The 144,179-nt window shown below is 38.2% G+C and overlaps 1 protein-coding gene across 6 annotated transcripts; it reads left to right on the top strand.

Moving 5' to 3' along the window:
• Positions 1–32,159: 32,159 nt before the first annotated feature.
• Positions 32,160–141,518, top strand: UACA (uveal autoantigen with coiled-coil domains and ankyrin repeats). Of its 6 annotated transcripts, none has more exons than XM_053594497.1 (21): positions 32,160–32,278; positions 37,023–37,148; positions 48,717–48,786; positions 94,426–94,556; positions 102,295–102,383; positions 105,601–105,665; positions 106,454–106,511; positions 111,841–111,911; positions 112,015–112,121; positions 115,010–115,191; positions 116,657–116,694; positions 119,881–119,949; positions 121,389–121,496; positions 125,552–125,584; positions 126,101–126,199; positions 129,639–129,675; positions 130,184–130,236; positions 132,349–135,087; positions 136,615–136,767; positions 138,895–138,960; positions 141,326–141,518. In XM_053594497.1, exons 2-21 carry the CDS (start codon positions 37,066–37,068, stop codon positions 141,395–141,397), a joined length of 4,323 nt encoding a protein of 1,440 aa, XP_053450472.1. In that variant the 5' UTR covers positions 32,160–32,278; positions 37,023–37,065; the 3' UTR covers positions 141,398–141,518. The 6 variants fall into 6 exon arrangements, with proteins under 6 accessions (XP_053450472.1, XP_053450471.1, XP_053450476.1 ...); XM_053594496.1 differs by having other exon boundaries at positions 94,423–94,556; XM_053594501.1 differs by lacking the exons at positions 32,160–32,278; positions 37,023–37,148; positions 48,717–48,786 and adding exons at positions 49,187–49,446; positions 50,228–50,322 and having other exon boundaries at positions 94,423–94,556.
• Positions 141,519–144,179: the final 2,661 nt, after the last annotated feature.

Below are 144,179 nucleotides of genomic sequence, written 5' to 3'. Positions count from 1 at the left end.
GTTGCTCTGTTTAGGAAGACTGAAGATGGAGCCCCAATCCCTTCTGGCTTGAAAAGTCCCAGTTGAGAAGTCTGCAGTTATCCCAGTGACTTTTCCTTTGTAAGTTACCCGATGTTTCTGCCTTGGGGCTTGCAGGAGTTCCTCCTTCATTTTGACTTTGGCCAATCTGATGATTATGTACCGTGTGATTACCCCTCAATAAATCTTCTGGTTGTTCATGGAGCTCTTGTACCTGGATGTCTAAATCTCTAGCAAGACCAAGGAAGTTTTCCTCAACTATTCCCTGAAGTAAGTTTTCTAGTCCTTATGCATTTTCTTCTTCACCCTCAGGGGTGCCTATGATTCTAAACAGCCATTACACATAATCCCGTATTTCTTCTAGGCCTTATTCATTTCTCTTAATTCCTTACTCCTTACTTTTGATTTAGTTAATTCAAAAAAAGTTGTTTTCAAGCTCTGAGATTCTTACTTCTGCTTGGTTTTGTCTATTCTTAAAACTTTCCACTGTGTTTTATATTTCCTTAGACAGATTTTTCATTTCCAGAAGTTCTTTTTTTAAATGTTGATCTCTGTAGTGAATTTTTGATTAATTTCTTGAATTGCTTTTCTGGTTTCTTTATATTGGTTTTCTATTTTCTCTTAGATTTCATGGAGGTTCATTATAATTCATATTTGGAATTCTTTACCTGTCATTTCAATATTTTCATTTTTGTTAGTACTCATTGCTAGAGTGCTGGTGTTCCCTTATAGGGGTGTTCTTTCACTCTGATTTTTCATACTTCTAAAGTTCTTTCAATAATTCCTTCTCCTCTGGAGCAGCCATCATATCTTATTTTAGGGTTTTCTTTGGTTTGAATGGGGCTCCCCCCACAACACACACATTTGTAATGGTTTGTCTGAAGTATAAAATATAACCCAAAGATTGGGTAAGAACCCTTGGCTTTGCTTGTAGGGGCTTTGATGGTGATCTAGGTTCTGGATGGTGCCTTGTTTATAGATATTCTCAGTGTAGTGGTTTTCTCAGTTGCTAGTTGTTTGTAGGCTATAGCAGTAGTGAGCTATAGCCCTGTCCTTAATGTTCCACACCAGACCAATGGCTTTTACCACCACATGGAGATGCTGGTGGTGTCTAACCCGGCATTTCTTGTGCATATGCTCTCCTTGGTCTCTTCCTATAGTGACAACTCCCTACTAGAACGCCCCACAGGGATGATCTCAATCATAACAAATTGTACATTTCTAAAAGTATTCTGTGTGTCTTCCTTCTGTGTCTCTTATCTTTGTAGGAGGTGCCACCTGGACACTGAACTAGGCACCTGAGTCACCCCACCCACCCCTGCCACTTACTAGGTGCATTGCTTTGGACAAGTCATTTGTCTTTCTGTGCCTCCATTTCTTCACTGATATATGAACATATGACAGGGCCTACCTCACTGGAAAGTGAGAATTAAATGAATCCATGCTTATACAGTGCTTAGAACAGTGCCTGGAACACTGAAAATGCTCAATAAATACCAACTAATAGTAATGATGATGATAACACTAATAAATACTTAGCTTACATTCGTTTTTATCATCACAATTGCCTCTTCCCTCATTGCCTACCCAAAAGTCAGACACTAAATCTATTATCTATCTTTAATGTTTCTACTTCCCTGATATCAACCCTTTCTTACCTCAGAGTATCCTTGATTATTCCCTGGTATAGTATAAGACTGGTCTTTCACCTAGATTGTCTGTTTATTTACCTTTGAGACTCCTTGGAGGCAAGACTATGTATTACTCCTTTTTGTATCTCCCAGCACCAACCGAGTACATATTAGATATTTATTGAATAAACAAGGAAACAGAACAAATGGCTAAAAGGATGGATAGAGGGACAAAGAAAATCAGTTCATTATGTGGATATCTTCAAAGGGGTAAGGTGTCTTATAAACCAAGGTGGCAATGGATAGTCAGGGACTTTTGAAAACAAAATTCAAATTATGTTGGAATCTCCAAAAGTTGTTTCTGAACGGAAAAGTTGCAATTGCTTGATCAATTATATTAATGTGTCTGAGGAAGCATGTTTCCCAGAAAGAACAGCATCTGCAGAGATGTTAGAAAAGGAGCTAATGCCTGCAAGTGGTCAGTGTGCCTCCACTTATGCTCAAGGGAGAGAGGCACTGGACCTAAGGTCAGGGGTTCTCCCGCTGCTGCAGAGAGGGTGCTGTCATGGGACGGAGATGTTCTATCTGGCCTCCCTGACTCATGTGAAACATTTTCTCTGAATCTTCCCACTGTCTTTTTTCTCTTTCCATCCTTTTCATAGAATTGATCCTTTTGATGACTAATTTATTCTAGGGAGCAGATAAAAATTATATCCCTGAAAAGTCTTCACATTTTGTTTTACAGTCATTTTCTCATGAACATGGTTCTTGTGGATCTGTTCCCAAGACTCCAATCAGCTCTGGATGCCCCCAAAACACTGGACCAGATCTATGACCATGGTAAACCTACTTGCATGCTGCCCTACTCAGCCTAGGTAGCCAACCAAAGTCCCAAATTGTGGGTTTCGTCCTTATATAATTGTGTTCTCTGGTAACATAAATAATGCGTGGTTGATTCACTTGAAGGATTCTGCCTTCACTATCACTGTTCCTGGAGAATGTTACCTAACTCATCGGAAGAATTTCTTACCAGTTGGCCCATCTAACATTTAATTTTAGTAATTCTGATTTCTTTTTTCATTGGCCTCTGATTGATAGTATGAAACAAGAATGGAAAATCCCATATTTTTCTTTGTATAAAGCACATTTTCTTGCCCAAATTTTTGAGGAAAAATTAAGGATGTATATTATACATGAGTAATATGGCTCAGGAGCGGGGGAATGCAGTGGGCTCCTGGGGCCAGGGCTGCTGCATCCTCCTGCCTGGGCTGCTGGGTGCACGGTGTTCCAGTGTGGGAAGATCCAGAATCCAGTGGGAGTAGGCTGGAATGGCCTCTGCTGAGCACCACAATCAGGGAGGGGGTCGTAGCAGGGCTGCGAGGTGGACTGTTGCTAAAGGGGCGAAGGCTGAGGCCCAAGGTCTGGCTGCCTGGAGGCGACCAGGAGCCCTACATAGGCCTAAGGGACCTACCTGGCTGCCCATGGGCCAAGCAGACTCAGAAGCACCAGCTGGGCTGGCCATGCATGTGGCCATCTTGGCTGCAACCCCCAACATGGCAAGGAGGGAAGGATTCCTGGGAGAGAGGGAAAGAGCAGCCTTCACAGAATGGGTGGCCGCAGAAAGGCAGTGTGATCTGCACATTTACCAGGGAAGCATTAGCCTCCCCAGATGTGTCTCTCCCAGCCAAGAGAGAGCCACTCTCTTGAGGGGCATTTTCCTGAATGTTTGGGAAAAGAAATGAGTGTACATTATACACGGGGGTGCATTTTTCACAGCATAATACAGTATATTGCATACACATTGCCACTACTTCTGTCTATATGTTCTTTGCACGCTCATTAATGAATTCTGGCTTTCTTTTCCATTAGTTTAACCTTAAAATTCTTCTTGTGACAGTCCTCTAAGAAAACACTACCTATCAATTAATGTTGACAGATGGAGTGTAATACCATTTCTGATGTAAAGATTTCTATTAATTTTTTTAAAGAAGTGTCCTCTCAGTTATTTGTTACTGTATAACATATCAAAATTTAGTGGTTTAAAACTATAGCTTTATTTGCTCATGATTCTAAGGGTTAGCAATTTAGGCTGAGCTCAGCTGGGCAATTCTACTGACTTTGCTTGGCCGCAGTCATCTGGTATCTTGATGGGGACTGGAAAGTCTGAAATGGTTTCATTCACATAACTAGTCATTAGAGCTGGCTGTTGACTAGGTCAGGTATCTCCAGAAGGCTAGCATACATGTTTCAAGGTCATTATGAAAGTTTTGAGATACACAGAAATTAAGAAATGTAACATCTGCACAGATGGAAACAAATAAAGCCCTCCCAGCAATGGTGATAAGCACATTGAAATTTACACAGGTGAATCAGAAAAGACACTGTCAACTATTTCTTAGAAGTGAAATAATAGACCATAACACAGTCTGTCGCAAAACTTTCATAGTGACCCACATAAGTGCTTTTTAAGTCTCTGCTTGTATGACATTTTCTAAGGTCCCATTGTTTGAAGCAAATTAAGTGATTGAACCCAGTAAAGGTGAAGGGACTATATAAAGACATGATTTAGAGAGACATGATTCACTGGGAGCCATCTGATAGACCCCAGATAGGGTGGTTGTTCATTCATCAGTACTGAGTGCCTACCATGAGACAGAAACCATGCTTGGCACTGAGTAAACAAAGACAAAGCAATGGGGAAGAACTTTGAAGACGGGAAAAGCTCTGAATTGGTGGAAAGGGGGAAAGAAGGACATATCAAACACTCTGAAAGCACTCTCTGAATCACTGTGTTGCGATAATACTTCTGCACATGTATTTGTATAGGCCAGGAAGAAGAGGAGTGTTGAATTATTTAGATAATTTCTTCTGTTCTCCATTTCATGTAGATTGGTGCAGCCAAAGTTGAATGAGTAATTCTGCTGTTCTCCACTGTGATAAGTGTGCCTCTTAATGCTTTCCTTCAGACTCTAAAACAATGAAAACAATTACATAAGTGTATTCTTTATGACCACAAAGAGCTACTTGAGATTTTTCTTCCCCTAGAAACTTGGCCCACTCTGAGACTGAGGCCCATGCTTGCTAGCTCTGATATTTCTTCCCTCCCTGCATTCCTGCCACCCACAGCTGCTCCAGTCCAGAATGAAAGTTCAGGGGCCAAGTACTTACAATCCAAACAGCCTTTCCAGCAGTGATGGCAAAGAGACAAGTTCACTTGTGAAAACAAATAATCATCCCTTCCATTAAATAGCTCTTGTAGCTTCCCTTCAGAACATATTTATATTTTTTCTCCCATCAGATCATCCCCCAAACCCTTTGAGGTGGGCAGGGCACGTAACAGGTGGGGAAACTGGGGCCCACTAAAGGGAATTGACTTCCTCAGTGAGTGACCGGCCTGAAGGAAGAGTTCTGGATTCCTGGTTCCAGGCCTTGGCTTGCCCTGTAGACCACACTGCCATGGTCAGGGAACGCATGCTATGCCCTCAAGGGAGCCTGCTTTTCAAATCCTGCTGCCTTCCTTACAGTTCCACAGATAATCACTTTAAACTTGCTTTACTTTGCACTGACATAGAAAGAGTGAGGAGAGCATGTCAGACACTTCCCTGGGTGCTGGCTTCTAAATCTTTTTTTTCCAGGAGAAGATAATGGATTCTCTTTGAAGTCCCAACTTGTAGCCTATATATGATCCAGCCAGGTTCCTCCAGCTGGAAAACAGAGGCTCAAAGCCAACTTCACACTGCGAGTTCTCAACCTTACCTATTTAAAATAAAATGTGATACAGGAGCAAAGTTAAAACCAACAGCCAGAAAAGTCTTGGAGAGGATAAGCTACCACCTGTGAGTCAAATGCAGTTTGAGAAAGTCAGGTGTACAGGTGAGAGGAGACACCTTGCCTCCATACTGCTAGAAGGCTTGTGGTGAGAGGCAGGCTGGTGTTTACAGTACTGGTCACCTCTTTCTGCCTTCATCTTCTCTAGGAGGGCCGATTCTCTATACCCCCACCCTGGGACGGAATCCACTGGAAATCCCGGACCTGAGCAAATTTACTGATTCTCATAAACTAGGTCAGGGAGAGTGAGAAATAGCAGTGATGACACCTCCTTGCCACATGCCTTGCTTCTGGCCAATGCAGCAAGCAATCTTTACAGTTGAGGACAGAAGTGGCCTCAGAGTGCTTTTCAGTGTGACTGTTGAGGCAGCCACTTATGTAGGCTGGCATGCTCTGTGAAATCTCTCTGCCAACTCTGTAGTTTCTGGAGGCCCAAAGGCCTTGAAGAAAGACGGTAGAACTGGGGATTCTCCAGATGTGCATGAGGTAGACATTCCTAGCTTCCAGAGGGCTCCTCAAGTTTTAAAAACAAAGAGATTGCTAGGTGTGGTAGGGTGTGCCTATAGCTCCTCAGGAAGATGAGGTGAGGATTGCTTGAGCCCAGGAATTCAAGTTTAGCTTGGGTAACATAGTAAGCCTCATCCCTAACAACAAACAAAACCAAAAAGCAAGGAGGCATGGTTACTTGGTGCTTGTTGCTAAACAGGTGCTTATTGCTACAGGATTGGCTTTTGGAAACCGGAGATCTTTGACAGTAGCAAAATGAAAGCTTGATTTGGTATTTCTCCATGGCATTAACACCTGGGTCACTTACTAGAAGCTCATCTATAAGATTCAGAAAACACAAAAGACTGTCAAAAGTCACCAAAGAATGCTCTACCAGGGGTGTCTAACATGTGGCTTCTCTGAGCCACATTGGAAGAAGAAGAGTTGCGTTGGGCCACACATTAAATACACAAACACTAACAGAAGCTGATGAGCAAATCAAAAGGCCCGTGCATAATGTTCATGATATCTGCCACCACAGGTCAGGGGCAGTGGTTTTTTATTTTTTGGTTTCTTTGGTAAGAAAAAGCAATAGAAGAAAGTTTATTTTGAAAAAAATGAGGCTGGACTATGATCACTGAAGTTCAATCATGCTCAAGAAGTCTGGAAAGAAAAAATTCTTCCTCCAGACAGTGGTGGGCTGGGAGGAGAGCAGAAGGCCACGCCCTGCCAGGAGAGCTGGAGAAGGAATCGTGTCCTTCCTACATTGGCCCATGAGCTCAACATAAATATCCTCTCCACCCAGCTTATCCTCTGCCCTGCAGTTACTCAGTGCTGCCTTTCTGGCCCGATTTTGACTCACTCCTCAGACATCACTTCAAAGGAATTTCTGTTTAACCACAGCACCCACATGAAGAATCCTACTAAAACTCCATTTTAACTAAATTCCAGACTTAAATTAGATTCCTGGGCCTTGGAGAAAGCCTCCACATCCCCAACACCGAGAGCAGTTGCTGCTGGTGGACAAACCCCATCTTCTACTCTCACCTCCTCCCAGCCCTACACTCGCAAACCCCAACGGGCCATGATTGTGTGTTCCTTTCTCTGCTTGTGTTTCCCTCGTGGACTGGTTGCTGTGCATCACCCTGACATGCCTTTGACTCCACTCAAGTGGTTAAGAGTAGGAACACTTGTAGATTAAACCACAGAGAGGTTCAGGATGACCAAGGGCTGTGGATGGAGTCTTATATCTCGTGTGACTGCCCACCCTGGGTATTCAGGGATAACTTGACTCTCTCATCCTCTCCTCTGAATGCTGATTTTCCTTTCTGTTTATCTTTCTCCTTAGTCACCCTGCAGGGAAACTCTCCCACCCTTCTCAATGCTTAGAGAAGTTTGCGTGGGCTTCAGCATTCCCTTGGCTGGCTCCCGGGGGATGCCTTGGTGTGCTCTGATTTTTCCTTTTATGTTTAAGGTCCCCTGGGGCCCTCTTGATCCTTGAGGGCTGGTCACGCTTGGCTCAAGCCTAGACTCCATCTCTGTGTGGGCCTAGAGACAAAATAGGAGTGGTGGGAATTGGGGGCAGAGAGGTTTTCCACATTTTTAAAGATAATATAATAACATCCCAGTTAAGGCTAAGATGGAAATATGTTAAAGGAAGCAAGACTGTGAGACAGATGGAAAGAAGAAGCTCCCACTACTGTGTCAATGGTGGAAATCCTGGTCCCCCCATCTCTGCCGTTAGGCACCCCTTCCCAAGACTGAATAATGCCTAACTGAGGATCGGATTGACAATTTGTGCCTGCCTACCAGGAGGAAATCCAGAAAAAAAGCCTATACTGGCAGAAGGAGATTCCTTCTTAGATGAGTGGTATAGAAGTGTGGGAGATACACTATCCCATGTGTCTTTTTCCTAGGGGAAAAAGCCACTGTGAACTTTCCCCAGGGACCAGCTAAAGAGGACCTACCCTATCCTACTTCTTGTCATTCACCCACCACCATTCATCATTGATTGTATGTTAGGTCCCAATGGGGAAACTGAGGCACTGATCAAGCAGCTCATCCAAGGTACCCTAGATAGTTAATTGAAGATCTAGAGGACAAATGTGACTGTCACTGCAGGGCCCTCACTCTTCCCTCCATGCCAGATGCTTGACATGAAGGGGAGATCTTCCAGGTGTTTCCTGGGCTTTGTCCAGATTGCCTGCAACATCAGCCTGTTGGATCTGGCTTCCCAGCAGCTGTGGCTGACCAGCCCTTGGACCAAGCACAGTGCACCCAAGTTTTCTAGTTGGGTCAGTTGGCTCCTGTTCTCAACAGACTCCTGCTGGTGGAGTACTGGCTGGTCATTTGTGGGGACAAGTGAGTCTTCACCTCCAGGCCTCAGGACAAACAGCTGGCTGACATGTTTGGAAGGGATGTTTCCACTCAACAGTACAACCCAGATTCGGGTTTCTGGCACTTTCTAAGCAGCCGCCCCCCTGGGATCTTTAATCCTTCCTCCTGTGTCCTTCCTGCCACCTGTAGTCTAAATTTAGTGACAAGCACTGTAGAGCCCCTTCCGCCTGAGCCACTTTGGCAGGTCATCAAGCTGCTAACCAGTATGTGCAAACAAGCTCCATCTCCCCAGGGTCACGTGGGGGTGGGGGCTGGAGGGCTCCCTGTGACAATCCCCCTACTAGGGGCTCCTGCACTATGGGCTTTCTTGGCTTTTTTCCTTTGACTATATAGATAACGTACCTGTATAATCGGGAAAATGCAGAAAAATATGAAGAAGAAAATAATTGATCTTATATTCCTTTCACTAAGAGTTTCCATTAGGAATGCTTTCATCCAGGCTTGTTTTTCTATATTTGAGTAGTATTTTTATTCTCATAATAAAAAATTAGGTGAATATGAGCAAGACAGAATCTCTGTATCCAGAAATATCACTGTTAACATTTTAGTGTATTTATTTTCAAATTTTTTTCTATCTATTAGGCTTGTTTACAAAGTTGAAATCACAGGATACAATCAATTTTGTATCTCACTTTCTTCCTTACAGTTTTTTAAAATAAATGGTCTCCAAGTTTGTATTTCTAATTATGTAACACTATTTGTGAACACACTATTCCATTGTTTCAACATACTCTGACTTTCTTAACAATTCTTTTGCTCAGGATGCTTAGGTTGCTTCCAATTTTTTGTATTTACACAACTCGATGAGCCTTCTTAAGACTAAATCTGTAACTACATTTCCAATTACTTCCTTAAGATCGATTTCTGGAAGTAAGATGATAAGATAAAAGTCTATTAATATTTGTAAGCATTGTGATGCTTAAAAAAACCAGAATATTTTCCAAAAGAGCTGGATCATCTTATGCAATGTCCTCTAGGCAATGCAGGGAGTGAATAGGCAGCATTTTTGATAGGAATGAAACCAAGTTCAAAAATAGAAAGAAAGAAATTGTGTTCGCTGGGAAATTTTAGCCTAAAGGGAAAGGTCAGATGAGGAGAGAGTGAAGCTTCACCTTTTGCCGAGAAATGACTTTTGTGAAAGAGTTGTAGGAATGACAACCTATCGAGACTTATTCCAGATCAAATCGGGGAGGCCATCTCTTCCTCTGCTCTCCTCCCTGGGCAACTTCTCTTGGGACTCAGGGCTGCAGCAGTGGCAGCAGCCAGCTCCTTGGCAACAGATGGCTCTGTGCACCACAGTGACCATTAGAAGTCAGAAACATGCTAGTGGGAAGAGACTTTGAAGATCGTTAGGTCACCCCTCACTTAATCTGATCAAAGCCTAGAAAAATGAAGTGAGTTGTCCAAGAAATGATGCACAGCTAGCTGATGGCATATCTGGAATTAGTACCCATATCTCCCTTCACATTTGATGACAAATAAGATGATTGAACTTGATTTGAAGGTACAGTCCTTTTATATGTGACTCCGTGCATTTATGTTTCCCTTATTCAGTTTTGAGGGTGTGACAGATGTGCACTTGTCCAGAGCATTTAGAAGACATTTTCAAACACTTGTTATAGTAGGTTTTGAGTTTTCCGACTGATGAGCATGAGTTACACAGGTGAATGGTTTCTCATGTCTTTGCTAATTTTCTGGATGCTCTTAAAGGACATTAATTAACCTGAGGTCTCCATTCACCCATGCTCCATTTCACCTTGTACCTTCTGATCTTGAAGTAACATGACCTGTCAGGGAGAGAACTAAAGCTTGTAGGTAGGGAGTTTGTGAGTCTTTCTCCTTTTGTATACAATGGGGCACCTGAAATGGATTGAACCTCAGACATTCCCTGTCTATTAAAAAACAACAACAGGCTCAGCACCTGTAGCTCAGCGGTTAGGGCACTGGCTACATACACTGGGGCTGGCAGGTTCGAATCCGGCCAATTGCAACAACAACAAAAATAGCCAGGCGTTGTGGTGGGTACCTGTAGTCCCAGCTACTTGGGAGGCTGAGGCAAGAGATTTGCTTAAGCCCAAGAATTTGGAGTTGCCGTGAGCTGTGACGCTACGGCACTCCACCGAGGGTGACAGTGAGACTCTGTCCCAGAAAAAGCAAACAAACAACAACAGCAACAACAACAAAAAAATTTAATCATATTCAAAGCTGAGTTCAAATCCCATCTGTTTTAGGTAAAGAAAAATCTTGGGCCCACATAGGCTAAAGTGTCCACTTTCTTTTCTAAATTCTGGCTGTTTATGCCAGTGATTTAAACAAAACTCATTTGAACATGATAGTTTTTATTTTAAAAAGTGCTGATAAAACCTGCAGAATAATTATTCTTTTAGCATCTATTTTAAAAATACATGATGAACAAAAGATAACATGAGCTTTTAAGAGGGTATATAATTGCTAATCATAATATACATCTGAAAAATAAGTATGGTAGTCCCCTCCCTATCTAAGGGAGACATGTTCCAAGATACCCAGTGGTTGTCTAAACTACCCCGTTTCCCTGAAAATAAGACATCCTCCGAAAATAAGACCTAGTGCATCTTTGGGAGCACACCTTAAAATAAGACACTGTCTTATTTTCGGGGAAACACGGTAGCATAGGATAGGATACTATCAAACTCACTTGCCATCAACTGAATCCTGTTTCTGCTCATACCTTCCACCCACCAGTTTAATATCTTGTCCATTTTAACTAAGCACTTCTCACACGCTGTGGCTCTAAGTTTTGCAGTTTGAAGTGTGACAGCAAAACTAGCACAAATTTCTTTTAACTTCTTCACAATTTCACAGATAGAAGATTTATTCTTAACATCTTAGCAACCTCAGCATTACAATTTTTTTCTTTCCTTATTGAGCCAAGAAGTTTTACTGTTTCATTTAAAGCAAGCACTGAATTTCCAGCATCATTACTCGTATGCTTTGGAGCCATTATTAAGTACAGTAGGTTGTCACTTAATGTCATTGGTAGGTTCTTAGAAACTGTGACTTTAAGCAAACAATGTGTAAGAAACCAGTTTTCTAAGTTTTTCCTTAGGTAAATTGACATGAACAAGAATTAAGTTCCAATGGCATATTTCTGGTGGCAAAAAAAAATTGCCGGACTTCTAAATAAAGATCAAAACACTTCTAGTATTAATCAATGAAATAAATGTGAGCTATGCATCCATTTAAGAAAGATGAATAAAAACAAGTGAGAACATTATGTACCCACCTGTTTCAGGCCCAGGGTCTCTGGTGGCTGCAGCCTGTCCCGGCAGCTCAGGTGGGAATCACTTGTGGGCAGGACCAATTGCATCCTGGGACTTTGCAGACACACCAGTTCCCCTCCTGTGCATCTCTTTGGGATGTGGGAGGAAGCCATGCAGACGTGGGGAGAACATGCCAACTCCACACAATTTTTTCTTCTTATCAACATTATAATGAAATAAGATTGAATTAAATGATGTTATTTGAGGACTGGCTCTACTGTAACATAAGGGTTACTTGATCACAAGCCCTGTAATACCTCAACGGTTGATCTGATGACAGAGACAGCTGCTAAGCTGCTAAAGGGCAGGGAATGTCTAGAGCACAGATTCATTTCCAAGGTTGGATTGAGCACATGGCTCCATTGAAGACTTATGAATTGTATATTTCTGGAATTTTCCATTTCATATTTCCAAACCACTGTTGACTGGATAACAAACTGAAAATCAAAACCACGGATAAAGGGGGACTACTGCATATGAACTTCCTGAGATGTGTCTGAGTCATCTGACATATATAAATAGGGTTTGTGATATGTATTATAACCCATGACAAGACGGTTCAGGGTCCAAAGGTTGGGAACCACTGACCAATTGCATTTATTTACAATGAAACATAGGCCTAGGAATGTCACTTGTAACTGTCACTTAATTCTATCTATTGGACTATCTCCCTCAATTACATCAAATTCTTCCTGAAGATAGGAAGGTTCACTTACGTGCTTTTGTACTTTGTACAGCCACATTGCTAAAGGACCAATCAGTTAAGGACCTTTAATCAAGCACTAGTTATAGAGATACGGCAAATGCCTTGGAGAAATAAAGTAGGAACTCACTGTCTAACCTCTATAGTGGGAGAGAGGTTGCAGGATTAATTAGGAAATGAGTCAAACATACACTAATTGCTAGGAGTACAGAAAGGGAGTTAAAGTTTGGTGCTGAGCGGAAAATTTTGTACAGGAGAGGTTTAAATGTGAGCCTGAAAAATGGGTAGCATTTGGCCACTTTTTTCTGCCCCTTGAAGGTACTCAGAGAAGAACTGAATGAATGAATGCGTAATGCAAGCATTTTGGGTCATTTGCACCTGGATAGGTACAAAGTTAAACCCTCACTTTTTTTTTCTTCTTCTTCTTTTTTTTTTCCTTTGAGAGATTCTCACGCTGTTGCCCAGACTACAGTACCACGGTCTCATCATAGCCCACAGCATGCTCAAACTTGTGGGCTCAAGTGATCCTTTTGCCTCAGCCTCTTGAGTAGCTGGGACTACAAGAATGCCGTGATTTGGGGGTAGTTTTTTTTTTTTTCCTATTTTTAGTAGAGATCAGGGTCTTGCTGTTGCTCAGGTTGGTCTCCAACTTCTGAGCTCAAACAATCCACCTGCCTCAGCTCCTGGAGTGCTAAGATTACAGGTGTGAGTCACTGCATCCCCCACCCTCAAAATCTTCACTCTTAAAGAATAAAAAAATAACATTTACTCTGGCAGAGACAGCTGCTAAGCAGAGTCTTAGACACATAGGAGTCTTTTTTTTTTTTTTGAGATGGGGGTCTTGCTATATTACCCAGGCTGGTCTTACACTCCTGAGCTCAAGAGATCCTCTTGCTTCGTCTCCTGAGTAGCTGGCAATCCAAGTGTGTGCCACCTTGGCCAGCTAGGAATCAGTTTATTTTCTTTTTTTGTTAAATCATAGCTTGTACATTAATGCAATCATGGGATACAATGTGCTGGTTTTATATACAATTTGAAATATTTTCATCAAACTGATTAACATAGCCTTCATGGCATTTTCTTAGTTATTGTGCTAAGACATTTATATTCTTTTTTTTTTTTTGTAGAGACAGAGTTTCACTTTAATGCCCTTGGTAGAGTGCCGTGGCATCACACAGCTCATAGCAACCTCCAACTCCTGGGCTTAAGTGATTCTCTTGCCTCAGCCTCCCGAGTAGCTGGGACTACAGGCGCCTGCCACAACGCCCGACTATTTTTTTGTTGCAATTTGGCGGGGCTGGGTTTGAACCCGCCACCCTCGGTATATGGGGCCGGCGCCCTGCTCACTGAGCCACAGGCGCCGCCCAAGACATTTATATTCTACATTTAGTAAATTTCACATGTAACCTTGTAAGATGCACTGTAGGTGTGTCCCACCAATTACCCTCCCTCCACCCATCCTCCTCCTTCCCCTCCCCTTTCCCCATATTCTTTGGCTATAATTGGTTTATGATTTTCATATGAAAGCTATAAATTGGTTTCATAGTAGGGCTGAGTACATTGGATACTTTTTCTTCCATTCTTGAGATACTTTGCTAAGAAGAATATGTTCCAGCTCCATCATGTAAACATGAAAGAGGTAAAGTCTCCATCTTTCTTTAAGGCTGCATAATATTTCATGGTATACATACACTACAATTATTAATCCATTTATGGGTTGATGGGGGCACTTGGGCTTCTTCCATGACTTAGCAATTATGAATTGGGCTGCAATAAACATTCTGGTGCAAATATCTTTGTTATAATATGATTTTTGGTCTTCTGGGTATATACCTACCCTGTTTTCCCGAAAATAAGACATCCTCCGAAAATGAGACCTACTTACAGGAAAGATAAGACATCCCCTGAAAATAAGACCTAGCGCATCTTTGGGAGCACACTTAAAATAAGACACTGTCTTATTTTCGGGGAAATGGGGTAGTAGAGAAATTGTAAGATCAAATGGCAGGTCTATTTTTAGATTTCCAAGTGTTCTCCAAACATCTTTCCAAAAGAAATGTATTAGTTTGCATTCCCACTAGCAGTGTAGAAGTGTGCCCTTTTCTCCACATCCACGCCAACATGTCTGGTTTTGGGATTTTTTGATGTGGACTAATCTTACTGGAGTTAGATGATATCTCAAAGTAGTTTTGATTTGCATTTCTCTGATGATTAAGGATGATGAGCATTTTTTTCATATGTCCATAGGCCATGTGCCTGTCTTCTTCAGAGAAGATTCTCTTCAAGATGCTTGCAGCCTGAGATGGGATCACTTGTTCTTTTCTTGCTTGAGTTCTCTGTGGATTCTGGTTATTAAACCTTTGTTCAGAGACATAACCTGCAAATATCTTTTCCCATTCTGAGGGCTGTCTGTTTACTTTACTTACTGTGTTCTTGGCTGTACAGAAGCTTTTTAGTTTGATCAGGTCCCAGTAGTGTATTTTTGGTGTTGCCTCAATTGCCCAGGGAGTCCTCCTCATAAAATATTCACCCAGGCCGATTTCTTCAAGAGTTTTCTCTGCACTTGCTTCTAGTATTTTTATAGTTTCATGTCTTAAGTTTAAATCTTTAATCCAGTGAGAGTCTATCTTAGTTAATGGTGAAAGGCATGGGTCCAGTTTCAGTCTTCTACAGGTGGCCAGCCAGTTCATCCAGCACCATTTGTTAAATAGGGAATCTTTTCCCCATTGAATGTTTTTAATTGACTTGTCAAAGATCAAATAAGGGTAAGTAGCTGGGTTCATCTCTTGGTTCTCTATTCTGTTCCATACATCTACCTCTCTGCTTTTGTGCCAGTACCATGCTGTTTTGATCACTATTGATTTATAGTATAGTCTGAGGTCTGGTAGTATGATTCCTCCTGCTTTGTTTTTATTTCTGAGTAATGTCTTGGCTATTCAAGTTTTTTTCTGATTCCATATAAAACAAAGTATTATTTTTTTGAGACCTTTTAAGTTTGACAGTGGAACTTTAATAGGGATTACATTAAAATTGTATATTGCTTTGGGTGGTATGGACATTTTAACAATGTTGATTCTTCCCAGCCATGAGCATGGTATGTTTTTCCATCTGTTAACATCTTCAGCTATTTCTTTTCTTAGAGTTTCATAATTCTCTTTATAGAGATTTTTCACATCCTTTGTTAGGTAAACTCCCAAATATTTCATCTTCTTTGGAACTACTGTGAATGGAATAGTTTCTTAAAGGTAGCAGTAGATGAAGAGGAAAGGTACTTCCAGGAACCCCTAAATACCATTATTTCTTAGGGTGTTACTGTTGGGATCCAAAAACTTGTTTTATTTTATTTTATTTTTTATACAGAGTCTCACTTTGTTGCTTTTGGTAGAGTGCCATGGCATCACAACTCACAGCAACCTCAAATTCTTGGGCTTAAGTTCCTCTTGCCTCAGCCTCCTGAGTAGTTGGGACTACAGGTGCCCGCCACAACACCTGGCTATTTTTAGAGATGGGGTCTCACTCTTGCTCAGGCTGGTCTCATCCCTGTGAGGTTAGGTAATCTACCCACCTTGGCCTCTCAGAGTGCTAGGATTACAGGTGGGAGCCACTACACCCGACTGGGATCCAAAAAATTGTGTATGTCAGACTTTAATAGGCAAGGGTTTTGAGGCTCCAAAGCGAAGTAACTTCCCAGGATCACACAATCATTTAGTAGAAAGGCTGGCACTTGACCTATAGGATGTAGAATTCAAAGCTACTGTTGCTTCCACTTGCTCTGTTTTCCTCTAGAACTCCCTCCATTGTATTGAACTTGTCAAAACAACTTGTCTAAAATAAATTTGTCTGTGCCTAATCCATCCCACTACCTTCTTGTTCTAATCAAAATGCCAGACTGGCCTTGCTTCTCTTGCTATACAAACATGCCTTAATTATCAGAGAAATTAGAAGCAACTCCTGGGCCCTGGCTGGTGCTTCAAAGAGTTTGTGTTTTGCCACCCACAATGCTGAAACCATTCCTGTTAAAGTCAAACTGCTAATTACAAGATCCAAACAATTGCTTTTTGGGTTGTGAGACCTCAAGATTGTGGGCAGGAGAGGGGTCAACGTGGGGTGGGGGTTGGGGGCCCTTTTTATTAACATTAGTTTCCAGCCATAACTGAGAGCTTCCTCTAGGGTACCACAAAGCAATTAAGGTTGGGAACACTTCCAGGGAAGTTGTCACCATCTGGTGAATATTTGGGTAGCCAAGTGATTTGAAAAGTTAGGGAATGGGGTACTGGGATGCACAGACATGTTTTCTGGCCAGAGATGCTCAAGGCTCAGAAGGCTGGGTGCCCATGAAGAAATTCCCTCAAGTGCCCTTAAGAAACCACCCCCAAATCCCTTAGTGGGCTGAAGTCAGGCTATTTGCTGGGAGAATGGGGACTGAAGACCCCATTCTTGGCAAGGGAAAGCACCCCCCGAAAAAGAGAAAAAATTAAAAAGTAAGCTGAGTGAATAAAAGAAAAGTCAGCTAGTTTACATTTAAGCTAGGCTTTGCTAGAAAGCTTCCTGCCTTTTCTGAAATTCTAGCCTGTTGGGGATATAGCTTACAAACACCCTTGCTGGGTCTGTGAGCACTCTTAGGAAAAATGGCCATAGAAGAAACTATGGCAAAGACCTAGAAAGATATATTAACTGAGTCATTTCCTGCCTAGTACAGGCAAAGCAGATACTCATTGTAGAGATTTGCATTTGCCTGGAGCAGAAATCAAGGGAGTAGCTCCAGCCCTGAGATAAGGGCAGAAGAACTTATATCCCTTATAGCAGAGGAAGATCCTCTGTGGTGGTGATGGGAGGAAAAATCTTCCCTCCCACTAATTCCTCAGAGGAGATTAATGCCAGTAGTGTTTTACTCCACAGGGAACTAGTGGAGTTTAACACCTTCCTAGAAATCTGTGTGTGTGTGTGTGATCTCAAGTGGGAGGCAGTCCCAATACAAGGCTCAGATTTCAGATTTCTTTTTTTTTTTAAGTTTTTTTTTTTTTGTTTGTTTGTTTTTTGTAGAGACAGAGTCTCACTTTATGGCCCTCGGTAAAGTGCCCTGGCATCACAGCTCACAGCAACCTCCAACTCCTGGGCTTAAGCGATTCTCTTGCCTCAGCCTCCCTAGTAGCTGGGACTACAGGCGCCTGCCACAATGCCTGGCTATTTTTTAGTTGCAGTTCAGCCGGGGCTGAGTTTGAACCCGCCACCCTCGGTATATGGGGCTGGCGCCTTACCGATTGAGCCACAGGCGCCACCTGGTTTCAGATTTCTTAAAGCTACTCAAACCCTTAAATAATAACAATAGGAGCTGATACGCTCCCTCAGAAACTGCTGGCCTCTTTGTTCCTTCCCTCATCTTACCCTCTGGGCAAATAGACTCCAATAAAAGCAGAGCGAGCAAACACTCAATGCCATTGCTAGAATCCCACAAAGGGGCAGTGGATGCCTGAGTTCCCACCTTTAATTCTATTCTGTGTCTCATGTCTCTTTCTTTATCATCGTTTCTAACTCTACATTTCTTCAGTCAGTCACGGCCAATTCCACAGGTCTTAGTGGACCCCGCTCCCAGGCTGGGACCCCAACACTATTGGATAAGACTGTTCCACTGTGAAGTGACTGACAAAGTCCTAAGAGATCTTGGTCTCGTTTAACTAAGTACTTTTATTTTTTATCTCTCTGATAACTTCCTTCATCATTATCAAATACTCTAGGCCTTCATGCTTTCTCCTTCCTGAACTTCCTGTCAGAGTCTAAATTCATTATTTTTTTCACTCGACATATTCCCATATGGAATACCTCATATATTGCAGACACTGAGCCAGGTTAATATAGTGCAGTCAATACTTAAATTGACCACTAGCTGACGTTGCTTCTGCCTCTAGTTCTGCCTCCTACTGTGTGAGTTGGGCAAGGCATTTGCTTTTCTGGCCCCTCTTCTGGATCCTCTGGTTCAATCCCCTTACCTGTGAAGTGTGGGAGTGGCATGCAATGATCCCTTTGATTCCATTTGTATCATTCAGGGCCCAGTTAGGAGACAGAAACCATACAGTATTTGGAACAATGGAAGTTTAATACAAAGAATTATTAACTAAAACAAGGGATTATGGTAACTATTCAAGGACAAAGTAAACTCTGAAGAATATAAGAGTAGCAGACAGAGGGAGCAGCTTAGGGCCGAGTCTAAGGCTGAAACCAAGTCTTTAAGAAAGGGACATATCTGGAGTCCCCAGCCCCAAGGCTGAGATAAAGACCTTACTGGGGAAGGTGTGGCTGTAACCCACAGAATAGCAGAGGAGTTCACTGAGGTATTAAAGATTTCGACTGGAAGACAAGGAAGTACCCACTGTGGTGAGTGCTGCTAGTCTTACTGGGAGGCCAGCAAGGGCTCATGGAACTTGCCAGAACTGGCCGGTGAATCTTTGAGGGAATGGTCCTCACTCCCATCCCCATCCCAGAGGAGCCACAGGAGTAAGAAGAAAAGAAAGCATGCCAGAACCAGAGAGAGAGAAGTGCCTTTCTCCTGCAGCATCCCTCAGAACCTTCTTCTGACAAAGCTTAACATACATGGGTCACTTGGAAAGTTTTGAGACAGAGTGTGTTATGGTCCATTATTTCACTTTCAAGAAACACAGTTGACAGCATCCTTTCTGATGTGCAAGTTTCAACATGCTTGGCTCTTAGGTGTTGCTGGGAGGGCTTTGTTCCCATCTGTGCAGATTTTACATTTCTTGATTTTTGTGTATCTCAGAACTTTCGTAATGACCCATGTATGCCATTAGGCAAAGTGAAATGTTTACGGGCTTCAGCTCCAGAATGACATGCAAGGAAGGGTAGATTTGGAGATGAGAAGCAGTAAATTCATCCTAGTACGCTGTTCTACTTTAATACATTGTTCTTTGGTTCAATTTCAACATTAATGCATGAAATAGGTGAATCAGTTGGATTGCACATGCTAGACATGACCTTAACTTCTTCTTCCCCTACCTTCCTCATCTCTGTTCCTCAATAATTCATGAATTGCTTCAGAATGAAACCAGTCTTGACTACTGTGAACTTTCACTTTTAAACTTGAAACATGCCATGATCATGTTTATGTATGGTTATAAAATATGTCTTATTGTATATATAATTATGTAATTAGTTACAAGATAACTAAACATCTATACCAAGGACAAAGGTGGGTCTAACATCCCAGGGAAATGAATAAAAGACATCAAGGCCTTCAGTATACTTCCTGATGACAGCAAATAACTCAGAGGGGAAGTAAGATACAGAGTAAAGTCAGTCACAAACCAAGTATTACCAAGAACCAGGTGAATGACAGAGAAAATGTGATAAAAGTTCATACAAAGAAAAAAGGTTCATAGGCTGAAATGGTGAAGGAAAGGGACTCTGTCACCCAGGCTGCAATGCAGTGTACTATCATAGCTCACCACAACCTCTGTCACCCAGGCTGGAATGCAGAGTACTATCATAGCTCACCACAACCTCTAACTCCTGGGCTCAAACAATCTCCACACCTCAGTCTCATGAGTACCTGGGACTCAGGCATGTGCCACCAAACTTGGCTGAGTTTATTTATTTATTTATTTTTTATTCCTTTTTTTTATATAGTTGGGGATTCATTGAGGGTACAATAAGCCAGGTTACACTGATTGCAATTGTTAGGTAAAGTCCCTCTTGCAATCATGTCTTGCCCCAATAAAGTGTGGCATACACCAAGGCCCCACCACCCTCCCTCCTTCCCTCTTTCTGTTTCCCCCCCATAACCATAATTGTCATTAATTGTCCTCATATCAAAATTGAGTACATAGGATTCATGCTTCTCCATTCTTGTGATGCTTTACTAAGAATAATGTCTTCCACTTCCATCCAGGTTAATACAAAGGATGTAAAGTCTCCATTTTTTTTTAATAGCTGAATAGTATTCCATGGTATACATATACCACAGCTTGTTAATCCATTCCTGGGTTGGTGGGCATTTAGGCTGTTTCCACATTTTGGCGATTGTAAATTGAGCTGCAATAAACAGTCTAGTACAAGTGTCCTTATGATCAAAGGATTTCTTTCCTTCTGGGTAGATGCCCAGTAATGGGATTGCAGGATCAAATGGGAGGTCTAGCTTGAGTGCTTTGAGGTTTCTCCATACTTCCTTCCAGAAAGGTTGTACTAGTTTGCAGTCCCACCAGCAGTGTAAAAGTGTTCCCTTCTCTCCACGTCCACGCCAGCATCTGCAGTTTTGAGATTTTGAGATGTGGGCCATTCTCACTGGGGTTAGATGATATCTCAGGGTTGTTTTGATTTGCATTTCTCTAATATATAGAGATGATGAACATTTTTTCATGTTCGTTAGCCATTCGTCTGTCATCTTTAGAGAAGGTTCTCTTCACGTCTCTTGCCCATTGATATATGGGATTGCTGGATTAATTTGAGTTCTCTATAGACCCTAGTTATCAAGCTTTTGTCTGATTGAAAATATGCAAATATCCTTTCCCATTGTATAGGTTGTCTCTTTGTTTTGGTTATTGTCTCCTTAGCTGTATAGAAACATTTCAGTTTAATGAGGTCCCATTTGTTTATTTTTTTTGTTGTTGCAATTGCCATGGCAGTCTTCTTCATGAAGTCTTTCCCCAGGCCAATATCTTCCAATGTTTTTCCTATGCTTTCTTGGAGGATTTTTATTGTTTCATGTCTTAAATTTAAGTCCTTTATCCATCTTGAATCAATTTTTGTGAGTGGGGAAAGGTGTGGGTCCAGTTTCAGTCTTTAACATGTAGACATCCAGTTCTCCCAACACCATTTATTGAATAGGGAGTCTTTCCCCCAAGGTATGTTCTTGTTTGGTTTATCGAAGATTAGGTGGTTGTAAGATGTTAGTTTCATTTCTTGGTTTTCAATTCAATTCCAAGTGTCTATGTCTCTGTTTTTGTGCCAGGACCATGCTGTCTTGACCACTATGGCTTTGTAGTACAGACTAAAATCTGGTATGCTGATGCCCCCAGCTTTATTTTTATTACTAAGAACTGCCTTAGCTGTATGGTTTTTTTTTCCGGTTCCATACAAAACACAGAATCATTTTCTCCAAACCTTGAAAGTACGATGTTGGTATTTTGATAGGAATGGCATTGAATAGGTAGATTGCTTTGGGAAGTATAGACATTTTAACAATGTTGATTCTTCCCATCGATGAGCATGGTATGTTCTTCCGTTTGTTAATATCCTCTGCTATTTCCTTTCTGAGGATTTCATAATTTTCTTTATAGAGGTCTTTCACCTCCTTCGTTAGGTATATACCTAGGTATTTCATTTTCTTTGAAACTGTGGTGAAGGGAGTTGTGTCCTTAATTAGCTTCTCATCTTGACTTTATTGTTGTATACAAAGGCTACTGACTTGTGGACATTGATTTTATATCCTGAAACATTACTGTATTGTTTGATGACTTCTAGGAGTCTTGTGGTTGAGTCTTTGGGGTTCTCTAAGTATAAGATCATGTCGTCAGCAAAGAGGGAGAGTTTGACCTCCTCTGCTCCTATTTGGATTCCCTTTATTTCCTTGTCTTGCCTAATTCTATTGGCTAGAACTTCCAGCACTATGTTGAATAGTAAAGGTGACAGAGGACAACCTTGTCTGGTTCCAGTTCTAAGAGGAAAAGCTTTCAGTTTTACTCCATTCAGTAAAATATTAGCTGTGGATTTGTCATAGATAGCTTCAATGAGTTTTAGAAATGTGCCACCTATGCCTATACTATTCAGTGTTCTAATTAGAAAAGGATGCTGGATTTTATTAAATGCTTTTTATGCATCCCTTGAGAGGATCATATGATCTTTATTTTTGCCTCTGTTAATATGGTGGATAACGTTTATGGACTTGTGCATGTTAAACTAGCCTTGCATCCCTGGGATGAAGCCTACTTGATCATGATGAATGACTTTTTTGATGATAAGCTGTAATCCACTGGATAGGATTTTGTTGAGAATTTTTGCATCTATATTCATGAGTGAGGTTGGTCTGAAATTCTCCTTTTTATTTGGGTCTTTTCCTGGTTTTGGTATCAGGTTGATGTTTGCTTCATAGAATGTGTTGGGGAAGATTCCTTCTTCTTCAATTTTTTGGAATAATTTCTGCAGTACAGGAATAAGCTCTTCCTTGAAGGTTTGATAGAATTCTGGTGTGAAGCCATCTGGACCAGGGCATGTTTGGGTTGGAGGATTTTTTATTGTTTCTTTGATCTCAGTGCTTGAAATTGGTCTGTTCAGGAGCTCTATTTCTTCCTGGCTAAGTCTAGGGAGAGGGTGTGATTCCAAATATTGATCCATTTCCTTCACATTGTCAAATTTCTGGGCATAGAGTTTCTGGTAGTATTCAGAGATGATCTCTTGTATCTCTGTGGGATCAGTTGTTATTTCCCCTTTATCATTTCTGATTGAGGTTACTAGAGATTTTACTTGTCTACTTCTCGTCAGTCTGGCCAATGGTTTATCTATTTTATTTATTTTTTCAAAAAACCAACTCCTTGTTTCATTAATTCTGAATGATTCTTTTGTTTTCAATTTCATTGATCTCTGATTTGATTTTGGATATTTCTTTTCTTCTACTGAGTTTAGGCTTAGATTGTTCTTCTTTTTCCAATTCCATAAGATGGCTTGTGAGATTGTCGATGCGCTCTCTTTGTGTTTTTCAAATCTAGGCATCTAAAGCGATGAATTTTCCTCTCAAAACTGCTTTTGCAGTATCCCACAGGTTTTGGTAGCTTGTGTCTTCATTGTTGTTATGCTCAAGGAAATTAATGATTTCCTGTTTTATTTCTTCCTGCACCCATCTGTTATTCAACAGAAGATTGTTTAATTTCCATGCCTTTGTGCGGGGTCGAGCGTTTTTGTTAGAGTTGAGTTCCACCTTTAGTGCCTTATGGTCTGAGAAGATACAAGGTAAAATTTCAATTCTTTTGATTCTGTTGATATTTGTTTTGTGTCCCAGGATATGATCAATTTTGGAGAATGTTCCATGGAGTGATGAGAAGAATGTATATTCTTTATCTTTGGGATGGAGTGTTCTATATGCGTCTATCAAGCACAGTTGTTCTAGGGTCTCATTTAAATCTCTTATATCTTTGTTTAATTTCTGTTTAGAGGATCTGTCCAGCTCTGTAAGAGGAGTGTTAAAGTCCCCTGTTATTATGGTATTATCAGATATCATATTGCTCAGACTGTGTAAGGTCTGTTTCAAGAATGTGGGAGCATTTAAATTGGGTGCATAAATATTTAGAACTGAAACATCTTCTTGTTGTATTTTTCCCTTGACCAATATAAAGTGACCATCTTTAACTTTTTTGACTTTAGTTGCTTTAAATCCACATGTATCTGAAAATAAGATTGCAACTCCTCTTTTCTTCTGAATTCCATTTGCCTCAAAAATTGTCTTCCAACCCTGACTCGGAGCTTTAATTTGTCTTTTGAAGCCAGGTGTGTTTCTTGTAGACAGCAAATGGATGGCTTGTGTTTTTTAATCCAGTCAGCCAATCTCTGTCTCTTCAGTGGGGAATTCAAGCCATTAACATTTATTGAGATAATTGATAAGTGTGGTAGTATTCTATTTGTCTTATTTTGTGAGAGTCCATTGTTTATTTTTATCTTTTGCATCAGTGTGGAGGTTAGGTTTTGTCCTTTAATTTCTGAGTTCTTACTTTGATGCTGATCCATTGTGGTGGTCAGTGTGCAGAACAGGTTGAAGTATTTCTTGTAGAGCTGGTCGTGTTGTGGCGAATTTCCTCAATGTTTGTATATCCGTAAATGATTTGATTTCTCTATCAATTTTTCAGCTTAGCTTAGCAGGGTAAGAATTCTGGGCTGGAAATTGTTCTGTTTAAGTAGATTAAAGGTAGATGACCATTGTCTTCTTGCTTGGAAAGTTTCATTAGAGAAGTCTGCAGTCACTCTGATGGATTTGCCCCTGGAGGTCAACTGGCGCTTACTCCTGGCAGCTTGCAGAATCTTTTCTTTTGTGTTGACTTTGGACAGGTTCACCACAATTGGTCTTGGAGAAGCTCGGTTAGAGTTGAGGCGACCTGGGGTCCGATAACCCTCTGAAAGCAGTGTGTCAGAATCTTTGGTGATATTTGGGAAATTTTCTTTTATAATATTCTCTACTATGGCTTCCATTCCTCTGGGGCATTCTTCTTCCCTTTCTGGGATTCCTATAACTCATATGTTGGAACGCTTCATAAAGTCCCATAATTCTGACAATGAATGTTCTGCTTTCTCTCTCTTCTTTTCTGCCTCTTTTACTATCTGAGTTATCGCAAGAACTTTGTCTTCTACCTCTGAAAATTCTTTCTTCTGCATGGTCTAACCTGTTGCTGATACTTTCCATTGCATCTTTAAGTTCCCTAATTGACTCTTTCAGTTCCTTCAGCTCTGCTATATCCTTTTTATATTCTTCATATCGTTCATCTCTTATTTGATTCTGTTTTTGGATTTCCTTTTGGTTATTTTCCACTTTATTAGCAGTTTCCTTCATTGTTTCCATCATTTCTTTCATTGTTTTCATCATGTGTATTCTAAATTCCCTTTCTGTCATTCCTAACATTTCTTTATTGGTGGAATCCTCTGCAGTAGCTACATCATGGTCCCTTGGCGGGGTTGTTCTGGACTGGTTCTTCATGTTGCCTGGAGTTTTCTGCTGATTCTTCCTCATGAGTGATTTCTTTTATCTGTTTCCTTGCCCTAATTTTCCTTTCACTTCCTCTTGCTCTTTAAGTTCTCATACCTGTGGACTAAGGGTTCGATGAGTCCTTTTGGTACAGAACCAGAATGGTGAGAACGTTGAAGAACAAGAAAGGGATGAAAGAGAGGAGGACCGAGTGAGAAGAAAAAGGAAATAGAGAAAGGAGAGGGGGTGGGTAAAAGGAATATTGACAACAAGAAGAGAGGCACAGAAAGAGGGAGACAGAGCAATATAGGTGTACAGTAGGGTACTTTGACACAACTTTAAAAAAAGAACACCACCTTCTGGGGGTGCCCAGTTGGGTGGTTCCCTTGAGGTCAGCAGCTCTTTGCTAACCTGATCAGACACAGTTCCCCACCTCTACCAAGTAGAGAGGAAAGACAAAAATGCTATAAATCAAACCAAAACAAGCAAACAGTAAACTTTATGGGATAAAATTGGGTGAAAAACCAAATAATAGTGGTAGAAACACTAGCAAAAATGAAGTTCTAATTATTGAAAAAGGCAGCAATGGGAAATTATAATTAAACCAGAAAAATTGAGAAAAAAGATCTGTACAGAAAAGGTTGAAATTAAAAAACAAAACAACATCAACAACATCAAAATAAACAAAAAAACAACCAAACAAACAAATAAAAATAAAAACCACAACCAAAAACAAAGCAGTATGTATATGTTGTTGAGTATTGTCTGGGCAACACGTGGTCTTCTGGGGTATGAGATGTTAATCACAGTTCTGATACGACTGGAGGCTGCTGATTTCTCAAACCCCAGCAGGTAGACACCCTAAATCTCTCTTTAGCCCACTTAAAAGGCACTTTGAACTTGCAAACTTGCTGAGCAGAAGCCTTCCCAGGTAAGTGCTTGTTGCTGAAATCACTGGTGAAGTGGCTATCCACTTACCCAGTGTGCCAAAACTGGTCTCACTCTGCCCCTGAGGGTTAGGGCTGCAAGGTGGCTCAGACCCCACCCTTAGGCTACTCAGTCGCTATGTTACCAGTTCCCACCAATTCTAGCTCTGCGACCCTGAGGGAGGAGCTTGCTGGGGCAGATCACTCACAATGGCTCCCTGTGGCCCACAGCCAAACACTATTAGCTCCGTCTTGCTCAGTGGCTCAGACTGGGGCCCTAGACAATGGCCGAAGTTCTCCACACTACCGCTCAGGCTCTCCCCAAGGCAGTTCAACTGAGTGCCAAGTCCAAAGACACCAAAACAGTTCACAGGTAAGGCCTTTCCAGTTTGCAGTCTCATGCTACTGTACTTACTTACAGTTGCGGGCGGGTTTAGACCGATTGAACACACATGACCACTTGCCGGTTTTCCACTGTTTTAGTCCTCCTCTTGGAGTCCAGAAGTCTGTCGCTGACTCCCTGTACCCTCACAGGGGTGATGATAGGCAGATCCCACCAGCCGGAGATACCTGGAGTCCTATCTCCCCAGACTCACGGTGCCCAGATGCAAGGAAGCTGTTACTCGGCCGCCATCTTGCTCTCCTCCCAAGGTATTTATTTATACCTGGCTGAGTTTTTAAAAGTTTTTTGTAGACAGAAGGCATGGTGGCTCACACCTATAATCCTAGCACTGTGGGAATCTGAGGCAGGAGGATTGCTTGAGGCCAAGAGTTTGAGACCAGCCTGAGCAGGAACGGGACCCTATCTCTACAAATAACAGAAAAATCATTGGAGCTTGGTGGTGCACAACTGTAGATCCTCCACTTAGGAGGCTGTGGCAGGAGGATCACTTGAGCCCAGAAATTTGAAGTTGCAGTGACCTATGATGAAGCCACTGTACTCAAGCCTGGAAAATAGAGTGAGACCCTGTCTCAAAAAAAATTGTTTTTTTTGTAGACACAGAGTCTTGCTAAGTTGCCCTGGCTGGTTTTGAACTCCTGGTCTCAAGTAATACTCCCGTTTGGCCTTCCAAAGGGCTGCAATTAGAGCCATGAGCAACTGCACCCAGTAGGAAAGATTTTTGATGGAATAAGGTTTGAGAAGAACACTGAGCATGGGAGGTTGTATACAGTGCAAGAGGGGAATAGGCCAAGATGTGGCTACAGAACAAGAAACACAGGCTAACTGGTCCCTTGGCCCCAAATTTGCGAGCCTTAGATTTGAACTGAGCCAGTCAGTTGCCAATGGTTGTGTACTGCACAATACCAGGGAGATCAGTGTGCAGGGACGCTAAGATGCCGCGAGGCCTTGATGGAGCGATCATTCACATGCAGACTTTCTCAGGGTTCCTCAAACTATGGCCCGTGGGCCACATGCAGTGGTGTGATTGTATTTGTTCCCGTTTTGTTTTTTTACTTCAAAATAAGATATGTGCAGTGTGCATAGGAATTTGTTCATAGTTTTTTTTTTTTAAAGTATAGTCCCGCCCTCCAACGGTCTGAGGGACAGTGAACTGGCCCCCTGTTTAAAAAGTTTTGAGGACGCCTGAAGATAGATAGATGTGGTTCTAGTATCAGTGGGTTGAACATTTACTAGTCTTAGAGGATTTGCTGTTGTGATGTTCAACTTCTACTCTGCACATTCTTTAAATGAAATATTGAAATACCAAGGAAGAAGAGCAAATTGATGTCCCAAATAACTGTGCTCCAGTCTGCAAACATAGCCTCGCTGCGGGGAGTGCCTTGTTTATTGCTCTTTCAGGAGTGAAGATTGGGCAAAGGCGTGGCTCAGAAGTGTTTGGAGGAGCTGATGACAGTGAGAAAGAAAGAGGCTGTTGACTTCTGTCACTATTACTTGCACGTAGTATTTACTGACATTTGGCCTCTGTGACCCTAGAGTTTGTTGATCTCTTTCCATACTCTCTTTGCTGGCCTGTATTTCTCCACTCACCCCTTAAAAGCTGCCGTTCCTCAGTCTCTGTCCTAAGCTTCTGCCACTCTGCACACTTCCTGGGCCCTCATATTCAATAGTTCTCCCTTTTAGATCTACTAATAATGTCCACATTTTTACCTTCAGCTTCAGAGTTGCAAATCCTCCCAAGTGTGGATGCATCACAGGCAACTCTAGTTCAACATAGGCAAAACTGAACAACCTCTTTTACTCCACAAACCTGTTACTGTGCTTGTGTGTTCTCTTTGTAAAAAACATTATTCTTCTGGGTGCCCTTAACTTTCCCCTGATCCTCTGCCATGTTCAAATCAGTCATGAAAGCCTATGGATAATACTTTCAAAATCTCTCAAATCCATCTCCTAGCTTCTATCTCTGTGTTCCTTAACTTCTAACCTGGACTACTACAGACTCTTAACTGCTTTTTAAACATGTCACTATTTTACGTATTAAAGATTATAGTAAAAAGGATTCTCCATGAAAAGACATATTAATTACTAAGGAAAAGAAGCCAATCTAAAAAGGCTACATACTGCACGATTCCAACAATATGACAAAACCAAGGAGAGAGTAAAAAGATTTCCAGAGGTTGTGAGAGTGTTTGGGGTGTGGAGAGGTGAACAGACCCCAAACATGAGGGGTTTTTAGGGTAGGGAAGCTATTTTGCATGATACAGTATCCATCATTAGATGGATAGATGTCATTATGTGTTTATCCAAACCTGCCAAATGTGCGACATTACCCGTGAACCCTAATAGAAACTGTGGACTCCAGGTCATTATGATGCGTCAGTGTAGGTTCATTGATGGTAACAAATGGACCACTCTGGTACGGAGAGTGATAATGGGGGAGGCTGTGCATGTGTGGGGACAAGGAATACACGAGAAAGCTCGCTGCTCTCCTCTTTTTTTGTTTTTTGAGACAGAGTCTTACTCTGTCATCCTTGATAGAGTGCTGTGGCATCACAGCTCACAGCAACCTCAGACTCTTGGGTTCAAGAGATCCTCTTGCCTCAGCCTCCCCAGCAGTGGGGACTACAGGCACCTGCCACCATCTCCTGCTAGTTTTTTTGTTTTTAGTAGAGATGGGTCTCACTCTTGCTCAGGCTGTTCTCGGACTCCTAAGCTCAAGCAATCCACTCACCCTGGCCTCCCAGAGCGCTAGGATTATAGGCATGAGCTATAGCACCTGGCCTGTATTTTTCTCTTAATTTTGCTGTGAACCTAAAACTTTCTTAAAAAAAGAAAAATCGGCCGGGCGTGATGGCTCACGCCTGTAATTCTAGCACTCTGGGATGCTGAGGTGGGTGGATTGCTTGAGCTCACAGGTTTAAGACCAGCCTGAGCAAGAGCGAGACCCCTTCTCTAAAATAATCAGGCGCTGTGGAGGGCTCCTGCAGTCCCAGCTATTCAGGAGTCTGAAGCAAAAGGATTGCTTGAGCCCAAGAGTTTGAGGTTGCTGTGAGCTGTGACACCCCAGTGCTCTATTGTGGGTGACAAACTGAGACTCTGTCTCAAAAAAAAAAAAAAAGAAAATCCTGCCAGATCAAGGCTGAGGGAGTGTTGCTCTGGCTTGGTTTAGCTTGATTCTGCCAGTCCTGTAAGTGACTTACAAACAGTTTGAATACCAATTTCTAGGCTTTGAGGTACCTAGTCCATGAAAATAATATAGTTTCAAACTCACAACAGATGTGAGGCCAGGCATGGGTTAAAAATCCTTACTGCAGGCTTTGTTTTCCTCCACCTAAAGATGAGGCTGGCTCGGACACACTTCCCCAGGTACCTGTCTCCTTGCTGGTGGGCGGATATTTTTCAGGGCATCGTTTCGGAGAAGACTCGGCTTTATGAAGTTGTCGGAGTTCCAGCTCCCTGCCTTGGGTGGCGTCTCTTGTCTCCAGGCTCTCACTGGAGAGCTGTGACTTCTGCACTGTCACCTCTGGGCTATCCTTCTTTGTTTCCGGACCCTGGGAACTTCCCTGACTTTCTTAGAAATTCCATTTTGCATTTACAATAATTATCCTTTTTAACATCTCTATATGTTTCAAGAAGGATGACTTTAAGGTCATTTCACCCTCCCTATTGCCAGAAATGGCAGGCTAGGAGAGTTTTTAGAAGAGACAGGTTATTTAATCTAACAATGAAAACGTGGTCTCCTTAAAGTACCTTAACAAAAAATGTATTCCCCATCCAAGGTTAAAATATTGCATTTACCTTGAAGTGATATACTCAGAAATTTTGTCTTTCCCCAAACTATTTGCTAGCACTACACCACTTATTGTTATTTGTCATTGCAAAACAAACTAGGAAAACTGGAAACTTTGTAATTTTGTAAAAGTGCAACCTCATGTTTTGGTTGGATTTCAGAGTGCTTTCATGGCCATGCTTCATTTCAGTACAAAGTAGTGTCAAGAGTCTACTATTTAAAGATGTTGTTTTCATAAAAGTAGCCCTACTAATTCTATCCCAAAGCATGCAAATTGTAGTATGTGGCAATCAATGGAAGCTGAAAGCAGGGGCTCCTCTGTCACACCCTCTGCCCTAAGGAGAGCCTACTGTTCACTCAGGAGCCACCACTCCTGGGCATAACATGAGGTTCCAACAAATAGGATAAAAGGGAGGTCACCAGTATTATTCCACATATCAAACATGAGGTCTGACAATTAGGTTTTCAAATGCATTCTCCTACATATCTCATTGCTGAATTTCACTATGGTCACCTTCAAAGTACTTCCCCTTAGGAAGCCACACGCCGATGCTAGAGCCTAGTTCACCCTTGAAAGCAATTTTGGAACTCTTTTTCTGGAACGGCCATCAGAGGTTGTTTTCTATTACCCTTGACTTTCTGAATGTCATTAAAACGTCTTTTGTTCAACATTTCCTTTATCTTCAGCTAAAGAGAAAAGTCATTGGGGGGCCAGATCAGGTGAGTAGGGTGGGTATTCCAGTACAGGTATTTGTTACTGGCTAAAACCTCCCTCACAGACAGTGCTGTGAGAGCTGGTGCATTGCTGTGATGCAAGAGCCATAAACTGTTGGCCAAGATTTTCAGTTAAGAATTTCCTAGCTGTTTCTCTATTGATATTTACTTAGTCTGCTATGCTTCTCACAGTCAGCTGACAATTTTAACACACAATTTGATGAGTTTTTGCAATGTTTTCATCAGTTCTGCTCATTACTGACCACCCTGACCTTGCTTCCTCAATGACCCACTCTCTTCCCTCCAAAAATTGTTTAATCCATTTGTACACTGCCATTTTCTTCATGGCATTATCCCCATAAACTGAGACTAACATGTCTTTGCTTTCACTTCTGCTCTTACCAGATTCATTTGGAAATTTATGAATGTTTGTTCATTGCTCTAATTCAAGCTGCATCCTTTCACACAAAAACACACAACAACATTAACATCAAGGTTATGAAATCTTACCAAGTTGCTTGTACAGCGCTGCCAATGTAAGCACTCCGTGGCAAGGTCACAGACTTGTCAGATCTCATATTGGCAAACCTTACTATTTTCTTATTTTTTAGAAAAACATTTAATTAGAAATAGAAATTTTAATGTTTTCTTCCCTTTCCTCAAAGTATTACCTTATACACCCTGAGAAGAGTCTCACCTAACGTGTAGACTACTGTTTTATAAGAGGATATTATGGATTAAAACTGTCTGCCAGAAAGACATGTTCACGTCCTAACTCCTGGTACCTATGCATGTGACTTTGTTTGGAAACCGGGTCATTGTAGATGTAATTAGTTAGGATGCGATCCACTGGAGTAGGGTGGGTCCTTAATCCAAAGCGACTAGCATCCTCATAAAAGGATGTATTTTAGAGACACAAAGAGAAAAGATGACATATTTTAGAGACACAAAGGGATAAGAAGAACCATGTGATGGTGGAGGCAGAGATTGGAGCAACAAATCTACAAGGCAAGAACACCAAGACTTGCTGGCAAACACCAGACGCTAGAAGAGGCAGGGAGGAATTCTTTTCTATAGCTCTCAGAGACAGCTTGGCTGGATTTTGGACTTCTGGCCTCCAGAACTGAGACAATACAGGGTGTTCCAAAGTCACCATACATAGGGAACACGGGAAATTGTAGGTAAACATACTTTTATTTACAAAATCTTCATTACAAAATTTTCCTGAGAGGTGGCCAACACATAGCAAATATTTTGTAATTATTTTGTACATTTCTGCTGTTCTAAGCCACACGGTTTGTAGTACTTCATTGCTGCCTCTCTGGCCAACAAATCCAGAGACTGATTGAAGAAAGTTCAGAGAGGTAGCAGGAGTACCAGTAGGGCAAGATGGCCCCCAAAACTGGACAGGTGAGAGCTCAGGAGGGAGGGTGTGGGCAGGAGGATGTGAGCAAAGACTTGGGAATGTGCATGCTGAGGGATGGGGCCTGGGAGAGGAAACACTCCTGCTCAGAGGGGCCAGCACCCTGGGGAGTAAGGGCAGATGCCTCTGAGTGGGCTGGGAGGAGCCGGCACCCTGGGGAGTAAGGGCAGATGCCTCTGAGTGGGCTGGGAGGAGCCGGCACCCTGGGGAGTAAGGGCAGATGCCTCTGAGTAGGCTGGGAGGAGACAGCTCTGAAGAGCCCTGAACACCCTTTCCCTCTGCCCTCCAAATTGCCACTGCCTTCTATTGGTGGCAGCCTTGTCTACATTGTTTTCCTTAAGATTTTCTTGTGACACATATCTGGGCTTCTGGGTGCCCCACCGACACCACGGTTCCCTTCATTTCCTTTCCCACACGCAGGGCCAGTTGTATCCTCTCTGCCTCAGATGCCTGAAAGTCTGCCTCACTCAAGTCATCACTTGAGGGCCTTAGTTATAAAAGTTTAGTAAGTTGCTACATCTCAATTTAATGGCATACTAAGCAGCCGTTGGAAAGGTTGATATTATTAGATAAAAAGCACAGGGTAGAAAAGTATTTTTTTTGTTAGGATGCTTCTGTGCTTATATTAAGAAGTTATATATGCTACCAGAGTGTGCCTGTTAGATTAGACTACCCTTCAAAACAAGCAAACACACCAAGAAATGAGTAGAAGAGTGTGTTTCTGGAAGGAAACTGGGTAGCAGGAAGAGGAGGAAAGTCCAACTTGCTTTTCGGTGTATATGCTTTTGTACTTAAAACTTTTTATATCATGTGTATATTAATGTATTTCCTGTGAAAATTAAACATCAGTCCTTCTAGTGGTAATGTCACCAATAGCTTCATGTGGATTAACACAGTGGATGGCATGAACTCCGTGCGGGCCTGGGGGAAGTGATATATTAAAGGTCTGAAAGGAGAATTGGAGATTTCAAGAAGTAACAAGACAAAGAAGATAAACTGAGCCTGCTCCTATTTTCTCTTAGAGGGGTCAGATATTATCTCTTGAACCCAGAGAAGAGATTTCTGCTGTAGCAGCTCACATGAAAGGATAGGCTCACTCTTTCTTCATTCGGCCATCCAACATGCATTTATTGGCCACCTACTTCATGCCTGTGCTAGGTGCTGGGAAGACAGTGAAGAACAAAAGTGAGTCAGTTTCTGCTCTCCCGTGGAGATTACAGTTTCTTAAGGAATTCAGGCTTTTGGAATGCAGGATGACAAGTGCTAGGAGGAAAAACCTGTAAAGTTTGTATTCCAAAATATGTGTTTATTTACATGTCTGTCACAGGCTGTAAAAGGCAGAATGACACCCAAAGATCTCTATATTTTAATGAATAAATTACCTTACATTACAAAAGGGAAGTCTTTGTAGATGTGATTAAATTAAGGATCTTGCCATGGAGAGATTATTCTGGATAATCTGGGTGGACTCAATCTAATCCTCTGTCTCCTTAAAATCAGAGAACATTTCCTAACTAAATTCAGAGTCAGAGGGAGATGTCATCATGAAAAATCATCATCAGAGAGACACAATGATGCTAGTTTTGAAGATAGGAAAAGGGGCCGTGAGCCAATGAATGTGGGCAGCCTCTAGAAGCCAGAAAAGGCAGCTGGAAATGAACGCCCTGCCAGAGCTTGACGGTGGCCCAGTGAGACCTGTGTTACACTGCTAACTTACAGAGCTGTGTTGCTTTAAGCCACTGAATTTTTGGTAATTCGTTATAGCTGCAATAGAAAACAAATACTTTGGCTTAGCTTGTGGGAATATCAAGTTGAATAAAACAATGTCCCTGTATTGAAGAATTTATATATTATCACAATTAATTGGGGGAAGGAGACATGTAAATAGAATTATAAAAGTGCTAATACTGGGGTGTGTGCATGGAGTCATGTATATAAAATTTACCAGACTCATTCTGTTAATATCTTCCATCTTATAAAAATACTACTACTCCCCCTTTTTCTCACTCCCCTTTGCAGAAAAACTCCCTGGAGGAATTGCCTATTATTGTAGTCTCCTATTTTTCTCCTCCCATTTATCTTTTTGAGACAAAGTTTCACTGTGTCTCCCTGGGTAGAGTGCCATGGTATCATAGCTCATAGCAACCTCAAACTCTTGGCCTCAACTAATCCTCTTGCCTCAGCCTCTTAAGTAGCTGGGACTACAGGTGCCCACCAGAGTGCCTGGCTATTTAGAGACAGGGTCTCACTCTTGGCTCAGGCTGGTCTTGAACTCCTAAGCTCAAGCAATTCACCTGCCTTGGCCTCCCAGAGTGCTGGGACTATAGGCGTGAGTCACCATACTTCCATTTCTTCTTAAAGCCACTGAGTCAGGCTTTGGTACCCACTATCCCATGACCGCTACTCACCTGTGGTCCAGGTTACTAGTGACCTCTGGGATGCTCAATGCAGTGGTAAATTTCAGTCCTCACCTAGCATGCTGATCAGCAGCGCGGACACAGCTGCCACGCCCTCCACCTTGGTACACTTCCTTTGCTTGTTTTTTAGGATTGCACACTCTTTTGGTTTTCTTTCTTCTTTACTAGATGACTCTTGTCCTTCTCTTCTGTAGGTTCCTTATCTTCTCCCAACTGGTTAATGTTAGAGTGCCCCAGAGCTCAGTCCTTGGCCTCTTTTCTTTACATTTCCTCCTTTGGTGACCTCATGCAGTCTCATACCAACTACATGATGGTGACTTCCAGATTTCTCTCTCCATCTCGGACCCACTCCAGGCCTCCAGATTCATATCCAACCTGTTACTTGTCATCTCCCCTTGGATATGGGATGGACATCTCATGCTAAACATGTCTAATATTGAACTCCTTCCCTTCCCTATATTCTCTCCCAGGCTGTTTCAGCCTTCCCCAACTCAGTTAATGACAACTTTATCCTTCCAGCTACTCAGCTTCATGATGGACTCTCACATTTCACATCAACCCATCAGGAATTCTTATTGGTTCAAACTTCAAGATCTATCGACCCCTCCCCTCCCCATCACTTCTCTACTGTTACTACCCTGGACTGGTCACTGTTGCCTCTCGCTGGTGTATTACTGCAAATCCCTGGTAAACTTCTTGTGCCTCAGACAAAGGCCTGAGTCCTAAAGATATCCTACTGGGCACTACACGATGTAGACTCCCGCCCCACCTTATGTTGCTCAGGTCATCTACTCTGTCTCTTGCCCTTCCTCATCCTGTTTCAATCACTCTACCACTTAGCACATTTGGATATACTCTATGTAAACTATTTTTTTTAGCATGTCAGAGATGTTATGTATGTCAGTGGAAGAAAATTAGAAATCAGAAGTGGCAGAAATGGGGTAAGGTAGAATAGGTCAAGGCACATGAAGACCTCTAAAAAACGGTTTCCCTCTGTAGGACTCAATGAAAAGATGATATTGGAAGGAGGTGAAGCAATTAACCATGTGGATATGGGGCAGGGGAGCAGGGATCTAATGAGTCCCAGGGTTCTGAACAGTACTTGGCACTTAATAAGTTCTCAGCAAATATTTAATGAATGAATGAATTTTCTGTATCTCAGTTTGCTTACTTTTTCCTGTTTTTAATATTATTTGCTACTTCACTTGTTGTTTGAGATATTTATCTAGAATCTCAATTTTGGTTGGCATTGACTAGATTTTTGTTTGAAGTGACAAAAGAATGCAGTGTTCCTACAACACCAGAAACACTGATATTAAAAAAAAAAAACCTAGGGTACAGGTCTGAGAAAAAATGCAAGGTCTGACAGTTAAGTTCATGAGCCCATCCTAGGAGAAGTGCTACATACCTCATCACTGAATATCATTATGATCACTGAATATCATTATGATCTGAAATACTCCCCTTGGGAAGCTATGTACTGATGCCAGCTCCTAGTCCCTCCTTGAAAGCAATTTTGGAACTCTTTTTTTCTGGAATGGCCATCAGAAGTGTTGGTATATTACCTTCGATTTCCTGAATGTCATCAAAATGTCTTCCTGCCAACATTTCCTTCGTCTTCACATAAAAGGAAAAGTCACTGGGGGGCCAGCTCAGATGAGTAGGGAGAGGGTTCCAACACAGGTATATGTCTACTTGCTAAAAAACTCCCTCGCAGTGTGCGTTGGTGAGCTCCTTCAGGACCATTTTTGTACACACATTTCTCACGCCTAGATTTTCATTCAACATTTTCCTGTTTCTCTATTGATGTCTACTTGGTCTGCTATGCTTCTCATAGTCAACCAATGATTCTATGCACATTTGATGAATTTTTGCAGTGTTTTCATCAGTTCCGCTTGTTCCTGGCCACCCTGACCTTTCTTCCTCAGTGACGCTTTCTCTCCCCTCAGAAAAAACATTTAATCCTTTGGCACATTGCTGTTTTCTTCATGACATTATCCCCATAAACTTGGACTAACATGTCCCTGATTTCACTGCCATTCTTGCCAAGTTTAATGAGAAATTTATGAATGCTTATTCATTGTTCTAATTCAAGCTCTGACATTCTTGCAATGGCACATAAAAATGCGAAAGGACAATAATGAATGCCACTCACCAAGACACCACCACACATCGACATGAACACAGCTGTGAGACACTGATGTACCACGCTTACGAAATTTTATTGAGTTGTTTACACAGTGTTCCCAATGTAAGCACACCACAGGTAAGTTCACAAATTTAATTGTCACACCTCCGTATGATTCTACCCTAGGGGCTTGTTTTGACCCTGGAGTCTAAACCATACCTGTTTAGACATGAATCAGGAACGAAACTGGAAAGACATAATTCTGAAAGTTCACGTAACAATCACCCATGATTTTATGAATGCACCACTTTGGTGAGCATTACTGCTCTCAAACTTGAAATGAGAAGGTCAATGAATCCTTTGTTTAAGGTGGCATTAAGTTAAATCTCTATGCATGAATTGTTTTCATACAGAAATCTCGGTCACTTGTATCATCCACTAAGTCAACATCAACTACTCAGGCACTTACTGTGTACAATCACAATGGTAAATCCCAGAAGCGGCCACTCCAAGAATCTTTATATCAAAGTTTTATGTTTGTTATAATATCATACTATATCTCATTTCACTTAACCTTTTCAACATGTTGGGAAAAAGAGAAAATACAAAGAAGAGCCAAAACTGAAGTAAGAATATGTATAGTACCGATTTTTCATTCTGATATCAGACATGACTTAGAATCAGTATAATTCATGCCTGGAGTACCCTTTTTATTTCATTCACTTGGTCCATAGGAAGGGGGGCTATCATCCCAGGCTTACTGAAGTTCTGAGATCCCAAAGAGACCCTTGTTACACACGCCCCAGGAAACATGAGTCCTGGTGATGCTGCAGGGTTCATATTAGCTTCAAGCGTGTGCTGGACTCAAGTGCAGTGATTGGCAAATTTTCAAGAATTTTTGAGAGCTAGTTGACGTCATATTGATAGCTTGAATTCCGCAGTGGACGTATTTACACCATGGAAACTACAATTACTAAAAGTCAGGTTCCAACTCCTGTCCAACAAAAGCTAGCTATTAACCACTGACACACTTTGCTGTGTCAACAAGGTTTTCTAAATTCCCATTTTTTAGCTGCAACTTTCTGTCTGATTTATTTTAACTTTCCGTAGCAAATCATTTATAAGTATAAGCCATTTTATTTAAGTCTTACTTTACAGTTTCTTTTTTTCTATCTCCTCAAGCTATTTACAAACATGAATACTACGTTTGGGTTTTACACTTATTTGTACAACTCCATTCCTAACTACGTGGTCTCATTAATAATTGTTAACCACCCTTCCCATCTCATGGACAGCTGCATGGCCTCCAATATTGACATCATTTAGCCTTTGTAAGCTTCAGGTCATCATTTATAAAACTAATAGCAGTATACACTGCTCAGTTAGTTGCTGGGAGTATAAAAAGAAATAACACTTGTAAAGAATTTAGCATGGTGCTTGTCTCATGGTAATGTCTCAATAAATTTTAGTTGCTACGTAGTAACAACTAAAGTAGTAGTTAGGACTTTGTGCTGTGAGGTACGCACGCAAAAGGGTGAGATGGTGAGATGTGGCGCTTTGGTGAACAAATACTTTGACCAATCCCCACACAGTTTAGAAATACAAATTAACCATTTGCTATGTGGTGACTTAGATTTTGGAGATCCCTGTCTAAGCTGATTCCTTTGCTGGTAGAAAGGTATCAGTTGAGAAATTATCTCCATCCTCTCAGAATCGCATTGGATTTCTCCCAGATGGGTCAGACCAAGTGGCCATTTTGGAGTTGTAAGACTGAAACATATTGGCTGTTTTGTATCTTCTCGTTTTGCCTTTGGCTTCTGAAAGCACCTATATTGCTCAGCTACCTTTTAACTAATGACTGTGATTCATGACAAAATACAGGGTGGCCGTAAAGTTCATGTGCAATTTAAAACAGCGTGCAATTTTAAATTGCACATGATCTTTACGGCCACTCTGTAGAAGCAATCTACCTGGGGCCTTTTTATCTCCCACCACTCTACCTGTATGTGTTCCTATATATTTGCCTTCATCTTGTTAGGACAAATGACATGTTCAAGCTCCAAACGCAGGGTTTGCATCCCTTTCCACCTTCTCAAGGAACTTGACGCCTACTGATGTGCCCTTTCAATGCTCCATCGGTCCTTCTCCCTCCTTCTCCCCTCTACTGGATCATTCTCCTCTCAGCCCACAAAGAAGTTTTAGTAGCTCCCATTTTAAAATAAAAAGGCTTTCCCTGGCATCTCATCACTCTCCACTTGCCATCCCCCTTTTTCCGCTGTCCTTCAGGCTACTCTATCACCTTCCATTCTCTCAAATCTACGTTTTGCCAAGGATATTAGTAATGTCCACGATGCCAAACCCAGTGGTCAACTCCTCTGTCTTTGTGCTTGTCCATTGTTCAAGCCATCCTCTCTTTGTGCCTTTTTTTTTTAAACAGTTGTCATTTATTTATTTATTTATTGTAGTTTTTGGCCGGGGCCGGGCTTCTCCCCCTTGGTATATGGGGTCAGCACCCTACTCCTTGAGCCACAGGCCCAACCCATCCTCTCTTGAAGGCTGTGCCACCACTTTCCCCAGTTTCTGCATACTCTCCAGCCATTTCCCCTTGGTCTCTATTGCTGGTACCTTCTCCTCTGCTTGATTCTAAATGTTGTGATGCCCACATCTATTACTTCTTCTATCATAGATAGTATCTGGTTCCATGGATTTAAATTCCATTTATTTGCTCATGATTCCCAAATCTGGGTCTCTAGCCCCACTTCTTAGTGAGTTTCACTCTTGCTCTTAGGCTTCCTGCTTAATATATTCTTACTTGGATGCTCAATGGGCAGCTCAAACCTATATGACAGAACTCCTGACTTTCCCTTGAAAACATAGCTCCCACAGTCACCCCTCTAGGTAAACACCACCATCTACCTAGTTGCTTAATATCTCAGTTCCTGTATCCAACACCCCAGCAAGTCAGCTTTGCTTCTAGACTATATCCCAATCCTGTTCATACCACCCTGTTCCCTTTTTGGTCATTTGTGATCAATTTTCTCTTTAGCAGCAGAAAGATATTTTTAGTATATGACTAAGATCACATTATTCCCCACTTAATTAGCTTTTTATTACACCATGATCCAAAATCCTTAATTGGGCCCACCAGGCTCTCCTTGGTTGGTCCCAGCCTACCCCTGCAAGGTCATCTCGCTCTTGTTCTTCTGTGCTCCAGTGCACTGGCCTTCAATATGCTCCTGCAACAGCCAGGATGGACACCACCCAGCCCCCTCGAGGGCTTTGCATTTGCTCTTTCCTTTGGTTTGAGGGTTCTGCCTCCACATACATAGTTTCTGTTGTTCAGACCTTACCTCAAAGTCACTTCTCCAGAAAGGCATTCCTTGGCTACCCAATGTACAGTAGCCCCCTGCCTACTTCCTTGTTCCGTAGTGCATTATCCTTTTTATTTTCCTCATAAACCATCATTTGAATTTATCTTGGTTAATTAATTGTTTGTTTACTTTACCTCCTTCCTCCCACCATTCTTACTAGAATTGAGCTCCAGGAGAGTGGGTCCCTTGTCTGTCTTGCTCACTGCTGTTTCCCCGGTGTTGTCATCATCTGTGACAAACCAGTGATTGCTGTGGGAATGAACGAACCTTCTGGACATCCAACAAAGACATTTCTCATAGTTGAGGAGATTACCTGTTACTTTGCACACTGTCCTATATGTGAATGCACACACGTAAGAGAAACTCATTTCAGAATGCAGCAACAGCAGAACTTTACTTCTGTTGAGAACTTGCTGTGCCTTTTATAAGAGCTGTTACTGGTGGTTTTCACTTTTCTTTTGCCCTGGCTAGTAGGAAGCTTCAAACTAAAGTTCAAATTCAAGGACAGCAATCATAAGCTGCTGTGGACAGGCACTGTGCCTCCTGCCTGTAATCCTAGCACTTTGGGAGGCTGAGGTGGGTGGATTGCTTGAGCCCAGGAGTTTAAAGTTGCTGTGAGCTATGACATCACAGCGCTCTGCCCAACGAGACAGAGTAAGACTCTGTCTTGAAAGAAAAAAAAGGATAGCAATCTCACCCTTCTTTCAGCTTGCTTCATATTTTTATTGTCAGAGGGATGGCAACGAAGTTGGTTACAAGTCATCTCAATCTCTTTTTGGATTAAAGTGTGATTTAATCAAAAGCATCCAGAGTGTTAACACCAGGTGCAGACTGAACAGCTGCCTATCAGGGATGTTGACTTGGATCAATGTAATTTTGAATGTGAGCTTTCTAGCTATAAGAATTTACTATGTGAAACTGTGAGCTACCTTTTTTGGTAGGTGATTTGCTGTGAAATTCCTCAAGGTTACTTCAGTGAAGATTTCATTTCCTACATAGACCCCAGCCTTCTAAGTGTTTTAGGCTTATTTGTATTTGTTGACTTGGTGTCACGTCACAATTATGAACCAAAAAGTTGATGGAGCTTGAAAGTTTGTTATTCTTTCAGAGCTCTATGTCTCAGTGGTGGAAGAAATAAATCTTTTACTTTAGCCTTTAACATGCTATGCCTTGTTTTTCAATAAGTCCTGGACTACACCCTTCTAAGCTTCAAAGGAACTGTTCTTAATTGTTGTTTAGGTCTAGCAATGGTTTTGAAGTTTACGGAGCATAATACATGTTTCTCCCCAGCATGGCAAAATTGAAATGAAACTCTTTTTTTTTTTAGAGACAGAGTCTCACTTTATCACCCTCGGTAGAGTGCTGTAGCGTCATAGCTCACAGCAACCTCCAACTGCTGGGTTTAGGCGATTCTCTTGCCTCAGCCTCCCAAGTAGCTGGGACTACAGGTGCCTGCCACAATGCCCAGCTATTTTTTTGTTGCAGTTTGGCTGGGGCTGGGTTTGAACCCACCACCCTCGGTATATGGGGCTGGCGCCCTACTCACTGAGCCACAGGCGCCACCCAAAATGAAACTCTTGTGAAGTCTAGAATGATTTCATGATTCCTTAGAATGTGGCAACAGCATTCATAAAACACCAAAATAAAAACATATCTTGGTTCATTATTATCGAACATCTTTGATATTTGTACTAAATAAAAATAGATGAGTAAAGAATATATACGTAGTTAATGAGAGCAAAAAAGGAGACAATTCTCTTTGAATGAAGGATGCTTTTAGAATAGCCCTGATGGCCTAAATACATCACAGAATAATGTCATTGTATATAGGAATTGTATCTTAATTTAAAATTTTCTCCTAAAAAACATTGTAGGTAAGTATTACTTAGCAATTGGATGCAAAATTATATTTTAATTTTTAATGAAAATTTCAACATTGATACAAGTAGTTTTGAAGAAGAGACATACAGAAAAAATTTTTCACTATCCAGAAAGCAAAAGTTTAAGTCTTTTGGTAATCAAATAAAAAAAACAAACAAACAGTCAATCATATATTATATCATGCAAGTAACTAATTTATAAAATTAACCTTTAAAAATACACATTTTATCCACATTTACATAGGTTCTTTTTTTATTTAAAAATCAGAATTTACATAGAGATGTATTAATTTGCAAGGATATTTGATGAATTTCACACAATACATTTAAAATTATATAAAATATCTATAATCTTATATAATACAAAATATAATACAGTAGAACCACTATAGTTTACTACCTCCCTACACTGACCACCTCCTTAAATTGACCTAATTTTCATAGACTGGACATGCACCACTTGTATGTATCAGTGTAGTTGGCCTAGTTCCTTTTCTTGACCATTTCCTTATGTTGACCACCTCCATATATTGACCAGTTTGTTACAGTCCCTTGGGTGATCAACTTACAGAGGTTCTACGTAATAGATGACAAAATGTATTCGCATAGACCTTTATTAGAATAACTTATATTCAGTATTTTGCCCATGACCTTCCTTTGGGCTTAACTTAAACTAATGTAATCAATAGTAATTTCAATTAAGTGACTGTAATAAAGTAATTGTTCAATATCTGTCATAAAACTTGGCTCATTTTGCATGTTCATTTGAAAGTAAGATTTACCTGGAATTATTTTGTTTGCAGTGTTCTTCAACTCAAAAGCAAGAAACTTTTCTAATCAACTTATTTGACAGTATTGAAGTCTTGAAAGTCTTTTAGCCCATTGTATGCGCATATCCAGTTATCCTGGCCAAGATCAGAAAACTCCAAGGATCAAGAAAGTTTACTGTAGAGTCAGATAGTTACTGTCCCAGAACCAAATTCCTGTTTATCTAGGCTCCAGGCTGGGTAGCCCGTTTTACAAGAGGCAATCAAGAGTCTCTGCCTTCGAACCATGCACACTTCAGGTCATCAATCTTCTCATTACAGTGAAGCCAGTGATTTTTCTGGAGCTTTGTGCAATCAAGCCTTGATAACAGTACATTTTTATCAAATGAAATGGGGTTCCTCTACTAGGTATATACCCAGAAGACCAAAAATCACATTATAACAAAGATATTTGTACCAGAATGTTTATTGCAGCCCAATTCATAACTGCTAAGTCATGGAAAAAGCTCAAGTGCCCAACGATCCACGAATGAATTAGTAAATTGTGGTACATGTATACCATTGAATATTATGCAGCCTTAAAGAAAGATGGAGACTTTACCTCTTTCGTGTTTACATGGATGGAGCTGGAACATATTCTTCTTAGAAAAGTATCTCAAGAATGGAAAAAAAAAAAGTATCCAATGTACTCAGCCCTACTATGAAACTAATTTATGGCTTTCACATGAAAGCTATAACCCAGTTATAACCTAAGAATATGGGGAAGGGGGAGAGGTAGGGAAGGGAGGGGGAAGAAGGGCAGAGGGAGGGTGATTGGTCTTACAAGGGTACATGTGAAACTTAGTATATGTAGAATATAAATGTCTTAACACAATAACTAAGAAAATGCCAGGAAGGCTATGTTAACCAGTGTGATGAAAATGTGTCAGTCTATAAAACCAGTGTATGGTGCCCCATGATAGCATTAATGTACACAGCTATGATTTAATAATAAAAAAATAAATTAATTAAATTAAAAAAAAAATGAAATGGGTTGTGTTTCCTTGACATTAGACGTGAATCCATAGAAATAAGGGTGTGTATCTCATCTGGTTGTAGGTATGAGGTCAGTTATGCTGGGAAGTCTAGTTTTGATCCAGACCCTGATCCTCCTTGTGTATTTCCTCCCTTTTTTAGTATGGAAAGTGTCATGGGTGAGTGACAGTCTGTAAATGCCAAGGAAGACAGAGTGATAAGTAGAAAGCTAGAAAGCAGCCCTCTTAGGGAGATAACTGGTAAGCTAAAACAACCCTCAGCAGGGGAGATTAAAGAAGTTGTTTCTGTAGGAGGGAATTGCTATCTCCAGAAGTTTTAGTGCTGAGTGACTAAGAAAACTCATACAAGTGTCTGTGGTTATAAGGAGCAGAAACTCTCACTTCCTTTTTCTCTTCTTCCCACTCCAGTTTTCTGGGATGGAGCCATTGGAGAGCTTACTTGAAATGCAGATGGTTTTAAAATTAGGGCCAAAGATGACATATTTATTTTTTTTTAATCTCTCTTATGCAATGTTTTTGCTTTGAACGTGGCAAGAGAAGGAGCTGTAGAACTGCCTCAGGTCTCTCATTCCTGGGACAGCCTTAGGATTCTTGGTCAGGCTGCTCTTCCTCGTGACCCCATGGTCACATGTGGCCGTGCCAGCTATCTGCTTTGGCATTTGAGCTGGGAGAGAATATGTCCTGGGCCTCTCCTTGGAATTATTGATGGGCTTTTCTTTTTTTTGGTTGAGTTCCTTGGGGCTAACAGGAGTGCCAGGAAGCTCTGAAGGTGAAAAGTCATTGGACATGGAATTTATGACCGAAGTTTGTTTGGAAGGAGATGTTTATGTTTGAAAAGGGGTCATTTTATGTCTAAATTTTAGATTTTGTGAGTTAGTTCTTTATTCTTTTTCTGCGAAATGATCTTTGTCATTGTTTGGCCGTTATCATCCTCTGAGTTATCAGAAAGTATCTCTCAACTATGTTCTTTTCTTCTGCCTACCTGGTATTACTTCTCACCTGTGTGCATTCACTGAATGGATAGCAAACTTACTTCCCGATCTTTCCCTTCCCTGAATACCATCTGTAATCTTACTATTCAGTTTGCTAAGTAGTCATCTAATTGAGCTAGATATGTTAGCTTTGTTCCCTCAACTAGAACACAAGCTATTCGACAGCAGGGATCAAAGGGACAGGGGTGATAGGAGACTAACTTCCTTCTGTTTTACTTGAGATTCCTTTATCATGTGCATGTAAAAATCTATTAAAATCTTTTTTCTTTTTTTGAGACAGAGTCTCACTTTGTCACCCTCAGTAGAGTGCCGTGGCATCATAGCTCAGAGCAACCTCAAACTCTTGGGCTCAAGTGATTTTCTTATCTCAGCCTCTGGAGTAGCTAGGACTATAGGTACCTGCTATTTTTACAGACAAGTTCTTGATCTGGGTCAGACTGGTCTGGAACTCCTGAGTTCAAGCCATCTACCTGCCTCAGCCTCCCAGAATGCTAGGATTACAGGAGTGAGCCATTGTGCCCAGCCTAAAATAATTTTTAAAAAATGCATTACCCTTCCTGGTTGCATGTACTGTAAAAAAAAAAAATAAATAAATAAGCAAAACACAAAAAGCATTTTATTTAAATTCAGTATGGTAAAAAGAAGTTCATTTAAGTATGATAAGTGCCTTTTGCTCTGAAGGGCAGATAAAAATAAATAAAAGTGATAATGAATGGTTAACCAAACCAAAACAAACCAGTCTGGCCAAATGCTAATAATAGTGACGTTAGTTCATATAGAAGGCTTTCAGATCAATATAAAAAAGCTTTACTGAATATTCAAAGCAGTGCTATTTACTTAGCTGCTCTCAAATTGAAATAAGCAGACATCAGCTATCAAGTTTCCAGGCTGGAAAAATCCACAAAGACCAATGGACACAGACACCATGGGGACATCATGCGGACAGTTCATAAAAATAACTTGTCCAACATTTTTGGAACCTGATGCAAGCTATACTTGTGGCTCTGTTTCCTTTGCTTTATCCAATAACATCTGAAAAGAAGCCAGGGCTACGATAAGTTGGGTGTTAAAGAGGACACTCAGTACAACACAAGGCTGCAATTAATAACTCAACAGCCAATTACCTAGAGGGAACAGTGTTACTGCAAGGCATTAAAATTTAAGATTCAGTTAGAAGGGCTGCGCCTGTGGCTCAGTCGTAAGGCGCCGGCCCCATATACCGAGGGTGGCGGGTTCAAACCCGGCCCCGGCCAAACTGCAACCAAAAAATAGCCGGGCGTTGTGGCGGGCACTTGTAGTCTCAGCTACTCGGGAGGCTGAGGCAAGAGAATCGCTTAAGCCCAGGAGTTGGAGGTTGCTGTGAGCTGTGTGAGGCCATGGCACTCTACCGAGGGCGATAAAGTGAGACTCTGTCTCTACAAAAAAAAAAAAAAAAAAAAAAGAAAGAAAAAAGAAAGAAGGAGAGAACAGGGAGCATTAAAAGACATTCCTCCATGGGCGGCGCCTGTGGCCCGCCCATGTCGGTAAGGCGCTGGTAAGGCACCGGCCCCATGTACTGAGGGTGGCGGGTTCAAACCCAGCCCCGGCCAAACTGCAACCAAAAAATAGCCGGGGGTTGTTGCGGGCGCCTGTAGTCCCAGCTACTTGGGAGGCTGAGGCAAGAGAATCACTTAAGCCTAGGAGTTGGAGGTTGCTGTGAGCTGTGTGAGGCCACGGCACTCTACCAAGGGCCATAAAGTGAGACTCTGTCTCTACAAAAAAAAAAAAAAAAGATTCAGTTAGAAAACTAGATGGTAAATGAGTGCTTATCTTAAGTCCAGAACAAACGAGTTGATTGAAGTACAAGTGTGTGAGCAGCATCCAGCAGTAACCCCAGACCATTCCATCTGTATTCACAATAGGAGGGGGAGCCCCAATCCTGTGTCATATGCACACACCGAACAAATAACCACAATTCATATAATAACAAAAAGGTGCATCAATCCATTCAGAAATACTTATTGAATACCTATAACATGCTAAATATCAGAGGGAATTCAAATCTATGTCAGTTATTCCCTGATTTTAAGGAGTTTGAAGTCTAGTAGTGAAATAAGTTTTGCTCAGATCATATGTACTCTTAACTATTCAGAGGAAGGAGGGATCGCTTCCTGTTATTTGATCAGGGGAAGTTTTGTTAGAGAGGAAGACACCTTGGAAAGAACACACACTTAAAAAAATCTTTTTGTTAAGGTATAAGACACACATAAAAGAGTGGGTGTTGCATAGAATTCTCAACAATCTGAAAACATCATTGAATTCTCACAATCTGGAAACACCAATTAATGTAATGACCACCCAGAGAGAATAGAGTAGTATTCCATGTGTCCCCTTCCCATTATTCTTGAGGAGAAGAATTTTGTTAGATGAATGGAGACATAGGGAAAATTATTGGAGGAAGTTTCAGCATGCTTAAAGATGTGGAAATTGAAAGACATAACCTATGCTTAAGGAAAGGGTTGAAGAGTAATTTGCTTGGAGTACCAACTGGAGAACACGGTCCAGTCTATGTTTTAGGGCCTTAAATGCCAAGCAGAGGGGTTAGACTTTGTTAGCTGCTGAAAGTTTTAGAGCAAGCAAGGAATATTTTGAACGACTTTTTGATGATGATTAAAATGTATTAATGATGGGAGACTGGAGGTTGGGAGACTTTGATAATATCCAGATGTGAGATAATTTTTGCTCTGCAGCAGCAGTGAGGACAGGGAATAACTGACCCTACACAAACATTCTATCTTTATAGATATAGAGCCAACAAAAATGAAATGGCTGTGGATCTTGAAGAAGGGAGAGGAGTCAAAAAAAATTTCCTTCCAAAGATCTAATCCAGATAAAATTCTAATAATATTTTCAGATAGTTTTTATTTACTTTTTGTTTAGGGTTAACAAAGGCTTTGAATGCTATCTCTTTAAGTAAATTCTGAAAACTTTCTTACAGCATTTTAATACCTTGAGTTACTCTAAGGAAACTCTAAAGTAACTGACCTTTCAGACAAAAAGTCCTTTGTTAGTCAGAAACGTGGACTATTTGTCTTTTCAAATGGATGCATGCTATAATAAACATTTGATAGGAAAAACTGGCTCCTAGGAAGATTTTTGTAGATGTCAGATTAACAGCAAATTATTGGGTATTGCTGAATAATCTTTCTTCACCTTTCTCTTAAATAATTTTCATTAAACCAGATTTCTGGATTGAATGATTTTAATTTCATCACATACTTTTATCTATAATGGGTTTCTACAGGAAACAAAATCCATTATTTTTATTTTATTTTATTATTTTTTTTTGAGACAGAGTCTTATTTTGTTGCCCTTGGTAGAGTGCTGTGGCATCACAGCTCACAGCAACCTCCAGCTCTTGGGCTTCCGCGATTCTCTTACTTCAGCCTCCGGAGTAGCTGGGATTACAGGTGCCCACCACACCACCAGGCTATTTTTGTTGTTGTTGTTTGGCCAGGTTTGAACCTGCCACCCTCGGTATATGGCCAGCGCCCTACTCACTGAGCCACAGGTGCTGCCCCAAATCCATTACTTTTAAAGTCTATTTTTTTTTCACTTCTTGTATTACTGGTTATGTGGGTCATTTCTGATTGGTAACACCATTCTCCCTACTCCCATTCCATCTCTTTTCCTCCAAAGCACTCAACAAATAATTAAGTATCTAACATGAGCTATGACTTACTCCAACGTCTTTCAAAATCTGTGTCTTAACTGCATGTCTTTCTGTACAACCAGCGCCTTATTTCTTCAGAAGCTGCTAGTTAATTGTAACTTTTGATGTGTATGGTTGTTTCCAGGTACTGGGATTTGATAGCAAAACATCAAGGGACGGAAGCGATGCTGCTCCTGAAAGCTGGCATGTGTCAGGTAACCAAGAGTCATTTCTGGGACCGGATGGAAGGAAACTTAACTGGATAAAGAGCACGTGGGAGGGAAGAGGAGGCGAGCGGAGTCTGGGAGGATGAAAACGGGCTAGGCTAGATCCAGCGCTTTCTAGACCTTATGCTCTATCATCCAGGTGGGCAGGCGCCAGAGCCGATCCAGGCGCCTTGGGGCAGATCCCTTGCGCCTCTTCACACCGCTGGCCACGCACCCGCGCCGCTCCACCTACTAAACTTCCCAAACTTTTCCTACAGCTAGAAGAGGAAGGGTGTTATTAAGTTTAAAAGGGAAGTCCCGCCCCTTTCCCGGATTCCGATTGGCCGTGGCTGGTCCACCCCCGTCAGGGCTGCGGGTGATTGGCTGGAGGAGGTGAGCCCGGCCAGAGACCCGGAGCCGTCCGGAGCTGGGGCCCCCAGGTGGCAGGTGGGGCGGGTACTGTCGCGCCGCCTCTGCTGCCGCCGCCGCCTCCTTTTTCTCCTCCTCCGGGCTCGCAGCCCTCAAGTTGAGGGTTCGCGCGCGGGGCAGACGCGTCGCTCCCACTGGGAGCCGGACTGCTGAGAGTTGGCCATGAAGAGCCTCAAGTCCCGCCTGAGGAGGCAGGACGCGTCCGGCCTCGCGTCGTCCGGCGCCGCCGCCGCCAGCGCGGTGAGTCCAGCGTCCCGGGCGCTTCCCGGGCTTCCCCGCTCTCCGCTCGCGCGAGCCGCGCAGCCCCCCTCCGCTGGCCCTCAGCCGCTCTCGCGGCCCTGGCAACTTCTTTCTCGGGCCAGCTCCGCGTCAGCCCGGAGACCCTCCCCGCCTCCCCATCCGAGCCACCCCGGGTCTTTTCCCCACCCCTCACTCCCAAGTCTCTGAAGTGCTGGAAGAAAGCCCAGTGCCGCGGGGCTTTTCGCCCTCTCTTAAAGCCAGCATTCCTGGGTTATCCCTCCGCCCAGCCTTGCCCCGGTGACCCCCTCATCTTTGTCTTCTCCCGGCGTTTGTGCGTCTCCTCGCGCCGCTTGGGTCAGGCTCCGCGGGGCCCAAGGCAGGGACCCCTGCGTCCCCGGAATTTGGGATTCGCGCTCGACAATCCAGGTGGGCAAGGCTGCGCACCCGGCACCTCCCCACCTGGACTTCGGACCTTCTTCGGGTTCGAGACTGAGCGTTGAGCCCTGCTGAGCTGGGTGGACCCGACGTGCTGGCTCCTGTCGCTATCACTGGGGAAGTTTGATTTTTGAGTGAAGCCGAGGGAATTGGCATAATTGTAAAGACAAGGCCCTGCATGGGTGGTGACCTGGGGGATCGTGAAGTCGGGATGGTAGTGGCTATGCTGGGCGAGTCAGTCTCACCTGTTGGGCAGAGCTGTATAGGGCAGTCCTTCGGGGCTGATCTGCAGCCCGGCTTCAGTGTGCACCCTAAGGAGTAATTCAGGCCTCTCTTTACTTGGCAGGAGAACAGAAATCTTGAGAAACAGCCTGACCGCAGATGTTGTGATTTAGATAAATTGGCAGCCTGGAAGAATGGCGATGTCATAAAAATTCTATGGTATTAAAATATTTTAAAAGTCTCGAAGAGACAGATGTAAAGGAGATGTAATGAGCAAACAGACCAGTTACTTAGTTGGAGTAATTAAAATGGACCTTTATAATTTTACACAGATTTTTACCAAAGGATTATATATGCTTTTTATGAGAATATTAGTTAATCTGCTTCTGCTATTGAGTTAATTCAGAATTGTGCCTTTCTCTTCACCAGACTGTTTCTAGGATTGTTTTACTTGTGGACGTCGTGGAGGAACTAGACTTTTAAATTCCATCAAAAAAAGAATGGATTTAGATAACATGCTAATTGATGACATTTAATAAAGCACGTAGCTGTTTTATAAGCTCATAGGAGAGATTAATTTGTTTCACTTTTAAAAAAAAGCAGTAATTGGCAGAAATGTCATTTAGTGGTGTCGTACGTCACTACAGTTAAGATTCAACTTCTTTGTAATGCAGGTTGTGATTTCAGCTTTATGTACTGAAAGATATACTTTTCTAAGTTTATTAGGTATATGCGTATTTTCTCTGGTTTTGTTTGGTTTGCGCTAATGATTTACATCTCACTTGGAGGGTCACAGGCCTTGATTTTATTCTGTTTTCTCTTATAGAAATGCAGAATATTAAGCTTTTACTAGTATTATAAGCGTGCCAGTTTGCATTTTATACATTTGGAATATAAAGTGCATCTGTGAGTTTAAATCTTTAGCACTAAGTTGAGCATTCTATTATTCTTAAATAACAGCATAAAAATAAAAGTATATGGTATTAAAACCCCATTTATGTAGAAAAATGTACATCTTTCAAAGTTAAATATTAGAAAAAATTTTATAAGCTTTTAAATATTAGAGTTATATATTAACATCTTTCAAAGTTAAATATTAAGAATAAATTTTGTAAGCTTTTAAAGTAAAAGTAAATGAGTATGGTGACCAATCAAATCAAATATTGACACTATAAATGTAAAGCAAATGTATAGAGAAATAGATGTCGGCTTTTCAGTCTGTAGATTACAATCCCTGTATAGTTGAGCCTTTCTCTTTGCCTTGAAACGGTGGTTCTCAACCTGTGGGTCACGACCCACAGGAACTGTATTAATCGTGGCATTAGGGAGGTGGAGAACCACTGCCTTAAAAACAGTTAAAATTGTATTTACTTTTGAATATAGCACCTGGTTTCATGTTTGAAAGCAACAAAAATATTTAACACAAAAAATATTTGTCTCCCCCTTGGCCTTCAGACACTGTGCTTACCTCTTCAGAGGGCACTGGTGTTATTGCTTGCATTTTCCTCCAGAGAGAGCTTGAGCCTTAGCATATACAAGCAAATATGAATACCAGTATTTACCTTGTACAGTATAAATGGCAGTCCACTGTACTCCTTGTTTTGTATCTTGGATGTTGTTTTTTCCTGTAGGTAATCTGAACCCATCCGGAGTTGCCTCATTCAAATCTTTTGCTATAATATATAATACTGTGATGAATAAGCTTGTGTATATTTCAACTGTGTATGTGTATGTACTTGCAGAATCTTTTCCTAAAAATGGAATTGCTGGGTTAAGGGTTATGTGCATTTATACTTTTGAAGGATGCTGACAGCAATCATTGTATGAGAAATTATTTTTTCCATGTTTTTATTAAAGTCTGTTTTTTCCATGTTTTTTTAAAGTCTGTTAAAATTTTTTGATCTATACTATAGCCCGCTGGGTAAAATATGATATCTCAGGTGTACTTTAGATTCGTATTTCTGTTATTATGAATAAAGTTGAACATCTTTTCAAATTTTTACCAGCCTTTTACATATTCTTTTTGGCGAATGGCTTATCCATTACATTTTTCTATAGGGTTGTTGATGTTTTCCTATTCCTTTGAATGTACATTACGTTAAGGAAATTAGACCTTTCAACATGAATAACTAATATTATTTCTCACTTGGTTGTTTGTCTTGAGATCTTCTTGTGATGGCATTTGCTATGCAGAAAGTGGTTATTTTTAATACAGTTGCATTTGTAACCTTTTATTTTGTGACTTTTTGCTTTATGTTGTATCTTGGCCTTTCTACTCTGCAGTATTAAACACACACACAAGTAAAACCTCCCTTCTTTCTTCCAAGTTTTTTTTTTTTTACATTTAAGTCTTTAATGTACGTGATATTTATTCTGGTGTAATATAACACCTTTCTTTTTTCTCCCTGTCTTTCTCCATGGGCATGCAATTTTGTCTATTAAAATAGTCATTTAATTATCATAGAAACAAATCACAATTTGCTTCAAACTTTGATTTAAGATGAAATTTAAAAATGTTTATATCATAAAGTTTTCCTTATGTATTTAAGCTTATTATCCGAAGGAAGCTCATTAGCAATAGACTGAAGTTTGTGAAGTGTGCAAATATTTTATGATATATTATGTGAAATATAGCACATTAAGGTGACATAACATGCATTATAACATAAATTATAATTATGTACAGAAAAAAGGTGGTTTTAGATATTCTGAATCGTATCATTGTTACAAATATGCCAGTGAGTTTAGAGTTTGCTACATGGGGACGTGTTTATACATACATAAGTAAACATAGCTCACTATTATAAATCGTGGGTAAAATACATTTGAACATTTGTCCTTTACTAGTCAAATCTGAAGATGACTGCAGCTATTAATCATAGACTAAGATTGCTTTTGTTTAGTTTTTAATTACTAAGTAAGTTGGAGCTTCAGATTTCTGAAAGGGATAGTTAAATGACTGTAAATGCTATATTAGATCTAGTAAATTATGTGTACAATTTATGTACAGTGAGAATAGGCTTGTTCTATTTTCACCTGGTTTAGATTAGGAAATTTGAGTAATTAAAATTAAGAGGTCATAATTCCATAACTAGTAGAAGTGCTGTAAAAAATTGTAAGTAGGCATTTTGGAAAGGGGTCCACTTTAAATTGTACATTTGTAGCATAGTAAATACTTTATTGTTAAAGTAATCTCTGACCCTGGGAAGTGCTGCCGGTGATTGTTTTTGCTGCTCTTTCTCTTAAAATGGGGCAGTGAATTTTATAAAAGAGCAAGTAAAGTTCTAAAGCATCTTGCTTATGCCTCAGCACCCTGAAAAAATACTGGTATTTCTAAAAGAATTTAGTTAGAAATATAGCAAGCCATCTTCAAAAAATTTCTTCTGTGGTTCCCACTAAGAATATTAGTTTGAGATGTTTAGAAAGTATAAAGAATTGAATGTGATTTTGTTTTAGGTGATTTCGAAAATGAGGGCTTTGTGTTTTCTACTTAGGGATTTGGATGAGTTTGGAAAGATGTTAATATTATCATAGCAATGACTTTTGGGCGGTGTGAATAATTAAGATCACAAATTGTTATGTTTGGTTTAAACTCATGATACTTAACTGAGCACTACTTACTCATTGTCATTAAACATTCCAACCTTTAATTAAAAATGCTTACTGTAATTAAAGCTTCATTCAAGCAGCTTCCTATGATTATCCTTGTATTTCCTGTGGTTCTTGAAGGGGAGGATTGCAGTAAAGTCCTCTTTTTGTACTTTTGGATTTCAACCCCAACCCAGCAGCAGTTTTACCTAAATCTTCATTCTGATTTGAATGCTGAATTTTACTGTAATACTGAATTAGAGTTGTCTTTTGGTACATAATGAGTTCAAGATTAAAAACTTAAGTGATGAATAGCTAAGGATTTTAATTACTTCTTTTAATAAGTATGATGTAATGATTGTGTATCTTTATTATGTATCATATATTGTTTAAATTTAGAATAATTAGTTCAGGAAGTGAATCTTGCTCAGCACTTGCCTTATTTAGTTTGGAAAACTTTTACAGAACATGTAAGTTAGGCTTAAGAATGGATTATAGCGCATGCCTGTAATACTAGCACTCTGGGAGGCTGAGGCAGGTGGATTGCTTGAGCTCATGAGTTTGAGACCAGCCTGCGCAAAAGCGAGACGCCTGTCTTTACTAAAAAAAAAAAAAAAAATAAAAATAGAAAAACTGAGGCAAGAGGATCGCTTGAGCCCAAGTTGGAGGTTGCTGTGAGCTATAACACCATGGCAATCTACTCAGAGTGACAGCTTGAGACTGTCTCAAAAAAAAAAAAAAAAGAATGGATTAATAATTAGGTTCTCTTTGAGGAAATGGTAGTTCCAAGTGAGGAACAGACTTGTGTATCCCTTGTCCTGGTAGAATGCAAGGAGGATATTGAAGATTAGGACTCTGGGGCTAGCTTGAAGAGGTTCCCTCTTGGTCAAGAATGGGACAGTTTGGGAATCAGGATAGCAATTGAAGTGGACTGAAATCTTTAAATCCATAAGTTCATAATGATGATTAAAAAATAAAAACTCATCACTTTTGGAGGATACTAGGGAACTGATGCGTTCTTTTAAGATCCAGGAAATAAAAGGAAAAAATAAAACATTTATTGTGCTTTTCTTGTGTGAACTGTTTCTCAAAGTAACCAAATAGTTGATAAGAGGAACTTCCTCTTTCATGAAAGGTATTTTGCTGCATCTAAAAGATGAAGAAGGGATGATAGAATTAGTTTATAACTTATTCTATTTCAGCTAATAATTGAAGGAGAGGTGGTAGAGTTAGTACATTGTGACTTTATAGCATCTAATGAATTAATGAATCTGGATCTAGACAGTGATTGATCATCAGAGGCTACTATATCTCAAAAAGAAAGCAGATATAATTTATCTCCTGCTGGAAATATTCCTTACCATCTATTAGTAGTCTTGCCAAAAGAATGGCCCTTTAGATATAACTACCATTTTATAGAAAACATAGGGAACCAAGGAACATGGGGATACCCTCAACAAAATTGTGATTGTGAGAAACTCTATAGAACAAATGACCTATTTTCTTCAAAAACAAATATAAGAAAAGGAAAGAGACGGAGAAGAAACCTAGAGATTCCAAGAGAGTTAAGAGATTAAAAGGCGTGTCAGTCAATTGCAACTATAGACTTTATTTAGGGGCCCTGATTAAATAGTTGTAAAAAATAAACATTTATAAGATAGTTGAGGAAATGTAAACACCAGCTATATGCTTGATGATAATGAATTATTTATTTATTTTTTTAGAGACAGAGTCTTACTTTGTCGCCCTCGGTAGAGTGCTATAGTGTCACAGCTCACAGCAACCTCCAGCTCTTGGGCTTAGGCGATTCTCTTGCCTCAGCCTCCGGAGTAGCTGGGACTACAGGTGCCTGCCACAATGCCTGGCTGTTTTTTGTTGCAGTTTGGCTGGGGCTGGGTCCGAACCTGCCACCTTTGGTATATGGGGCTGTTGCCCTACTCACTGAGGCACAGGCACCGCCCAATAATGAAATCTTTATTTAGAAAATTTAAATGTGACTGGGGTAGTAATGTGGTTATGTTTATAAAGAGTATCTTTCAAAGAAATATTTAGAGATGCATTTACAGATGAAATGATATGAAGTTTGAGACTTGCTTCAAAATAATCTGGGGGTGGGAAGTAGGTGGGGATAATGAGTAGGGGATTGATCATGAGTTAGCATTTGTACCTGGGTAGTTCATGAGATACTATTGTGTTTATTTTTGTGATATGACTGTAATTATAAAGTTAAAGTCTTCAAGAATTTTAAGAATTAAACAAGAAAAAACAAAAACAATATGGTATGTTAAAAATCATAGGTCTGTGTAAATTGCTCTGGTAACACAGCTGTGTAGGATGAGGTCAGGAAAAGGCTGAAAGGTGGAGCTTGGGCTTGGGCCAGAAAGATGGTTTGAATGGCTTTCCAGAAAAAGAATAGCAATGGCAGTAGTGTGGAATTTGAAATTATATAGTCCACTGAGGGAGCATCAGATTTGGAAACTAACTCTGGTTTTATGGTAGGGCATGGTGTAGATGAGGCACAGATTAGTCTTCAAATAAGAATTTCAGTGAAAGTAAGGAGTTAGAAGGCTGTAGCTTGGGAGGGGGTTATAATCAAGGTTCTTTTTTTTAACCTTGGATTAAATTTTTGAATTACATGACAAGTTTAAATAATTGTTTAGAGCAGTGGTTTTCAACCTTTTTTATCTTACGGCACACTTGAACCCGTAGTTAAACTTCTGTGACACACTTAAATTGTGTTGATCAAAAAAAAGTAAAAAAACACTGTGCTTTGAACTTCTTTCAAAAATAGTTTAATTATCTTTAACATTTTTGAGCAGATACAAATTTTAAGATCCTTTCATGGTACACTGGTGGAAAATCACTGGTTTAGAGAGATCTCTGACTAGAGTCATTAAAATTTCTTCTTTAGAAATAATCCTGTTAGTACCAAGTTCATCCTTCCTCTTCTCCCTCCTTCTATCAAATTAGCTAATAGCCAGCAAAATTTTGTTATCAGTTCTGTTTAATTTGTGTCCTTGATAAAGAAAGCTAGATCTAAGAATAATAGATTAGAACATTAATAACTAACACATTCTTGGTTTCCTCTCTATCCTACACACATGAAAACTTTTGCTGTCCTATTATAGTTAGGCAAACATTTATTTATCCTCCCACCTAAGGAATATATAAAATTGTTTATATTTCCACCTGTATGAGCTTATTTATGTTAGAGAAGTCAAATTGATTTCTGTAGGAATTTTACCAACAATTGATGGTTGAAGTATCCTTCCTGAAATTATAAACAGAACAAAAGGATGTTAGGCTTATATTGCATTATTTTCCTAAATCATAAAACAATTAAAACTATATATCTTTTATATAGTTAGAAACGATAATGTCTCTTTTAAGCTTAAAAATATAGCCCCAAACCACAAAAATATGTTGGATTATTTATAGTCACAGAAACAGTTTTGCCTGTTGCCTTTGTTTTATTCTTAAAAATCCTAAATACTGTAGACATTGGCTGATTTATTTTCAAGTGGCATATATAGTCTCCAAAGTGTTGTGCAGAAGATGAAATCATGTTTGAGTGATTAAGAGCTCTGGCAGAGGATGTGATGTGATGAGGTGTACTTATTTATATACAGATGCTGCTTGACTTGTGATAGGGTTATGTCTTGATAAACCCATCTTAAGTTGAAAATATTGGAAGTGGAAATACATTTAGGATACCTGGCCTAGTGAACATCATAGTTTTAGCTTAGCCTAAATGTACTCAGAACACTTATAGTTAGCCTATAGTTGGGCAAAATCATCTAACACAAAGCCTATTTTATGTTAAGGTATTGAATATCTCATGTAACTTAATACTGTACTAAAAGTGAAAACCAGAAAGATTGCTTGAGTTTTGAGGCATATATTGTTTCTGCTGAATGTGTATAGTATCACAGAGTCAAAAAATCCTAACTCAAATCATTGGAAGTCAGAAATTGTCTATAATTGAATCAGACCTGGCAAGTGTCTTTGAGGGAGAGTAGATGTGTAACTTGGCTTGTTGGGATAAATGGCTATCCACTAAAAGTCATACATATTCATTGTAGAAAACAAAATATAGTTGAAGATAAAGACTAAAACACGCTACCTATAATGTCACTCACTATGCCATAAACCACTGGTTATGCTTTTAAAGATTCATTCTATACTACCTTCTTATTCAGTTATCATTTAATTACCTTGATACTACAATGATGATATATGTATAATTTTTGAATCAAATTTTATTCTAATAAACTTTATACTTAAAAATTATAAGTAATTTGAGATTATTTGAGCAGATACAAATAACCCATTAGAAGTACTCAGAACATAAGTGAATTACTTAGAAATTGTGTCTAAAAAAATCCATGTGCCAGTAGCCAATATTTATTGAGCATATGTGTGCCAAGTATTGTTCTAAGTACTTTATATTAACTTACCCCTTCATAGCAACTCTAAGTAGTGAGTACTAGTTATGTGATTTCATATGGAAGTTAAATAATATATCTGTCCAAAAGTGCCTTGGCTAGTGAGTGGAAAGCTAAGTAGCCTGTTTCTGAAACCCATGTCCTTACCATTATGAACTTATATATTTTTAGATTTAAAGCTATGGGATTTGTATACAAAAAAATTGAGGAGAAGGGTGTTAGGGGGAACGAAGGCCATTTATGAGAAGTCTCAATTTCTGTTCCCTCTGGTAGTATATATGAACCCTTCTTATAATGGATACTGTTATTAAAACATATTCGTCAACCTGAAAGAAAAAAAATATTGCTTTAATCTGTGTTTTGATATTTAGGGAGTGTGAAATATTCCACGCTCATTGGCTACTTTCATTTGTTTTGGGAATTATGTGTTCTTTGACCATTATTTTCTGCTGATGCTCTATTGATGTTGATCCTATAAGAGTTTTATATATCCTTATTTTTGCTCCTTGGCTAGTTGTAACTTGTTGTATAATGTGTGTCTCTCCCTATAGTTGTGTTTCTTTCACCTTCCCTTATATTTCAAATGGTTTTTGTTTTACATATTTAAATTTGTGATAATTGATAAATTAAGATTCTTGGCTGCTTTATATTCACTGTAGAGTGTAACTAGTGGTATAATTTTATCCACTATAACTTTTGTCTTGAATTCCATTAATGCATTGTTTGATATTAATACTATCACATTGTCCCTTCTGCCATTTTGCTTTTGTGTGTGTATGCTTATTCAATATCTTACCCTATCATTCTCAGTTTTAGCATTAGATATTTAGGAGGTTGTGTAGGTGTAATAAGTCCTAAGAATCCAATAGAACATAAAACTATTTGTCTTACTGTTTAGAGGATGGAGTGTGTTTGTATGTATGTCTAAAAGGGTGTATGCTTTTTGGGGAGATGACGTATTTTTAATCTTGACCTTATTAATATGTTCTCAACTTTTTTTGTTTTTTTTTGTAGAGACAGAGTCTCACTGTACCGCCCTCGGGTAGAGTGCCGTGGCGTCACACGGCTCACAGCAACCTCTAACTCTTGGGCTTACGCGATTCTCTTGCCTCAGCCTCCCGAGCAGCTGGACCTACAGGCGCCCGCCACAACGCCCGGCTATTTTTTTGTGGCAGTTTGGCCAGGGCTGGGTTTGAACCCGCCACCCTCGGCATATGGGGCCGGTGCCCTGCTCACTGAGCCACAGGTGCCACCCTATGTTCTCAACTTTTAAAATTACCTGTGTAGTAAGATTTTGCACTTTAGGATGCACAAATATATTTTTAAAAACATCTCAGTGACTCTTGGTTAATTTTCTTACCAGATTGTGACATTTTCTCTTTATTAATAGACTGTGTGTGTGAGAGAGGGAGCAGGGGAGGGAGAGAATGTACATAGACATCATGCTTTCTAAACTAAAAAAGTAAAAAAAAATGTATAATTGTTCTTCCAGCATGTTTTTATTATTTCATGGTTTTCTCAGCAGGTGTTGGGGTACTTTGAAAATGAGTCTGTAGAGGGGAAGCTGTGAGGGTGTGATTCTGGTGAAACCAGCACGCTCTGGTCTTTTCAACTGTGTACAAGAATAGCCTATAATCATTTGCTGATTTACATGTGAAAAGTATTTATTTATTTATTTTTGACACAAGAGTCTTACTTTGTCACCCTTGGTACTTGGTAGAGTGCTATGGTAGGGTCATAGCTCACAGCAACCTCAAACTCTTGGGTTCAAGTGATCCTCTTGCCTCAGCCTCTCAAGTAGCTGGGACAACAGGCTCCTGCCACAGTGCCCAGCTAGTTTAAGAGACATGGTCTTGCTCCTTGCTCAGGCTTGTCTGGAACAAGTGAGCTCAGGCAATATACCCATTTCAGCCTCCCAAGTGTAGGACATGGTAAGAAGGGTGTCGTAGTGGCTTTTTGAGCTGCAGAGAGTATCTCCAGGATCAGCCTCTCTAGGGAGGGAGCAGTAGTGAAAGGGGAGAGGGGGCAGAGGGAAGAGGATGTGGGTGAGCAAGCAGGTGACTGCAGGCTGCATGTGAGTACCTGTACTCTACTGGTCTTGTCACTAGGGCAAGTCTGGAACTAGAGCTTTGGAGCTGGCTCCTATTGGGCCTTTTTCTTCTATTTCTAACTTCATGGCATAGGTCCCACTGATGCATCTATCCCTGCTATAGGCTGATAATAAATGACTGTGTTACCCTTATTTGTCCTCGTGCCAGTGAAGGAGTTACCTGCATGGTAGTGTATAGACCACACTTAAAGAAATGCTTGATTCTTGCTGCTGAGTAAATACTTTCTTACTTGTGGGTTGACTTTTTTTTTAAACTTTAAAGCTAAGAATATATCGAGGTCCTTAAATAATTATTATTCAGCCACTTAAATCGGAGAATGCAAATTTTTAAAAGTCAGCACATAAATTTAAGTATTTACTGTATGCCAGCACTGTGTTGCCTATGAAATGTAAATAAAAAAATTAGGTTATATTTATGAATATTTGAAGTTTAATTTTCTTTGAATCCTTTTCTCTCAGTTTGAAAATCACCTAGTCTTACAAGTTCTGACAATTAAGTGTTTTAACTTGCCACTGTGGGCTTGTATTGGCAGCACTGTACAAACAACTTGGTAAGGTTTTGTAACCTTGTTATATCAGGATCTCACATTTGTGTTTGTGTCAATGTGTGGAGGTGTCTTATCTTGCTGAGTGGCATTCATTATGTTGTGTGTTTTTGTGTGCCACAGTGAGAAAGTTGGAGCTTGAATTAGAGCAAGGAATAAATATAAACTTGGTAAGAGTGAATAAACTTGGTAAGAGTGAAAGTGAAATCAGGGACACGTTAGTCGAAGCTTATAAGGGATAGTGCCACAAAGAAAATGGCAGTGTGCAAATGGATTAACCCTTTTGCTGAGGGGATAGAAAGCGTCTCTGATAAAGAGAGATCAGGGTGGCTAGTAACGTGCAGAACTGTTGACAACATTGCAAAAATTTATTGAATTATGTGTCAAATTTGTTGACTTACTGAGAAGCAGAGCAGACCAAGTAAACGCCATTAAAGGGGAAAATCTTAACTAAAAATCTTGGTATAAGAAAGATGTGTTTGCAGAAATGGTCCTGAAGGAGCATATTGATTCTAAGAGAGGAGGATGAGAAAAGTAGAACTTTTGTATTTGTGCAAAGTAGTTTTGAGTTGGTTAGCTGAATAAAGCACAGTTGAGATGGAACAATCTTTGTAAAGGTGAAAAAATATACACATTTCCCTTGTTAAATTTTCATCATGGACTAATGAATAAGAACCTTACACTTAAGAGTATTTATAAGCAACAGAAAATATTACACTTGTACATTTGATAAAGTTGACGCTATGGTTAGTATTCTGTATTTACGACTTTTAAAAGCTTCTCTTTCCTTGGTGACATTCATAGCTATCAATGTACTCTTTCTATTGGCTAATACCAGTAGGCAAAATTCTGGCTTAGTTTGCTGAGAACAAGCCTTTGTAATTCGATCAACACTGTATCTACTTGCATATTTGCCATTATATAAGTTACTACTTTGAAACTAAGAATTTCAGTAGAATTTAATATTTGTTGAGACTTTTTTGAGGGGACACCTTTATTGCCTGCCCCATTTTTTTCTTTCACTTCTGAGAACCATTATCCAGTCCCCTTGCAGACTGCCCAGCTTGGTATCGGTAGATTGTAGCCCACCAGTAGCTGATATTTATTTATTTATTTCCCACTGGAAAACAACTTTTATTGAGAGCTCTCAGGCAGTAAAATCTGTTCCAATAGTTGATATTTAGAAATAGTTCTCTTCTCTAAGGAGATGAAGTTCCTGAAGACTAACAGATGTTTTTGTGGTCTATTATATTGTACCACACACATATAATGGAATGGTTCAAATATTTATTTAGACCTACTATAAGCCAGGTACTTTTCTTTCTTTCCTTCTTTTTATAATGCTAGAATTGTGAAGCTGTCTTAGCTAGTCAGCTGAATCCCTGTATTGAAGGGACCTGCCAGGCTGATGCCAGTGTTGTATTCTTAGTCCTAGTTTTCCTTATTGAATGGTTGGGCGGAATAGTTTGTATATGACCTAGTTTTTCATTTGGCCCATTTACCTCCCTCATATAATACTTAGAATAGAACTGGAGTTTCATACTATGGAAATTGCTCCTGGGTCAGAATTTTTTTATTTTTGGCTTTCCCAAGCATTATGATTTGGCACTAAGGTGGCACCAACCTTTATTTCTACTCTCATGCTTCATTCTTTCCTAAATGTTCAGCCTCTTGTTGAGACAAGAAAATTGGCCTCCTGAAGAGTGACAATTTTTAAAAACAAAGAAAAGCTTCAGCACGTTTTTGATTTAACTAACTTAAATTCATATAATTTTTATTTCCTTTCCACTTTTAGAAATAACTTTAAATTTTCTTTCTTTAACATGTTTAAATATTAGATTTTTAGGATTGGAAGGGACCTTTAAATTTTCTGATCTAGTGGCTGGTTGACTTTTAAACTTTTTACTACATCCCAGAGTGAGAAATACATTTTCTGTTGTGATCTAGAGGTATGGTAGGCAGAATTCTAAAAATGGCCACCCAGGACTTCCCACCCTAATTCCTAGGCCTTTGAACATGATGAGAAAATATGCCCATGATTATGTTATGTTAAGTGGCAAATGATATTTTGCAGATGTAATTAAGGTTATGAATCACTTGACTTCAGGTTAGCCTAAAGAGGAGATTTTATCAAGGTGGGCCTGTTCTGACCCCATGAGCCTTTTAAAAGCAGATTTTTTTTCAGGTGGCGCCTATGGCTCAGTGAATAGGGCGCCGGCCCCATATACCAAGCATGGTGAGTTCAAACCCGGCCCCCTGCAACCTGCAACAACAACAACAACAAAATAGCCGGGTGTTGTGGTGGGCACCTGTGGTCCCAGCTGCTGGGGAGGCTGAGGCAAGAGAATCGCGTAAGGTCAAGAGCTGGAAGGTGCTGTGAGCTGTGACGTCATGGCACTCTACCAAGGGTGACAAAGTGAGACTCTGTCTCTTAAAAAAAAAAAAAAAAAGCGCAGAACTGCAAGTCAGAGGGAATTGAAGGATGTGAAGGACTTGCCCGATTGTTGCTTGGTTGAAGATGGGCAGGGACATGTGAGAAGGAATGTGGGTGGCCTTGAATTGAGAAAGGCTCTGGCTGACAACTGGCAAGGAAATGAGTACCTCAGTCCTGTAACTGCAGGGAACTGAATTCTGCCAATGACCTGAATGAACCTGGAAACAAATTCTTCCCCAGACAAGAGTCTAGCCTGACTGGTTCCTCAATTTTGACCTGGACTTCTAACCTGTAGAACTGTGAACTTAGAAAAATAAGTATTATTTTTAAACCTCTGAGTTTATAGTGATTGTCTGTACAGCAATAGAAATCTAATATGAAAGACCATTTTGTAACCATATGAAGAAATTCTATGGAAAAATGGAAATCCTTATTTTATTTTTACTCTTTAGAGACAAAGTGATTCTCCTTTCTCAGCTTTCCAGGTAGCTAGGACCACAGGAGCATGCCACCACACTTAGCTTTTTTTTTTTTAATTTTTTGTAGAGATGCGGTCTTGTACAATGTGTTATCCAGGCTGGTCTCAAATTCTTGGCCTCAGGTGATCTTCCTACCAGCCTCTCAAAGTTCTGTAATTTCTGCTGGACTGATGGTGTGATTACAGGCATGAGCCACTATGGCTGGCCTGGAAATCTTATATGAAAAAATCAGAATGGGGCGGCGCCTGTGGCTCAGTCGGTAAGGCGCCGGCCCCATATACTGAGGGTGACGGGTTCGGACCCGGCCCCAGCCAAACTGCAGCCAAAAGATAGCCGGGCGTTGTGGCGGGCGCCTGTAGTCCCAGCTACTCAGGAGGCTGAGGCAAGAGAATCGCTTGGGCCCTGGAGTTGGAGGTTGCTGTGAGCTGTGTGAGGCCACGGCACTCTACCGAGGGCCATAAAGTGAGACTCTGTCTCTACAAAAAAAAAAAAAAAAGAAAAAATCAGAATGAAAAATATAGTATAACTTGATAATAGTCATATAAAACGTTAACATGGGAAAAATGATTATAGTTATGGAGGTATGGAAGAATTGTGAGATTTTTTTATTTTTCATTTTATTATGTCAATCAAAAAATTTGACTCAAGAAATGATCATTACAATTTTAATACAGTTTTTTCCTTTCTTAAAATGTGTGTACATTATTTGGGCACCCTCTGTAGATTTATGTTAATATAATAAATCTATGTAAAACTAAGAATTTAATTTTTTTTTAATTATTGGGAGCCTGCAAATTCATAGGCCTGAAAGAATTGTTGTCCAGTGTTAGAAGTGAAAAACTTCTGTGTATTTTCCTTAATTGTGAAATATAAGTAAGATAATTGGTAGGTAACTGTGAATATATCAGTAAGATAATTGGTAGGTAATAAACTAAAAAGTGGCAGTTGGAAAGGTAAATTTCAAGTTGCTTATGTATGGTCTTTGAAATAAAAATGTGAAGACTTGTGCATATTATTTATAGCCGTGTTAAGTAATTTAGCCTTTATGAAAGAACTATATTGCAAGTAGTCCTCTAAGTTAAGACTTATCAAACCTTTTATTTGTCTACACATACTGAGGAGGAAATAGAACAGCAAGTTTCCTAATTGCTTAGGTCTAATTGCATTCCTGCTGTCAAACCATTTGATATCATGGGAAAGGGTGAGTCACAAAAGAGGAAGGAACTACACTTAGGACCCATTATAAACACTTTTGGGTGTGGTGGTGTGTTGTGTGTACTCTTAAAACAAAAGAAGTATTTCATTTAATGCATTGAGGCTATCAAGTAGTTGTTCTTGGTTCTAGCCTGTAAGATAAATTTTCTTGCCACCACTTCTGACTTAGCATTGAAGATAATTCTTTTTTTTTTTTTTTTTTTTTTGGTAGAGACAGTCTCACTGTACCGCCCTCCGGTAGAGTGCCGTGGCGTCACACGGCTCACAGCAACCTCTAACTCTTGGGCTTACGCGATTCTCTTGCCTCAGCCTCCCAAGCAGCTGGGCCTACAGGCGCCCGCCACAACGCCCGGCTATTTTTCGTTGCAGTTTGGCCGGGGCTGGGTTTGAACCCACCACCCTCGGCATATGGGGCCGGCGCCCTACTCACTGAGCCACAGGCGCCGCCCAAAGATAATTCTTTAAAGAGGGCCATAATTAGGGAAGGAATACTATTATATTGTGAAGATGAAACTTTAGTCTGTAATCATTTTTGTATGAAACTGATTTTTTAAAATCATCATTCCTATGCACTTCTATTGCTTTTCAGTATTTCAGATTGTTAACACTGATTTACTTAAATAGCAGTAATTGGAAAAAGTGATTACAATGATAACATTTCCATTAAAACCATGAAATATGAGCTTAACAATTATAAACCACTTTTAAACACAATATCTTCACTTTATCTAGAATAGATCTAGTTTTGGAAACTTCCTAGAATACTCCTTTTTTCTACCTTCATAATTTAAAAACTTTGGCAAGGGTTCTAATTATGTACTTACAGGTGACCCTTTCTGCTTTGCTTGATATTGTCACTCTAGCACACATAGGATTCTATGAAGGAACACAGAGTTGGCAATACACAAGGTGTTAAGTGTGGAGGCTTAGTACAGGACAGACCTTGGGAGTGCAGAAATCAGCAGGTTGAATTACTTGCCTGCTGTTAAGGATAAATTCTGCTGGACTAGACCTAAGATGAAAACAGCAGTCTCTTGCTTTACATGTTTGTTTATTGCTTGGACTTGAGAGAGGGTCCCTCCTTAAATTAGGCACCCAAGGCGCTTAACTCTGTCTTCCTACTCAGCCCTGATAATCGTTATATCACTGGATTAGCAAGTTACCACATTTACTTTTCTCTAAAGGAAATTTTTTTGGGGGAGGGGGGACGGACGCTCACTCTGTTGCCCTCTGTAGAGACTGCTGTGGTGTCAGAGTTCACAGCAACTTCAGATTGTTGGGCTCAAGAGACCCTCTTGCCTCAGTCTCTTGAGTAGCTGGGACATGTACATGTGCCTGGGACAACACCCGAGTAGTTTTTCTATTTTTCGTTGGATGAGGTCTTGCTCTTGCTCAAGCTGGTCTCCAACTCCGGAGCTCAAGCAATTCACTCCCTTTGGCCTTCCAGGATTATAGGTGTGAGCCATGAATTTTTTGCCTAGAGACTCCATGACTTCACTTGGCCAGTGCTATCACAGATTTGTACATGAATGTTAGAGAATATTTGGTTTACAAAATTCTTAATATTATGGATTTAAAATGGTTTGATTTATACTGTTTCAAGAACCTAAGTATTGGCCAGATGCAGTGGTTTATGCCTGTAATCCTAGCACTCTGGGAGGCTGAGGCAAGAGGATTGTTTGAGTTTAGGACTTTGAGACCACCCTGAGCAAGAGCCAGACTCCATCTCTACTTAAATAGAAAAACAAGCTGGGGGTTGTGGCGTTTGCCGTAGTCCCAGCTGCTTGGGAGACTGAGGCAGGAGGATTGTTTGAACCTAGGTGTTTGAGGTTGCTGTGAGCCAGGCTGATGCCTTGGCACACTGTATCCTAGAGCAACAGAGTGAGACTGTGTCTCAAAAAGTAAAAAAAGAACAAAAGTATTGTAAAAAGCAGTTTAGATTAATGTTTTTTGACTGGACTACTTATCACTTTAGGTTATCCTATAGTTTTTTGATTTTTAAAAAATTCTTTAAGGAATATTTACATTAATTACACTCACTACTTTTTAAAAAGTTAATACTTTCTAAAGCTGTGATTTTTTTTTTTTTTATAGAGGCTTTTTGTGGTATGTTTTACATTTGTAATTACTGATAGAGTGAGGGGTGGGATTGGGAGGCAAATTGCTAGTGTCATGAACTGGAAAGAGGAGAAATGGAGATGAGACGATGTATCTATCACATAACCAATTTTAAAGCCAAAAGAATTAATTTAGTTTAATTTCTGAGACCATTATCTTCTTTTATATTGACTTCAAAAATATGGACAGGCTTTTGATTAAATTATATGGATTAACATTGGTCTTAAGAATTGATAAAATTTTGGATTTTTAATATATAAACTATTAAATATTTGGTATAATTATACATATATGTATCAATAAATTAAGTGTGCATTTTAGAATCAGTTTAACAGCCTTTTAAAGCTAAATTAGTTATATTGCTAAGAATAAGACCAGATTTTTTTTTTTTTTTGAGACGGAGTCTCACTTTGTCGCCCCACAGCTAGAGTGCTGTGGCATCCTAGCTCATAGCAACTTTGAATTCTTGAGCCCAGGTGATTGTCTTGCCTGAGCCTCCCAAGTAGCTGGAACTACAGGTGCCGGCCACAATTACTAGCTCAGGCTGGTCTTGAACTCCTGAGCTCAAGCAATCCACCTGCCTCTGCCTCCCAGAGTGTTGGGATTCCAGGCGTGAGCCATTGCGCCCAGCCTCCAAGACCAGGTTTTTTTTTTTTTTTTTACTTTAATTCATCCCTTTATCTGTGTCAGTGGTTCTCAACTGAGGGGTGATTATGTTCCTTAGGAGACATTTGACGCTATCTGGAAACATTTTTGGTTTTCACAACTCAGGGAGTACTGCTGATGTTTAGGGGGTAGATGCCAGGGATATTACTAAACATCCTGCAGTGTATAAGACACTTTAGAATGTCAATAGTGCCAGGGTTGAAAAACCCTGACTTATAAAATTAATAAGCATTAAGTGTGGTTTATGTCATCCTTTGTATTTTTCATTTTTCCCCCATGTTAGATGAACCAGCTTTTTTTTTTTGAAATTTTTTTTTTTTTTTATTGTTGGGGATTCATTGAGGGTACAATAAGCCAGGTTACACTGATTGCAATTATTAGGTAAAGTCCCTCTTGCAATCATGTCTTGCCCCCATAAAGTGTGACACACACCAAGGCCCCACCTCCGTCCCTCTTTCTGCTTCCCCCCCATAGAACCAGCTTTTTATAATAGTGCTGTCGTCATGAGATGTGGCAGATTGATTACAAAAATAGTCCCCAATTCTTTATTCCTTCCCGCATCCATAGTCTTTGCAATGTTTCATTGTCTGCTTCTCTGCCTCTTCAATCTGGGTTGGATTTGTGACTAACTCTGAACAATAGAATTTGTTGGAAGTGATGTTAAACCTAGGTCTCAAAAAGTCTTGCTTGCTTCTGTTCTCTCTTGTGAACAAGCCCATGCTAGTCTGCTGGTTACCAGTTGTCCCTGTTGCCCCACTTGATAGCCAGCCAATTACATTATCAGACATGGAAAGAGGCCTGTCCTATACCAGCCAGCTCCCAATCAGCTTGCTAATTGATGGTAGACAGAAACTTGAATGGATGAGCCTTGCTGGTATTACTGAGCCTGGCTCAGCCCTGCAGAACTGCCCAGTTGACCTTTAGATTCGCAAACAATAATAAATGGTAGCTGCTTTAAATCACTGTGTTTTGCTTTGCACCAATAGACAATTGATACATTATTACATAGTAATACTTTTTTCATTTAATATAAATATTTCTGCTTTTTCCTCTAATCAGTAATAATTCCAGATAGAGGCAATAGTATACTAAAAAGAGATGGGATTTTTAAAATTGTCTTTATGTTTTAAAACAGGGAGGCCATGTAAGACCAAAGTGGGCAAGAGGAAGGAAGTGGAGGAAGGTTGTAGCAGTGATCTTTGTGGGGTCCAGATCATGTAAGAGTAAGGAACTTGGATTGTATTTGGATCCCAATCTAAAGAATCCAGGCTAGATTTTTTTTTTTTTTTAAAGAAAATCCTACAATTTGGATTTTTTTGATTGCTTCCTAAATGGCAAGAATACTACTAAAAGTTTTAAACAGAAGAGTAACATGATTTTGATGTGTATTAAAAAAATATTTTGGCTATTGTGTGGAGAGTAAACTGAAGGAAAGCAAAGGCAGAAATAGAGCAGGGACCAATTAATAGATTATTATAATTGTCTGGGGTAAAAGAAACCAGAAAACAAAAATGAGCTATTATAATATTTTTATTATCATTGGTTAATATAAATTAAGTTTAGGATATTTTAAAAACTTTGTTTTGTATTTTTCCAGAGACTTTCACTTGAGAAATAATAAACTGAAAAATTGACTTTTAAAAATGATATACTGGGCGGCGCCTGTGGCTCAGTCGGTAGGACGCCAGCCCCATATGCCGAGGGTGGCGGGTTCAAACCTGGCCCCGCCCAAACTGCAACCAAAAAATAGCCGGGTGTTGTGGTGGGCGCCTGTGGTCCCAGCTGCTCGGGAGGCTGAGGCAGGAGAATCGCTTAAGCCCAGGAGTTGGAGGTTGCTGTGAGCTGTGTGAGGCCACAGCACTCTGCCGAGGGCCATAAAGTGAGACTCTGTCTCTACAAAAAAAAAAAAAAAAAAATGATATACTTATTTAAAAATTTGTCTTCCTCTCAAAACAGTAATGACAGTCCAGGATAGAAGTGGGAAGGGAGTAACAAATTACAAAATATGTAAAGCTGTGTTGTCTCTATATTACTGGAAGAGTCTAAGGAAATCATTGATTTGTAGAATGGGCATGTAAGTGTGGTTTGTTTTTTGTTTAAGACTATGGATGAAGCTTCATTTGTTGTGTGTTGTTTTATCAAAAAATTTTTTTCCTGGGAGGCTAAGGTGAGTGGATAGCCTGAGCATAGGAATTTGAGAACATCCTGAGCTAGAGAGAGAGAGACCCTGTCTTTGAAAGTAGCTGGGCATTGTGTGGACACCTGTAGTCCCAGCTCCCCAAGAGTTTGATGATGCCATGGCACTCTACGGAGGGTGACAATTTTTTTTTTTTTCATTTCAAATAAAAGCCATTTATTTTAAATAAAAAACTTACAAAATGTCCAAATATCTTATATATAACAATAATTATATAAATACAGATAAGCAAATAGACAAAGTAGTGTTTTTAAATATGGGGAAAAAACCTGTATAAATTTAAACTGAGTAAAACTTATTAGAATCAAAATTATGATTTTTAACTTTAAGAAAAATAGCATAAGTTTTTATTCTTTAGTATATTCATTTGTAGTACTCTGGATGATGTAACCCACTCTTTAATCTCTTCATAATGTAGGAGTGGTTCTCAAGTGGGATACTTTTACTCTCAAAAGGGACAGAAGTCTTCCTAGACACTTGACTTCAAACACTCTGAGCCCCCTTGGCCACCTGTTCAATTAGTTCTAAAGTAATGATTATAATTTATAGCAAGCTGCTCTAAAAATTATATTTTACTATACAATTGGAATAATATGTTTTATATTAATCTTATCTTTTTTTTTTTTGTAGAGACAGAGTCTCACTTTATGGCCCTCGGTAGAGTGCCGTGGCCTCACACAGCTCACAGCAACCTCCAACTCCTGGGCTTAAGCGATTCTCTTGCCTCAGCCTCCCAAGTAGCGGGGACTATAGGCGCCCGCCACAATGCCTGGCTATTTTTTTGTTGCAGTTTGGCCTGGGCTGGGTTTGAACCCGTCACCCTCGGTATATGGGGCTGGCGCCTTACCGACTGAGCCACAGGTGCCGCCCATTCTTTGTATATTAATCTTTAATATAATGCCAAAGTATTCAACATGCTTTCTCTAAGAAAGGATTAAAAGAGAAAGTGCAGTAGAAATGTTTGAACTAGCAAAAAGTTGTTACTAGCGAAAATGGATAAAAATCTTACTGAACAAATTTTACAAACTTTATTTTACACATTTTTTTTTTTTTTTGAGACAGAGCCTCAAGCTGTCGCCCTGGGTAGAGTGCTATGGCATCACAGCTCACAGCAACCTCCAACTCCTGGGCTCAAGCGATTCTCCTGCCTCTGCCTCCCAAGTAGCTGGGACTACAGGCGCCCGCCACAACGCCCGGCTATTTTTTTTTAAATTTTTTTGTTGCAGCTATCATTGGTTGTTTGGGAGGCCTAGGCTGGATTCGAACCCACCAGCTCAGGTGTATGTGGCTGGCACCTTAGCCACTTGAGCCACAGGCGCCGAGCCTTTTACACATATTTTGAAAAATATTTTCCTGTACCTACATTTGACATAACGTCTCTAGATTGGGTGAGAAATCCCTTTGTTTTAAGTGTGTGTACATCAGCAAATTTAAATATTACAGAAGAGGAAGAAGTAACAGAAATAAGAAATGAAAGAGGATTGCAATGAAAATATTCAACAACAGATATTACAGTGTTTTGGTTATCTCAAGGGTGAATTTCCAAATATTACCAGAAAAGCAATAGAAATACTGCTTTCATTCTCAACACCATTTTTGTGTGAAGTGAATTTTTCTGCAATGAATAATATTAAAAACAAAAATCAATCATGGCTAGAATCCTTAGAAGATTTAAGAGCATGTCTGTCCAAAATTCAACCTTGCAAAATTCAACCTTCCTAAGAAAAGTCAGGCTCAAATATCTCATTAAAATTAAATTATAATAATAAAAAAATAAAAAATTAAATTATAATAAATAGAAAAATTAGTATAAATACTTTAAAAATAATTTTAATTATCTTTTTGTTACACATTATAATAAATTGTATTTTTTGGCTTTGATGGTACCTTTTGTGTTAATAAATCAAAAAAGGTGTAATCATTTTTCTTTTTTTTTTAATCAACATAATTTAAGTGTGCTGTGGAAGTTTAACGATAGGTTCAAGTGTGCCACGAGACAAAAAAGTTTGGAAAACACTGCTCCAGCTCTTTTGTAGGGCTCTATTTGATTCCAAATAATAGAAAATAGTGGTTCCCATTATTTATTTTCTGTGAGATTTCTTTTGTGGCTATTTGTATATCTTCATGTTAAATCTGTTTTGTTAAAGCAACGGAGTGAGTACTTGCTCCTTGCAAGTAAAGAAGCCTGAACAGAAAAATATTCATTGCAGAAAATGTGGAAAATACAGAAAGTATAAAGAAAACACTTCTTTAATCCTCTTCCACTCTCCCTCCCACCCCCCAGCTGTTAACTCTGTTTATTCCTTGAGCCCTTTTTTTTTTTTTTGTGGTTTTTGGCTGGGGCTGGGTTTGAACCTGCCACCTCCGGCATATGGGACCGGAGCTCTACTCCTTGAGCCACAGGTGCCACCCAACTCTCTTTATTCCTTTCTGTTATTTTTCTGAGTGTTTCTTAAAATCGTGGTCTCACAACCTTTTCAGTGTGCTGAACTCTAGGTCTTATTTCTAGTTGAGAAGTAAATTAAAATAAAACCAAATGAAGTGAGAATGATTGGAGAAGCTGTTTAGAAAATATATATTTTTAAGATCTTACTTTTAAAGAGATTTAGTTTCATTATAAAATGAACAGCACAGAATATGTTCCTAATCAGAAAGTGCCATTTATATATATTTTTTACAGTTTCCTCTGTGTTGCTCAGATATACACATGTAAAAAGTTTTGAAGAAAAGTTTTGTTAGGGGAAATGTAATCCCTCATTGTTAGGGAAAGCCCTTTTGTCACCTTGATAAATTCACCTTAGGCTTGTTCAAGCAAATAATCTTGATTGGATTTGGAGTGCTGAGTTACACTGAAAGTTCACTGATGTATTAAATATCCTAGGGTAAGGGCGGCACCTGTGGCTCCGTGGGTAGGGTGCCGGCCCCATATACTGAGGGTGGTGGGTTCTTACCGGCCCTGGCCAAACTGCAAAACAAAAAAAATAGCCAGCCAGGCCTTGTGGCTGGCTCCTGTAGTCCTAGGTACTCGGGACACTGAGGCAAGAGAATCACCTGAGCCCAGGAATTGGTGGTTGCTGTGAGCTGTGATGCCACAGCATTCTACTGAGGGTGATAAAGTGAGACTCTGTCTCCAAAAAAAAAATAAATATATATGTATATATATTTTATATATATAAATAAATAAATATCTTAAGATATGAGACCTGGACAGCTGACCTGGACACTTACATCCTGTCTCTCCCTACAGGGAAGCTGGTGAAGGTGCAATCAGAACAATAGAAATGAATGATAAGATTCTGTGACAAACATTTTTTTCTCTGCTGTGGATTCTTGGTCTGGAGATTCAAGAATGAAACTCCGGACCATGGGGAGTAAATGACAGGACAAACTTTATTTACAGGGAAGGATGGAGAAGGCTAACAAAGCCTCTGGCAGCAGCAGCGGGAGAGGGAATTCCCAAGTGGGAAAACTTGGGTGAGTCTTTTGTTTAGGGGTTCATATACTGCCTGTGAGCCTGGTGTCTTGGGAACACATGGCACATTTGGCTAGGAGCAGGCAGATAGAAAATATCCTGCCTATGTTGATTAGCTGATGAGTGAATGAAGGTATTAAATGAATGTGGTTAGGGTGTATGCTTTCTACTCCAGGAGGGGCGGCTCAGGTGAAACACTTGTCGTGCTGTTTTCCCCCTATCCTGCTTGTGTCTAGGCAGTGTGGTTTGGAAAAAAAGTCTGTTTGCCCAGGCCTTGAAAATGGGAGTCCCTGCTCAGCCCTGAACAGGGAAACCGTGTATCTATTCAACTGCTTAAAGTTATCCTGTTTTGATTATGTAGTGTCTTCTTGGCATTGTTTCTGCATGGCCAGTGCCAGAATTCCTGAAAACCTTTCTTAATATACTCTCATTCAGGCATATTCACAGATACTATACTTTTACCTCCACTCTTGGTTAAATGATAATGTAGGGAATATATTATTGAGTAAGTTCACAGTCTCATCCAGCCTGTGGGAACTGGAAAATTAAGAGATTCCATCATGAGAGGACATGGCGAAAATTGAGAATTGAGAAGGACATGGCAAAAGTTGAAAAATATCTTTTTCGGGTAGGGAAGAGGAAGATTTCCCTGAAGTTGTTGGCTATCTCATTGGCTACCATTGGCTGCAAATGTTCCCAGTGACATTAAAATGACTGTGCTTTTGTATGTTACCAAGTACTGTGGTATCTTCAGGATTCTAGGAGATCTGTGGATATTCTTGGTCTAAGGAAAGAGTGCCCAGATTAGAAATGATTAATCCATCTTTACCATAGAAGAGGGAAGCTACATATATTACCAGTTATTTAGTGTTGCTGGACAAGATGATGCCCAAATGCTTAATCTGTTATAAATATGAGCTATATTTAAAAATCTATTTTCCTTTAACCTAACAAGGGAAGATAATTTTACATTTTCTGTACATCATGATGCAACTAGTAGGATTTGCTAAAAATCTACCAGATAAATCCAGTATTCTGTCAAATATAGATTTTTAGTGTAAGATATATGTTACAAACTTTGTAGCTTTCTTTGGTTGGAGATGTCCAGATCGCCTTTCTTTCTGGCTTGGTGAAAATGAATAGAGGACAGTATCATTTGGGACCTGAATTTGGGACCTGAATATTCTGTATATTCTTTCTGTATACAGAAAGAATCATGAAAAGGTTGCATTTCTTGAGGCAATTGTAGTATATCTTGGTTTAAAACAGCACAGTGTCTCTCCCTCCTGAAGAAATAAAGCACAGTGACTGCTAGCAGTACTGTCAGGGCCCAGGACTGGCCAGGTCTCGGCCGGCTTAAGTAGGTTCCGGATGCAGACTGCTAAGTTACCTTGCTCAGGTACAGTTTCTCTTAGTGCCTGAGGGCTATCTCCTTTAGCTGGAGAGAGAGAGAGCCTTAGAGAGAGTAAAGCAGTCTTCTTAGAATAGATAGATCTTAGCCTTTAGAAGAGCTTGGTAATCTTCAGCAGAGAGACACCATGCTAGCGTTCTGCAGGCAGAGGAGACAGAGTCAGAGTAAGCGAGTCCATGATAGAATGCACATGCCCCCGACTGCCTTCTCTCGCCTAATGTAAGGCTGATCTCGTGCCTTTCAACACCACAGGTGTAGAGACTACCAATTCACCACTGCTCTCATCTCGCGAGCTCTCATGCTTGTTAGGAGAGCAAAATCCCTCTCCATGTCCTTTCCACCAAGGTGTTCCGTTATTGAGCTTTACAGGTATTTCTTATAACTCTCACTCCTCCTAGCCAGAGGCTATATGGGGTGCTACACAGTACTAAATCAATCACCACAGATTTCCTTGTAAAGCAAAACTCCCTAGTACTGTTTATAAAAAAACCCCAGTTTTCAGACAAATTTTCAGTTGAATATTTGTTATAAAAAGCAAACCACACACTCTAACATTTTTAAAGATTTAAAACTGAAATGTTAAAGAACTATCATTGTAAATTTAGGTTATATGCTCTCAAAGTTTTTTTTTTTTTTTTTTTTTTAATTGTAGTTGCCATTGTTGTTTAGCAGGGCTGGGCTGGGCTCAAACCTACCAGCCCTGTTGTATGTGGCTGGTGCTGTAACCACTGAGCTACGGGTGCTGAACCACTCTCAAAGGTTTTTCTTTGAAGAGCACAACTTTCTCTGTGAGTGTTATATGTTAAATTCATTTATATTTCTGAGTTTTTATTTTTTGTCAACATTTATGCATATTAGCCTTAGAAGAAATACAAAGCAAAACATTTGGAATATCATTTTACATTTATATGATCACATTTTATCTGAAGTAGTCAGGTTTAAAAACTCTTTAATTTCAATATTTATTAATTTCTATTTAGTCACTCAATAGATATTTAAGTGCCTACCATGTGCAGATAAGTGGCTAGGTTTCTGCTGATGTGGCAGTAAGCTGAACATACACTCCTTGTTCTTAAGGAACTTGTATGCTGTCAAATGGCAGGAATAGGATTAGAATAATAACTTTTTGGGGGACAGGGGGACAGAGTCTCACTCTGTTGCCTAGGCTAGAGTGCTGTGGCATCAGCCCAGCTCACAGCAATCTCGAACTCCTGGGCTCACGCATTCCTCCTGCTTCAGGCTCCTGAGTAGCTGAGATTACAGGTGCTTACCACAATACCCAGCTAATTTTTCTCTTTTTAGTAGAGATGGGGTCTCGCTCTTGCTCTGGCTGGTCTTAAAATTCTGAGTTCAATGATCCTCCTGCCTCAGCCTCCCAGAGTGCTAGTATTAAGGCATGAGCCACTATGCCTAGCCACTAACATGTCTAAATAAAAACATACAGGTCTATCTAATAAGATCTATGAAGGACAACTGTGCCATTATATATAATAGAAAGGACCTGACTCATCTAAGAAGTCAGAGAAAGTTTCCCTGATAAAGGAGCTGAGATCTGAAAAATGAGTTAATAGTAGCATAAAGGGAGAGAACACTGTTCCCGGCTGCCCTGTAAGAGAATTTGGGATCATACTTTTGAAAAACTTCACTATGGAAAGAGGTTGGAGGCTAGAAGGAGAGTATCCATCTTCAAGATTAAACTTCAGAGGTCAGTAGGGACCAGAACGTGGAAAATCAGAGAGGTCATGTTAAGGCTTTTAATAAGTAGTTTATTAGAAGAGTATAGGTACAGTCAATTTGCATTTAAGGAGTTAATCTATTTGAATTTGGTAGCTGTCATAATTCTTTCTTTTTTTTTTTTTTTTGAGACAGAGCCTCAAGCTGTCACCCTGGGTAGAGTGCCATGGCATCTTAGCTCACAGAAACCTCCAACTCCTGGGCTTAAGCGATTCTCTTGCCTCAGCCTCCCAAGTAGCTGGGACTACAGGCGCCTGCCACAACGCCCAGCTATTTTTTTTTTTTTGGTTGCAGCCGTCGTCATTGTTGTTTGGCAGGCCCCGGGCTGGATTCGAACCCGCCAGCTCAGGTGTATGTGGCAGGTGCCTTAGCCGCTTGAGCCACAGGCACGGAGCCCATAATTCTTTCTTATTTAACCACAAGTCAGTATCTTGGTGCTGGTCATTGTAGTAGTAATACTTAATTGCCATGTAGTAGTAATACTTAATTGCCATTTATTTTGCCTTTTTTTCCTGTGGCAATTCTTTGGAGCAAATCCAAACTACAAATGTATTAACTCTGATTCATATAACTAATGAGGTGGTTGATAGTGGTTTTATTTTATGCATGAGGAAACTGACACTCAGAGGGATTGAGTGATTTGATCAAGGTTAACTAGCAAACAAGTGTCAAGGTAGAAACTTAGTCTAGGTTTTTCTAATGTCAGATCCCTATTGACAGAACTCAAAAATTGTCCATGTACACTTTCTGGCAAAAATGTATATTCACATAGGTTCTTAGAGATATTTTTAGTACCTAAAATGATAAACTAGTCCTCTGAGTTGGGCCACTTTAATTTTTTTTCAAATCATATTAAAGAAAATAGCTTCTCTTAGTTACCACCAGAGGGAGCCAGACAGATTGATATTTTAATAAGGTTTGAAATTCTAACAGGAGTACTCAGCAATGAGCAATTCTACTGAACTTTTATTAAGGATATTTGTTTAAGTGAAATATGTGTATGGCATATTATCATTTTCACTTAAAAACTTAATGTATAACTAGGTATTAAAAAGAAATTTTGAAAGACATGTAACCAAATACAAAGTTACAGGCATCTTTAATGGTGGTTTTATTAGGTTGCCAAGCTCCCTTTTTCTCTTTCTTGCCTTCCTTTCCTCCCTTTTGTTTTGAATATATATTACTATATTTTTGTTTTTTATTATGAATAACTTAGATAATAAGAACAATACTTATTTGTAGTTTATATGGGGAGTTTGAAGCCTACTAAGTGGTTTATAAAGTATTTAAAATGTCTAAGATGCACCACCATCATTTTAATATACTATCAGTTTGGCTGGAAAATCTTTTTCATATTGAAAAGGCCATCATTTTATCTGTATTGTAAGAATTCTAAATTACAGGCTTGGTGGTTAGGGTGCCAGCCACATACACTGAGGCTGGTGGATTCGAACCCAGACCAGGCCTGCTAAAATCAACAATGACAACTGCAACAACAAAAAACAGCCGGGTGTTGTGGCGGGCTCCTGTAGTCCCAGCTACTGGGAGGCTGAGGCAAGAGAATCGCTGAAGCCCAGGAGTTGGAGGTTGCTGTGAGCTATGACACTACGACACTCTACTGAGGGTGACAGTGAGACTCTGTCTCCAAAAAAAAAAAAAAAAAATTATAGTCTGAATTTAAGAAAATATTGAATAGAGATAAACGATATATCATTTTTAAATAGAATTCAGACTTAATCTGAGTTCATGCTAGCAGCTTTCTTGTGTATCTACCTTATAGAATTGGTAAATGATATAAAATCAAGTAACCACTTTTATGGGGTGTTTATTAAATAGTCTACTGCTATTTGATAGCATGATAGAGGAAAAATTGAACTTTAGCATTAGTCGTGGGTTCAAATTTTAACTGTCACTTGGTAGATGTGTAATGTGGGTAAGTTATTGAAGTTCTCTAAGTTTCTTCCTCTTCCTGTGTAAAGTGAAGACAGTAATAAAAGTCCATCTTGATTATAGTTGAAGACTATGTAAAGTATGTGCTCAGTAAAAGTTAATTTATCAGGTTTGCAACCTTAGTTTTATTTTTTGCCTCAGCCTTACTTCCAATAAACAAACTGAACTGACTTATCCATTAAAGAATCTATATTTACCCATACCTATAGCAACTCTAGAAACAGGTCCTTCTTTAACCATACTCATCTCTGCTATATTTAGCTGCCAGAGTAATACTTAGGCATCACATAATTCCTCCCCTTTTTGTTTCACTTGATTTCTCTATTCATCAGCTTTGCTCAGGAACAAATAATGCTCAAATCTTGCTGGTTATAGCAACATTACAGCTACTCTGTGCACAGCAGCATGGTGGGGTCCCTGTGCAGAGTGGCTCTACTCCACACATTTTCATTGGAAGATAAAGAATGATGGAGCAGCCTCTATCCTGACTTGTCATTTACATAGTAGTGAGCAGAACTTAAGCTTAGTTGAAACTTTTAAATCTTCTGCTCAGGTGTGGGGTGCTTCATGACTGCCAAAGCATGTCACATGGTCAGGCTCAAAGTCAGTGAGGAGCAGGGACAAATACTTTTCCCACATGAATATGGGCAAATTATAAATCAATGGGTAGGGGTATATAAACCTCTTCTAAGGGTAGAGGTAGTAAATAATGAACAGCAATCTACCAGTTATATTTATTTCTTTCTTAAGGAATATATCTCAAGAATTTCCTTAATTTCCTTTAATCAATTAGTCTTGAAGTCTGAACTTCTTTAGAATTTCTACATTCTCGATCCAGAGATCAGCGAACTAAAATAACCAGTTATCTTCTACCCTCCATCTCTCCTAACATATGGTGGTAGAATGGAGATAGGATATCTACAATAATATTCCTGTTAGGAAAGGGGAAGGATGGAAGCATATAGTGATCACATAGCAATCATAATTCTTAGCAGTGAAAATCTTGTTAGGTAAGTGTGATGAGTGCTGCTTTGGTTGGCACGAAGGGATGTTCCTTTGTTATTCCCCAAGTCTGTTGTTTTCCATACTCTTGGCTGTGCACTCTGTGAGGTGTTTCCTTTAATTTATCATTCTTGTTCACATTTGAACAAAGTATTGGAGGATATGCCCTCCTTGGCTGGAGAATGAAGTAAGTATTGAGCAGCTTTCTCAAGCTGTTTTTTGCCTGTAGGTAATTGGGGACCCAAAGGTGATCTAGAAGGGTAACAGTTCCTTAACTCAGACGAGGTTTTGTTTTTGGTGGTTGTCTTTTTCTTTATATCTGTTTGATTTCAATCAGAACAATGTACCAATAGCTACATCCTCAAGTTTTTGAGATGTGCGTTTTTCTCTAGACTTCAGCACAGGTATCTTGAGCTTATGGGGCTTCTGTGGATCCATATTCTTAGTCTCTTCCTGTGTGTGTGTAGGGTCCTCCTCCAGGCCATTTTGTTCCAGTGAAAGGGTTTTCCCGGGGCAGCATTTATTCACAGGTCTTAAACAGTGTGGTGGCTCCATTTCTGATTTGGTCTTTGCCCTGAGCTTATGTTGTAATTGCCCTTTGATACTTTTCTACTTGTTGGAAATGGGAAATCGCTGCAAGTTTCTACTTTGCAAGTCCAGGAATTTCACATTCTCTATTTTCCTTTTTATCCTTGCTGCAAATCAGCTCTTTTTCTGAGCTCATCTTTCTAATAGTACTTTATTAAACCAGTTAATGACAGCCAAAGTGCAACTTTTATAATTTTTCAACTAAGGTATCCAACTTTTAACGTGACAGTTTTATTTACCACTGAATTGTGTGTTTTGCCAATTTTCCAATCTCCAGTAACAATTTCCTTTTCTTTGCTGTCTGCCACCTGTCTCCAAAGCCTACATCACGTATTTTTATTATTTTTGGTGATAGTTTTTGTTAGGCTAGCTCCGTACTTCTGGTAACAATTTCAGCAATGTTCAGGTGTATTGTAAGTAATTATCGCCAAATTTCAGTGACTTCTCAAAATAACAAGCTTACGTTTCCTGCTAACTTTATGTTGTAGTTTCTAGATCAGCTCTAGTTTTGCCCCAGCCTCTGGCTGCGCCCCATACTTTTTCTCATTTGGGAACCGAGGCTGAGGAACAACCCTTATATGATACATGCCAGTCTCTTGATAAAGTATTGAAGGAAGGAGGCTGGCCCAAACTCAGGTTGCTGCTTAAAGGTTTTGATTAGATGTGGTGTACACTCACATCTGTTCACATTCTGTTGGCCAAACATATCACATGAAGGGTCCTAAAATCAGTAACCTAGGGATGTCTGTTCTTTTATATGAGACGTGCACAAGTCACATGTCTACATAGGGATATAGACAAACATGTACATATATATAAATTATCCTGTAAGGAAGCAGGAGCGCAAATAATTTTAAATAATAATACCGTCTACCACAACTTTTGATGATATGCAGAAAATCAAAGTATATCTTTTTTATTATTTTTTTTTGATACAGAATCTTACTATGTTGCCCACGGTAGAGTGCTGTGGTGTCACAGCTCACAGCAGCCTCAAACTCTTGGGTTTCTGTGATTCTCTTGCCTTAGCCTCCCAAGTAGCTGGGACTACAGGCGCCCACTACAAGGCCCAGCTGTTTTTTTTTTGTTGTAGTTGTCATTGTTGTCTTTAGCTGGCTCAGGCTGGGTTTGAACCCGCCAGCCCTGATGTATGTGGCCAGCACTCTGAGCTATGGCACTGAGCCCAAAGTGTATCTTTTTAAATGCAATAACATATTACCTTAATATTTCAATCAAGGTTCTCCAGAGAATACAAGTAATGGGATGTATATGAAGAAATTTATTTTAAGGATTTAGCTTATGTGATTATGGGAATCCTCAGTTTTGGCTCTTAAGGCTTTTAAATAATTGAATGAAGCCTACTTACATTATAGAGGGTAATCTTTCCATAAATCAGGTCAATTGATTATAGATGTTAGTCATATTAACAAAATACCTTCGCAAACATACAAGCTTGTATTTGACTAAACAGCTGGGCACTGTAGCTGAACCAGGCTGATGCATAGATTTTATTTATTTATTGAGAGACAGGGTCTCACATTGTCACCCATGCTCACTGTAATCTCAAACTCCTGAGCTGAAGTTATTGTCCTGCCTCAGCCTCCCAAGTAGCTGGCACTACAGCATATGCCACCATGCCTGGCTCATTTTTAAATTTTTTTGTTGAGATGGGGGTCTTCCTATGTTGCCCAGCCTGGTCTCAAATGACCTCTAGCAATCCTCCTGTTTCAGACTCCTAAAGTACAAACATGAGCCACCGTGCTCAGTGCCATAAATTTAACCATCGTGTATACATAGTACTCTTTTGCAGATAGTAAAGTATGAATATAGAGTACTTTCTATTAATAATAGGCCCCCTAATAAGAAAGATAACATGCAGATTAGCTTGATCAGCGCTAATAAACTAGGTGTATTTTGGACTAAAACAAGGGTTGGCAAATTATGATCTATTGTCTATTTTTACTTTAAATAAAGCTGCAGTGGAAAACAGCCATGCTTATTCACTACATATTGCTTATGACTGTTTTTGTTTTGCAGTGGTAGAGTTGAGCAGTTTCAAAAGAGACCATATGGTCTGCAAAGCCTATAATACTTACCATCTAGCCTTTTACAGAAAATGTTTGCCAGCCCCTAAGATACATTTAGAGAAGGTGCTTGTCTAGTTGAGTGTTTTCATTCAAGTATGAATGTGTACTGATTAGACATAGTAGCAGTGTTCCACTGTTTGAAGCCACACATTTTATTAGATTAATAGAAATAATTCCCTAATTATTTTTATTGCATAGCCATTCAGATTTTCTTTTAGAATTTAGATGATATGCTAAGTATAGTTTTTTGTCAATAATAAAACATGTATGAATATTGTTAGGTTTTAAACGAGTACTTGCAAAGCCTTAGGAAAGAAGAAAAAGTACTTTTTCCATAAAATTTATCATGTTAACACTATTACAATTACAGATTTCAATGTATATATCTATTTTCCTTCTTTTAAGAGGGTGAAAAGGTATATTCTGTGCCCAACTCATCCCCTATTTTTAAATAATTGATAAAGAAAAACAAACTGTTATTTTTCAGTTTGGTTGCTTTTATCTATAAAATTGAATTAGACTATGAGATGTATATGCTTCCAAACCAAAGAATGAATTTCAACTTCAGGTAGTAGAGAGAGTCTAGGCTCTGGATTCAGACAGTTCTAGGTTTAAATTTAGTGGCCTAAAACAGCTATTTTATTTGCTGATGACTCCATAGGTTAGCAATTTGGGCTGTGCTCTGTTACATGGTGATTGTTCTGGTCTGTCTGGGGTCACTCTGGCTGCAGTCATCTGGTGTCTCCACTCGGGCTGGATGGTCTAAGATGGCCCCACTGATATGTCTGGTACTTGGGGTGCTAGCTGGCATGACTGCGTGGCTGGGCTCTTTATCTGTCCTGATCTCTTATCCTCTAGGGGGTAGTTTGCCGTGCCAGCAGCATTCCAAGAGGGTTGGAGTGGAAGTATCAAGGTCTCTTGAGACTCAGGATCAGAAGTTCCACAGAGTCACTTTTGCTGCATTCTATTTATCAAAATAAGTTTCAAGGCCAGCCAGGCCAAATTCAAGGGATGAGGAAATACATGCCATCTTGTTATGGGAGAAGTGGCAAAGTCACATTGCTGCACAATCCAAGATCCATCACCATAAATTATTTCACTTCTTTATGCACCATTTGGAAAATAGAAATAACAGCATGACTTAATTTGAGGGGTTCCTCTTAAAGTTTTAACAGTTATGTAAGTAAATCACCAAGAAGCACTCCTTAAGTAATTTTGAAATAGTATGCTTATTTAAAATGCCATGTTTTTAATTATAGACCTAAATATGAGAATAAGCATTCTTCTCATTATTAATTTGGCCATGAACTTAAGACTCCATGAAAGGAAATTCTGTATTAACAGCTGAGTGGGAAGTGTTTATGCAGAAATATTCATTTGATAAATAAAAGGAAAAGCAATTAATTTCAAATGTGTTTCTATAAACATTCCTATAACCCTCTTTTGTGTGTGTGTGTTTATACAAACATATGGTATATCTTTATATTTCCTATTTTAAAATTTAAAAAGTATCAGCTAGAAATGTAAGGCTTGTTTTTGGTTTCATTCTTGAAGCATCTTTTAGAGTTCAAGAAATATATTTTTGTTTAATTAATTTTCTTTGCAAAGCCAAGGAAAAGTTGAAAGCCAAGGAAACAAAAATATCTTTTGTTGGTTTTCATTGTGGTCAAACCTCATCAGAGGCTGTGTATCTGTTTTGCTTTTTACTTTTCTGAGAATAAACATAGAATGCTTCCTAAAACTGTCCTATTTTGAAATATTTGTCAAACACTGGTCAAAATTTTTATTAAAACTTACTAAAGGTATTATTCTGTTCATTGATATGTAAGAGGTGGGAGGCTTAATAATAGACTGCCTTGGTTTTTACTTTTACATTTTTAAAAAGTTTACTCCTGACATTTAGGTATTTTAAGAACTCAAATTTGAATACATTTTTCTAATGTCAAGGAACAAAGTGTATTTTTTCCAAATAACCAGTTGCTTAACATTTTTAGAGGAATATTAAATAAAATCTTACTTAGCCAGCCTGAGAGCTTTATTCAAGATTTACGCATATATTTACTTTGAAATTTAATGTTTCTTTTTTTGAGGACAGGCTAAATAAATATTATAAACCAAATGAAACTATTGTAATTGGAGAGGTGACTCTTTATCTTTTTAATAAACTCTTGAGTGCCAAGACAGTTCTAATAAAGGAATAAATACCTGCAGTAGGGAGGGGTAGACAGTCTGGTATTTATGCAACAGACTAGAATAGAATCAAACTGGGTGGTTAGGAAATCTTGGGAAAGCAGTATTTTCTGAATGTTTCTGACTCCAGATCTTTAATTTATTTTTTTCAGATGTCATACATACCCATCTTAGATGCTGAAGAGGTAGATTTTTATTTAAATCATCATCATCATCTTTTTTTTGTCCTTGATACTTTATATTGAAGAATCCAATACATGTAAAGCAAGATTAAGCCTATTAGTATCTTGGTCAGAGAAATGATAGGCAGGATATAATTTTCCCTTTCCTCTATTTGTTCTATTGAATCCAAACTGCATACTTTCAAATCAGTGAAAGGATCAGAGAAATGAATGAAGCATAATTAAATAACGATAAGGAAAAAATCATAAAGAGAAGAGAGTCAGTTCAGGGAGAAAGAAGCTCATTATACAGCTTTTGTTTTCCTGGTTTGTTTTAACATTCTTTTCTTTTTCTGTTACATAAGCTTTAATTTGCTATTATATAAGAGGGAGGAATAAATAACCTTCGGACTAAATGGAATGGGGGAAATATTTCTAACTACTGTCAAGCCAGTGAACTGTAGAACAGTTTTTAATTGTGCAGCCTAATCTTCAAAGAATGTTTATGCTTTGTAAGCTTTGCTCTCTGCCCTTCTGAATTATGGTAGAGCTTGTATTGGGTTTAGTAACAGAGAATGTTGATAATTATGGGGTACTATAGAAGCCTGTAGTACTTCATTAATTAGATGTTTTGGGGGAATTTGCTTAAGCATAAATGCTGTTTAGTTTTTATTTAGGATATTTTCTTTTTCCCTTGGAGAAGACTTTATTTAATAGCTGCTATATTCTTTTTCTTGAAGACCCTTATCTTGAAGATGTGATTGTTTTGACATTTTATTTTTGGAGTTGCTATTTTTTTTATAATAGAGTTTTTAGTATAATTTATTGCAAAGTTTATTTAGGTTTTTAGATCTGACATGAGTGAGGTATATTATGATATCTGTTATGTTAAGGTAATTTATTACTGGGGCTGTGTGGTGGCTCATTGCCTGTAATCCTAGCACTCTGGGAGGCTGAGGCAGGTGGATTTTCTGAGCTCACAGGTTTGAGACCAGCCTGAGCCAGAGCGAGACCTCGTCTCTAAAAATAGCCTGGTGTGGTGGGTGTCTATAGCCCCAGCTACTTGGGAGTCTGAGGCAAGAGAATTGCTTGAGCCCAAGAACTTGAGGTTGCCATGAGCTGTGAGGCCATGGCGCTCTACCAACAACGACAAAGTGAGACTCTGTCTCAAAAGAAAAAAAAAAGATAATTTATTACTTTTGTAAACATTTCAAGGCAAGTTAAGAGTCAGCTGGTTGTTGCTCAATATAAATTCTTGGAAGTGAAAAAAAAATAGTAGTATGTCAGGATGTATTATTATTTTTTATTTAATTCAAAAGTGGCCAAAAGAGCTTCATGAAAAGGCAGTTGCCTTAATCCTGGAGGAAGTCCCTGTTGAACAATGTTGATGATAAAACTGGGGAATCCCACGTTTTAGATGTGGTGGCGCCTATCTTCTCTTCTGCTCTTCCTCATTATGCATCAGTTATACTGGCCTGCTTTCGAAGTCCCAGCTACTTGGGAGGCTGAGGGCAGGAGGATCACTTGAGCCCAAGAGTTTGCGGTTGCTGTGAGCTACCATGATGTCATGGCACTCTACCCAGGGTGAAAGAGTGAGACTGTCTCAAAACATCCCTCCCACCCCAAACCCTGCTAAATTCCATGGGAAGAATTAGGCTTGTTTGCTGCTGTATCCCACTGCTGTATCTGATGCTAGTAGGTACTTCTTATACGTTTGGCATGTACAAGTGTGAAGGTTTTTGTATTTTTGTTTTAAAGGCCACCTAAATGCATAATATTGACATTTTAAAAGGTACTTGCATTTGTACATTGAACTTTTTTCAGATGATTAGAAAAATGGATAAAACCTAATTGGTAGAAAGAGCACTAGGCAAGAAGTCAAAACAACAGAATTCCTTTATTTTTCCTGTAGTTATTTCTTAAGTACAGTTGTGTTATGGCAGATGAAGTCCCCTTATTTCCTACTGACTCAATTTCTGCATGTATAAAATGAGAAACAGGGTTAACTTTTCGTGTAATGATGCTGAGGAGGTCGTAGGGGCATCGCTGTAGAGGGATTTATAAGCTTAGTCAAGGAATTTTGCCTCTCCTACAAGCAATCGAAAACTACTGAAGGATTTTAAATGAGGTGAACAGGGCATATGGAAGGGCATATCATCTCTATGGAAATTTTTCGATTTTCTTCTTTTGAACTGCTTTTGTACCTTACCCATAATTATTGTGGTATTATATACTGTTATGATTGTTATGTACATGTTTGCATACATATCTATCTCCCTTATACTGTGAGATTAGTTAAAGAAAGTGACTAGATTTTATTTGTGTGACTTGATTTTGTTCCTCATGATATATCCAGCACCCAAAATGGAGCTTAGCATGTATCAATTGACCATACATATTAGTATTTTAATGTTGAGTGAAATATTTACATCCTTTTGTTTAGTAAATTTTTATTGAACAGATAAATTATCCAGTCTTCTAGTAGTTCTTCAGTACTTACAAACATTATGTAAAGTGTAAGATGTTTTTGCTACCTTTTTTTTTTTTTGCAGTTTTTGGCTGGAGCTGGAACCCGCCACCTCTGGTATATGGGGCCAGCGCCCTACTACTTTGAGCCACACGTGCTGCCCTTTGCTACCTCTTTTTATCTATATTAGATTTTTAAAAAAAACCTAGGGATTATAGACTTTATATTGTACAAAAGAGATCAGTGAACCCCCGAAAATATTTGTTCCTGACCCTGGTTTCTAGCACACAACTCCTAAGACCCTTGGGATCTCCAGAGTAATAAGAGTGACTTTTGTATGCTAATAAGATGGTGGCTAGGGACCGTAGATAGCTTCAGGGGGGCAACTGGTTACCAGAAAGCTCAAGGCATGATTAGAGGATTGGTGGGGACTTTTAGCTTAGCTCTCAACCTCCAGGGAAGGGAGAGGGGCTGAAGGTCAAGTTGATCACCAGTGGCCAATGATGTAATCAATCATGCCTGTATAATGTAGCCTCCCTAAAAACCCCCAAAAGGATAGGGTTCAGAGAACTTCCTGATTGCTGGACACGTGGAGGTGCGTAAAAAAGCTGTGATCCCTAACCCTTCGCAGCAGACCAATACTGGTCCATGTCCTGTTAGCAAACAGGCTGCCCAGTAGGAGGTGAGCAGTGGGCAAGAGAGCAAAGCTTCATCTGTATTCGCAGTTGCTCCCCATCGCTTGGTGATAGCACTGCCTGAGCTCTGCTTCCTGTCACATCAGCACTAGATTCTCATAGGAGCACAAACCCTACTGGAAACTGCATGTATGAGGGGTGTAGGTTGAGGCTCCTAATGAGAATCCAATGCCTGGTGATCTGAGATGGAGCTGAGGTGGTAATGCTAGTTGTCGAGAGTGGCTGCAAATACGGAGTGTCATTAGAAGAGAGGTTCGACTGCACAGAGACCATAATAAATGAATGCTTGAAAGCTCATATCAAAACCATCCCCTGCTGCATCCACTAAAACATTGTTTTCCATGAAATTGGTCCTGATGCCAAAAGGTTGAGGACCACTGGCCTAGAGGATGGTAAGCCAGGAGAGGAAGCTCTCTGTCCCCCTTCCCACATACTTTGCCGCTTTCATCTGGCTGCGTCTGTATCCTTCATAATATTCAAATCCATGTACATGAAATGTCTTTTGTGTGTGTGTGTGTGGCTGCTTTGATTTCTCTCAGAAACATTTTGGAGTTTTCAGTGTATGAAGTTTTTCACCTAATTGATTAGGTTTATTCTCAAGTATTTTATTCTTTTTAATGCTGTTGTAAATGGGATTGTTTTCTTAATTTTGCTTTTGGATTATTCATTGTTAGTGTATAGCAATGCACCTGATTTTTTATTTTATTAGATTATTAAGAAATGTTCGATTACTGTATTAAATTTGACTGTTGAGATCTCTGACATTTCACTTTAACACTTACTGTTTTATTTTTATTGCGATGGTACATCATTTTTTCAAGTGGCTTGTGATTATCTTTCAAATGTTTTAGAGCAATTTTTGTGGACTATAGATAAGTCAAAAATTCATGTTAGTTTTGAATATGAGTTCCATTGTGGAAGCACTGTAGCGCAGATAGTTGAAAATATCAGTGAAGTCTTTGGGAAGGATGTGGCTAATGACGCACAGTGCATTGATGATTTGAGAAGGTCTGTTCTGGTGACTTTCATCTTGAAAATGAGCCACATAGGCAACCTGAAGTCAAGGTGGACAATGATAAGCTAAAAGCTGTAGTGGAGGCAAATCCATTTCAACGAGTGAATTACCAGCAAGTTTTAACGTTATTATTTCAACTCTATTAGACCATTTGAAACAAATTGGCAAGGTAAAGAAGTTGGATAGATGGGTTCTCCATGAATTAAACAAGCATCAGAAAAGAAATCATCTTGAAGCTTGCCTTTCTTTTTTTTTTTTTTTTTGAGATAGTCTCATTATGTCGCCCTTGATAGAGTGCTGTGATGTCACAGCTCACAGCAACCTCAAACTCTTGGGCTTAAGTGATTATCTTGCCTCAGCTTCCCAAGTAGCTGGGACTGGAGGTGCCCACCAGAATGTCAAACTTTTTTCTTTTTTTTTTATGTTGCTGTTGTTTAGTTGGCCCGGGCTGAGTTTGAACCCGTCACCCTTGGTGTATGTGGCTGGTGCTGTAACCACTGTGCTACGGGCACCGAACCGAAGCTCGCCTTTGTTTGCTGTCACAACATAAAGGCAAACTATTTCTACACTGTATTGTTGTGTGTGTGTGAGAGAGAGAGATGAAAAATGGATTTCTTGTGACAGTCACAAGTGTTTGGCACAATGCTTGGATAAAGATGAAGTGCTGAAACACGGTCCAAAACTGAGTATGTATCAAAAAGAGCTAATTGTGTCTGGTGGTACAGAGCTGGTATTATCCACTTCATGAAATCCATAAGACACACAAATCTCTGTCTCCTGAGCATGGGCAGTTCCTTATATGGCTTCTATTACTCCTTGCAGGTTTCCCCCTTCCTTTTCATTTCCTTTGCCTTTGCTGTCCTATTTCTAGAAAGAATGTGCTTGCTTTGTTAACCAAAGAACAGGGTCCGGGTTCCATCCCAGATTTCCTCTGAAGAAAAGTAAAATAGACAGGGTGGTATCTCTGGGTCCAGCCAAATGACTCCATTGTGATATCTCAAACGGTTTGAAAAAAAAAGATCATTGTTTCAAAAAGAAAATATTATGTATGACCTTATATATTTTATAATTAGAATACGAGCCTAACATTTTAAGTTTAAATGGTAAGAAGTGGATTTCTTATGGAAGTTCGTAGCAGAAGTTTTAATTGGCAGCATGATCTATATAGTATCGCGGCTACCTCCTTCCTCTAAACACTGTGTTAAAATGTTTTGCATTCCCTTGAAACAATTTTCCTGAATCTGTCTTTTTGAAAGAAGTACAGATTATTCTCATATTATTGTGGTAATTAGAACATGGTAAAAAAAAAACAAAACCAGTTTGAGCTTGTGGACATATTGACCTTATAATGTAAGGAACGTGGGTACAAATACGGATATCACAGAGAATGCGGAGAAGTTGTCTGCTTTGTCCCCAAATGGAATTTTATTGATAGTCTAGCTCAGCATTTAGTGCGTATTTGCCTCCTTTTTAGTATTTAATCAGTTTGTTTGTTTTTATACACCGAATCCAGATAATTTGACTTTCTACTGATAAAATATTTACTTGTCATATTAGGCAGGGTGCTAAACTTGGAAATTAAGAGTACTGAGTTAAATTTAAATTTTGTTGAAAAGTATTCCTCACGATGTATTCTATTTAATGTTTTGGCAGTGCCTCTGGCTCTTCTCATTTAACATGCTAGGAGACAGACTGGCAGCAGTTGTAAGCTGAAACCTGGTTGTATGCAGAATGAGACTGATAGGGGTATGAAATAAAATGGAGAAAATTTGAAAGTGTTAACTGTGTGTTTCCTTAAATTAAAGTGTGACACATTTGCTTAAAATAGAATTTTATGTTCTGTTTGTCGAGGCTATTATAACTTCATGTTAAATGGTTCTAAGACTAAAACTGGTTTTAAATATTGTTTTGTAAAATAACCAAATTTGTTTCTTAACAATGTTGTCATGATGTCACACAGCTTGTTTTGATATACTGAAGTGTGTTTTGCAATATGTTTGAGTCATTTTCCCCAGTAGACCTGAAATTAATTACTCAGAGGAAAAGCATGCATTTACAATATATTCTTAGCTGCTCCTTTCCATCACTCAGCTGTCAAGTCCTATGGAATCTAAACCCGACCAATGGGAGACAGGCTGCACTCTGTTTCCTGGACAGTTCGGATGGGAGTAGTTTTATCACGCACTGCAGTGTCCGTGTGGCAGTGTTCAGGCAGCAGGATGCAGAGTGCCGTTCACATTTTCCAGCGGGGGCTCTGAAAGAGGCAACTTTGAAAGACAGCTTCAAAAGAAAAAGAAATAGAAGGAGTTACAGTACCTGACTTGGGCTGTTCTTAAGTGCTGTGCCGCAAGGAAGATAATTTTTGAGCATTATGAAGGCGGAGAAGGATCCTGAAGAGGAAGAAAATATCCTAGGAGATCCAAGCTAAGTGTAGCACAGTATGTGAGGGACTGAGTCTCTTGTTCGGAGCTGGTCTGAGGGCTTGCTTTGTGAGCTGCGGAGATTTGTAACTTAATGCAAAGTCGTTTGTCATTTGCAACAAGAAACTAAATCCAGCCTATGATGAACTGTTGGTTTTCTTGTGCTCCTAAGAACAGAGTAGGTATCTCAGTACTCCATTGTAACAAAAGATTCTGGTTTAGGCTTTCTGAACTGTGTTCTTTTTAAAACTTTTTGCTGTTTTATTAATGGTGGTTTCTTTGTTTTACTGTTTTCTTCTTGATTTAGTTAATTAGCAGATTGGGGTTAGTAATAGAAAACAAAAGTTCTCCTTTCTTTTTTAGAATCTTAATAATAGAGCAGTATTACTGTTAACTGACATTGGACCAGAACTGAAAAGTGTGTTTGGTGGAGTAGAATTGAAAATCGTATGTTAATGTGAGACTTCAATTACATTTAATTATCTTTTTTAAAAGCCTTACGTTTGGATTTTTATAACTTGTGTCTTAAGTAGCCCCTTTCTCTACCAGCAAGTTTACTTGGCAATAAAATTGAGATTGTTTTATTAAAATTGTAAGAATAAACTAATCAATCTAGAGCAAGTGTTTGTGTGATAAAGGTGACCTAATCCCTTAGGCATTTGAAAACACAATGTCTCTGAAGCCTACATCCCCTACTACTCCCCAAAGTGGAATCAGTAAACTAAAGAAAGCCTGGTAGTTTAGACTTTGAGCCAGTTAGTAGGGCTCATCTATCTATACAGATCGTTGACAGTTTGAACTTTTGAAGTTAGGAGAAAAGGTGTTCATCACCAAACTTAACTAATTTAGAGACTAACTAATCTGAAGTCTGCTTGAAGCCAGGTTTCATTAAAATATTAAATTTCAGGAGTGATTTAAAGTGGCAATATATCATCATTTTTCATATTCACTTTTTACTTCAAGTATGTACTTAGTATGATGTTTTTTAACTAGAAAATTGATAATGGTGATTTTTCTTTTGTGTTTGGAGGGGATAATAGATATAATCATATTGCTCAAACACTTAGAGGATATGTAGGTTATTTTTCTCCCAGAGATTTGTTATGGTATTTGTGGGTATAGGATTTGCTTTGTAAGTTAAGTGACAAATATGCAGATTTCTTTTTTGTTTTGGAAAGAACACTTGATTAAGCACACAAATTAGCAGTGAATTGATACAATATTTTAAAAAGCTAAAATCTTACCTGTTTAGATTAACATGTGTTTTAGTTCTGTATTCTGACATTTCCATTTATTGAGAAAAGATCCAAGTTTTTATTGGCTTAGAATATCTTGAATATGTTTTATCCAATCAAAGCTAATGTTGATATAATTAAAATAGTATATATTACTGATGTATACTCTTACTTGTAAAAAGCTATCTTTCATCTTCCTTTTAAATACACATGTGCACAGTTTTTGTCAAAATTAAAATTTTTTTTTTCCCTGAAAGCTTTATTGTTGGGGATTCCTTGAGGGTACAAGATGTGTCACACACTGAGACCCCACCCCCTCCCTCCTTCCCTCTCTCTGCTCTTCCTTTCCTCCACCTCCTCCTCATTTTCTCTCTCTCTCTCTGCTCTCCCCTTTCCTCACTGCCCACCGTGTCATTAATTGTCATTAGTTGTCATCAAATCAAGATTGAATACATAGGATTCATGCTTCTCCATTCTTATGATGCTTTACTAAGAATAAGTGTTCCACTTCCATCCAGGTTAATACAAAAGTCAAAAGTCTCCATTTTTTTTTTTTTTTTTTGTAGAGACAGAGTCTCACTTTATCGCCCTTGGTAGTGCTGTGGCGTCAAACAGTTCACAGCCTCCAACTCCTGGGCTTAGGTGATTCTCTTGCCTCAGCCTCACAAGTAGCTGTGACTACAAGGGCCCGCCACCGTACCCGGCTATATTTTGTTGCAGTTTGGCCAGGGCCGTGTTTGAACCTGCCACCCTCCGTATATGGGGCCGGTGCCCTACCTCACTGAGCCATAGGCGCCGCCCTCTCCATTTTTTTTAATGGCTGAATAGTATTCCATGGTGTACATATACCACAGCTTGTTAATCGATTCCTGGGTTGGGGGGCATTTAGGCTGTTAACCACATTTTGGCGATTGTAAATTGAGCTGCAATAAACAGTCTAATACAAGTGCCCTTATAATAAAAGGTTTTTCTTCCTTCTGGATAGATTCCCAGTAATGGGATTGCTGGATCAAATGGGAGGTCTAGCTTGAGTTCTTTGAGGTTTCTCCATACTTCCTTCCAAAAAGATTGTATCAGTTTGCAGTCCCACCAGCAGTGTAAAAGTGTTCCCTTCTCTCCACATCCATGCCAGCATCTGCAGTTTTGAGATTTTGTGATATATTGGCCATTCTCACTGGGGTTAGATGATATCTCAGGGTGGTTTTGATTTGCATTTCTCTAATAATTAAGGATGACGAGCATTTTTTTCATATGTTTGCTAGGCATTTGTCTGTCTTCTTGAGAGAAGGTTCTGTCCATCTCTCTTTCACCATTGATATATGGGATTATTTGCCTTTTTTTTTTTTTTTAACAAAAGCAATATGTGTCGAATGTAAAAGGAAAAAAATGAAAGTCATCTGTAATCTTCATACTTTATGATTTTAAATAGTTAATAACTTGAATCTTTTTAGCTTTTGTCTAGGTAGAAGTTTTCTTTTTGTCCTAATATTAAGCATAATGAATTGTGTTGTCAAATACGTGTGTGTAATTTGCCTCCATAAATATATTTTTCACGCTGCTTTTAAAATAAGTGGGTGGTGAGGGGCAGGTTCTTAAAAAAATATACAGAATTCCACTACATTTAGAGGACACTGGGTTTTAGGGAACTGGAGCCAAATCTTAAAGTGTGAGTTTCAGAATAGGAAGAGCACCACACTGATTTTGAAACTATGGAAGTCATTGTTAAGCTTGGCCACTTACGTCATTTAATATCCCTAGAACCTAGACTTTCCTCATCTGTTAAAAGGAGAGGATAATTTTTTTACTAGTTTATTAGAGTTGTTTGAAACATTTGTGGCTGGCACAGGATGGGTGTTCAACAATTATTAATTTGCTTTTGTTTCCTCAAAAATAGAATTTAAAATACTTCTTGTATATCATGTGTTTTGGGAAAGTCTTACAACTCTGTTTTTCTAGTGAAATTATTATAGAAGGGAGACAAATTTGGGATGCAATTGAAAAATGAGTGACGTATTAATATTACGTAGTACTGCTTCTTTTCCCCTTCCTTCTTAATAATATACTATGCCTTGTTTATTTTTTTTTCTTTTTGTAGCAGGCAGCAGATTGGAATAAGTATGATGACCGCTTGATGAAAGCAGCAGAAAGGGGAGATGTAGAAAAAGTGTCTTCAATCCTTGCTAAAAAGGGAGTCAATCCAGGCAAACTAGATGTGGAAGGCAGATCTGCGTAAGTATTACTGAATGATAAAAGCAGCTCTGAAGGGAATTTGGGTAGAACCTTGGGATACAAGTGAATTTTGTGAATTGTGATTATCAGCATTTTTATTAAAAAAGTCTTTGCCGAACCTGCACTATAAAATCTTTCGAACAAATTAATAATTGCTCTCAGTTTAAAAGACTTTTAGTCTAGAGAGAGAACACCAGAATGCTATTCAGTGGTCTAGTTGTTTGGGCCCTATGGCAAACCATAGCCTATGGTTATATGTGGTGTTTTCATTTAGAAGCATTTTCATTTTCCTTATCATATTTGATCTTTGGAGCAGCTTGCTGAAAAGAACAGGGAAAAGTTTACAGAGGTTGAATAACTTGGTCTGATTTTTTGAAAAGTCACAGAGCTGGAATGTGAACCCAAGCTTTATGTCTTTGAAGAATTCTGTAAATTATGCTGTCTTTTCTTCCCCAAGCCCCAATCCTTTTTTGATGCTTGGGTAATTCATTAAAATGAGAATGTTTAGAGCAGAAAGGCTCATGGAAACACTGGTAGGGATTCCACTCTTTTGTTTTTGTGTTGACCTGAGGAGGACTTGGCTTGTGTATGTGCTTATGAACTGTGTGTCTTTTCTCCAGTCATCCCAGTGCCTCATCACCTCCCTTCCTGTAGAGGGTGGAGAGCAGTTGGGTTGCAGGGTAGATCTAGGTTCTGTTACGACCCTATCTCATAATGCCAGTTAAACTTTATCTGGGAAACTGTCCACGGTTAGAGGTGAAAAGTTCCATTTCCTAAAATTCTTCAGCCTTATACTTGCATGGGTCTATTCAGACTATTATAACTAGAAACTAGATACTAAAATAGACATGAATATTAGGAAGTGAATAGTTCCTGTTTGATGTGGGTCACTATTTTGGAATGCTCACATATTTAAATAAAGATAGCAAAGCATAAATTAAATAGTTTTTAAAAGCAATAAACTTTGAAAAGTTTCGAGTTTATGGTGTTTCAATTTTGTCAAGTAGCAATTTGATAGCTACAGAAACTTTGGTTATTTTGGACCTTGTCCGTATTTTTGTGGAATTTCAAGCTATTGATAGGGTGCATGGTATAGATAGTAAACATTTAAGATCTATAAATGACATTGGTTTTCGTGTTTTTCCTCCAACACTAACATGTTAAAAGATGAAGGGCATTTTCTTTGGGATGAGACTCTTCAGTGTAACTCAGATCAATCATGCTCATCCATACTTAGAATATTTTGAGTAAATGGTTGTTTGAGTTTAGGATTTCTGATCAAAGGTTCAGTTTTGAGTGAGTTATTTGTATTAATAGAGTTATAAAAACTTAGTATAATTTGATCAGTTTGTGAAATATTTGAGTAGTATTGGTCATTGAGTCTTTTCACTGTGTAAAGTAGAATTGTTTCTGAAATTCATAGGATAAAGTATTTCCCTTTTTTAAATTCATACATAAACTATTCTTCCTTAAAGCAGTTTATATTTAGGTAAGTGTACAATGTGTTATAAAATATTTATTTGTATATTTGTATTATTTGTAATTACAAATGCAATTTGTATCAAATGTGGATTTTTTTGTTTTTAATTTTGAAACTTAAGATGAAAGTAACATGTGCTTCTTGATCTCAGTGTGGTTTCAACAGTGAAATATTTTAAGCTTAACGATGTCACTGAAAGGATGTTTTCTCCCTGTTCACCTCTTTCCTCCAGCCCTTTGAGGTCCCAACCCAGGATCCCCTCTGCCACTATAATTCCTGTCTTCCTATCCCTTTAATGCAGTCAGTTGTCATTCATCCACCCAACTGTTTTTATCTGAATCAATAAACGCTCTTAGGGAAAAAATGACCTAAACACTAAGCTCACGTCTCTAGGGCTCTATCCTTCCTGGCGTCCTGGAAGGGAGATGCCATTTTAGCTCACTGATGCCTACAAGCAGGTGTATTGTATTTTGTGCAACTTTTCTATTTGTCCTCAGAGGTACTGTTTGTCCAAATTACCTGTATCTCCCATTATGAGAGCTGAAGTCCATGTCTTTTTTTTTTTTTTTGAGACAAGAGTCTCACTTTGTAGACTCAGAGACAAGAGTCTCACTCAGTAGAGGGCTGTGGCATCATAGCTCACAGCAACCTCAAACTCTTGGGTTCAAGTGATTCTCTTGCCTTAGCCTCCTGAGAAGCTGGAACTACAGGTACCCACCACAGTGTCCCCGGCTATTTTTAGAGACTGGTCTTGTTCTTGTTCAGGCTGGTCTTGAATTCCTGAGCTTAGGCAGTCCACCTGCCTGAGTCTCTCATAGTGCTAGGATTACAGGCACCAGCCACCATGCCCAGTGTCCTTATCTTTTTTTTTTTTTTTTTGCAGTTTTTGGCCGGGGCTAGGTTTGAACCCGCCACCTCTGGCATATGGGGCTGGTGCCCTACTCCTTTGAGCCACAGGCACCACCCTCCTTATCTTATTTTTAAAGAAAGAAAACTAAACTTAGAGTTGATGTTTTCATTTCTTTGTTCTTTTCTTTTTTGAGACAGAACCTCAAGCTGTCCCCCTGGGTAGAGTGCCATGGCATCACAGCTCACTGAAACCTCCAACTCCTGGGCTGAACCGATTCTCTTGCCTCAGCCTCCCAAGTAGCTGGGACTACTGGCGCCTGCCAGAACGCTCAGCTGTTTTTTGGTTGTAGTTGTCATTGTTCTCTGGCGGGCCTGGACTGGATTCGAACCTGCCAGCTCTGGTGTATATGGCTGGTGCTTAGCCGCTTGAGCTACAGGTGCTGAGCTGATGTTTTTCATTTCAAAAGAGTATTGCTTGCAAAAATATTCAACAAGATCCTAACAAACAGAATCTAGCAACACATCCAACAAATTATATACCATGACCAAGTGGATTTTATCCCAGGGTCTCAAGGCTGGTTCAATATGCGTAAATCTATAAATATAATTCAGCACATAAACACATTAAAAAACAAAGACCGTATGATTCTCTCAATTCATGCAGAAAAAGCTTTTGATAATATCCAGCATCCTTCATGATCAGAACACTTAAGAAAATGGGTATAGAAGGGACATTTCTTAAACTGATAGAGGCCATCTACAGCAAACCCACAGCCAATATCGTATTAAATGGAGTTAAATTGGAATCATTTCCACTCAGATCAGGAACCAGGCAAGGTTGCCCATTGTCTCCACTGCTCTTTAACATTGTAATGGAAATTTTAGCCATCACAATTAGGGAAGAAAAGGCGATCAAGGGTATCCATATAGGGTCAGAAAAGATCAAACTTTCACTCTTCGCAGATGATATGATTGTATATCTGGAAAACACCAGGGATTCTACCACAAAACCCTTAGAAGTGATCAAGGAATACAGCAGCGTCTCAGGTTACAAAATCAACATTCGTAAATCAGTAGTCTTTATATATGACAACAATAGTCAAGCTGAAAAAACAATCAGGGACTCTATTCCGTTCACAGTAGTGCCAAAGAAGATGAACTATCTAACAAAGGATGTGAAAGATCTCTGTAAAGAGAACTATGAAACTCTAAGAAAAGAAATAGCTGAAGATGTTAACAAATGGAAAAACATACCATGCTCATGGCTGGGAAGAATCAACATTGTTAAAATGTCCATATTACCCAAAGCAATATACAATTTTAATGCAATCCCTATGAAAGCTCCAACTGTCATACTTTAAAGATCTTGAAAAAATAATACTTCGTTTTATATGGAATCAGAAAAAACCTCGAATAGCCAAGACATTATTCAGAAATAAAAACAAAGCAGGAGGAATCACGCTACTGAACCTCAGGCTATACTAAAAATTGATAGTGATCAAAACAGCATGGTACTGGCACTAAAACAGAGAGGTAGATGTATGGAGCAGAATAGAGAACCAAGAGATGAACCCAGCTATTTACCGTTATTTGATCTTTGACAAGCCAATTAAAAACACTCAGTGGGGAAAAGATTCCCTATTTAACAAATGGTGCTGGGTGAACTGGCTGGCAACCTGTAGAAGACTGAAACTGGACCCACATCTTTCACCATTAACAAAGATAGACTCTCACTGGATCAAAGATTTAAACTTAAGACATGAAACTATAAAAATACTGGAAGAGAGTGCAGGGAAAACGCTTGAAGAAATTGTTCTGGGAGAATATTTTGTGAGGACCCCCTAGGCAATTGAAGCAGCATCAAAAACACACTACTGGGACCTGATCAAGCTAAAAGGATTCTGCACAGCCAAGAACACAGTAAGTAAAGCAAGCAGACAACCCTCAGAATGGGAGAAGACATTTGCAGGTTATGTCTCCGACAAAGGTTTAATAACCAGAATCCACAGAGAACTCAAATGTATTAGCCAGAAAAGAACAAGTGATCCCATCTCAGGCTGGGCAAGGGACTTGAAGAGAAACTGCTCTGAAGAAGACAGGCACATGGCCTACAGACATATGAAAAAATACTCATCATCCTTAATCATCAGAGAAATGCAAATCCAAACTACTTTGAGATATCATCTAACTCCAGTAAGATTAGCCCATATCACAAAATCCCAAGACCAGAGATGTTGGCGTGGATGTGGAGAAAAGGGAACACTTCTACACTGCTGGTGGGGATGCAAATTAATACGTTCCTTTTGGAAAGATGTTTGGAGAACACTTAGAGATCTAAAAATAGATCTGCCATTCAATCCTATAATTCCTCTACCAGGTATATACCCAGAAGACCAAAAATCACATCATAAGAAAGATATTTGTATCAGAATGTTTATTGCAGCCCAATTCATAATTGCTAATTCATGGAAAAAGCCCAAGTGCCCATCGATCCATGAATGGATTAATAAATTGTGGTATATGTACACCATGGAATATTATGCAGCCTTAAAGAAAGATGGAGACTTCACCTCTTTCATGTTTACTTGGATAGAGCTGGAACATACTCTTCTTAGCATAGTATTTCAAGAATGGAAGAAAAAGTATCCAATGTAATCAGCCCTACTATGAAACTAATTTATATGAAAGCTTTCATATGAAAGCTATAACCCAATTGTAACCTAAGAATATGGGGAAAGGGAGGCGAGAAGGGGTGAGGATGGGCAGAGGGAGGGTAATTGGTGGGACCACAGCTGGGTGCATCTTACAAGGGTACATGTGAAACTTAATAAATGTAGAATATAAATGTCTTAACACAATAACTAAGAAAATGCCAGGAAGGCCGTGTTAACCAGTTTAATGAAAATATTTCAAATTGTGTATAAAACTAGTGCATGGTGCCCCATGATTGCATTAATGTACACAGCTATGATTTAATAATAAAAAAAACAAAAGAATATTGCTATAAGGTATTTTTAAAATTTTCTTTACAACTCTCTACATACATTTTAATCATTGACATCCATATTATCTTCTTGAGATACTTCTTCAGAAAGAAGATACTATGTATGTTTCTAGCACATCAGCATTGACAATGCATGGTAGATTTATTTTGATTTTTGTCCTGTTGTACGTCATCATTATAATGTTGATATATTTTGAAGAAAGAAGTCTTACAAATATTGTGAGCTAAGGAATGAAAATAAGCAAAAAATATTATCTCCAAGATTGTTGGGACACTTAGTAACTTTGCTTAAAGAAATTGACATTCCTCCAAAAATTCTAATGCTGTATTGTGTGGTATGGTTCCCATCTTCGCTGTTACAGAGAGATTACATGATATCCTCAGCCTTATAGCAATTTAATTATTCTAGTATAAGGAAGTTTATCTGACTCTTAAGAACACTATCTTCCTATTGCCCTGGGGGAAGACTTCATGAAGAAGACTGCCATGGCAATTGCAACAACAACAAAAATAAACAAATGGGACTTCATTAAACTGAAAAGCTTCTGTACAGCTATGGAGACAATAACCAAAGCAAAGAGACAACCTACACAATGGGAAAGGATATTTGCATATTTTCAATCAGACAAAAGCTTGATAACTAGGATCTATAGAGAACTCAAATTAATCCACATGAAAAAAGCCAACAATCCCATATATCAATGGGCAAGAGACATGAATAGAACTTTCTCTAAAGATGACAGACAAATGGCTAACAAACACATGAAAAAATGTTCATCATCTCTATATATTAGAGAAATGCAAATCAAAACAACCCTGAGATATCATCTAACTCCAGTGAGAATGGCCCACATCACAAAATCTCAAAACTGCAGATGCTGGCGTGGATATGGAGAGAAGGGAACACTTTTACACTGCTGGTGGGACTGCAAACTAGTACAACCTTTCTGGAAGGAAATATGGAGAAACCTCAAAGCACTCAAGCTAGACCTCCCATTTGATCCTGCAATCCCATTACTGGACATCTACCCAGAAGGAAAAAAAATCCTTTTATCATAAGGACACTTGTACTAGACTGTTTATTGCAGCTCAATTTACAATCGCCAAAATGTGGAAATAGCCTAAATGCCCAGCAACCCAGGAATGGATTAACAAGCTGTGGTATATGTATACCATGGAATACTATTCAGTCATTAAAAAAAATGGAGACTTTACATCCTTCGTATTAACCTGGATGGACGTGGAAGACATTATTCTTAGTAAAGCATCACAAGAATGGAGAAGCATAAATCCTATGTACTCAATCTTGATATGAGGACAATTAATGACAATTAAGGTTATGGGGGGGTAAGCAGAAAGAGGGATGGAGGGAGGGGCGTGGGGCCTTGGTGTGTGTCACACTTTATGGGGGCAAGACATGATTGCAAGAGGGACTTTACCTAATAATTGCAATCAGTGTAACTGGCTTATTGTACCCTCAATGAATCCCCAACAATAAAAAATAAATAAATAAATAAATAAATAAATAAAAGAAAGTCAAAAAAAAGAACACTATCTTCCGTTCACCAGAAAATCCTACTATACTTGCCAGCTTGGATTTGAGGGAGTGCTAGTCAATGTCAGTTCTTACTGTGCACAGGATATTTCTGTAAATGTTGAATAATAAGGTAGTAAATGATCAAAGAAACAGTGGAATATTTTGTTAACTAGCATGTCGAGTTCTTGATGGCTTAAAGTTAATTTTTAAGCAGGGATTTATGCCCATTGGTGTGAAACGTTAATCGTATAGCTCTGTGAACAAGGGGACCTTGAGATTCAACTAATCATGAGATCCATGACTAGGCCGTGGTCCCTGGTGTGTTGGGAAGAAGGAGGCACCAGTTCTTTTGTGGGTTAGAGTTAAGGGTAGTTTAGTTTGTTTGTTCTGAAGGCTTTTCTATATCAAGTTTAGTTTGATAATTCTAAAAAGATGGATGTGTGTTTTGATCTTTCTTTGGCCTCAGCATTCTGTAACTTCATTCATTTTGCCAGTTTCAGTGTATTTGAAACTAAACAAAATAATCTGACATATTTTTCAGTGCATTTATTAAGCTTCAAGCACCAGTGCTTTGGCTATTGAAATAACAAACAATAGAGTTAGTGATATTATAGTATGAATTTTCTCTCATTATGGCTGTTATCCATTAGAATATTTTCATTGGTTTTAAAGAGGTATTTCTAGAAAGTACTATCTATCCCCTTATACAAATGCGATAGGTTTCTATTTATTGTATTCAATATATAGGTGTTCTAATGTAATCTTTAAAACGTGTGTTGAATAAAGGGTGACATTGATGTAATATTTAAGTTGACCTTCGGTAGTTTCCATGGTATAACAGATATTCACATCTTTTCTTCTTGTTCAGCTTCCATGTTGTGGCCTCCAAGGGGAATCTTGAGTGTTTGAATGCTATCCTTATACATGGAGTCGATATTACAACCAGTGACACCGCAGGTATGTTTGCCTCCATGCAACTACAAAGTAAGAAGAGGATACAAACATTGTCCAATACTGATATTTTTGATCGGACCCAAATGTGATTTAAAGAGAGAGGCCTTAATTTTTTGTTTTTAGGTAGTTGAGGAAAGGCTTACTTCTGAGGTGTTGTGGGGAAAGGTCACATATTAGGAATTTAGGAGAAGGGATTACTTCACTGAGGAGCATTTGGAGGCTGCAGTCTGGTGCAAGTCTTAGTAGTAACATAAAATCTAAAGTCTCAGGTTTTTGAAGAATCAGTAGGAGCCAATTATTTTCTATTTATTTACTATTGAGTATATGAATCCTTTCTATTGTGAGGTCATTTGGTATTTGGATGTTTTTGTGATAGAGAACTAACTGCCTTGTAACAATAACATCAACAATAAGAAGAATAGCTGACATTTTTTATCATTTATATAGCTGTTCTGCTAAGACTTTACCTGTATTAATTCATTTTATCCTCACATCAACCCAGTAAGGTTGTGAGGCATTGAGCTGTTAAGGGTCTTGCCTAAAGCCCTTGAGTAGAGAAGTTGTGGTCAGAATCTGTATTCTTAACCATTGTGCCTCACAAGGACCCCATATTGTGTTTGGTTAGCTATATTTAGAAAAAGTTATTTTTTATAGACAGTTGAAATCTATTTTTTTCTTGGTCTTCTGCTTACACTTATTGGTATCTATGTCTATCCTTTAAAATTTTACAGCGTAAGTTTGTATGTCAAAGGTAGACATTTAAGAATTTGAATCTAGCTATGACTTCCTTCAGTGAGAATGCTAGTTTTCTGTTCATCAGGCTACACATTCTCGCTTCTCTGGGACTCTTGACATTTTCCTTCTCTGCGGTTCTACTTTGTTTATTTAGCTAAATAGAGGAGTTGACCCAGAACACAGAATTTTCTTTACAACTTTGTATCCTGTGACTCCACGTATGGGCAGATATGTTACTGTTAGCCATCATTTTGTTTAGAAACAAAAAAGGGGAAGCTATCACAGTTGAGATGGTGAGGAAAAATCTTTACCTGAGCATACATCAAATTCTAAATTGAAGGTCAAATTCAGTTTGCTACCTTTGACTGAACAAAAAAGGTTTGTTTTTTTTTTTTTCTTATATATACTTTCTGGTATAGAGGAAAATTTATTTTAAGAAATTTTGGCCTAACTATACCTTTTCAGAACTCTTAAGACTTGATTTACTGTGCTGACTCCAATTCAAGCAAGTATCTTTCTTATTTTCATCTGTGTTCTTTCTGCTCTGGATGTTTTTGCCCCGTGGTTGATCTAGTGACTTTGGCCCTCCCGCCTTCAGTGTAGATCAAACTCAAATGCTTTCCTAAGCTCAGCTGATTTTATTTGATATATTGCATCTCAACATACCCTGCTTAACTCTTCTTGTCTTTTGTTTTTGCTACTATTAAGTTATATTTTCATTTGTATGTTTGTCCTTAGAGTTATTCTTTCTTGAGGATGAGGACTTTTTCTTGATTACTTTAGTGTCTTTTATAATCCAAATATGGGTATTTGATAAAAACTTGGCCATAAATCTTTATTATCGTCATTTGCATTTAATACAGAAGTATATTTAAAATGACCAGACTTCAATTGAGTGCCATGTTAGGGTGTTTGCCACTTTGGTCTTACTAGGTATGCTCCTTTGTTGTAATTTATGTAGGTATGCTTTAGATTTCATGTTTCCTTGATTTTTGCTATCATATCTCAAGTGGTTGCAAGTGGTGTTTTCTTAGCCCTGAGCTGACCTTTTTATGTGACCGAGTTTCTGTGCAGCCTTGTGTTGAACGACAGGGACTGTCAACCATTGTGCCTCGCCTGACCCTTCCCATTCCGTGCTTGCTCTTACTTCACATGTACATGCCAGTTATTGTAGTCACTTTCACAACATGAAATATTTCTAAGACACTTGTCAATGAACTGAAATTTGAAACGATCACATCTGATGTACTTGTGATTAGAGGGTGGTTGTATGTGGTACTTCTGCCTGTTTAAAGACTGGGCCTCACTGTATTTTGTTTTAGAAACTGATTGGTCAGCTACACAGAATTGCTTAGACCTGGGAAAACATACCCACTTACATAAACTCATAAAACTGAATGAGAGTTTAAAGCCAGTTTATTTACTTATCCAGGATGAACAAAACATAAGTTACTTTTCTAGCAGAAAGGTCTGCTTGTGAAGTCAAATTATGTTTTAAGGAGTTTGTGAGATTAGAGGGTAATTAAGAGCATTAAAGATTAGGAATTGGAATAGTTTGGTGAAACCCTTATGTCTTTCACCATCCAAGAAAGATATATGTGTAAACAAAGATATTAGGGAAAATCATGTTTGGAGGTAGGAGGTTCTCTGCAAGTTTACTTTTCCAGTAGTTAGAGTTAACCTTTCATATTATCTGGTGACCTCTCCTCCTCCCACCTTTGGCATTTCCTTTAAAATTGCACATTTTAACATATTATGTTTGAACAAGTCTGATTTTCAGAGATATAATTTTATAACTTTAAATTTTAGCTAATGTATAAAACTTACTTAGGGAATACCCTTTCTATGACTAATCCTTATTTCTCCATTTTCAGTATGTGTACTCTGCCTGTTTCTTAATGTTACGTGACATCTAGACTTCTTTCCCTCTACCCTTTCCCCATTCTCCTTTTGTCTTTCTCTTCCTCCCTCTTCTCTATGCCAATGTTTAATTACCTCCTTGTCTCAGATACTGCTCTAGGTTCTGGGAATACAATAGTGGCAAGTACAAAGTTCTTGCTTCATTATGGATTTGTATGATTAATTTTTCCTTCTACCTTATTGTTTTCATAAACATTGTTTTAAAATATCAAACTATACAGGCATAACTTACTAAATGCAGAATATAAATGTCTACATACAGTAACTAAGAAAATGCCATGAAGGCTACGTTGAACAGTTTGATGAGAATATTTCAGATTGTATATGAAACCCGCACATTGTACCCCTTGATTGCACTAATGTACACAGCTATGATTTAACAATAAAAATAAATAAATAAAAAAATAAAATAAAATATCAAACTAGGTGAAACATCTTAGAAACAGAAAATGTATTTACAAATTGAGTACCCTGTTGACTAGTTTTAGAAAAAAGAATATTCTATGAAAATTAATATATGAAGAAAATAATCCTTTACATATATTTTAAATTATTTCTTTTATAGGGAGAAATGCTCTTCACCTGGCTGCTAAGTATGGACATGCATTGTGCCTACAAAAACTTTTACAGGTAGTTGAAGTGGTTAATACTTTAGTTTTATTATTTTGACTACAAATAATAGATGTGTTTTTACTGTGTTTTTGGAATTTGAGATCAAAGAAAATGGTAGACTAGCTTTGACTATTAGCTTACATGGTTTTTCCATCGTTTGTGAAGGAATGTGAACAATAATGTGAACCTCTGAGGGAAGTGAATTGCTTAACTCAGGGTATTAAAAATAAGTAACAAAGAGTTGACCTTCCTGTTGACATTAGCTGGAGATTGGAATTTTCTGTTGTCTAGAATATGACAGATAACGTGATACAACATAGGGTCCAAATAATTTTATACAAACACAGATAACTTAGACTATATAATATTATATTAACATCATTAGTTAAACTTAATCTGGCAACCATAAAATTCTATGACCTAGTTGTCTGACTTTAGGTTTTAGTCAAAGGCTCCAGAGTCATACATTTCCATAAATATTTTTGCTACAAAGTTTTGCAGAACTCACTTGTTTTTCTAATTCAGTAGTTTGTTTTAATGCTTGAAAAAAAAAATCCAATGTGTATATTTTCTATATTCCATGCCTTTGTAATGTACCATATGTTTCCTGTTTGGTGAAATACTGTTAATTTAGTTATTTAATGTTATATTTGTTTCATGTCAAAATATTTAGTGGATTATCTAATAGACTGGTTTCTTTGATAAGTGGAATATTTCAAGATTAAATAACAGCTGTTCATTTGAGTCTGGATATTTAATTTCAAAACAAGACTCTCCTTAGTTACTAAGTTTCTGTGTTTTAACAGTATAATTGTCCCACTGAGCATGCAGACCTGCAGGGAAGAACTGCACTTCATGATGCAGGTAAGCAATTGTTTCTCTTGGACACAAATATTTGTTGAAATGTCTAGTTATTTAAATTAATTTCAGGGTTTTAACATATATTTGTTTGTATAATTCATGAAGAAACAAAGAATATTGAAAAGTTTTTGTGTACTTAAATTGATTATTAGATGGTACTGCTTAAAAATACTTATTCAACCGATATTTGTAGACCAGTTTTCTAGAGACTGACGGTACAAAGATGAATAAACCATAGTCATGTTCTCAAGGCGTTCTGAGCACTGTGTATTTGTGTTTGTGTTTGGGAATCAGTAGGCAAAATGGGAAAGAGGAAGATGTTTATTGTTCTAAAAAACTATGTTTATCTAATTAATGTGTTTGAACCTAATTTTTCTCATTTGCAAAATGAGGTTAATAATACTGCTGCAATAAGTAGTTATAATTAAATCATACATAGTGCCTGGCATATATTTAGTTAATGGTGGTGGTTTCCATTTAGAGGTGTCAATGCTGAATTTCATATCACAGTACTTTGCTATATTTTAAAAAATATTTATACTAGTAATTTCACAGGTTTTTATTAATCATTCTTGTATGTCTAAATTTTTAATCTGTATTGTTCTCTTAAAGAAAGTACTTTGAAAAGAGTTATGTCAAAGTATTTTTGGAATGTAAGATAGCCTGACCTTTTACCTGACTCATCTAAGTCTTAATGTTCCTATAGTTTACTAGAAGGTCAAATCAAAGAAAGTAATTTGTTCTCTCTTTGCACGTGTATGTAATATATGAGTAAATTAAAATGGTCTGCATTAAAGATGTATTATACTTGGCTGGGCGGTGCCCGTGGCTCAAAGGAGTAGGGCACTGGCCCCATATGCCAGAGGTGGCAAGTTCAAACCCAGCCCTGGCCAAAAACAAAACAAAACAAAAAAAGATGTATTATACTTGGAATTTCCTTTAAAATTTTATACCTTAGTTTTTTTAGTTTTTTCTTTTTGCATTTTATGTATTTTCATAATAGTTTAATTTCTCACTCAATGTATTTTTTTCCTTTTTGTTTTTATATAGAGTAGTACCCGGTTTCCCCATCTTATTTTAAGGTGTGCTTCCAAAGACACGCTAGGTCTTATTTTCAGGGGACGTCTTATCTTTCCTGTAAGTAGGTCTTATTTTCGGAGGATGTCTTATTTTCGGGGAAGAGGGTATTACTATTTTTGCAAAGCCTTTTTTTTTTTTTTGCAGTTTTTGGCCTGGGGCTGGGTTTGAACCTGCCACCTCCAGCATATAGGGCCCACGCCCTACTCCTTTGAGCTACAAGTGCCGCCCAAACATCAGGTTCTTTTATTTATTTTTTTTCCCTTTTATGGTTTTTGGCCGGGGCTGGTGCCCTACTCCTTTGAGACATTTTACACACTTTATCATTTGAATCTTACATTGACCCCTGTGAATCAACCATAGATTTTATTATCCCTGTGTTCAAAATTGGTACAACTTGACGGATGAATCTTACTATTTGTTAGTAGATATATTAGGATGGAGACTAAGTTGCTGTAAAAAAAGAACTTCAATATCAGCTATTTATTAAGTTCATCTACTCGGGAGGCTGAGGCAAGAGAATCGCTTAAGCCCAGGAGTTGGAGGTTGCTGTGAGCTGTGTGAGGCCACGGCACTCTACCGAGGGCCATAAAGTGAGACTCTGTCTCTACAAAAAAAAAAAAAATTGTTAAGTGGTATACATTGGTGAAGGACTCATGGTCATTTATGAGCTGAATTTTTCCATCTTCAACTTTCCTCCGGGTGTTTCCCCAGCTACAGGGTTGAAGCAAAGTTGTAGTTAAGGCCATGTTCTGTCTAGTTAGCAGGAAGGGGAAAGAGTGTAGAAGAGCACATGCCCAAAGTCTAAGGCTCAGACTTGGAAATGGTAAATAACCCTCCATTTATGTTCCACTGATAATGGCAAAGTCAACTGGCTGTGTTTATACAAGAGTCTCAGAAATGTAGTCATGTCCCAGCTACTAAACAGTAGAAGAAGGGGAGAACAAATTTTGTTGAAAACTGTGTTTTCTGCTGTAGTCCAACCTTATGGCTTTCCGGACATTCCTAAGTCCTTACTTCCCCCAGAACCCTTCATCACCTCTTAAAGGGAGAGGATACATAAACCCATTCAGTTATTCCTGGTAGCTCAAAGTCTAGGATTTCTGGGTGACATTCAGTTTAGTTCTCTCTCTTTCTCTTGTCTTTTTTTTTTTTTTTTTTTGAGACAGTTTTACTTTGTTGCCCTAGGTAGAGTACTGTGCTGTTATAGCTCAGCTCACAGCTATAACAGCACAAACTCTTAGGCTTGAGTAATCCTCTTGCCTCAGCCTCCCAAGTAGTTGGGAGTATAGGCATCCACAACAGTGCCCACCACAACACCCAGCTAGTTTTTCTATTTTTAGTGAAGATGGGGTTTACTTTTGCTCAGGCTGGTCTCGAACTCCTGAGCTCAAGCAGTCCATCTGCCTTGTCCTCCCAGAGTGCTAGGATTATAGGAGTGAGCCATTGTGCCTGGCCTTTCAGTTCTCTCTTTTTGGCTCTGTGGTAACTCTTCTTATCTAGTCAGCTATAAACTCAAAGAGAGGACATCTGCTCCTTACAATTTACAGTAATGGAACATGAATTGTGTATGTAAAATAAAGACTACTTTTCAGAAAGGGGAGAACAGGGAAACAAAACAGCAGTCATTAGTCATTAACAACTGGTATCAAATCTTGGTGAGCAAAACTAGGAAGACTTCTTACAGTAGTCTTGGGGTAAATGTTTTGGTTGGCTTCCCTTCTCCTGCCCTGTTGCCTTTGTGGCTCCTGGTTCTGCCTCTGGCAGGGTCTTACTTGTCTGTTTCCTCCAGGGCCACAGATTGGATGTTGGAGAATATGTCTTCTGAAAAGGCAGCTTAAGGGCTGGAACAATCATGAATTTTAGCTGGTTGGGCTTTTAGAATTTTGGATAGTACTTTTCCCTCTAAACTTTGATAAGTTTTTGGTCCGTTGCCAGCCACTTCCATATGCCAGGAACCATCTCCAGAGTTATTTCCTGGACACATGGTTCTTCACCCTCCTTTATTTCTAGACTAATAATTGTCTACCTCATTTTAATGGCTACTACTTTTAAAGCCATCTGAAATAGTAGTCTTGGGTGGGAATATAGCATCTTCAGTTTAATCTTTATTCCAAGACTTGATCATTTTTTTTTCCTTTTCTACTTACTGTCTTTTAGAAAAATTGTGAGCAACATCAGCTTTATATCGTACTGTCTGCTGTAAAGACACAATTGGCTTCAGCACATTTGTGAGGTCCCATATATAGACTCTTTATTTCCTTCCATCCCAGTTCCCAAACTGGTTAATTCTTGCTTGAGCTCATCTATTTCCTTTAGTATCTTGCTAAAAACAGCAGCTGGTAATATGCACTAACATACTGGCTGTTTCTGTTGTTTCACCTGAAAGTGCTCTGTATTCACATGGTATACCTTCTAAATTATCACAGGTGATAGTTGCATTAAATGTTTCAGCATAAGAATAATGACCAGCATGAAATATCTTTATTTACTATCCTGAAATATGTTTACTATCTACTACCCAACCACTAACCAGTATAGTAAATTTTAGGTACTCGTTACAGCAATTCTCCACCCTGATAGCAGTTTTTGTCTTAGGGCTAAGACTAAGCTGCTATAACAAAAAGACCATAAAATAACAATCACTTAAAAAAAGTTCAGAGTTTATTTCTTTCATGTCATAGTCCTCACATTCAGATTGGCTGGACAGGAGGGTATTTCAGGGACCCATATTTCTTCCATTTTACAGTTCTACCGTCTTCCAGAATGTTGTCCTCCACATTGAGGCTAAAGTTGGTAGCAGGTACCTCCATAACTCTGCTTACAGGAAGGGAAAAGATTATGGAAGACGGTGTAATAGATCTTTAAGGCTTAGCTGGATTCAGAAGTAACACACATTGCTAAGGTCAGATTTCTCTGGCAAGATGTAGGTCATACAGCCAAGCATAGCCGTAAGGGAGATTGGGAAGTGTGGTCTGTAGGTGAGTTACTACTTGACCACGATAGAGAGGACAATTAGAATTTGGTGAACAGCTCACAATCTTTGTCATCTAGTAATACTGACTTTATATATTAAATATACTGGGTGTCCATAAACTTCATTTGTAATGTAAAATAGGTACTATTTTCTATAGATGCCTTTATTATAATTCTGGCATTTATTATGCTTTACATTTTTTCTTAATAATTGGATCTGGATTGTTGCTAATTTTCTCATCTTGAATTAATATATTTTGATTAGGTTTATTTTTAAGATTGATTATACATTTCATATAAAGGATTTCCTGAATTATAGACATGAGGAATGAAAATTTGCTTGATTTTTATTGAGTGTCACCAAGAAAATGCTGACTTGGTCAGTACTTTTATGCTAATAATTTATATTACTCAAGGCTTAAAAAAAATCATGGGGGCTTGGCACCTGTAGCTCAAGCGGCTAAGGTGCCAGCCACATATACCAGAGCTGGCGGGTTCGAATCCAGACCGGGCCCGCCAAACAACAATACCAACTACAACCAAAAAATAGCCGGGCATCGTGGCGGGCACCTGTAGTCCCAGCTACTTGGGAGGCTGAGGCAAGGGAATCGCTTAAGCCCAGGAGTTGGAGGTTGCTGTGAGCTGTGATGCCACGTACTCTACTCAGGGCAACAGCTTGAGGCTCTGTCTCAAAAAATAAAAAAAATAAAAAAAATCATAGGGATTGTAAAAATTGTATTTTATGAGTTTGACAATAATTTTTCCCTAATCTAAATATGAACTTTTAGCATTAGGCAAGAAAGCATAATGTGATTTTATAATTTTTAGCAAAATGACCCAACTCTGCATCATTAAGGGTAGACATTGTGATGTCTGCTTTTCCAAGGAAATATGAATCGTGTGATTCATACTTTACTGTGACTTTTATATAAAAGATGAATATGACTCTTTAAAAACTCTGAGCTAATACTTCAAGGATCAAGTGTTTAAAAAATATACACTATAAATACAAAACTTAAGCTTGATTTTCATTTATGCTTACCCTTAGAAGGTCGACAATATTCCTTGGTCCTAATAAATTATTAAAAACTTACAAAATTATCTTGTCTAACTGATTTTCATATAGAAATTGATGCTTATAATGCTAAACTATGAGTGAGGGATGTGAAGTTTGGTAGTTTAGAAATTAAAGAATTTATGCCTTATCTGGACCTAGAAAAATACCATGTGTCTCACCAACAGATGTTCATCATTTATCATTTTCCTTTGTTCCTTAAAGCAATGGCAGACTGTCCTTCCAGCATACAGCTGCTTTGCGACCATGGGGCCTCTGTGAATGCCAAAGATGTAGTAAGTCAGTTTATGTTTATTCTCATTTCAGCTCATGTATTTTAAGTTTTATGTCTTGGGAGATTCGTTGTCTTAGTGCTATTGTATTTTTCCTGTTGCTTAGGATGGGCGGACACCACTTGTTCTGGCTACTCAGATGTGTAGGCCAACAATATGTCAACTGCTGATAGATAGAGGAGCAGATGTTAATTCCAGAGACAAACAAAACAGGTAATTCTTTTATCCTGGCTCCCCTGAAGCTATCTGGATGTATAGGGATGGAAAGGCCCAGTCGCAGCAGCACCCCTGTGCTGTGGCTTGGCTTTGTCTCCCCCTTTCTTCTCTTTCTTGGCTTGTTCTTTCTTGGAAATAGCATCCACTTCTCATTTTTCTTCAAAGCCTGCTGAAAAAAGAGTGGAGAAGGAAATAGGGAGAGATGATAGGGTAAATGCTGAATAAAAACAATGATTAGGGTCAGGTTTGGGTCAAAGCACTGAAGGAAAGTGGAATTATATCCCTGTTGTTTTAAACTTGATGAAATAAGGTATAAAGTAAAAGAATAAAAAACTTCTTAGCTGGGCATTGTGGCGGGTACCTGTAGTCCCAGCTATTTGGGAGGCTGAGGCAAGAGAATTGCTTGAGGAGCCCAAGAGTCTGAAGTTGCTGTGAGCCATGACCCCATGGCACTCTACCAGGGTGACAAAGTGACTGTTTCAGAAATGAAACAAACAAAACAAAACAAAACAAAAAACCCTTCTATAGTCTACAGTAGTGAATTTTCTCAGAGTAAAATAGTTCCTGAGTGTCTTGGAGCTTAACACATTTCAGTATAGATTTTTCTCAGGGTGTTTTGTCTGCTTCCCCTGGCAGGGCACAGTGATGTCTCCTTTTCTAAACTGAGTCTATAAATCTGTACCCCAAGATTTAGTTAGTTTACTTTTGCTTCTTTATTTGATATGATTTTAGTTGGTATGGTCTAATGATTTCTATCCAAAGTTTTCCCTATCTGCTTCTCTAGCAGTCATGTATCATGGTGCTTGCTGTGTTAAAATTCTGATTACAAGGTAGCTGCAATACATCTTCTCTATTAATTGAAGTACTTATAAGAAATTAAAGTAAAACTTCTGGAATTTGTAGATAATTAATAACAAGTAAAATTGTTGTTTCTTTTAATTAATTTATTTTGAGAGAGAGTCTCACTTTGCCATCTTGGATAGAGTGCTGTGGCATCATAGCTAACAATAACCTCAAACTCTTGAGCTCAAGCAATCCTTTTGCCTCAGCCTCCTGTGTAGCTGGAACTATAGGTGCCCGCCACAACACTCAGCTATTTTTAGAGATGCTCTTGTTCAGGCTGGTCTCAAACTCCAGAGCTCAGGCAATCTACTCTTGGTTTCCCAGAGTACTAGTATTACATACAGGCATGAGGCACCATGCCTGGCATTTTTTAACTTAATTTTATTCTTCTAAACATGTATTGTATGGTTAGTAGTTCATTGGAAGTAGATAAATATGAAAAATAGTCCTTTATCAGATTTTATAGCTCTGTTTTTATTTTTCAGATACCTCAAAGGAGGACATTCTTTTTTTTTTTAGAGACAGAGTCTCACTTTGCCACCCTTGGTAGAGTGCTGTGGCATCACAGCTCACAGCAACCTCCAGCTCTTGGGCTTAGGCGATTCTCTTGCCTCAGCCTCCCGAGGAGCTGGGACTACAGGCGCCCACCACAACGCCTGGCCATTTTTTTTATTTTGCAGTTTGACCGGGGCCGGGATTGAACCCACACCCTCCGTATGTGGGGCTGGTGCCCTGCTCATTGAGCCACAGGCGCTGCCCGAAGGAGGACATTCTTAAGCAATTAAATCATTAATATGGCTGAGAAAGGAGACTTTTTATATTACTTTGTTTTTACAGATACTATAATCTAATTCCAAACATGATTAAGGAAATTCAATTTTAAAATTAAATTTAGGGTGAGAGAGGGATGGTCTTAGTTGATGCAAGGATAATGCCTTATATTTTTATAACTATTATATTTTTCTTTTTAAAAGAACTTTTATCTATGTTTTTTCATTGGAAGTTCACAAAAAGTCAATGTGGTAGTATAATATAAATATCGTATAGACTAGATAGCAGATGGCTTTAAAAATAATTTATAACTTTAGTTTATGACACTGTATACTGCAGTTTTTTTTATCCTATTTTACAGTATTTTTTTAACCTAATAACAAACTTTCTTAGTGCCCATTGTGTATATATTTTTATACCAGCAACTATGGGAGGTTAGGAAGTGGGATGGGGATATAAGAAATGGAACCTATATACCAGAGTACAGGTGTCAGTTTCCTTATGAAATCCATCCTTCACAGTAGAAGAAAGGTATAAAATAAGTCACTTCATTTCATTAGGTGTTGGTTCCCTCACCAATACAAAAAGAGGATTGGAGAACATAATTTCTAGGATCCTTCTAAATTTTCATGACAGTTTAATTGTTTTGTTGCATAATTCATATTGCTAATATACTGTGAAGTGTTTAAGTGCTGATGGATCCATCACAGTAGAATAAAGCGTCGGTCCGTATTGCATGGGGTTAGTTGAGGAAAGTTTATTTGAGAAAACTTAAATGTGAAGACGTGAAGGTCCTCAGGTAGGAGAAGCAGGGCTTCTAAGCAGGAATATCAGGAATGGAATCTGATTCCTCTGTGGGAGAAGAAGAGACTTATAGGGGAGGTTGCATGATGTGGTTTAATTCTTGAAGAGACTTGAATAGTTGGGTTTTGAGCAGATGGGGTGACAGCATCAGTTGTTGAGGAATTTTGTAGTGATTATATACCTGTAGGTTATTGAAGTGGAATAAATGTTTGTTTGGTAGTAGAAGTAATTAAAGTATATGAGATAAGAGATTTTAGCTCTGCAACCTAAGACAAAAAGCAATTTTTTAAATAAATGCAATGAAGTTAAAATATAAGATAATACAAAGTAAAATATGTATGTATAACAGATAGGACCTCTCAGAGTAGTATCTGTTCTTTAAGAAGGAGGCCTCTGACAGAATATATCTGAAATATTTCTTTGGATTTTTCTCAACGTCTTTTATACTCTTTCTTTTTCCATTTTAGAACTGCTCTCATGCTAGGTTGCGAGTATGGTTGCAGAGATGCAGTAGAAGTCTTAATTAAAAATGGTGCTGATGTAAACTTGGTGGATGCCCTTGGCCATGATAGTTCTTACTATGCAAGAATTGGTGACAATCTGGACATTCTAACATTGTTGAAGACTGCATCAGAAAATACCAACAAAGGTATCAGCATTTTTCTGTAACTAGAAAATTCCACACTAATAAAGAGCAGTTTTTTTAAAAACTTAGGTAGTAGAACTACAATTTGTAAGAAGTAAAACATTCCTCACTGTTAAATGGTATTGGTTCATCTCCCTCTGTTTCTGGATTTCCTACTTACATCACAGGTGTAAGGCAGTTTGAGGCAGTGTGTTTCATGTATCTTCTAATTTTATCAAGTAAACGCTGATACCTTATGGAATAATTTAAGAACTGAAAAGGAAGAGTCAATTCAAGTATTTCACTAACGTTTTTCATAAAGAAGGGTGAAACTTCTAACTTTGATACTTAAAAGTTTTAAAGAAAGAATTATTACTTAAACATGTACATGAAATATTCAACTGATATTTATCAAATGCGTATGCCAAGTATTTTTCTATGGTACATAAAGAAAAGCTGTAAAATACAGAAAAACACAATGAATATTTTTTCACTCATCCTACTGCTTAGGAGCCTCTGTTAACATTTCAAGGAATATCCTTCTCATCTTTTCCCTATGCATACAATTGAGATCCTCTATAATGCTGAGTTGTAGATTCCTTATTATTTTTTTTTGAGACAGAATCTCACCCTGTCACCCTGGGTGGAGTGCTGTAGCCTCATGGCTCACAACAACCTCAAACTCTTGGGCTCAAGCAATCCTCCTGCTTTAGCCTCCCAAGTAGCTAGGACTACAGGCACCCCCCATGATGCCCAGATAGTTTTTCTATTTTTAGTAGAGATGAGGTCATGCTCTTACTCAGGCTGGTCTCAAATTAGGCTCAAGCAGTGCACCTGCCTCAGCCTCCCAGCGTGCTAGGATTACAGGTGTGAGCCTCTGCACCTGGCTTACTTTTTTATGTGATATATTTTGAAGGCTTTTCTCTCATAAATAAATATTTTTTCATAGCGTAGTTTTCGCTGATGCATAAGATTCCATTTATTTGAATTTCATTTTATGAAGCAATTTTCTATAGGTAGTGTTTATTTATGGTTTTTTCACTAATACTAAAATGTTATTGACTATACTTATGCATAAATTTTTTAGTGTCTTTTTGTTACCTCTTAGGATCAATTTCTAGAAATTAAATCACTGGGTTTCAGGACATGCACATTTCTTTAAGACTTTGGTATATATTCATAAATTGTCTTGCAGTTTAGGAGTGTTATAAATTTCCCATTTTCTTTTTTTTTTAGCTGCTTCTCTTCCCTAGAATTGAATACTATTTACCTGTATATTGTTATAAGAACAATTTGCTAATTTTGTAGCCAAAAATGATATTCCACTTGTACGTATAAGTTTTAGAAATAAAACTAAAAAGTAGTAAGCTTTAGAGGAAACTTTAAAATTTATTTATTTAATATTAACTCAATTATATAATTAGAGAGTATGTATGTCTTCAAACTAATCTGTGTCTGTGTTTCTCTCTTTACCTTTTTAAATCTTTAGGTAGAGAACTTTGGAAGAAAGGACCATCTTTGCAACAGGTAGATCTTAATTTTTTTTGGGGCTGGGGCTGGGTTTGAACCCGCCTCCTCCGGCATATGGGGCCAGCACCCCACTCCTTTGAGCCACAGGTGCTGCCCTAGATCTTAATTTAGTTTTAAAAAATTATATGTATTATGCAATATAAGTAAAGTACTCAGTAGAAAAAGTTAATGATCATGTATAACTGTTCTGAGTTTAAATGTATTCTCTCTCTCTCTCTTTTTTTTTTTTTTGAGACAGAGTCTCACTCTGTTGCCCTGGGTAGAATGCTGTGGCATCAGCTTAGCTCACAGCAGCTTCAAACTCCTACGCTCAAGCAATCCTCCTTCCTCAGCCTCCCCAGTAGCTAGGATTATAGGTGCCCACCACATGTTCGGCTAATGTTTCAATTTTTCGTAGAGGTTGGGGTCTTGCTCTTGCTCAGGCTGATCTGGAACTCCTCAGCTCAAGTAGTCTGCCTGCCTCAGCCTCCCAGAGTGCTAGGATTACAGGCATGAGCCACTGTGCCCTACCAAATGTATTCTGTCTCTTTTCTCAGTTAATCATGGCTAGATAGAACCTAGGAATTAAGATCATGAGGTCCTATCAAGATACTGTCACTCAGTTTGAAACAATGTATTTTAATTACAATGAATATCTCTAATGGGAAATGAAGAGCCTCCTGAGGAGGACCTTGAACATCCAGCTCTTTGAAGTATTAAGTGGGAATTTTTGCTTGCCAGGTCATAGACAGTTTCCCCTTATTCTCCCTTAATAACAAAGCCTAGTATTTACTGTTACAGGCAAATTCTTACAATGCAGTAAGAAATGAAGAGAACAGAATTCAGAACTGATTATATATTGTGATTTCCGTGCTGCTATTAACATTTTTATTTCTCTTCATTCTTTTTCTCTGTGTATATTTAATTGAGGACTTTACAAAATAGCTTAATACATGAAATAATTAATACTTTGTGCTAATTTTTATTATGAAATCACTATTTAACCTTGGTTTTGTGTTCTAGTTTGTCTTATGTTTTCCCCATCTGTTTACATTGAATTAAGTGGTTGGGTTACAGCACTCTGGCTCAGAAGCGAGTGTAGGCAGCTTTCCTTTCCTGCTGGCTCTTCCCTTCCAGGCTTTCAGCTTTTCTCTAGTGAGAGGAACCTGAGCATTTCCAAACCCTGAAGAGAAAGTAATCAGGTACCTTCTGAGCAACTCTGATCATCATTCTACATCATTTCTCTACCTCTCACCTGAATCTGAAAGCTATCCGAAAGCTTGTTTCCCTTTCCAGTCCATCTGAATTTAGTAATACGTTCATGCATGGTCATGTCTGTTGGCATTTTCCCATCTGGAGCAACTGCTCCAAACTGCTCTCCTGTTCCTCATATAACCTCAGTGGGAGTAGAGTCAAGTAAAACATACACTGTTATGCCTGTACCAGCCATCTCCCATAGAATTAGAGAAAAATCATTCCTAAAATATACAGATATTTAAAGTAAAGATTATTGAATATTATGGGAAGGGTACTCTGCTTAGTGCTATAGGAGTTATCTAAGTACTTATAAGGAGTTTATATTTTATTAGAAACAGATTATTGGCTTCTAATTACTGTGTTTCCATTATTTAATATACTTATTAATATCTGCTGTAGGTAGAATTTGTTCTACCTATTCTAAGGGACATGTAATCCCTGTTATCAAGAAACCTTGTGTAATTGTAAATGTAAGGCTTATTTAATTGTTGGTTCCTTAGGTTTCTGTTAAACACCTGCAATATGCCAATCGTATTCTCAGTGCTGGGGATGGTTTAATATACAAAGTCCCTGTCCTCATGGAGCTCCTAGCATAGTGAGAATGAACAATAAACAAGTAAATATTTAGTATTATGGCACATGCTATGCAGAAAAACAAAGCAGGATTAAGGGGTAAAAAGAGAGAGGGGTAGGTGGGTCGAAGAAGCCTCACAGGTTGAGGGAAAGGCAGGTACCAAGCCCTTGCTGAGGGAGCATGTTTAACATGCCAGTGGGCAGCAGAAGGCCACTAAGGCAGGAGTGGAGAGAGCAGGACGAGCCTTTAAAAGTAATCAGGTGCCAGATTAAGAAGACCCTTATATGATAAGGTCTTTGGATACATATCCACTGGGAACTGGCTAACAGATACGCAGCAGAAGGCAGGACATGAGCGCCCAATCAGTGGTTCATAGGATCACATCAGGAGTCGGAGGTGCAAGAGAGGTCCTTTTAGTGTGCTAATAAGGCTTTGTCAAGAAGATGGACCAAAAGAATGGGTTGATTTACTGTATCTGAGGTAGGGTAGGATGGAGAGTGAAGGCAGTGGAGAGAAGGCTGGAAATGAAAGTAATATGTGAGAAGACGTCAGATTCCACTTGAAGAACAATCCGTTGGTAGAAGGAATAAGTCTAGAACGTAGTTTGGGCCATATTGTGATATAGAATATCTTTTTAATGAGACCTGTCTCTCTTATTCCAGATCAAACACATTAGAATAATAGTTTAAAAACTTGAACAAAACTCAAGTAATACCAAACATGAAAAAAATTATCTTGGAGAATTAAGATAATAGCTTTTTTTTAACTCTAAAAAAGGAAGAAAGGAATAGCTTTCTAAATTAGTTACTGCGCAGATTTAAAGATGAGTTTGGGTGGGAAAAATTATTTTTTTCTGTTGTTTAATAATCGTGTTTTTGTTAAAGCAAATCTCTAAGCTGGAATAAAGTTTCAAATCAGTAAGTGTGAAAACCAGAACATATTATTTAGAGATCTTTTACATGATTGGATCAGAGGATTGTCTTGTTTTGTCCTTAACATGCTTTTGATATTTTATTTCAGCAATGCGCAGAGAAGTAAATAATTAGTTTTTAAAGTAAATTCTTCTTTTGGGAATAGTGCCTAGTATAAACTCTCCTTTTTAAAAATTTATGATTTTAGTTAAAATTAAATCTTTTATAAGTGTTTTAAATTCTATCATTTAGTACTTTAAAATTATATTTGATACATTTGGAACCTGTTATTAAAGATGCTTTCCATTTGGGGCTTCTAAGTGGAAATACTGCCACCTTGTGTTTTGTGTTGCATAATTTAATTTTGGATAAACTGAAAGTCACTGTGTGTTGCTTATTGAGGAAAAGATACTTCTCTATATTCTCATACTTGCTAACCTGTGTTTCCTTGTTTTACCAAAGCGAAATTTGACCCACATTCAAGATGAAGTAAATATGAAGTCAAACCAGAAGGAGCATCAGAATGTTCAGGTAAGGGTGGCGCCTGTGGCTCAAGGAGTAGGGCGCCAGTCCCATATGCCGGAGGTGGTGGGTTCTAAACCCAGCCCTAGCCAAAAACCACAAAAAAAAAAAAAAAAAAAAAGAATGTTCAGGTAAAAAGAAAAAAAATTCACTTGGTATCTTTAAAAAGAACTCTAGTGTTGTCTGTAGCGGGAGGGGGAGAATAGGGGCAATAGAAGTGTGGGGAAGGAAGGAAAGCACATTAAAATGACTTGTAGGTCTGTTTTCTTTCTTTCTAAAAGAATTGACTTTGTTACAAATGTTTGGGTCAGTATTATGTAATTGAATTACATCACATTAGAAGTATGGTATAAGAAGTATTATATTAATGTACATTTGAACAAGCAAATAATTTAACAACTTTATGCAGCTCTTTGGTTTAGATGAATTGTTATATAAACCATATATCACGCTCTTTTTACAAAATGAGTTATAATGATAAAAGTGATGGTCTTTACTGTAAACAAAATGAAATCTGAATTTTTTTTTTGGCTGGGGCTGGGTTTGAACCCACCACCTCCAACATATGGGACCGGCGCCCTACTCCTTGAGCCACAGGCGCCGCCCGAAATCTGAATTTTTAAAGAAGTATTTTGATTTTAGTTTGATTAAGAAAAATAATTGTTGGGTGGGGCCTTGGTGTGTGTCACACTTTATGGGGGCAAGACATGATTGCAGGAGGGACTTTACCTAACAATTGCAATCAGTGTAACCTGGCTTATTGTACCCTCAATGAATCCCCAACAATAAAAAAAAAAAAAAAAAAAAAGAAAAATAATTGTTAAACTAATCACACGTTCCTTACCTTTTATTTTGGTCAAAGCTTTCAAAAAATAATTATGTGGATTATGTCAGAGGTAGAACCATAATTAAATAGTTTATTTTATGAGTGAAACACCTTTAAATTATAAATTGAATAGCTGTTTTCAATATAATAAAATAAAAAATTATTTGGTTTTAGTTTACTATGTAGTGTCAAGAAAGTGAACTATATTCTTAAATTGGTGCCTTTAATGTTTTATCAGCACACTGAAATGCTGATTAGTTTAACACAAACATTAGAATAGTCTCATAAACTTGGGAGGTCTTAAGCAGAAGTTAAAATGGCATATTCTTCTGCTATTTTCTGTTTCTAGGCAATGCTTTTATTTTTTATTTATTAGAATGATGATTTCCCTTTGGTAGTATATACTTACATTTACTAGATATCATGGAATAGTAATTTTCTATATTATTTGTGATCTACAGATTTTAAATTGTTTGAATATCATTGAAATTATTATATTTTTGTACTTAATGTGTTCTATATGTAAGTATCTGTATGTGATTGTGAACTACTCTAAAAAATTTATTTTAAAAGAATTGCTTTTTTAAGATTGGTCTAGTACCTGTAATCTTTATTACTTAAGGATTTGGAGATTGAAAATGAAGATTTGAAAGAGAGATTGAGAAGAATGCAGCAAGAACAAAGAATACTGTTGGATAAAGTCAATGGTTTACAATTGCAGTTGAATGAGGTAAGTAATCTGCATTATAAAAGAATCCAACACTGTTTTAATACTGGTAATTATCATCAATAACAAATTGTTAATGATGTGATGAAGGAGATAAAATTAGGTCATCACCCTTGAGGAGAGTTATATCTTACTAGGGACCAGACCCTATATGTGAAACTTTTAATGTCAAATGTTAATGTAAAGTAACAAAGGCAACTAATGAGAAAGGACAGTGCAAGGGACCTTCAGGAAAGTGAGAGATCCGTGTAGGCTGTTTCTGAGGGGACACTTCCTGCAGGAGATTGGACTTTCCCTTGAATTTTGAAGGAAGCGAGAGGGTATCAGCATTCCAGAGAGTACTGTCATGAACAAAATCACAGAAGCAATAATTTGTAATGTAGTCTCTGTTGTATAAAAAATTAGAAATACAAGTAATATTCATAAATGGTTATTTTTAGAGGGAAAGTAGTATGTACATGAAAACCAGTATAATCAGTCCACTCTTTAAATACACATGCACATGACTTGTCACAGGTGAAATCTTATGTAATATTTGTATTTCAAAAATTAAAGAGTAAATATGTGATTGGTATAGCTGTGTCCTTCTGGTTCTAATTTTTTCTCTTTAATATCTTGCTATTTCAGATTTTCCTGAACCTGAATATATACAAAAGTAAATTCGTTTACCTTATTCCCAAATCAGTCATCCCCCTTTTCTTTGTTCTAAGAACAACATTGGCCGTTACCCACACACCAACCTTAGAATCATCTTTGAGTCTTTGCTATTTCCTCTACCCCTAGGTTGATTTAGTTGCCCCGAGAATAGTTACTCAGATTAAAGTTGCAACAGGCTAACCTCTAGATTGGTTAAAGAGCAAATGAATGAATTGCTAGATAATATAAAATATTCATCCAGATGTGGCAGAGAGAGAAAAAGTCATAAAATATTTGCAGGTCTAGTTCAAAGACAGATAATTGTTGATAATGTCTAAGAATTTAAGGAAGAGATGATTTCAGATGATTGTGCCGTACAAATAAAAATATAGACATGGCTAAGTACCACTTGGAATAATACACCATCAGATTTAAAGAGAGGATCTTAAAAGTGGCCAGAAGGGAAGGTCAGACTGTTAGGAAAATTTGTATTGGGAAAAAGAGGGACCATTAATATCTTCAGAATGCTGATACAAATGAGCCTTCAACCTAGATGACTCCCAAAAAGCTTTCCAAAGACTGGGAGAATTTGCCTCCATAGACCCTCTAGAAAAGAACTGCTAAAGAATGTACTTAAGAGGTTGTGTTAGTCTGCATTCCCACCAACAGTATGAGTGTCCCTGTCCCTCCACAGTCATACCAGCGTTCGTTGTTTTGGGACTTTTTTGATAAAAGCTGTTCTCACTGGACTTAAGTGATAGATATCTCATTGTGGTTTTGGTTTGCACTTCTCTGATGATTAGAGATGTTGAGCAGTTTTTCTTGTTTTTTGGCTATTTGTCTATCTTCTTTTGAAAAGTTTCTGTTCATGTCTTTTGCCCGCTTTTTAATGGAGTTGTTTGCTTTTTTTCTTGCTGATCTACTTGAGTAAATTCTGATTGTCAGCCTGTTACTGGATGTATAACATGCAAATATTTTCTCCCATACTATAGGCTGCCTCTTTGTTTTACTGATTGTTTCCTTGGCTGTGAAGAAGCCTTGTGATTTGATCAGGTCCTATATATTTGTTTTTGTTGTTGCTATGATTGTTTCAAGGGTTATCTTCATAAATTGTTTGCCTAGGCTGGTGTATATTAGAGTTTTTCCAAAATTTTCTACTAGGTTCTCATCGTTTCAGATTTAAGTCTGTGATCTATTGTTAGTTAATTTTTGTGAGTGGTGAGAGGTCTGGTTCCTGTTTCAATCTTCTACATGTGGCTGTCAAATTTTCCCAGCACTATTTATTCAATAGGGGTTCTTTTCCTCAGTGTATATTTTTGTCTGCTTTGTCAAAGATTAGATGACAATATGAGGATGATTTTATATCTGGATGCTGTGTTTTGATCCATTGGTCCGTATGTTCTTTGTTCTCTGTTCTTATGCTAGAACCATGCTGTTTTGGTTATTATAGCCTTGTAGTGTAGCTTGAAGTCTGGTAAATCAATCCCTACTGATTTGTTCTTTTTGCTTAAGGTTGCTTTGGCTATACATGATCTTTTCCAGTTCCATATAAAGTGTAAAATTATTTTTCCTAGATGTCTGAAAAATGACATTATTTTAATGAAGATTGCATGTAATCTATAGATCACTTTGGGTGAGTCAAAGGAAAAAGAGATTAAAAAACAAACAAAAAAACCCCTGCACTTGAATGTTTATAGCAGCACAGTTCACAATTGCAAAGATGTGAAAACAACCCAAGTGCCTATCAATACATGAGTAGATTAAAAAATGTGGTATATTTAAACCATGGAGTTTAAATTACTCAGCCATAAAAAATGGTGAACACCTCTTATATTAACCTGTGTGGAACTGGAGACCGTTCTTCTAAGTGAAGTATCACAAGAATGGAAAAATAGACATCACAAGTACTCACCATTAAGTTAGAACTAATCAACACTTATGTATACATATGGAAATTATAGTCACTGGAAATCAGGCAGGTGGGGAGGAGGGTGGGGTAAATTCACACCTGACAGGCATAGTGCTCACTATCTGGGTGATGGGCACACTGATAAATGTGACTCAGATGCTACAGAAACAATTTATGTAACCAAAATGTTTGTGCCCCCATAATATTCTGAAATAATTTTTTTAAAAAAAGAATGTACTTCAGCATAGTGAAATGTAAATACAGAGGAAAGATGTGGGATATAAGAAGCTGATGAGCCCAGAATTTGATAAAATACATTGATAAAATTAATATTATAAAAATTAAATACTAACGTTGATAGTATGGTTAAAGGACTCACATCTAGGTTAAGATTATAGCTTGAACATGAGCATTTACTTTCTTTTCCATTCTATCTCTACTCAAGGGACAGTAAGAGACATTTTAAAAGCATCCTTCAGGACAAATAGAGCATGGTGAACCTGGAAAGCAGATAAATGAACGATAAATGACTGCATAGACTTGAGAATCAGAATCTGAGGCCAGCAATGGGGAAAGTGAAATGGTTGATGATGTAGAACCCCAAAAGGCTTAGGAGTTGGCGGGTCCAGGTACCTCTGCATTTGGGTGTAAAAGTAGAATTATCAGTTAAAAGTCTGATTAAGGAACACTAAATCTCCTCTCTCATTCTATTCAGCTGCAATTGCCCCTTTTTTTCTATTTTACCCTCAACAAAAGATTAGAGGTTCAATCTCTGGAATCCCTGGAGAGATTAAACAGAGTCTCTGAACTGGGGACTGAGTATAACTGAGGGTTGGGTGTACCATACAGAACACAACTAGATTAAGTCTATGTGTCATTCTAAGTGCTGGGACCCTCCTAGAACCCCTACCACACCCCCCAGCTACCAGAAGACTGTCAGCGAGTCCTTCAGCAGCCAGGAAGTCTTCCCAAAAGAATCTTTCCAGCCCAGGAAGTAAATACTTAAAATTACTGAAATGAGGTATTCCTTAGCTGGTTGGCCTACCCAAATTATCTTGCAGTAAAGCCCTTAGTCACACACAGGTTTAGACTATCCGGGCAGTTCTTCAGTGTTCTGCTCTTAAACATGGGCAGAAACCAAGGTTATAGATATCTAAGGAGAGCCTCAACCATGGAAGGTAGAGACTAAACAGACATAAAAAAGAGACTAAACTACAGTTGGGGCCATGGATTGGAGAGGAAGGAGTAGAAAAAAGATGTGAAGAGGAAGAGTAAGTAGGACCTGGTGGTTGTTGAGTTCTCAAAAGAATCCATGGTGCTTCTGAAGCTGGTTAGTGAAAGGAATGAACGACAACTCATACAGCAGGGTTGCTAATACATAGACATTTTCTTCTTACATTCTTGACCCCAATCTCAAAGGCAAGTGCCTGTTTTTTAAAAATATATTTGGCAAGCTTATTCTTTTAAAATAAACTTTGAAGAATTAAAATACATTTCTTCTTTTTCAATTTAGGAAGTAATGGTTGCTGATGATCTGGAAAGTGAGGTAAGATGGTATATTTTATTTTAAAGCTGTAAAAGTGGGTTTTAAAATGAGGATAATATTGTAGTAAAGGCTTAAGTCCTGAAATGAGATGGAGGATTCCATTTTTGGTTATTGTTAAAAGGAGAAAACAAAATTTACATGTGACTGTAAAAATATGTTTTGAATATTTGTGGCCTGGGATATTGTAGGCATTTTGTTGTTATTGCCGCTAGATGTCTCACTTTCTGTGAAAATTGTCGTGAACAAATATAAAATTCTAAATATTATATAGTAAATGAAAAGATCAAAATTTAAAACAAAAATTTAAATTTTTCATAAAATTGTTTATAAATGTTATATGTTTATTAGTATATTTTTAGAAATTATCAACTATATGAATAGTTAAAATCCACCAAGTTGAAGAATTCACTAACTCCAGGTCTGAAAGTAATGGTAGCTCATATTTGTAAGACACATTTCTAACCCAATTTTAAGCACAGTTTGATTTTACTCTGTATTTATTTATTTCTATTTCAGAGAGAAAAGTTGAAGTCCCTTTTGGTAGCTAAAGAAAAGCAACATGAAGAAAGTTTAAGAACTATTGAGGTTCTGAAGAACAGATATAAATACTCTGAGGTATAGAAAACACAAATTTTTTCCTGTAAGTCATAATGGGTAATGATAGGGATGTGGCATCAGACTTAAACTTGAATTAGAAATCTATCTAAAGTATGACTTTGGGCTGCTTATTTATTGTTATTATTTTAAAATTTTATTACTATTAGTATTTAAACAGGATTTTTCTCTGTCACCCAGGCCAGAGTACAGTGGCATGATCATAGCTCATTGGAGCCTTAAGCTGGGTTCAATGATTTTTCCTGCCTCAGCCTCCTGTGTAAGTGTGCCACCATGCTGGGATAAGTTTTTTCCTTTTTTTAGAGACTGGATCTTTGTTTTTTTTGCAGTTTTTGGCTGGGGCAGGGTTTGAACCTACCACCTCTGACATATGGGGCCAGCACCCACCCCTTTGAGCCACAGGCACTGCCCAGGATCTTTCTTTGTTGCCCAGTCTTGAACTCCTAGCCTCAAGTGATCCTCCAGCCAAAGCCTCCCAAGTAGCTGGGATTACAGGTACAAGCCACTGTGCCTGGCTGGACTGCTTTCTTAATGTCTCTGAGCTTATTGCCTCTTTGGCAAAATTAGGGTAATTGTCTCTTTTTCCACAGAGTTGTAAAGATTAAATAAGACCATTTAAATTGACTAGAGCGTAGTTGACATTTAGTTCTGTTCCAGTTTCTCTTTGTGCTCATCTTTACCTTATCAGAACTTCTTATTTTTAGCTATAAATTTTCAGGGATTATGATGGTAATAATAAAAGAAAGTGGCACGTCCAGGATTATCTCAGAAAAGCTCATTAGTGGTGTCACTGAAGAATATGGCTTTTTGGGATGAATCTTTCATTCTTATTAGGGAATATAATGCCAAAATACATTTTTATAAAAAGTGTCTTAGACCATTCGTTCCGCTGCAACAAAATACCTGAGACTACATAATTTGTAAAGAAGAAAAATTTATTTCTCATAGTTATGAAGGCTGGGAAGTCCAAGGTCAAGGCTCTGGCTCTCATAGTGAGGGCCTTCCTGCTGCATTGTTACATGGCAAAAGGGATGAACACTCTGTCCTCACATGGCAGAAGGCAGAAAAGCGGTCTGAGTGGAGCCCTCATGGCTAAATCACTTCCCCAAAGGCCCCATCTTTTAATATCACCACAATGGAAATTAATTTCAACATATTTGAGAGGATATTCAGACCATAGCACAAACACTGTGCACTCACAGTGTGTGCACTGCGGGAAGATCATAAGGCATGGACGACTCTCACAGACAGGGTGCTGCCCGGAAGAAATCAGAACCCAGAGCACATGTGTACGTACTGCGCAGTTCTGTTTTTATGAAGTTTAAAAGCTAATTAAACTAGTCTTTGAAGTTAGAGGTTAGAATAAAGGCCACCCTTTGGTGAAGGGTTACTGACTAGGTTGAGGCATAAAAAAACTTCTGGGTGCTGGAAATATTCCATATTTTGATCTGGGTTGTGATTAGACAAGGCATACATAGGCAAAAATCATTGTACTGTATACTTAATATTTGTATACTTTCCTGCAGACAAGTTATGCCTTGATAAATTTTTAAAAATAGAACAAAAAATGTATTTGTATGTTTGTGTGACTGAATTCTATTGTTTTATAACCCAGAGAATGACCTAGCTATAGTGTCTTCTTTTTCATATTTGAAGACTCTTTTAGGTTAATTATGAAACTATTAATAGTAATTGCTAGCATTTTCATAGCACTGACCATGTGCCAAGAACTGCTTTGTGCACTTATGTGCATTAATAAACACATCAACTCTATGTGGTAGATTTTATCCTTATCTGCACTTGGTGAGTGAAGAGGCTGAGGCACAGAAAGGTTTGCTCATGAAGCGTTTCACAGTGGCAGAACCAGGACTTGAACCCAGGCATAAGGCTCCTTTGTCCTTTTAACTGCAATGCTGGTTAGAATACTGTGAATGAGAAGTGTATGTGAGACCTTTGAAGTGTTCATCAAAGTTGGACACCTGTAATTTGTGCACTTATTTATGTATATATATTTCTTCTAAGAGGTAGGCTGTCTACTTAAGAATAAAATGTTCTTTTGTAGCTTTTGAAAAACTTTAGTTGTCTAAATCATCAAGTCTATAACTTTCAATAAAGTCATGATAAACTAGGGAAAAGTAACATTTCTCTTAGTACAAAAACAATATGTGTTTATTTTAGAAAAATTAGAAAGTTTTTCTAAAAATTTAGTTAAAGACACCTATAATCTCAGCACTGTTAGCACCTGACCAGGATGTCCTTGCAGACCTTTGTGCGTAATTTGTGTGTTACATACTCATTCAATAGGTAGAATCATTTTGTACATCCTGTTTTGTAACTTTTCCCATTCAATATAATGGGGACATTTTCCTCAGTCAGTACATACTCATTGTGATGAAATTTGATACTAGAAATGATTTTTTACTTTTAAGCAGAAAATTATGAGTCCCACTTTGTATGTGACCCAGTAATTATAAAAGCAGCCATTAAGAACTAAGAATTCATCCTATACAAACATGGAGTAGCTGTTAGGACTAGTACACCCGAATACACGAATAGGAACTACATGTGCATGTCTTTACTTCTGAGGTTTAGTATTTTAATTTATATATTACATTGTTTGTATTTGACTGACTTGGGAAAAGGAGCAATCTGAGTATATTTCGATACAGAGTGTTTGTAGCTTCTTTATTCTTCTTTCCTACCTGAAGCATTGATGGATTTATCATTAATTATGTGCAGATCTTTGCCTCACTTTCATGTCCTGCTCTGTCTCCTCCCTTCAGAAGTAATCAGTATTCTATAAATTCTAGAGGAAGGGGTTATGCTAATATTTCATAGTCAATGAGATAGGGTTCGTGCTCCCTACTTAGTAAAGTAAAATGAGTTTTTATTTATTTTTTAATTTATTTTTATTGCTAAATCATAGCTGTGTACATTGGTGCATCAAGGGGTACAATGTGCGGGTTTCATATACAATCTGAAATATTCTCATCAAACTATTCAAAATAGCCTTCATGGCATTTTCTTAGTTACTGTATGTAGGCATTTGTATTCTACATTTAGTAAGTAAAATGAGTTTTTGATGTAAACCTGGCACTTCCTTCCTTTTGTGGTAAAGCAGCAGCTAATAGTGGGTACTGAAAGTTGTTTCAGTTCACTTGGGGCTGACTTTTTTTTTTGAGCAATAAAGGTTTTCCTTGAAACACTTGGCTGCTTTTATAAAATGCTTAGTGAAGTAGTTTATTCCCAAGTGATCTCTCTAATTATTGCTAGTACTCTGTCTTTTTGTGGGTTTGAGTAGAATAATACTCAGGAGAAACAAGGAATGTCAAAAATGTGGTTTTAATGACTAGATCATTTAGAGCTAAAATAGAGACAGAGTTTAACAAAAAGAAGCAGCATTCACCTCAAATGTTTTACTTTATGCTTCTGATTTCAGAGTGATCATTTAGGATCAGGAAGTCATTTCAGTAACCGTAAGTATAAAAGTATGGATTATCATTACAGTCCACCTAGTTCAAGCAAAGAAGGATATTCTTATTTGTCTAATAAGTGATGCTCCTACTGCTAAACTTTATCCAGCTACTTGTGTGTTATACCTCAAAAGATGAAACTAGGAAGAGATTAAGATGACTCCTGTAACCTCTAACATAAAATCTAAAAGAATAAATATTACTCTTGTTTTGGTTGGTTATAAGATATATATTCTATAATAATCACATAGCCTAGTTAGTCTAACAGTCTTGCCTGTTCCTAAAAACCAGCTTAGAATCTATTTTTCATTAGGCTGTAGGTACTTCCCTTATGTTTATAGAATGATAAGGAAAATGTGTGATGGGTATTTTAGAACAAAGATAATTTTGTGTTGTACTTCCTGCATCTCTTGTTTAAATAATGAAAGAGAAGAAATAACATCACATTAGTACTTAGTCTACTTTTGTATGGATATTTAAGTTGAGATGTCATTTATTTGGACTTATTTAGGAAAAGAAGATACACTTCTTAAACAAGGTCAAATATATGTGACAGACTCACAGGTAATACTGTTTTTTTATAATTTTAAAATATATTTAAAGAAAATATTTGCACCTTTATAAAAAGAAGAAAGCAGCATTGTATATTTACTAAGTGTATGTACATTGAGTAAGGTTTCATTGTCAAAGAAAAGTTGAAAAGTTGGTGTTGCCTTCTTGAATTTAATACATGCAGATAGTGCTGTTTCTGGTGCCCTCTAGAGTGTTTTTGATGGTAGTGGCTGTAATAAGACATTTGAATTACAATTTCCTTGTCTTTGAATAATAATTATTCCTTCATTCATTAACCCATTCATTAACAGTAATCAGTTAACTCTTCATATGTGCCCTATAAAGTAGAAGACAGATATGAATAATTCAGAAGTGATTTCTTTTGGCTTTGAAATATATTTTCCCTTGTAAAGAAATATTTGTTTTATGTTTTGGAAATTCACCTCAAAATAAAGCTTTCTGAGGGAAAGTGTTGCCTCATTTTCTTACCTATTTATCTGTTCCTCAGGTTTACTTTTCAGTAGATAGAAGGTTTGCATTTCTAGCACCTTCTGTGGATTGCAGAACTGACAAATATTTGGACTTCTGAAGGATTTTCTTACATCCCTTAATCTGTAGGCAGTAAAAGTTAGCCTCCGTGGTGCCTAAGATAGAAAATTCTAAGATTTGAAGTTGAAAGAATAGTTATCAACTGACATTTTCTAAAAAGATTAGATAAATATTTGATTACAGTAAAACAATTATGGAAGTTGTGTAAGTACTTTCTTGGTAAATTGTAGTAGTCTTAGCCTGAATAGTTGGTAAGTTGAAAAGATAATTTAGAAGCAAACTGAGGCAGGGAAATTATTACATTTTGTCAATTTTCTTTCTCTTGATCTAGCGGAAAGCAGTTCATATTTAACTGAATAATAGTAAAATATGCCTCTTAAAATAATGGGATGTTCTCATAGCATACAGCTTTTCTTCTTCTTCTTCTTTTTTTTTGAAATGGAGTCTCGTTCTGTTGACCTGGAGTGGAATGATTTGGGTCATTCATAGCTCACAGCAACCTCATACTGTTGGGCTCAAACAATCCTCTTGCCTCAGCTCATGAGTAGCTGGAACTACAGGTGCCCACTATAACATCCAGCTAGTTTTTCTAGTTTTAGTAGAGATGGGGTCTTGCTCTTGTTCAAGTTGGTCTTAGACTCCTGAGCTCAAACAATCCACCTGCCTCCGTCTCCCAAAGTGCTAGGACTACATGTGTGAGCCACTATGCTCAGCAGCACACAGCTTTTAATTAATGAATTAGTACTTGTAAAGAGCCTTTGTTGTGTTAGGTTATAAGGGTAAAATGAAAACATTAATCTTTAATGATTGTATTTTCTGAAATTTATAAACAGTTTTACTAAGAAGTTTAATTATACTTTTCTTATCAGTATTTAATAGAAGGAACAAGATATCAAACAAATTTTATACTATGATCATGTACTAAATTCTACTTTATCTTCCTACTTGAGAAAACTAGTTTATTTTTTGTGAATTGACTAACATTCTCTCGACAACTTTTATACTAACTGGGTTTATTTTGGTGATATTCTGTAATTTAGAGAATGGTATTTTGGAATAGTGAAGGTACTCTGAAGTCATATATCTTATTAGAAGTTAAATAATCTAATTTTGTGAAATTATTTGTATATTTAAAATTGTAATGCTTGTTTTTATTCAAGGGCTTGTTTTTATTCAAGGGTCTTACAGCTTTCTTCAGAATTTGATGGTCTAAGCGCATCATGTGCCATAAAATATAGAAATAATAAATACGTTTTGATAAAGTTAATATTCTTTTGTGGGTAGGTATTACGAATGGGGCAGCTATTGTCCTTCTTTGTTTTGCCAGAAATAGAATTAAGTGGACACAACTCTCAAAATGTTCTGAACGTATTAAGAATATCATACCCCAAACTATTTTTCTTACCACAAAAACCAGTACTGTGACTTTTTCCCATCTTACTGCGTAGTCTGAAACCCCTTTAACTCCTGGTGGTGCAGGAACTCTAAGTCTGGCAAATACATACAGTTAATGTCTTTAAAGTTGATGTCTTTTATAGGCATTTGTGACTGGTGTCTTTTCCATTTTCTTTTCAGTGTACTTCCACAGGTATGCCAGCCCACATGCAGAGTAGATCTATGTTAAGACCACTGGAGCTATCTTTATCTAGTCAAACCTCATACTCTGAAAATGAAATTTTAAAGAAAGAGTTAGAAGCAATGCGAACTTTCTGTGATTCTGCAAAACAAGACCGTCTAAAGCTCCAAAATGAACTTGCCCACAAGGTGGCAGAGTGCAAAGCTTTAGCGTTAGAATGTGAAAGGGTCAAGGAAGATTCAGATGAACAGATAAAACAATTAGAAGATGCATTAAAAGATGTGCAGAAGAGGATGTTTGAGTCAGAAGGTAAAGTTAAACAAATGCAGACCCATTTTCTTGCCCTTAAAGAACACCTAACAAGTGAAGCAGCTACAGGGAATCACAGGTTAACAGAGGAACTGAAGGATCAGTTGAAAGACATGAAAGCAAAATATGAAGGTGCTTCAGCAGAAGTGGGAAAACTGAGAAACCAGATCAAACAAAATGAGATGTTAGTGGAAAAGTTTAAGAGGGATGAAGGCAAGCTTATGGAGGAAAATAACCGATTGCAGAAGGAATTTAGTATGTGTGAAATGGAGGGAGAGAAGAAAGGAAGAAAGGTCACAGAGATGGAAGGCCAGTTAAAAGAAGTGTTAGCAAAGTTGGCTCTTTCTGTTCCAACAGAAAAATTTGAAAACATGAAGAGCTTATTATCAAATGAAGTGAATGAGAAAGCAAAAAAATTAGTAGAAAGGGAAAGAGAATATGAAAAATCACTTAGTGAAATTAGACAGTTAAAGAGAGAAATTGAGAATGTTAAAGCCAAGCTTGCTCAGCATGTCAAACCAGAAGAACATGAACAGTTGAAGAACAGATTGGAGCAAAAATCAGGAGAACTTGGGAAGAAGATCACAGAGTTAACACTGAAAAATCAGACATTACAAAAGGAGATTGAAAAGGTTTATCTGGATAATAAGCTCCTCAACCAGCAAGTACGTAACTTAACAATAGAAATGAAAAATCATTATGTTCCTTTAAAAGTGAGTGAAGAAATGAAAAAGTCACATGATGTAATTATTGATGAATTAAATAAAAAGCTTTCAGATGTAACACAGAAATATACAGAAAAGATATTGGAAATAGAGAAACTGCAGAAGGAAAATGACAGTTTAAGTAAGAACGTTAGCCGCCTGGAAACTGTGTTCATTCCTCCTGAGAAACATGAAAAAGAGATAACAGCTCTGAAATCCAATATTGTTGAGCTTAAAAAACAAGTGTCTGAACTTAAGAAGAAATGTAGTGAAGACCAAGAGAAAATATGTGTGCTCATGTCTGAAAATAATAACTTGAAAAAGACTATGAGTAATCAGTATATGCCAGTTAAAACCCACGAAGAGATTAAAACAGCATTGAATAACACGTTAGATAAAACTAACAGAGAATTATTAGATGTGAAGAAAAAATTTGAAGATATAAATCAAGAATTTATAAAAATAAAAGATGAGAATGAAATATTGAAGAGAAACCTGGAAAACACTCAGAACCAAATAAAAGCTGAGTACGTCAGCCTAGAGGAACATGAGGAAAAGATGAGTACTGTAAGTGAGAGCCTGAAAAAGGTCCAGGATAATAATGCTGAAATACTGGCTAACTACAAAAAAGGCCAAGAAGAGATTGTGACACTGCATGCTGAAATTAAAGCCCAGAAGAAGGAACTCGACACGATACAAGAATGCATTAAGCTAAAATACGCACCAATTATCAACTTTGAAGAGTGTGAGAGAAAATTTAAAGCAACGGAGAAGGAACTAAAAGAACAGTTATCAGAGCAGACTCTAAAGTACAGTGTCAGGGAGGAAGAGGCCAGGAAAAATAAGCAGGAGAATGACAAATTAAAGAAGGAGATTGTTACCCTTCAGAAAGATTTAAAGGATAAAAATGTCCTCATTGAGAATTCCCGTGAAATGGAAAGAGCACTAAACAGAAAAACAGAAGAGGTGAACAGACAGTTAAAAGACCTGTCACAGAAATACACAGAAGTAAAGAAGGAGAAAGAGAAGCTAGTGGAAGAAAATGCCAAGCAAACTTCTGAGATACTTGCAGTGCAAAATCTTTTGCAAAAACAGCATGTTCCAGTGGAACAGGTCGAGGCCCTGAAAAAATCTCTTAATGGCACAATTGAAAATCTAAAGGAAGAACTGAAGAATATGCAAAGGTGTTATGACAAAGAGCAGCAGACAGTGACCAGACTGCATCAGTTGTTGGAGAATCAAAAGAACTCTTCTGTGCTCCTGGCAGAGCATTTGCAGATTAAGGAAGCATTTGAGAAAGAAGTTGGAATCATAAAAGCCAGCTTGAGAGAAAAGGAAGAAGAAAGCCAAAGCAAAAGTGAAGAAGTCTCCAAACTTCAGTCTGAGGTTCAGAGTACCAAACAAGCATTAAAAAAGTTGGAGACCAGAGAGGTAGTTGATTTGTCTAAATATAAAGCAACAAAAAATGACTTGGAGACACAGATTTCCAACCTAAATGAAAAATTGGCCACCCTGAATAGAAGGTATGAGGACGTATGTGAGGAAGTTTTACATGCCAAAAAGAAGGAACTATCTGCAAAAGATGAGAAGGAATTACTGCATTTCAACATTGAGCAAGAAATCAAAGATCAGAAGGAACGATGCGATAAGTCCTTAACAACAATCACAGAATTACAGAGAAGGATACAAGAATCTGCTAAGCAAATCGAGGCGAAAGACAATAAGGTAGGGACAAAGGCTGCATGGCTGTGGGTTGGAAACCCCAGGGTAGAGACAGTAGTAGCCCATGGAGGTTTATGAGCATATTAACAAAGTGACCATTAAAAATGTCCCCTTCTGGTTTGACTCCCAGTATGCAAAAGTGTCTGAATTGAGAAAAAGTAACAGACAAAAATTAAAATAATTTCTCCTTCTGTTCCTTTAATTGAGGAAAGATAGAGTGACTCATGGTTTACTTGCTTCATAGATGAATAGTCAAAATTCGGGGTGTTTGTAGCATCTGAAATATGAGGATGGAGAGGATGAAAAACATCTATTTCTGGGTTGCACAAAACCGAAGACTCTGGGGGAGCATCCCAAACTTGATCTAGGCATTCACCCATAATAGCAAAGTGAGCCCCCCAACTCGTTGTATGTTCTGTCACACGTATCTTTCTATAGACTAGTCCCGTCAAGAATGTCCTTCCTCCCCTTTCTGCTGAGTGGCATCCTACCTTCTTTACCACTCTGTGTCCTCCATCCCAAACTCTTTACTGTCTACTCAGCCTACAGTAAACAGTTCCTCTTTCAAAATCATTTTTATTTGAACTTTGCATTTATATTTTCATGTTAGCACTATGTGGTTGATCTGCCCAGTTTTTAAGGGCAGGGTTTGTAATTTATCTTCCCTTCTTATCTTTCATTCTCATGGTACAATTTATAGAATAGATAAGAATATTTTCGAAACTGGTAGTTGCATGAAGTTTATATTATGTAAATGAGATATGATTGCTGTTTTATTCACCCAACAAGTCATTGAATGCCTTCTACATGCCATGTTCTAGGGATACAGTGATGAGTAAAAGCAGGCACAGACTCAGTGGAGAGGTACATGTACTAACCTCTGGCACATCTTTTATCATCTGGAACTTAAATACTCTAACTTGTTTGGAAGTGGTTTTGACTACAGAAATATAATAGCTGATTCTTAATACCTTCTTATACTTGTCACTTACTGAGCATGTACTATGTATAAGCCATATATTTATAATTGCATTTGATTTTCTTTTTTTCCCCCCCTTTCCAAACAAAATGGTATTAAACAAACTCTTCCTCCTCCCTCTTTTTAATGATTAAACTTTTGGAAAGGGAACAAGGCACACATGTTAATTCTAAACTTACATGAACCATGCACTTTTATTTTTCACACTTTGTTCAAGGGAATCCCCTCTCTTCCTATGTTCCAAATGTCACCCAGAAGATAGTTTATATAACTTCATAGCAAATTATGTATAATCTAAAAGTAGGTAAGACTAAGGTCATACTCCAATCTTAGGAGATATTTAATATTGTTTTTGTAAAGAGTTTAATGGGAGACATTTAGAATTTAAATTATATATTGTATGTACTGTGGATCATCTTGGTGATACTCATACCTCTATTTTCTGGTATATAAAGTTTATGCCTCCAAGGAATGATTGTGCAAAGATGTTCGTTATGAATAAATGAGTGCATAATATGTTTTTCTCACAACTTTTTTCTTTGTTTAAAAAGATAACTGAACTGCTTAACGATGTAGAAAGACTAAAACAAGCACTTAATGGCCTTTCCCAACTCACCTACACCAGTGGGAACCCCACCAAGAGACAGAGCCAACTGATTGACACTCTGCAACACCAGGTGAAATCCCTGCAGCAGCAGCTGGCAGTAAGTAACCCAGTGTGCAGAGGGAGCTCCTGGGAGTTTGTAAAGCATCTTTAGAAATTAAATTGACTTATAGTTTTGTTAAGATCCACAAATGTAATTGTTTTTGCTGAAAGTTACTTATACTTGTGGTATAATATCATTTATTTGGTACCTGCTGTATGCCAGGCACTAATGTTAATCATTTACGTACTTTACCTTCATTACAATCCTGCAAAGCAGCTTTTATTCATCCCTGGGTTTATTGTTAAGGAAATAAAAGATTAAAATACTTGATACCTGGGGTCACAGAACTGGGCTATAGACCTGGGACTGACTGACTCTAACTCGGCATCTTTCTTACTGTAATGTAGTTTCTAAAAATATTGGACCATTAAATGAGAGGAGGTTTTTAATAATCTGTTACCCGTATGATGACCAAAGATAGGCATTCCTATGGTTTTATTCCTTATATCCTCATATATTAAAAGACAGCATCTGGATCTCCTTCTCTCCTATGTGTAGTAAAAGAAAGTATCTGGATTTAGATGCTAAAATTGGGAGCTCTGGTCTCAGCCCTGCCACTTACAAGCAAGTAGCATGGAATATACTCTTTAAACCTTGGCATCCTCATCCATAAAACAGGATAATAAAAAACTTATTACTTGTTTACATTTTTAATATACCTAGAAATGCTAGGGTAAAACATGGCCTAATCAAAGGTAAATTGTTACTAGTATTATCCTATTTTGTAGGAATTGGTTATAAGTTATTTTTGAATAGAAGTAGTTCTTTTTTAAAAAAAAGTGTTAAGTTTTAACACTGTTCTAGCTATTTTAATGATGGCAAATTGCTGACTTGGATCTTATCAAAAGGATATGGTATCCCTTCAGTAATTGGAAATATCTGTTTCTTATGTTCACGACAAGTCCTGTCATGCTAAGTCCTGTCAAGGATAAAGAGAATTTACTGTTCCTGTCCCAAAGACTTCTAGGTAGTAAAAGAGGCAAAAATCTGGATCCACGAAAAGTAAAATAATAAGGCTGAAAGATATCAAATATAGAATTGAGAATGCAGTACCATATTTCTAAATGCTAGGAGATCCTAGGAAGGAAAGATTACTGGTGTGGTGGAAGCTAGTTTCAAGGAATGGAGTACCTGGCCTGAACTTATTATAAAATACATGGAGTTTTGGTAGATGAAAGGAAAATAGAGGATAGTACATGCAAACGATATAGTCTTGGAAAAGGCGTGGGGGTAGAGTATAAGTGCATGGCTGGGGGCAGGAAAATGCCTATATATTAGTCCCCATTTTTCCACTGGTGATATGTTCTAAGACCCCCCCCCCGCCCAATCTCCACTGGATGCCTGAAACTGCAGATACACTGTGTTTTTTCCTGTACATATGTACCTGTAGTAAAGTTTAATTTATAAATTAGGCAGAGTAAGAGAATAATAATAACTAATAAAAAATAGAACACTTATAGCAATATGCTGTAATAGAAGTTTTGAGAATATGATCTCTCTCTCTCAGAGTATCTTATTGTACTACCTGAACACCACGGGAACCTGAAATACGGAAAGCAGTGCCAGTAGTGAAACTGTGAGAAGGGGGGCTGTTGTATTTAAGAGCTAACTGAAGCCAAATTGTGGGAATTGTTGAGAATCAAGCTGATGAGTTTGGATTCTCTCTTCTATATAGTATCACCCAAAGTTTTTGAGCCAAAATGATGTGAGGAAAGCGCCACCTTAGACTCAGAAACATGATAGGGAATACAGGGTAGAGATAGGGAGGCAAGATGGGAAGGAAGCTTTTACAATAATCCAGAATATAAGTTGATAAGTGTCTGCATAAGTTCATGGCATTAGATGTGAACCAAGGCAATAACTTCATGTTACTTAGGGTAAGTGGCATTGCTTTCACTGTGAATTCCAACATGTTCATTGCAAGGGTTTTATACTCTTTTTATGTTATGGAATTCTGCATCTGGTAGCAACAAGGTAGTTTGTTATAAAAAGGACCAGGAGTTATTATAATTTTAATAATGTTACTGTTTTGTGGCATCAGGCCTGAGGTCAACATTGTCACAAGCCTTCCTGTGTCTGGAAAGGTGAATGCTGATATTCTAATCTTTCTCTCCTCATTTCTAGGATGCTGACAGACAGCACCAAGAAGTAATCTCAATTTATCGGACACACCTTCTCAGTGCTGCACAGGTAAAGAACTATTTCCCCTTTGGAAAGAATATTATTTTAGAGAAAATTATTTTTTATTTTCAAGTAAATTACGTGAAAGAAGTTGATGTTTAAAGTAGCTTTGCCTCACATGCTTATTTAAAAATAATTATTCCCTTTAGTCATGATTTGTGTATCTCCCAGAAAAATTAACAAAGCTTTCTGGCAACACATCTAAAACGTAGTGTCGTCTTCATCTGTTTGTTTCTCAGTTTATGGACACTTGGGTCACATGTGATGGCAGCACGTTAGTGGTGTTGCTGTAATGCCCTGACATCCACACGTGGCTGTCGGCTACGAGAGGAGAGTGGAAAGGATTTCCTATGTTTCTTGGTAGCTTAGGAGTATCTGTTTGAAATGTAAAGAATACTAGAAAGCTATGAAAATGATAAAAGGGTATTTATAGAATTTTAATAATTAACGAAAAATTGGTCCATGAAGATATAATTGATAATATTTATTGAGCCTTAAACTTAGTGAAGCATAGAACTATAAATTTCCTTCTTTAGAGGTATACAGAGAAAGTTATTTTTCCTTAAATCATATAAGCAATGTTTAACACATGAAAGCTACTATACTTGATGTCTTATAGAAACCCTATGTGCAGCATTTCCAAAATTCTAAGACTAGAGCTTTCAGGAAGATTTACTAAAAGAGAAAAATGTTAGAGTAACAGCAGAGATATAATGGTAATTTTTTGAAGTGTATTAGGCCACAAACAAAAAAATATGAAGGAAGGAAAAATGGGTGTTGAGAGAAAACGTCCAAAAAAGTCCATTTTTAAAAAGAGAACTAGATAAAATAGTAAAAAAATAAATAAAAAATTATGTTATGATACCAAATTTTTAAAATCAGTAGGCTTGCCTTTTCTGTAGGAGACAGAGGGGAAGCCAGTGAAAAAGAATGAATGTTGTGATAGAAGGTTTCTATATAGCTGCTCTTTTTTGAGTAGACAGAAGATAAACTAGGATTTGAAAGTTTATTGTAATTATTAGAGAAGACTAGTGGGGGACACTGGAACAGGAAATTTAGGAGGGAACATAGTAGAAAAGCACAGAAAATCTATATTAAGGAGAAAGAGGAACTTCTAGCATTGGTCAAGGGAAGAAGAACTTGCTCTGAGCAAAAGATATAGCAAACTAACAAGCCTGTCTACTTTGTATAATATTTGCTTCTGAAATATAAAATTATTTTCTGCTGAGTCCTAATGAAACAACAAAAGCAACTGGCATCTGAAATAGTCTTGCCTTCTGGCATCATAAAGTTAACTAAGAAATTCAGTTTAGTCAACTATGGCTAATGTTTGAAATTTAAACATCCTGCTGTTTTAGAAACAGATTTTGGAAACAAAACTTTTTATATTAATAGGAAGTGTTGTGCTAAAATCTGTTCAAGTACTCCAGCAAAAAAAAAAAAAAAAAAAAAAAAAAAGTGTGGTGGGAGGGTGTTATAAGCCCACCATATCGACTTGCATTTAATCAACTCTCAACTCTTACCACCATTTTAAGTTTAAAGTATTTCTTTTTAAATGTAAATAGAAAATTTGCATGTAAAAAAATGCTCAGTCTTATCAGTAATGGTGGAGAGGCAAATGAATGGGGAGGTACCATTTTTCACCTATGGAATTGATAGTATTAAACAGGATGACAGTACCCTTAGCCAGAATGTGTGAAAAATGGGCACTTGTATATGCTGTTGGTGGGAGTATGAAATATTATATTCTCTGCAGAGAGAAATTTTTAGTACTTTGCCATATTAAAAATAGAGTAGAGTCTGCTTTTTGACCCAAAAGTTTCTTCTTAAAGAATTTATCCATAAAGATTGGAACTACCTTAAATGTTCATCTTTAGGGGAACGAGTAAAGAAGTTTAATACATTTTTACACCGTGATATTATACAATAATTTTAAATAATTAGGTATCTCTAGGGAAAGATTTTTCATTTAGGTAAAAAAATATAAAGGGATTTTTAATCAAGCACTTTTCTCATTACAAAAAAGAACCTCAGCAGCAGCAATAAAACATTTCTATCTGATTTACTTTGTTCATTTAGGACTTATGCTGCTCCTGTCACCTGAGACCATCAATGTAAAAGACAAAGGGAGTAATTTGTCCATTGATTTTCTGATAATAGACATTAAGAGCAACCACTATGCCGTGCTTATTGACCTCTTTCTTTTCAAGATAGAGCTCCACTCTCTTTTCCAATAATTTCTTTCACCGCAGTGGTGAGAGTTTAGCTTTTGGTGACTCACAACTAGTTAATACTCTATTATGAAGACTTTGTCTTTAGAATTCTTGTGCAAACAAAGATGACAGGAAATATTTCTCCTCTTCTTTTTCTTAAGGGTCACATGGATGAAGATGTTCAGGAGGCCTTAGTGCAGATCATACAAATGCGGCAGGGGCTTATGTGCTAGCAGTTAGCACCAAGCCCCGACGTCTGCGGTATCCTGCTGGTGCTGAACATTCTGTGTGCAGCTCCATGTTCTTTCTGGGCCTTACTATGCTCATATAATTAAAATAAAATATATTTTGTTCCATCAGTAGGTTTTTTTTGATTAGATAAATGTTACCGACTTTTCCAATATCAGTTCAAATCTTACTGTTACTGACTTTTTCAATGTCAGTTCAAATCTTATATTCTATATGTGTTAATTTTATAAACAACATTTTGCCTTTGATTGACTACATATTTTTAAAACTGAGTTTCTAACAAACATGAGCCATCTGAGTGGATCCATACAAAGAAAGGTTAGGCCGAAATAATCATTTAAAGATTTCTTTCAGGGAAATTAATAAATTTGTGTTAATAAATTGGTGGGTTGCCACTTTTTAAGTAGGTTAGGGGACCTCTGAGAGACTCAGAACCTTGAGAACTAATATACTTGCAAGGAATATATTGTAACTTGGCTGGCCAAGTTATTATATCTTTATTAAGGTAACTTTCTAAGTGTCTTTGACTTGTTTTGGAGGTACAGATTTTTTTCTTTCTATACTGATAACTTTTTATGCCTTTTTCCTTTTTTTTCATAAATGGATTGTAGTGCTAAATTATATTTTGATTAAGAACAGGTGGAGATGGAATATGTCAGGAATTTATAATAAAATTGCCTCATAATTTTTACAACAGTATCTTAATTTTTTTTACATGTGGAGACTTTTCTTGCCATGGTATTTAGAGAAGAATGATAAATGATAGATTTTTTAAAGTGTCAAAAACTTTAGACTTTTTTTTAGCAATTACTTTGACATTTGCTATTATAGTAACCAAACACTCATTATATATGCATCCTCAAATGTTTCATATTTATTTATAGGAAAGTTGTACTAATGAGATTATTAATGTAAAATGCAATTTTCTTACAAAGTTAGCTTTAGAGCATTGATTTTATGTAAGATTTTTAAAATTTTTAGACAAAGGTACAATAATACAGTAAAATGTAAGAAAGTAAGATAGCAAGAAAATAAAATTAGGCATATTTATAATATGTACTCTGATATAGCCAACCATTTTTATTAACTACATCTCATTGAGGAAAGTTTATATGCCTCGTTACTTTTATTAACATTTTGTTTACCATTCAGGCTGAAAATTACTGATTGACCATTAACAAATACCTGAACAAATAATTCATTTCAGTTGAGTTTTCTTAAATTGCAAAATGTGCCTTAGCAATAAAATTGGAATATCTTGAACCAGATTTTTTTATCCCATTTTTGTATGATAGGGTAAAAGGACCATAATTTAGCTTCTCATACCAAAGAATAAGTAAGCTATTATATATATTTTTTCAGTGTAGAAATAACAATGAAAAGTCTGAATCGGATTTAAGTTTATTTAGGTAAATATGGACAGTTTACATACACAATATCTAATTTCTTTCTTATATTTAATGTTGTCTTTCAGCATGAGTTCCATTTCATGAATTTTAGGTTGCCTATTAAAGTTCTGTAATGGAACAAAGTTCTAAACTGAACACTTACATTCAGTGTTCCATTTTCCTTGTTAGGGATGGGAGGAGATCTTGATGTGTTTTTATTTTGTCTTCAATCATCAATAAAACACTTTCTCCAGAATATTGTTGTGAGCATTCTTATAAGAGCTTTGGAAGTTAAACTAGTTTATTATCTTTAGAGAATTTGGAGTAGGAAACAGTGGGGTCTAGAGTATAGAAGATGATAACCATTTTCAGTTAGCTGTCTAGAGTCAATTACCAACTACCATATTTTGCTGTATATAATGAACTTCCATGTATAATGTGCACCCATGTTTTTGTTCATATTTAGGTATTTGTTTTTTGTATTACAAAGGAATTTTAGCATTCATTTTTAAACATATTATGGTACAAGAAATTTTATGTACCAGTAGCAAATACAGTATTTACACGTGACAGGAGGCCAAGAGCTCCTTGTCACTGTCAATATCAGAAGTATCGTCTTCTTCAATTTCTTCATTACTTGTGGCTTCTAAAGAGTCACTTTCCTCCTCCTGGCAAATTTCATCCTCCTCAGTTCCATCCAAAGAATGCCGATGCTGCATTTTAAAGACAATTTCATAGCCAGTTCCTTCTTGACAGCATTCCCACTATCTTATGATCCACTCATTAACCTGGCAGATGGATGCTCTCTTAATTCTGCTGTGGGTGTTAAATCGTTACTAGTTGACTGTGTCCATGATGTCCACTCTTTCTTCACTAGGCCCTTAAAGAGCTTGTTTACTGACACATCAAGAGGTTGCAGTTGGCTGGTTAGCCCAGCAGGTTTCACAGGAAGTCCTTTGTGATTGCTATTGAACTTTGTGTAACATGGTGTTTGAAAAGATTGAAAACAAGGGAAGCCAAAAAACCCCCCAGAACCCAAAAAAACAAGCAAAGCTGTTTTTTGTTTTTTTTTTCTTTTTAAGTAATTGTCCAGGTCTTTGTTACCAGATTTTTTTTTTTTTTTTGGTTTTTGGCCAGGGCTGGGTTTGAACCCACCACCTCCAGCATATGGGACTGGCACCCTACCCCTTGAGCCACAGGCACCGCCCTGTTACCAGATTTTTTAAAACCAGATTAGATTTTTTAAAACCAGATTTCCATGCCTTCTTCATTCATCCATCCTTTATCATGCACATGGACAGTAACTCCCTTGAACTCTTTTCTTTCAGAAATGTTTTTTCTTTTAAAGATGACCGTAGGTGGTAACATTGTCCCATCT

This window comes from Nycticebus coucang, chromosome 6 (genome assembly GCF_027406575.1).
Source record: "Nycticebus coucang isolate mNycCou1 chromosome 6, mNycCou1.pri, whole genome shotgun sequence".
Taxonomy (NCBI): domain Eukaryota; kingdom Metazoa; phylum Chordata; class Mammalia; order Primates; family Lorisidae; genus Nycticebus; species Nycticebus coucang.
This window is presented reverse-complemented; position numbering and strand designations above follow the sequence as displayed.

Excerpts from the sequence above, each read along its gene's own strand:
- UACA (XM_053594496.1), top strand. The coding sequence starts at position 37,066 with ATGAATCAGGAACGAAACTGGAAAGACATAATTCTGAAAGTTCACGTA. Across the intron at positions 112,122-115,009 it reads TCCAGAGACAAACAAAACAG|AACTGCTCTCATGCTAGGTT; the intron begins GTAATTCTTTTA and ends TTTCCATTTTAG. Across the intron at positions 121,497-125,551 it reads TACAATTGCAGTTGAATGAG|GAAGTAATGGTTGCTGATGA; the intron begins GTAAGTAATCTG and ends TTTTCAATTTAG.